Genomic DNA, 144,179 nt, shown 5'->3' with positions numbered 1-144,179 from the left:
ATTTTAGTCACCAAATAATTTATTTTTACATCTCTGGTTTCAGATCCCAATGGTCTGAAAAAATGTTTATGATCTCTCAGCAACAGTAGCAAATATTTCTTGTCTTGAAAAGTCTTCATTAAAGTTTGACATTAGCAGAGATGGAGATCACTAAATTACTGATGAGAAATTTAAAGGTGGAAATACATTTGCACACTTTACAGTTTAGTCTAGTGACTGATTTTTAAAGGACATGTTTATCTCAGTAATAATCTGATATTAATTTTTCTTTGACCTTATGCTGAAGAAGGTTCTAAGATACAAACTGAATTTAGATCACCCTATCCAGAAGACTAAATAGAAGCATGCCAGTCTTGAGTGCCCTCCTTATATATTTGCACAGTTAATCACAATACAATGTCTTGCAGTTTTTTGGGGGTATATTGCAACAGACACTGCTGCTTTATGTCACATCCTCCAGGCTCTAGGAATTTGAGTGCAGGAAAAAAAAAGCTCCATATAAGAATACACATCCTTGGATGCAAGAGAAACCATGAAAAATGCTGTTTTCTGAGGGATGTGGATGTGATTAAGGGTTTAAAAAGGAGCAAAATCTAGCATAAGAAGACTTAATGTGGGTATAAGACTTTATTAGGGTTTATAAATTGAAGATTCAATGTGCATCCCATGCAAGCAGTATCTGAATATTGGCTTATTCTGAACAAGATTGCCAGTCAAAATACTCCTATGCATATGAGATGTGTGCTAAATATTTCTGTTACTGCCTGCCAGATAAAACCCAGGCTTTGTTGTCTAATGGGATCCCTCACATGACTGCATGATTGACTGACTTACTAACTAAATTAATAACTTGTTTATCTATCAGCCTAGATAAACACTTTAAATGACTGGAATGTGAAATTTGATATGTTTCCACGAGCTGCAAAGTTGGATACATGCTGATTTTCTCACTGTGCTGGAAGTCAGAAAAACACAGATTAAAAGAAAATGGAAAATACAGAGGGACCTCTAAGGGGTGGAAAGCCAGAACCTTGCAGCCTCTGTCCTTTGAGAGAGTCATTATCTCCTCCCCCTTCACCATCACACCATAATCATTTGTCTGCTTTACCACAAGTACATGTTTCCCTCATCAGTATCTGCAGTGCCATCTGACATGCTGCTTGCCTGACAGGTTGGCCTTTTTAAATGATGCTTCGTCATTGAGGAAGGCATGTAGTTGCATTTGTGCGCTAGTTGTCCTTGTGTGTGAGGCTAAAGGAACAAATAGCTAAAGAAAGAGGAAAGGAAAATGATGACACATGGGGAGAGAAGAAGAACCTAAAAGAAATGGGGGTGGAAGAGACAAAATGGCAGACTACAACAAATGGTAGAGTTGTACAAAGGAGGAAAAAATGTTACATTTCTTTCTGATAGCTTAAGAGAGGCCTAATATAAAATGACATTGTAATAGGTGGCGTTTAAAACTGCTCTTTGGAAAACAAAGAGCAGTTTTTGCCCTCAGTTTAGCTAAATAAAACTTTAGTGACACAAATGTTACATAACATTTTGTGAAAAGACAACTTAACATTTTATAATGAATACATACTATAGAAAGTTTGAGGTCGTATTTAAAGATCCACAATTTTATTTATGTTTTTAGTTTTAAAAATCATAAAACATTTTCAAAAATCTGATTGACACATTTTGTTCTATGGGATGCTGTTTGTGGAAAAAGATCTAAGCAAAAAAACACTTAGTTTTGAACGCAATGATGAGAAAAACATAATAAATATAACTGATACTTCATTCTTCCATCATTCTGTGGTTGAAATTTAATGCAGGATTTATGCCATACAAAAAAAAAAATATAAAACACTGCTAATCTGCTGTTGCAGATCCCTGATCTAGTTTGGCTGCCATGTCTTGTTAGATTTGTAGTCACACTATTCTACTTCAGTTTTTGTTTAATGGGTGCAAATGTCACTTACAAACATGAGACCTTTACAGAACCGCTGCCTTTATTCTTTGAATAACAAAAGAAAAGGCATCCACTTGTTAGGTGACTGCGATACAAGTATATGGGGGGAAGGAATGCATACATATTTTCTGGTTTGAATTAGTTTATTACATAAAAACACACACTGAGATCTGTGGTTGTAATGTCACAAAGTGTGCAAACGTTCAAGGTGTATGAGTAGTTTTGTGAGGCATTGTAGCAGCTGTGGGCATGTGACACACTGATAACTTGGACAGATGGAAAGGAGTCTTACATACTTAAAATCAGAGCCAAGTGATTTTTAAAATAGGGCAGACAGAACCAATTTTTTCTTAGTAGTTTCCCCTCTCTCTCTCTCTCTCCATCTCTCTTCATGCTCCATCCTGTCCTTCTCACTTTCTCATTTCTGTCTTACAAGCTCGCTGGACCCGTCTTGCTGACATGCTTCAGCACAACCGCTAAGCACATCGCACTGTTGGGTCTAGAGTTCACACTGCTGACAGTGCCAATTCATTAGTGTCCACTGACGCAGGGCCAAACTCCCATGCCACAAAGCATTACATTTTTCCCCCCACAGAAGCTTTCTTTTTCTCCAGGTTTTGTCTGCAAGGAGATGCGATTACAAACTACGTGCTTACTTCCTTCACACCATGAACCTATTAGGTAGAAGAATGAAAAAAAGAATGACAGCTAATCCACCAGAGCATCTGAAAACTCAACCAGGGGCCTCAATTATATGCGGATGGCTTCCTCTGAGTCTTTTCACTGCTTTAATTAGATTGGATCCGCCTTCTAATTATTCTAATTGATGAATTATAACTTGATTATGTCATATTACAGCTCAGTAAATCTAAAATGTGAATTTGCTTGCCAAATACCGAAAAGACTACCAGTCATCTGAGGAAAAAAATTGTTTGGCCTTGGTCATGGCGAGGGAGATGCACAAGAACCACAGCAGACACTACATTTATTTTCAGATGCTTCTCAGGATTTGGGCTCCTTTAATCACTTCAACCCCAATCAGTTAGACCTCAGCTCGTGTTATTTCAATAACTAATCTGGGATTTGGGGGCAGAGTCTTCTTAGTGTTTATGCCGTAATTATATCCAAAATGCATCAGCAAATGTTTTTAATTTATGTTTATGTCTGGTTTAGCACTGGCAGAACCCAGGAGCTGTGCTGCTTTAATGTATCCTCCATGAACAACATTGACAAGAATTTGATGATGTTAGATCTGCTTAATTAGAAACAGCAAGGGATTTGTTTGATGTGATAAAAATATCATTTAAGGTGAACGGAAATTTGTGAGGTCAGGAGTATTACTGCCACCCACTTAAAGAGGAGGCAGGCTCTGATTAAGACTGAGCAGCTCGAGTAACAGTGGGAGTAGAGCCGGGGAATGCTTGCTACTGATTTTAAATAATGAACATTTAGCTTTCTCTTTGGCTCACCTTTGACCTGCACCATGACCCACTGCCTGAGCTCCTTTGCCCCAGCCATTCGCAGCAGATAAAAATGCATGTGGGAAGCAGGTTGACATATGTGTATCTGTAAATCTCCCCCGCCCAAACATGCAGAGACAATCAGTTCAGAGGTTAGAGTTCACCCAGGCTTGATTTACAAGGGAGCTTTCACCACTTTACGTCATCCGTTAGCATCTGATGTCTGATGGTACTCAGCCTAAACAGCCCACCACACAATCAGTGGACTTATTTTATTAAAGCTACCGGTACTCATAAAGTGTATGGTACAGAATTTACCTAAGCCTTTTGCCTTCGGGGGATGTATTTGCTCAATTAAATACACGTAAAAAGACAAAAGGTTTGCTGATTAATTATTTAGCCACTCTAGCAACTGAAATAATGTGAGTGTAGGCGGAGGTGTTGAATTTCTGCCACACAGCAGAAGTGGTTAATGAAAGGCAGCTTGTTGCTACACATGCATACAGCTTTCAGCTTCATAACACATCTGATTTAGTAATATAAGTCTGAGCTTGGTGTTGTCTGTTTGCTATTGTTATTGGTTTGGTTGTGATCTCTGAAGTTGTAATGCAGGGGTCCCCAAACTTTCTCCTGTGAGGGCCACATAACTTGTCCCTTCTCTGATGGGGGGCCGGGGTCAGTTTGTAACAGAAAAAGTGTGACGATTGTAAGAGTGCTAAACATAAAAATGTATTGTTTTTCAGAAAGCACAATCAAATAACCTTTTCTGGATTCTTCAGAGAACAAAAGTCAGGAAATAACACTATTTATGAAATAAATAATAACCAAATAACACTGGGTTCTCCACATAAAAAAAAGGGTTAGGGTCAATTATATGCATGTATAAAATAGTTACTAACTAGTAGTTAATAATAAATAAAGTTCATTACTAAGGAACATTTATTTTATTGCAAAAGTCCAACTTATCAAATAAAAATGCACATATATGAAAATACTCTGGTATTGTTCAGGGGGCCGGACCAAATGTGGAGGCGGGCCGCATCTGGCCCGCGGGCCGTAGTTTGGGGACCACTGTTGTAATGGATTAAGTACAGTTCCGATCCCGAACTCACAACCAACGAAAGGTTAAACTGGTTTTACCGACAACAATTCGAACGTGCAAGATGATCGATGTTTATTCTTGGGTACAACTTTCAGATCGAACACTACAAAACAGACAGGAGTGAGTAACTGGGAGCACAAACAGTAAGTAATGTGTAATCAGGAAGTAAAGGATTACCCAATAGAGGATGTTTTCCAGGAGATCCTACTGAGAGACTCTGACCTCAGCAAACTTTACTTGGTGAAGTAACAGTTGAAGAAAGAAATATGTCTGTTTACCAGGGATGGTTTTTCTTGCAGGACCATATAGAGGGGAAACCACAAGTAATGATATCATGGAGTGATGAAACTACATCAGGGGGATAAGTCAAAGTAAACATACAGGGCATGAATCAGGTTTACAGTATAGTGTCAACAATCCAAATTTCAATGGTTGGGGGAAAATACTAGCACAACAACAACAGGGCAAATGGAGAAGGCAGATCAGATCTGGAGTCCATGAGGGAGTAATCAGAGTCCAGGTGCATGAAGTAGGATTCAGAGTCCAAATTAGAGGAACTCACACTGTTGTCAGGAAGCAGGCAGAGGCGATGGTCAAGAGGCAGAAAAAAAGAGTCAGAACATGATCAGAACAAGGACATGAGACATATGACACTCTCCTGAGCAGAGCAGCAGCACAGGTGGGAACCACCAGCAGAAGCGATAGGTGCAGAAGATCAGCAGGGAAATCATGTCAACTTGTTCTTATTCAATCCCCTTTTTATTCAATAGTCCTTAATAAAATTTTGCTAACCCATTCTCTTCAGAAGTCACCTAACAAAGAAGTAGATCAAATTTAATTTCAATATAAAGTCATCTGTAAAGGTCTACAAGGTTTGTTAGAGAACATTAGTCACCAAATGTTTCAATGAGACTTAGAAACTCTGTAGATAGGCCACGGCTAATGTTGTGGAGAGGTTTAAAGTGGGACTGGGTTCTAAAGTTGGATTCAAATCCTTGAACATCTCACAGAGCTCTGTTGAGCCCATCATTTGATTAGAGTTTGATTGTGTTGTTTTATAACTTTTATAAATAGAATCAAACTGGAATGTACAGTATGCAATTCACATTTTGTCTGTTCATGTGATTGGATTGAATGCACTATATACTTCTGTATAGAAATTTGATATTGTTTTATAAATTGTCTTGAAACAAAATTTGTTGTGAACTGGCACTGTATAAATAAACTGAAGTGAGTTCAATAAAATTATGCCACTGCTGCAAACACACCAAAACATGGTCATTCATCTAAACTGGCAGGTCAGGAAAGACCAACATTGGTGGAAGACACAGCCTTTAGAGTTATGGGAACTCTAAAGGAGATGCAGAGTACTAATGTTCAAGTGGTAAAATCTGGTAAACTATTTGAAATGCATGCCACAAATATGACTTTCACAGAAGAGCTGCAAAAAGAGAGACTGCTAAAGTTTATCCAAAAGAAAGAAGCCCAAGTCAATGTAGAGGCATAGAAAATAAGTGGAAGACATTGTTCTGATCATGTGCAAGCAGATAGATGGATAGATGGATCTCATTCAACATATTAAAAATGATTTTTTTTAGTTGATAACATGAGACGATAAGTACCTTTTGTGAAATATCATGTTATACTAAACATATTGCAGGAATTGCCAGTAGAGTCATTTGTGCTCCTGTTTCTTGTTTTGTCTCTTAGGAAGTTATATTTTCTCTTTGACAAGATGTGAATTTTCTCAGAGAGAAACTGTTGTCATGTTGATTAATCTTTTGCAGATTTATTGAACTGTCTGCAGCACCGTGACAGTCAGCACAGGGGATTTACATATTTTGTTGTGATGACATGATCTTTTTCCAGTGGCACACTGAGCCAACCATTGTAAAATTTCCCATGAGCGGTTTTTGAGAAGTAAACTTTTATGTAATTTCCATCAGCAAAATGATAAAACATTAAAAAGTAAAAATACAATGCCTCTGCTTTACTTTGAGACCTGATTTTGTGCTTCCCAGCACTCAAGCTGAGAGCATAAATCTCACTTGCTGAGTTTGAGGCCAAGGACGATATTGAATAAGCAACTGCAGCAGAGTGACAGATTGATCTGCTGTGAACATGATACAGATGTAACCACGCAATTCATTTTCCCTCACTGTCAGTGTATTAAGATGTAAGGTGTGTTTTCTTTGGCCCAGTAAATAAGCTTTTATTGTGTCAGTCCCTCAGAGAGTCATTTTATTATTTATAGTGTTTAGCTGAATAAACTGTTTTATATGGTTCAAACAGGCAACTCAGTATGCATAATTCAAATTTTTAAAAGTCTGTGATTAATCCTTGAAGAAAAAGGATTAAAAATGTTAATAAAAATGACATGTTTATTAACTTTTAGTAATCTAACCTAAATTAAAATTGTGACAGATGCTGTGGGATCAACAGTAGATAAAACTTTCATAGCGGTTATTTTAAAAAATAGTTCACTTTATATAATATTTTTTTTAATAAGTTGATGTTATAAAACTATTCCACAGCCTGGCAAAATATCAAAAATGAATTTTTCAGGGATAGTGGGTTCAAAGCCATATTCAAACCTCAGTGCACCAGCAGTACGTAATATCTCTGAAAAACCCACATGAACTCAGGTGGATATTGATCGTGATGCAGGCTGTATACGCAAAAAGAAAAAAAATCTGAGTGAGGTCAAGAAAAAAAAAAGAGTACCCTCTTTGGGAGTTCCAACTCCCACAATCCCTAGTTAACCCGAACATCAGCACAAAGTGAGGCAGCTCTCAAGGTCAGAGGAGACGCCTATACCTACATAAATCATGAGTGGAGTCATCACAAGAAAAACCTCGAATGCCCATAAGCGTCTCTCAGTCCCATGTGTAAGCATCTTTCTTCCCTTTTGCCTCACAAAGGCATTCATCACATTTTCTTTCCATGTTTTTTCCTCTATTCTTTCATGACTGATGTGCTAGTTGAAAACTATCCAGTAAAGGTAGATCCACAGGCATTAGCATTTAGCCATTTTAGTCTTTTTATCAGCTCTCGGTGTTTGTATGTGCTAAAACCTCTTGAATGAATATTTACTTTGCTTGGAGGAATGAGAAGAGTTTCATATGGGGAAGGAATTTGGGGGAAACATTTTTTTATACATTTTAGCTGACATCTATAGCTTGATTTCTGTGGTTGTCATTTTCTTTTTTGTGTGATTTTTGGGGGGAACAGTTTTCTTTTTACTGTGGATGACTTATATTTGTTACGATCAAATATTTACATTCAGTCTACCCTGATGTGAAGGCCTGAGTCAGTCCGCATTGCAAAGGTATTCCTATGGTAAAACTTTTTTACATTCAGTTACACAAGTCCACATATTGGGGTTTTATGTGACAGACCAGAAGGGCTAATTACAAAGTGTAAGAGAATGGTGGATACATAGATTTTACAAATAAAAATGTGAAAAGTGTGATATACATTAATGTTCACCTGCCCTATGTAAAAAAAAAATATATATATATATTTTTTAATATATACTGTATATATATATATACAAGCTTTTCGTATGTATGCCAGAAACTGCTTTAACTACAGGACCTTCATATACATGTTTCATTTGTCCCCTACATGCCTGCTTGTTTACTAATGTTCTATAACAAAACCTTGGGAATCTTAATAGAAAATAGAAAACTAAAAACAAACATATACAACATACAGATGGATCTTATTTATTAAATAGCTGAATTTGGAAAGTAATTTCTTTTCACTGGATTTAGGGGTATTAGACTAAACGTGGTTGAACCCAAGACAGTGCAGGGTATTGCACTGTCACATGAAATCTTGTAAAACACATAGTTTTGTATAATATTGTGATTTAACAATACTTTTCCAAGGGACTGTAAGTATCAATGCTACAAAATTGTATACAAAATACTAAAACTAAACCATAGAAAACTTTAAGGTAGTGAGGTCAGTGGTTTTAGCTTTACCCCGTTTTTTAGTGCAATTATGCCAATTTTGAAAGTTCTACAAATCAGCCCCAAAGATTCTTGTACTGCAGAAATATCATAATGCTTGTGCGAACTTTATGCTTTTCTTCACTGTCTTACCTAGATCACCATGACCAATATTTGTATCATGCCTATCTTGTAGGTGTTGCAACAGTGTGTTTGGCAGCTGCCAGGTGGAGGAAGCAAGCAGAAGTAACAGTGTCAGTGAACATTAGGAAACAGGAGACACCAGACTTCACCAGCCACAGTGTGCACACCGCAGTGGCAGGCTTGAAAAAAATTGGCAAGGACCAGATGGAAACCTGGGGGAGATACACTGAAATGTCGTTAACTGATGCTTGGCAGGTGAGTAAGCTGATGCAATGCCCTGAGCCAGGTGGGAAGAGCACAAGCAGTATGAGAAAGTGGGAACAGCAAAAAGAGGAAAATGTTAAGGAACATATAAAAAAAATAAGGGAAGAAGTATGGAGGCTGATGAAACTGAAACCAAGTTCATCTTTATAAGTACAGGCTCTATATGTTCTCAACAAAACCACCTCTCTCTCTATTGACCTCTCTTTCTCTCTCACTCTACCAATCTGTCTGTATGTAGTGGTAGCTGCACTGAAATAAGTTGGAATGCATGTCCTAATTTCAGTTTTTGCTCTAATTTTGCATCATAATTATACCGGTGGGTCTTGATAATGTCCCAAAATCCTCCCTTTAATGAAATTTAAAAATTATGAAAGACTAAAACATCATGCTTTTTAACCTTTTTATGTTCTTGGCTCTGACGCTGCCATTATCCTAAGTGAAAATTCTAACAGAAATATCTTGTGCAATAATCTTTCAACTCAGCATTGCTTCAAAACTTCCACTTTAAAATGTTTAAATTAGAAATTGCTTATGTTAAGAGCAGGCTCTGACTTGAGGGATCTTATAGAAGTGACATTTCTATTTCATTAAATAATGGTGAAAATTTTAACAGACCACTGAAACCTACCGAGCATTGATCAAAGTTATAATGCATAATATTTTAAAACATTTACACAGTATATAAAAAATCAACTACAAATGTCCTAGTTTCCAATTGTATCCAAATAGAAAAGTATCTTTTGTGTGCAATGACTGCTTTTTAATTTCACTTAATAAATGAGAAAATGAACTTTGGTCTGTGAACTACTAGCTTTGTGCTTTCTCCATCTCATAACAACAGAGCAGAGGAAAATTTCTCTTTGCACCAGATGCAAAGAACTTTTATTTATAATTGCATTTTGTTTAACAACCTTTGTATGTGAATCTTCTGCTGGAACATTGCAAAGTCATAAGGTTTATTTGTTTATATCATTGTTTATCTGCATAGGGATAAGCGTTAATTACCTGCGTTAACACTGAACACTATGACTATTGTAGACTTAAATACTTTTCAATACGTATATATTAACAATATAAAACTGTTTAAAAGACAGTAAACAGCATAGCAAGATAAAGTATTATCCATAACATAAATCTTAAAATTAGCTTAAAACAGACTCCAATGAAACAAACATCTCTGAGAATATACGGCTTTTTGCTGTTAATAAATATCTATACAATCACTCTGTATGCATGTGTAATGTGTCATTTAAATGTGCAGAGAGAGAGAGTTGCTATTTGCTCAATGATATATTTCTTGATGAACATCTGCCTCTTGCGAACTCAGTTTTGCACATATTTAGGACATAACTGTGAATTCGCGCCTCCCGACAAAAAGAAAATTTTTTAGCACTTTGAATGGGAAGAGGTGAAACTGAACTGCCTGGCTGAAATATTTTGGTAAAAAAAATTTTGGGTGAGAAAAACCTGTATAAATATATTTGTTTTTATACAAGAGCATTATACTTTGTACAACATTTTCTCTTTTCTGTTAAAGTCTGGGTTTTTCACAAAAGATTATTAGCATTTTTTTTATCATGACTCGTTGATACACCTTTGGAGAAAAATGGGTAATTAAAAAGCCAATACCTCTTCCAATTTCTGGAAATTTGCTTATTATTGATCTCCTTTTCTCCTCTCCTGCTGTGAACCAGATGCGTTTCTCTATTGATCTCACATCACACTGTGCAGTGTACCGGCACAGTATTTTTAAATCTCAGGCTATTGTGTATTGATCTATAAAAACTTTTACATTCTTTTTCCTTCAAAATACATACAAGTTAGTTTGACGGGATGTCATTTTCAGCTCAAAGCAATATTAAACTCACTGGGGTATTAATGGCTATGCTCATACAGAAAATGAAATTGTTTTCATTAATTTATCCCAAGAAATACTGCAGTGTTCGTGTGCCCCATTAGCACAAAGGGCATTCTTGGATTTCTTCACTCTTTTAAAACAAATCCTTTTACTGTATCAGCATCATTTCTCTGAAGGTGTTTGAAATATTCTAAGCATGCAGCCACCTCAGTGCGAATTCATGCCTGATTTACATGATTTCTATATATGGCTCTCACTTCAAGGTACACCCATTGCGGTTTTGATACAGAAGTGCTTTGTTGTTAGGAAACAAGGGAAGAAAAAGACCAGAAAACAAAAACAAAAAGTCTATTTCTGTCAAACGACAACCCTCTACAGTCTTGTGGATGTCAGAAGTTGAATTTACAAGACAAAGGCGGTGAGCACACTGCAGCTCTCTCCTGACAGATGGATGAGAAATAAACAACAGTGGCTCAGAGGAAAACACATTCCCAGTAAGCAGAAGTGAGACATTTGGCAAAATGTCCACTGTATTTAAATGACAGCTAAGGGTCTATCTCATTGTTCTTACTCTAGTATCCATTAGTCATGTTTAGGCTGCAACTTTGGTGTCTCTTTTGCTTTACTTTTGCTACCATGTATATTCACTGCACTGTTGCGTGGGCCAGCATCAGCGTCACGCTTTTTCTATTTTCCACAAGAGAGCCACATTTGTTAAACTTATGTTAAAATGGGAGTCCATTAAAATTGCAACACATTAAAAAGCAAAAATCATTGAATTTTATTTAGTTATTTTTATTCTGAATAATAAACTATTAAAGTAATTAATTTTACTTTGTGTGATCTATTAAAATTCTACGTCTTTTCACACTACGAAGCTAATAAGAACTTTAACTTGTGCACATAAGAAAGTCTCTGCGTATGAATGTGTAATGAGGTTTCATGGAGTCTCATCCAGCCAGGTTTATGAATATGCATGATTTATTTTTATTTTTTTCTTATCTCAGAGACTTCCCAGTGTTTGGGAAGTTTTCCAAGAAAAGGTTGTGATGGATCTCAATGTTGCTGCATCGAGGTAAGTGGCAGAGAGACATTCTTGAAGTTGTTCTCAGGAGTACAAGAAGAAAAACAACAAAAGCACATTGTCTGTGATTCTGCATGTACGTTCACACCCTTTATCTGTGCCAGAAGAAGTGGGTGGTCACACTGTGAGGTGAAAACTCACACCTAGGATTATAACACTCCCAACAGATCTGTAATCCTGTGTCAACAATCACCATATTATGTGTGCTGTAGGTTAGTGTGCAGGCTGTGTTTAATCAAATTGAAGATTTTGTTATTTAAATTCATTTAGAAGAAAGAAAACTTGATCATGGTTAGATTGGAATTTAATAATAAACAAAATGTATCCTTTTGATAATACTAAACAGTTTAATTTAATCAAAAGTCTTATGAAGCATCAGCGATTAACCTACTATGGTAATATATTATTTATTTAAGTCACACAGCTGTATCTTCTTGCTTTAGACTATAGATCATGTCTAAAGATTCAAATCTAAGGTCAAAAGTCCATAACAAGTATTTTCTTAGTTCCTTTCAACTTCTACGCAACACTTTTCTGTTTTTGACCGTGATCTGCTGTAATATTTTATAGCAAAATGTAATGATCACACTTATTTTATAGGATTGATTAACACTTACTTAGCTACTGTGCCCCAATAAAAGGTCTTTTTCTAAAGGCAAATATAAAACAAAGCAAAAACTTGTACCTAAATATCAACAAGACTCTAAAACAATTAAATAACTGAGATAAGACTTTTAGTCACAAACTGTAGATAGTCAAAATACTCAGAAAACTGTGTGAAGAATGAAAATGTTACACAAACATTGATGCGAAAAAACAATATAAATGGAATGTCATGAGGCGCTAAAGGCTGTTATTACTTACTATTACCAAGTAATTAAATTTCCTGAGAAAATACATTTTGGGTTTTCACTAGTTGTAGGCTAGAATAATTAAAATAAATTTATAATGAAATCTATCATTCTGCGTATGATAAATCTTAAGAATTGAGTTACATTTTTCAAACTGAATGCCTGAAATAAATTAACATTTAAATTTTATTTAAATGTACTATGTTCTGCATGTGGAAAAGCAATGTAAACTGTCCTAATGGTAGTATGCTATGAACTCTCTACACATAACCTCAGCCAGATGATAGGAAGTGATGTTCCACAAAATATGCAAATTTTTTGAGCTTTCAAACCCAGGAAACATGGATTATACCAACATATATCAAAATATATAAAGGAGCAGTTTACTTTAGATTGTTGGATACACTTTTCCTTGCACTGCAAAAATATCTGCCTGCATGCTTTTCTGCTGTTTCCTTTCCGCGTGTGAATGAGAGACTGTGGCCGATGCCGCGCTCAGGTGATGAATGACCAGCCGTGGATAAAGTACACAGCAATAACCCCTAGGCAATTCGAAGAACACTTAAGTATGGGCCAGTGAATTTATCATTCAATTGTCAGAGGATTTTATCAAGTGTGTTTTCTCTGGTGTCTTCTGATTTATTTTACAATTTGTAAAAGTCTCTCTGAGTCAGCATTCGACAACCAATGAACAGCTAGCTTCAGCACAATCGAGGAGTTGAGCAGTGTCCTGTGAACAGCAGGAAGATGCTTTTTTAAAATGTTTAAATGTAAGAAGTGGTTAAAATTCGGTGTCTGTCCAGAGCTGCGGAGCATGAGTGGTGCAACAAGCAAACAGGGTGTTTTAAACAGAAACGGACGACCTCGCTCTCTTTCCTCTCACTGCTCAGACAAGTGCGTGGGTTTGGGCAGCATGGTGTAGGAAGCACAAACCCTGCTGAGCCCCGTGGGCTATGAACACTCATCAGCACATGGAGAGCAGTTCGCTATTTTGAAGGGAATATCTGCGCTCTCCCCCATTACACAAATGGGTCCATGGCAGCGGAAAAGTTTCCTCTGCGATACCGCTTGTTTATTTCTAATGAGCAGGCTAATTGTTAATTATTTTCTTTCTAATTGTGGTGGTGGACCTGGCCTCTCAATCTGCAGTGGCAGGCCTCTTATGGCTTGTAATGGGGCTAATGTGATATTGAAATTCATGCACTTTGTCTTGCACTGGCATTCTGTCCCTTCTAAACCTCCCATTAGCCAACAAGCACAGCAGGAAGGCAGCCCTTGAGGGACATTACCAGTCCCACCTCTTGAAGGCATAAGCTGCCTCTCTACGGAGGGAGGGAGCCCTGTTTTCTGCCTTGCCCAGTTCTCTGCATCTCTCTGGGGGCTTGGCAGTGTCAGTGTAGGGGTGGCAGTGATTGATGACACCCACTGTCTTTAACACAGTATGGAAATATAGCACCAGATGTCTTCACGGATGTATGGTTCTGCAAAGTTCTGTGAATCCAGGTCTTAAGAATTAAAAAAAATATAAGTTGGACGTTGCATGCCAATGTGATTACTAACAATAGCTGTACAGGTGTGTTTTAATAACTAAGAAAATCATCTAAAATGTTTATTATTTTGTAAATCCACTGAATTATGTTGTAACTTGTATGATACACAGTACCTTAGTTATACACATTATATATTATGAGCCAAAGCCATCAGAACTGTCTACCGAGAAATGTTTGGGTGCTTCGTGCTTTCCACTGCAGAAAAACTTGATTCTGATTTTATTTTCCAGCAGGACTTAACACCTGCCCACTGCCAAAGGCTATAATACCATGTTTAATTGCAATTGTACCACTGACCTTGACAAGCCAGTCAACACTCTGACCTTAACCCAAAAGAGATTCTGTGGAATGATGTCAAGAGTTCAAATAATGCAGATAAGCTGAAGGCCACTATTGAACCATACTATACCCTCAATACCATGCAGCAGAGCCACTGCCTTATAGCGTATAGAGGCCCTCACTCGGTATTGAGTGTGTATGCTTTCCATTCCCTGGATACATCTTTCACTAGGCTGAAACATCTGTTTTGTATATGTGTTTCTTTTACTTTGGTGTAATATTGAAATGTTCAGAGAAAAAGAATTTTGGGTTTTCATCAGCTATAAGAATGAACTTCAAAATTAACAAAAATAATACCATGAATATATCACTCTATGTATAGTATACTCTATGTATACTTCATCAAAAAAATGTATGTGCTTCATATTTTTAGCTGCATTACCAAAAGAAAAATAAATGTTTTCATTCATTTTCCAAACACAGTAGTGTGTTTAATATGCACAGGCACTTTAGGGGCATGAACATTCACAGTACGTAACTGTTGCTTGAAATTCAGTCTGTATTCATTTCACATATGGCAGCAGTATGTCCAGAGAAATATCAATCATGCTATAGGTCGCTTCTTGTTCATTATGACAAAACTTGGACTTCTTATTTTTCCCATGAGTTTAATTTGATGTAATAATTTTATCGTCTTTACAAGAGTGCAGATATGTTAAACATCCAGAGGTTATTTTTATGCATAGGGGGAAAAGGGGCAGGAGGAAGTTATTTGTCGGTCTGGTGAAGTGGGAGGAAGTTCCATTTAATTGGATTTTGATGTGCCTTGTTGTCATGGCACCCAGATCCCAACCTTACACATGAACTTGTGCCTGTGTGTATAAAAGTGTGTAAGACAGAGCAACAATGAGAATGAGACAAGCAAATGGAGAAATAAAGACATAAATATGAGCAGATGTGAAACCAGGCAGGAGGTGGGGGTGGGTGAATTTTCTGACACTTCAAGTGATCTTCTGAAAGGAGCATTTACTCATGATATTCTAGCGATTTGAGAAATAAAAGTGCTTGGCTATTTGTCACAACGGGCTCACGCTACAGCTGGTTAAGTGGCCACGGATGCCTTCACCAGGAGCAAGTGAGATCCCAGCCAAGAGGTTTAGTGCATGTGTAATGAAGGAACACAACGTCCATCTGCATCTCAGTCTGCTTTGATGTGGCATGTGCTCCATCTTGACTGATCTCAATAGTCAACTGTATCAAATGTCAGAGCAGAAATTCACATGCAGCATTCATCTGCAAAACTCACAACATTTCATAACAAGCAACAGGCTGTAGGGAAAAAAACAGTTTGGACACCAAACTTTGCTTTATGAATTAAATTATTACTTTTGGAAAGGTCAAATCAAGTTTTTTATTACTAGCAATACATCATAATATAATTATACAGATAAAGTGAAGCTCACTTTACAGACAATTCTTTTGTTTTTTTGTTAGTTTTTTGTGCTTTTAATTATTCTTTCTATTTTAATTTACAAATAATGATACAGAACCCAACTTTGATTAATTTTACAGGATAACCCAAGTTATTACCAGAAAACCAATCAATAAGGGTTACAACAATGATCAAATATGGAAACAGAATTCTACCAGAAACATTTTGAGGAAGGGTTTCTTTGTAATTTATTAGGAGACATCAGCGTACTTAATATAAATATATTTTCAAGCCTATGCAAATTATGTCCCTTTTGATATTACCAAACATCCCCAAGAAATGTAACATAATGCACTTGAGGTACATTTCTGTTGAATAATCTTGAATGCCTAAAATTATACATGCTGCTGATGAATGCATGTAAACCTCTGAAGGGCACTTTATCTCATGGTTGTACACTATAGAACAGACTAGTAGACTCTGATTTCTGATTTTTAACAAATTACAAAATAATCCTTGATAAACAATTTGCTGTCAGTGGTCAGTTCGCTTTAGAAACATTGTTTTGAGTGTAAAGTGCAGGTCAAATCCCACAAAAATATCCTCATACAAAGCATCAAAACAGATGCTTGGGATGTTGGGTGTGACCCAAATAAGTCCAGATTATATATATCCATCCACTCATCCAAAAAAGCACCAAAGAGAGTCAATAAGCGTGTATGTAAACACCAATATTGACATAGCGAGCTATAGCAGCAGCTTAACTTTGCACAGGGGAGCTGTAGCCAATCCAGTGAACCATATAAACACACAGAGGGAAACACTTGGGTTTGAAGGCTCCATATGCCTTATGTCACTTTTATGACTCTGACATTCTTTATGATTTGGCGTTTTTCTAAAAGATTTCAACTCAGCTTATTTATGTAGCACCACTTCATAATAATTGTCATCTCAAGGCATTGTGTAGGACAAACAGGTCCAATTTATATGCAAATATAGAATAATTGAGTCCAAAGTTCATTTGATTCCTTCTCCTTAGTTTAAATACAATTTCATCTAAGTGAATCTGATGTATTCAGATTCATTTTCATCATTTAATTGTAATAAAGTCAGAAATAATTTATTTTAATTAACAATTACAATAAAAAAAAAAAACATTGTCTGATGAAATTAGCAATTATGGCTAATAATTAGCCAAAGATTAGCCAGTGAATCTGATTGGGGAATAGTTGCCACTCCAAACCCTCAGCCAGCTGATTTAATATTTCTGTAAGAGAAAACAAATCAACATGATTAAAAAATGAACTATTTAATAAAAGGAGTTCTTATGTTGATTAAGCAACATTTAAAATGTATATGGCTTTGTTCTGACTTATCACTGCTTTGGAGATACAGCCAAATTCTTAGCTTTCTCCATCCAAAGAGGGATGCCTTCTCTATTAATCAGACCAGCATTCAACAAAACCAATCATCTACACACCCCACATTGTTTTCCAGAATCACCTAAACAACCAGCGGTTGAATGAGGACATGAGGCTAAAAATGTAATCATTTCACCAATATGGGAGTGGATTATAAAAACCACCAGTCAATTCAAATACATCTGATAAAGTATCAGTTAGAAAGGAATAATTAATTTTAAAAAATGTTAATCCTTCAATCTGGCTCAGAGTATGCAGGCTAAATGGGAGCCCATGTCTACCGGTTTTGAAGTCATAGTTGTAAAACCGTTGAAAACAATTGAAAAACTTTTATTCTATTGAATCAGGAAGTAACTACTTCCTGCAACAATGGGAAAAGTCTATGAAAAGTATTATTTCTTTGGTTAACTTTGGACAACCTTACTCAAACTTTGTGGTAAAAGAGCTGTGGAGGAATCATATTTAATATATAAAATATGTGTTCCACAAAGGAAGAACAGTAAAAATGAGGTAAATTGAGTCTTACAGCATTAAATAATACCCTGTTACACATTTCATTGTGATAACTTACTGTTCCTCGTAACTTTTTTCTTGAATATCTTTTCATGAGGTTGGCAGATATAAAAAATAGATGAAGAGGCATCTCGGTTTGGCATGCCAGCAGCCACATTCCACATCAGTGCAAACAAGAATCTGGAGCATCCAAATTTAGTCAAACAAAATTTGGGGTTAATCACCCAAAATACAACGCAGACACTCAAACACCTGTTAGAGACGCGAGAAAGTGCAATGATTTTGCATGCAAAAATCATCTCCTTTATACTAAAGTTAAATTACTTTTTCTATCTGTAGTGGGAAAAAAATCTTTTTTTAACAAGCTAGAAATAATGTGGAAGGAGGAACAGTGGTTGTGTCCATAGGGCAGCCTACCGTTAAACTGCAGGAGGTGATTAAAAAATCACAACCTATTATTTTTATAATAGCAGGTTTCTTATTAATCATTTGCTTCAGAGAATGCATGATGACTACTAACTACTGAGACAAATTCAGATTTGAATATTTTCCAAGTTCATGTGTAAAGCCACTGCTCTTCAACTAACTGTGCACTGAAAAAGCTTTGTTTTCCCTCTAAAGCACAGACTTTATTCAGTTTAAGTAAAAATGTAACAAGACTAAGAAGTGAAGAGATTCACAAGCTAAAATATTGAGTTTCCCTGACTGATAACCTACTGATGAAATCTTTAACCAGGATACATGGTTAGCTCTTGCTAATTAGCCACACAAGGGTCAGTCAAAGAAAACTCATATTATTGTTAACCAACACAAAGAGAAGCAAACTGAGAATAGAACAGGCTTTACTTCCCCTAAAGAATTAAGAGAGTATCCTATGGGAAGATCCATGCCCATTCATCTTTAATGTATCGCTCAACTTGTGCTCCGAAGCCCCTGAGGACTGACATTGGAGAACAGACAGAATAGAAGAAGAATGTGACAGGGAAAGAGAGAATTTGGAAGGAGGAAAATAAGGGAACACAGGGGCAGCTTACTGGGGAATAGAAGTATAGTGTGAATGATTGATGAGAAGTCAGAGCTGTTGGGGCGCATTCACCAAGTAATAAAAATGGATTAATGCAACTGTTTTCACTCCCCGTAGATCAGATTGCTATAACGATAAGTGAGGGGTCTGGTTTTGGGAACTTTTAAGTCTATTAACTGACCGGCTTCTTTCATCTCCCTCTGGAGTCCCTGCATCTCATTCCCTGTTTTGTTCTCTATGTGTTGTTTTTTTTAGCTGAACCACAGTGTAGATTTTTCCTGCTGTCCAATTGTCAGCGTTCTTTTATCTTCCTGTGTATCAATCCTGATTATTGCTCAGTTAATTTGTGGGGATTGATCCACTCTGCCCCAAACCGTTCCCACCATTTTTGAACATCAAGTGTAATTTTTTCCTACAAAATCACCTTCATCCACACTGCGTCGTGATTACCCTTTTCACCCTAATGTCATCATTTTTCCCACCCCGTCACGTGCTTGTGTTTTTGTGCTTAAGTCAGAGTGACCCCTGTTGGTGGGGAATGCACCTGCAGGCAATAATAACACATCTCTCTTCTCTCTTGGGGACATCAAGCGTGAAATCAGTCTGGCATTGGCTACTCTGTGACAGACCCTTAGTCTTGGGGCCATATTCACCCCCTGCTCTCTCTGTCTTCACTTTGGAAGCAGCACCAGTCAGCAGGTGGGGTTGGTCTCTTTGCTTCATATGTCTCAGTAGTGTTTCCTCTTTTCTTTAAAAAACAAATACTCCACATCTGACGGAGTTGTTAAAAAGGTCAAGATCATATGATCACCTATATGATCTACAAAGATCATATAGGTGATCTTTGTAGATCTTTTTTGGATGGAAAAGTGATTGGAAATGTTTTGAAATTATAACTGCGGGTCCTTTTCTATGTTATTTAATTGTCTTACACCATTTGTATCCACGCAATTTTTAATACATATTATATTGATACTTTTGAACCTAACATAGTCTCAATGCTCTGAAGAAAAAAAAAATCTAATTTTAAAAGTGGGATTTATTTACTAAGGTATAAATGAATTCAAAACAACCTGCATGTATATGAAAAATTAATCGCCCACCTGCCACCCTAAAGTGCATTGATAATGCATAGATCAGAAAAAAACTGAAAAACATATAAAGCACTGCAGGCCTCACTCGCCTCAGTTAAGGTCAGTGTATATGATTCGACAATAAGAAAGAGACTTGGCAGAAATGGCCTCAATGGGAGTTCTAAAAGGAAAACTACTGCTGACCAAGGGAATACAAAGGCCGGTCTCACATTTGCCAAAAACATCTTTATGATCTCCAAGACATTTGAGAACATATACTATGAGGGGAAATACTGAAACAGTGAAAGTGTGACAGTCTGATTGTTTCGGGACCTGGATGACTTGCTGTAATTGATGGAAACATGAATTCTGTTCTGTAACAACAAATCCTGAAGGAGAGTGTCCAGCCATCAGTGCATGAAGTTAAACTCATGCACTGAGTGCATGTGGGTAAAACAACAGTACGCTGACCCAAATCATGCAAGCAAATCCACTTCTATAGGCAACAAATATGTTCACTATAGAAGCACAACAAAGCCAGTTGACTGTCTTGTTCATGAACATTGTGTCAGGACTTTTCATTTTGATGACATTTTCATTGACATGAATACTTTCTTTTGAGGAATGAACTATCCATTGTGAGAAAGTGACATGGATTTGTAGGCAATCAACTAGGATTTGCAGTTTCTACTATTTGTTTTGAAAAATTCACTAGCTGCTATGCAAACGTCAATAGTGATGTGAGAAAAACTGTAAGATTCTGGGTCATAAATTTGGACATGCTGTCCTCAAAAATCCTCCTACGTGACAAAACTGAAACAATTCTGCTGATGTTGATCTCCATCAGTTATAATATAATGAATAAGCAAAAAACTGAAAAAATCTGTAAAAAGGGAAAATAAAACATATTCAAAACTGCATGAAAACATTACAAATTTATTTTATACACAAAGAGTCCTCCTATAATATGCAGTAAATGAAATATGTAATTAACTGATATGCTATGCTATGTTAATTCATAACAATACACTGGTATCTCTCTGCAGCAACCAGGGGAGAGGTGGGCAACCCAGAAGCAGAGGCCAGACAACTCGACATTTATACACTCTTACCTAAGGGAAATATTTAGAGAACCATTAACCTAAAAATCATGTTTTAGGACTATGGGAGTAAGATGGAGTACCTAGTGTTGGGCATTGACTGCACAGGGACAGTATGAAAACCCCATACAGAAAAACCCCAGGCCCTAATTTGAACAAATAGCTTTCTTGCTGCCAGGCAATTGTAATAATAATTGTGCCACTGTGCAAAGGGGTTGACATATTACCTACAATTTAAAGTGGCTAAAAAACTATTCATGTTAAAAGTGTGTTAAACTTCCAAGCCTCAAGTGAGTCCAAATTTCACTTAAATACTGATAAATGTGATCTTGTAGACTGTTTCTTTCCAGGGAACCTAAGTTTCATAAACTTTAGCAGCTTTAATTATGCCATGAAGTTCACTGACTACCTTTGAAGGTGGACCACCCATTGATTGGACTTATTTTTGTCCAGAACATCCACAAGTGGCTTGTTTGAGCAGAGATCTGAATAATTTAAGGTAAACAGCACAGTTGTGTTTTTCTACAATCTATACACTTCTCCACTAAAGTTCTGTACCTCTCATTTACAGTCACAATAAAAAAAAAAACATTTGAACTGTTTTCACTTCAAGGGTTTTATGAATTAGGACATAAACATAAATTTCTCTTTACATGTTGTAAAATATTTATGACTTCAGGTGTATAAAAGTGCATCACTAATTTCACACTGCAGTTTATTAATAAGCAAAGAAAAAACACAATGGACCTTACCAGAGAGGCCGCTTTTCATTGGCTGATGTCAATCAGCCAATGAAAAGCGGCCCGTACACATTGCATATTGCGCACATTGCATACAGCGCACGTGACCACATTCTACGTGGTCACGTGCGCGGCCGTCTCACAAACACACTTAGCTTCCCGTTAGCTAAGTACAGCATAATGGCAGAACTGATTGTTAAGGAAATATGGCTATTTTTGATTGTTTAATATAGTTAAGCTAATGCCATGTGCGTTTAAGTAGATCAACATTCCTATTTGGACAAGCTGATGCAAGGTAAATGATCAGAGATAAACATTCTCCTGGCAGGGCTGTAACTTAGAGCAGCCATAAAACACTATGCTCTTGAAAGGCTTTAAATTAGTAGGCCATAAAGAATATCTTCCCCGGCTCACAGGTCAGAGGTCGGGGGTTTCCCAGGAGCTCAGAGTTGCATCTGGAGTTGATCACAACTTAGGAATTTTGGGAACACTTAAGGTTTAATTTCTGATATACCTTTTTAATATTGGTAGCAATAGTGTGTTAGATTAAAGTATATTACCCAAGCTACAAGTACTAATCTAGTAAATCGAATGTATTTGAAAATGTACTAACTATGACAATATCGGAATCAAAAGAGAATGATTTGAATGTTATGTTTTACAGGTTGAAAAAAGACTTCTATCTCATTATTGTTTGTGATAAAGCAAAGGGTCAAATCTTTGGAGAAGCTGACTGCAGAGGAGCAAGATAGGTTTTGTGAAAATAACTTATAACTTTAATAACTAAAATGACTCTTGATATTTGTCATTAAAACTCAGGGGAAGGTCTAAGTTTTTTCCAAGGTAGCTCTTGGTTGGTCAAAACAGGGGTACGCCCTATTTGCATATATTAACAAAGAGAAACGCCTTCACTAGAAAAAGGGAATGCGCAACAATAAGAATTCAGACAACTGCCCTGTTTTGCTTTTAAGCAACCAGCTGTCTCCAAAGGCGCCTTTGTTCTTTTCTTTTAATTCTTTTGTCTCAGGTAAAGAATGTACTTCTTTGTACTCTGAAGTTTTCTTGTTAAATTCATACGGTGTTTGCTATTGAATTAAACTCTATATCTCCGTGACGTCATCGAGCCTCGCCGTCTGTTTTTCCAGCCGTGACGGCATCCGCTCGGGACCCGGGGCTAACAGGAGGAAAAGAGAGCCATGCTGTTTCCAAAATTTAAGCTAATCTAATACATTTCCTCCTTAACATGATACAACTTCTACACCTTGAAGCCTGTCTGCTACACAGTCTTACGTTAGCTAAACAGATCAATATGCAATGTGTCTATCTGACATACACTAAAGATTTTATTTTAGCAGAAAAGGCTTTGGACTAAACTGTTAGCCACGTTAGCACCAAGTACAGCTAGTCAATCAACCGTCGCTGTGTTCAGGGAAGCGCTGATTAATAATCGAGAAATAAATATCAAGCCTGGAAACTTGATAAGCCTGGAAACTTGATAACCCTAACCCTAACGGACTGAATGTTATGTTTTTAACGTAATTTTTGCTTGTCTTGCGGGGCGCAGGCGGTTGCCACGGTAACAGGTGTGCTTAAACTACAGAGAGAGAGTAAAAAGGTAGGAGTGGTTTTGAATTGATCACCTGTTCGGGTTATTTTACCTTTGTTTACTTTTGTTGTGGCGCATTACAGCCGCTGTAGTTTCTAAACGTTGGACTAATTACCTCGTTCCTTTGTGAGTTTATGTCATTCACAACAAACATCAAATAGAACAAATATATTTAATTAAATTTTAACAAACAAATGGCTTCTACCGTGGTAATTATGTGAAATTAAATTAATTATATCCCAACTTCAGAAGATTTGCCTTTACCTTTACAGAGCTCTTTGGTTCCTCCTATCAGTCTGTAGCTTCTCATATTGAGGTATTCAAACCAAATTTCAGATCTACCATAACTGACTGACACCTGCTGACCTCAGGTTTGCAACCAGCTTGTGACTGAGAAACCAGTAACCTCCTCCCAGATGATGACATGAACTTGTTAGTTCCTCTGTCCATTGTAGTAGCTGATATATTGTGAAAATCCGGTAGAAATGATGCACTAAGAGTCATGTTTACATAGAAACAACGTGCCGCGAGGCTTTGCTTGTGAGACTTGCGGTCACGTGGGTCGGTTGTGGGCGGAGCTTGGTAAGGTCCATGGATACAGGTGTATGCAAAAATTATGCACATTTGCTCCTTCCATAAGATATAAGTGAGAATGTAAAAAAAAACTTGGTATCAGTGTTTTGTGTTTTATCACTTGATCATCATCAGGTGGGACCCTGGATGAAGAACCAATCACAGTCCTTAGTGGACAGCGTCACAACTAGCAATGCTGTAAACCACATAGGAATTTATGTCGACTTCTCTTTCAGACCGGCTCTCAGCAGCTGGCTGAATCACTTTTAAACTAGGACTCGTTGGCATAAACTTTTAGGCTAAAATAGGAGCTCTCTGAGAGGACACAGAGAATCTGCATATACTGTAGGTCCAGATCATTCTATTGTGTCTTGTAGACCCCTAAAACTGACACAGAGTTCTTCCCTGACAGTATTAAAAATACACACATAAACAAATTTTCAATCTTTGAAACATTTCTTAATATCTATATTCTCACATGAATGTATATATTTTTTGCTAGTGAGTTATCCCTGCACAACATTTTAATTTCATTCAAAGTCACTCAGCCATTCCGACATCCACCAGATTCCAGAGAAAGTCGATATAATCGTGTTTGTCGCCGCTGTTGTTCTTGGAAGTCAAAACACAGAGAAGCGACTCATCCTAAATTCAGTAAAGCATGGAGGCTTTGATACAAGCACCAGAGATTGCCTTTGAAACGTGCAGTACAGTGAACTTGACTGTCTGCAGTAAGTGAAGCGTAACAGGGTCCAAACACAAAACAATTTTCACAGTTTGACTTCAAATTTAATCTGATTGGTAGTAAATTGGATTTATGCAAAAAAGAAAATAGCAATTTAACTCTTCAATATTAAAATGAAGCATAAAGGTATTGTTGATGCTTTGGTGTAGAGGTAAATAGAACAATGACAAGAATGGGCCAGGAGACAAGAATTAGATGTTCTTTTTGTCTTAGTACTGAGGGGATCACTCTGTGATCACTCTGTGACCCCCTCAATACAAACTGAAAGTTCTCATTAAAACTGAAAGTAACATAACTACCCAGAAACTAATCAGGTTCCACTCAGACAATATCTTTGGTTACAAACTGGCCCTTTTAACATTCTCAATTACCTCACTTCATTTATTCTAAATTTCATTTAACCAGAATGACCCTGACTCCAAAAATGACTTTCAAACATCACAATGAGATTTTGATTCAGTGAGATCTGAGCATTTTGAAAGTTAATTGGTGAAATCTGTCAGAGTGGCTTGTTTAATTATGGTGGACGAGGCTTTCATTTGGGCCTTGACCTAAAATAGCGCAGCAGGTGACTCACGTTGTGAGGCTCATTCGTGCAAATGCAGCTGATCCTTTATTTATTTCTACAGAAGTCAAAGCGATGACCCCTGAGGACGGTAATTAAGGTGGAATCAACATTTCATTCTGTGCATGATGAGCATGTCAAGACAATTATACTCTTTGAAAAATGGAAGAGGGACTTGATGCAGGGGGAAAAAATGCAGGAGCTGCTCAGGTCTGAATTGTGAATAATAACAGGCAGGTTTGAGCATTCACATGAGGCTGATCCACCGGCTGCTGCTTACATGAGATAATTAGGTCCAGTGTAGTCACTGGAGGAGGAAGCTGGTGGAGTGGGAGTGTGCAGATTCAATCAGCCTGTATATTTTACCGTATTGTTAAGCACTTGAGCTTTTAAGCAGCTTTGTCACTTGGGAACTAACAGCATTTTTTACCCATCTCCTCTAGATTTGTCAGGGACATATTCATTGCCACTGATTTATGTGTCAGGTCATAGTCCATATAGGCAGTAATGTATTCCATCAATTCTACTGTACTCGAGAAGCAGAGAGGCTATGAAGAGCTTTCTCGCCTCCCGCAAAGTCTGAACTGGGTCAGGGCTGAGAACCTGCAGGCCATTTCTTTTTGCATAAGTATTCCTTTTATGTCATGCCAGTTACATGGCAGATAGGCAACACAGTTCATTTTTATGTAAACTTGTAAACTGGTACTCCATTTTCTTTCAGCTTAGAAAGAGTATACTGCAATATGTAGGAATTAAAAGAGTCACAGCAGAGTCACAACAGCATGCAAACATGCAAAAAATAGATCTGAGGTATAAAGTGAAATGAATGTTTGCGAGTTTTTAATTCTGCATTTAAACTTTATCTCATTGGATTTTGGCACGAACCGGTACATTTTTTACGTTTTTGTGTGTGGGTGCGTGTGTGTGTGTGTGTGTGTTTTAGGGCGTACATTGAGTGTGGTTCATTCATTTAGTTGTATTTTTTTATTTCAAATTTAAAAATAATATAATTTTCTGTTGATCAATATTGTTAGCAATATTAGACTTGGGGTTAGTGCTACTGCATATTTTATGTTATTGACATAAAACTGAACAACTCCTCTTGGTTTGTGTGGGTCTAGATACTTTGTTGACAATCTGTTCAGATGTTTGTTTAGGTGTCTGAGTCTTCATCTCCTTAAAGTTAGAATAGTGAGTGCTTCTAAAATAGATGCAAGTTCAGGTCAGAGGCAACAATCTTTTTTTTTTTAAATCCTGTATTTCTGCTTGATTTTCATTGTGCTTTTCTTGGTAGAATATCAAATTATTTTTAGACTCTGGTCTGTTATTGTATTTCAAAATTTTCTTTCTTAGTTTTGGTTTTTGCTCATGACAAGATCAACTGCCAGATTTATTAGTGGATTAGTGCCAGATTTAATAGTGGCACTAGAATGTAACAAATGTTTGTAGATAACCAGAAAAACTTTTTTATAATCAAACTAATTTCTTCCTCTGTATGTTTTGAATCTATGAACATGTTTTTCAATAAATCATCTGTTTAATATCTGATTAGATGATTAAATGCTTGATTAAAAAAATGCATCTTAGTGTACTTTTGTTTTGAATTTTATTAAAATATGTTCTATGACTAATGGCTCTGATTTGCACCATTCAATGAAGAAAATAAGCAGAAATGTAATGTTTGAAGTTTGGAGTGTAGAGAACATTTCAAACTTCAAATTACTTCCTAGGTTTTGAGACGAGACATGATTGTTTTTACTGATCCATTTTAATGTCTTAAAGTAAATGTTGTATGCTATATCTCTCCAGTGGATTGATTTTCCTGGCGACATTTTCTAATCCCCAAAATGACTGCTATTGCACATGTATTTTTCTTGGCGGTCTTGCTCATAAAGCCTAAAGCTTAATTTTTAAAACCAATTTAGAAATGTTTACAAAGGTTAAGAAATAATAAATCACATTAAAGAAGTATCTGACTTCCATAAACCTATTATTTTGCTTGTTTCGTTGGCACTGGAACAGAAATACACATCCAGCATAATTGAACGACCAAATTATGGTAGCCATTGGGAAATGACTTATTTTATGCGTGCTGTTCTCATTTCACGCCTGATGGAGTCTCACCTTTAACCAGGAGGTGCATGTCTTTCTGTGCAGTTTCGGGCACAGTATTCTAATAAAGGTATAATAGAAGCATTCTCCCTTTTTAATTGGACATTGTTAAAATGACATATCAATCCTGCTGCAGAAATGTCCCTTCCATGTATTCTGTAATTGAAACAGTCTCCAGTTCCTGCTCGATTTTCTGCTGTATAAGAAGATTGAGACGACTTATGTGCAACAAATCCCATCTAACCATAAAGTTGCTTATAGTTGACACTCAGCATTAAATCATCATGTCAGTTTACATATCAAGCTTCTGATTGTAATGATGCTTTGACTTAGTGCCCCACAAAATATATTCAGAAAGTTAAATTTTTTTCCAGCACATAACATTTTGCATACAGGCCAAAAGATTCCGTTTTATTTTGTATACTGTCCATGTGATTGGTTGAATTGGGTTATATTTATGATATGTAGGAAAAAATTAGTAAAAGGGGTTGAGCCACACCTTTCAGATTTGTACTTAGTCATTCACAATTAATCATGACTTTTTGTAATGATTAATAAAATGTCCCTCTAAGGTATGTTCAATTTTGAGGATTCAATGTGGCAAATATGTGAAAAGTACAAGGAGTATTCATACTTTTGCAAAAAGCTCTTTGTGTGACACATTCTTCTTTGGTTTAAAGTAGCCCATTATCTTGCAGCTCCCTTTTTATTCTTATCATTTATATTAGTAATTCTATCGCTTTCAGTAATTTATCTTCCCTCATAATATTTATTTTCTGCAATTTTGCATTCCGAAAGCCCCGATTCCCATTAGCATTTTTGCAATTATGCAGAAATTCCATTAAAGTTCTTGGCAATGAAATGACAAGAAATGATTACCCTATTAAGCCCCAGAGTGAAAACACAACATAACGTGAATACTATTGTATGCTAATAACATTTATTGGAGGATAAAAAAACATTGAATTACTACCTGTGCCTAACCACTCAAAAGATTCTGTTTCAGCTATTCTCGTCATGTGGCAGACAAGCAGACTGAAGCCGAGCAAATAAAAACTGGCAGCTTCTGGATGAACGGCTGCATGTTTGGGTCATGATAAGGAAGAATTACATTTTTACACGCCACTGAAGAGAGGAAAACAAAGCCTGGTGTGGGTTTAAAAGCTCTGTAAACTGTTGGAAAACAACTCAGCACAGGGGGGGGAAAATGAAGTATCATTCTCTCTAAATGGTTTAAACCTTGTCCTCGGAGGATGATGTAAGTGATTTAGACTTCATCAGAATCACACTCTATGGCCCCCAAAGCACAGATACAGAAGAAACATGATTGCAGTGTGCAAGGGAGGGTGTAAGGTGGTATTAGTCTTTTGGGGGGAACTCTGAATGGAGCTATTACAGAGCCTAGTGTCATTTCTGCAGATATTCATTCATCGTAACAAGTGGGGCAATGCTTATTTTTAAGAATACTTCCACAGTCCCCTTTCTGTGTCATAAAATGCTGTATGCTCATCTCCATTATGTATTCCCATCTGTCCATCCACCAATCTAAATCTGACTCAGTGCCAAAGCATTTCTTTATGTTCATATTTGTTGTTTTTCTTTGGAAAGGTGGAAGCAAATCATAGAGAAGCCATATGGTTCCGGCACAGAATTGAACCGCAAACAGAAAATGATTTAGTTATTCTTTAAATATTAATGTTGTGTTTTCATTGCAACTACAGATTTATTGTTTTTTTATTATTATTATTATTCATGATCCACACTCAATAATATCTAATTTTTAAGTAAAATAAATAAATAAATAAGACCTCTTTTTATTTTATGTTAAATAAAAAACCATCTGTCTTGTTTTTTTTGTTTGTTTGTTTTTGACAGAATTACACACAACTTTGTCTATAACCAAATACTGTATATCAATAGTCAACACTAATATTTGTGGTTATAATGCAACAAAATGTGTTTAAAAGTCAGAGAGAACTTTATCTTTACAAAACTTTTGAAAGACAGCAAAGTGCCTTAGTTTGTAGTCTTTGTTGAAAATAGGAAAGATGACATAAAAATAGCAAAACCACCCTCTCATCACCCATTTTTATTTATGTCATCCTGCTTGTTTTGATGTTGTTTGTTTCTTGTTTTACTGACTTATAGTCCTTTTTGTGTTCCCATGTCTGGACACATTGGAAAATAAATGATGGGGTGGATAATCTCTCACCAGCTATTTTGATAAGTACTGCATTTAAGCAAAATTGTAAAGAAAAAAATAGAAATGTATTACAGACATCCATTGTGGTGTTGTTTGGCCTTCTTGTTTTCTTGTCTTCTTTCATATTAAAGCTTCTTGCTGGAAAACGCAGGAAGCCAGTAAAATTATTAACACAAACATAATCTTTACTGAATGCTTCCAAAAACTGAGTTCAGTCATGGAGGACAAAACAGGGGCACAAGGCCTGTACTGTCTGTTATCTCTACCATTTGGCAGCTTGGCTCCTCAGAACCTACTCCCACTGAGTGCAAATCAGAAAATCTAACAGCTAATGGCAACAGTTCTGTTCCCTTCTGTTGTTAGTGACAGCAAAACTAATGCCCACACATACAGAGTGTAGCACAAACGCTGTCAGCACCCTCCTAATGACCCCATGGGTATAAGTGGCCAAAAAGAGAGCGAAATCCCCACAACAGCGCTATTTCTTTCTCCAACACCCTTAAAGCACTTTAGCCTTTACCAGCATGAGTGAACTGACATCTTCAATGTTTGTCCTGCAGCAATCAAAATCCTAAGTCACATTTGTGATTGTATAGAGCAATACTGGCTGTGTGCAAGAAAGAAGTATGTTTTGTTGTTGTGCTGTCGGTAAATGTGAGGGAGAATTTTTACGTTTAAACGTGAGACAGATCAGCAGAGACACTGCAAGTCAGAGGTTATTAAAAACAATGACGAAAAATAACTATAATAAACAAAACATAAAACTGATTAGTAAGTGGGAGAGTAACAGAGGAAATTATAAAAAATGGTATACTATTACTGCTTTGGAGTAATGTTTTTTACTGTCATAAATTCATCCTTACACTCTTAATCCTTGCCCTCTTAATTCAATATGATCGCAGATTTGCTGGTGCCGATCTCAAGTTGTCAGTTGGTGAGACATATGGCAATGTGAACAGCTTATCACAGACACATGGGGTTAAATAATAGAGTAACAAATTAATTTAACATGTCTTTTTGAACTTTGGGTGTACCCTTTGAGAATGAACGCCAATAATTAACACAAAATAAACTCTATAAGTTTGTCTAAACCACAGAGTCTTAGCTTTTTGTATTTTTTTATTTTAACATAAAAGCTTAACTCAACAGTTCTTATAAAATGTATCTACCCACCAATATATATTCACATTTACACCCCCCTCAACCATTTTTATTTAAGGTTGCCATAAACAGATTGTTTGTTTTCATAGTAATTTGTACCATAAACTCAAAGCTACTCAATATTATGAAATTTTGCTTCAAAAATCAAATAAATATCATACTTCATTACATGATGTGACTGTATTCTTTTCAATACCATAAAAATTATTAAATGGGTTATGACCTGCTATGACCGATAAAAGATGTTTCAAAGTTAAGCATGAAGTAAATACTTATTATTTTTTATCATTATTGATCACTATAGTAAAAATTATTTTAAATGAGATTTAACTCGTCACTGATGAACAAAAACATGTGGGATATATTCTCCAGTTTTGCCACTTCAATCAATCCATAAAGTAATAAACACTCTTTGAACATTAAAAACACATTAAAAACACATAAACACGATGATAGATAAGCATTCTTCTCTCTAATTCAACTTGATTAATCTGACTAGACTAGGCCAACCTGTGTCTCTTCCTCTATTTGCTTGTCACTATTCTGAAACTCCCGTCCACTGAGAAACATTACAAACTGCATGAGAAATATCAGCTTCCTCCAAACAATCTCAAACAAAATCTCCTTCAGTTTTATTCTCTTCTGTGTTGTTCTACAACAGCTAAAAGCTCTTAAATGTTGACATAATTTATTCAAGCTGGAACATGAAAAATATTCTCATTTGATGTAGCCTCATCACATGGTTTCTTCATGTGTTTTGTAATAAAGACTTTTATGCAAAAGCACTTATGAAAAAGTCAATCTTTAGACATGCAAAGATGGCTAGTTATGCCGAAAGACCTGCAGCCGTAATTGCAATGAAAGGTGTTGCTGACACAATGATAGAGGATCTGAATTCAGTTTGAAAAGAATTATTCTGTGAAAATTTTAGAAAACTGTGTATCCTTCCCTTCCAATTCACAATGGTTCAGTTGCGTCAGTCCTTCTCTTAAAAATTTACATGTAATAATGTAACAAAATGTGAAAGTGGTTTTGCAAGGCATTGTACGAACCCTCATGTGGAGCACAATGCAGCTTTTAAATGCAGCTGTATGGTCTTTTTATGGCTCTGCAGAAAAGTGTGAGAAAATAACCATGATGTTGTTTTCAACTGCTTCAGAGTCTCGCTTAGAATTGGGAAAACTGTGACATTTACTACCGGGCTCCATCGCATGAAATCAGGCTGCTGGTTACATCATTCCTCCTTTAAGGGGAATATGTGACTACTCCAGTTTATTTGTTTGTTAGCGAGACAAACAAAAAAATTGTGGATTTCTTAGTTTGACATCTCTACCAAGAGAGAAGGGAGGATGCTGTCTCAGACTTTTACAATTGGATGCAGTGTTGAATTATAATACAGGTTAGGAAGTAAATTTACAAAACCCCAGCATGTTTGATTTATTCAAATATAATTTTAAGAAATCTTTGCCACTCCTTTATGTGAAACACAACTATCTGTGGGTTAGTACTTTTTTTTTCTTTTTAAAAAATGCTCAAAAGCCAGAGCTCGTGTCAAATTCCATAATACAATACAAATTTGATATCTGTTTCAATCTGTTGGGTTCTTTTTATTTTAATAACAAAGCTACAAATGCCCCAATACGTCCTGTAGATTGCTAAGAAGTAAACACAGAGTACAATGAAATACCGCAGAGCTCCACTCACTAAGCTCAGCGCTATCTCCAGTGTTCAGCACCTCCACCGAGGCAAATCAAGTTAATGTTACCAGTACACAGCTCATACCACAATTCTGAGCATTGTCAGCAAGAACAGGAGCCCCGAGGTGAACAAACATCAAAGCAATCACTCAGAGAATGCAAGAATAGAGAGTAGCTGTCACACCATATAACTGCGTTACCATTTTTATTCAGCACAAAGAGAAAAATTCTCATAAATAAAACCCTTACATGCTCCGTTGCTGTTTATTTTGCCTCTGCCACAGTGATAAAGCAAACATCGTGATGCAGTGTGTTGTCTCTTCTCCCACAGGCCACAGCCTATTTGATTGATAAAGACTAGTTGAAGTCAAAAGCTGGGACTGGAGAAGCAGCACTGCATATCCCGACAACCCTGAGAGCAAACAGGCATCGGGTTAATCCATCTTCAGCAGCAACAGTGGCACACCCGTGGAAAAGTGCGAGACCGTTACGATTTTCAATTTTGATGCAGTTATTTTTTCAGCATTGCTCAATAGTGAAGATTTTGATTCACCGCAACATGAGTGGAGCACTTCAGCAGAAACTCAGCTTTTTTTTTTTTCTTACATCCCAGCAGAGAGTGCATTAATCATCGCAGTCTCACCCTCCTCAGTGAAGACAGAGAGCAACAGCTGGGAGAGAGGAGCTCGACTTTAAGCAGTACAGACTCCAGGAGGTTCAGCCATCACTTCTTGTTGTGAATTCTGACATCAATAGTAATGAATACCTTGGAGCGTTTCCTGACTGCCTGAGCATGAATTGCTAGAACACTGAAAAGGGCTTTTCTTTGTTTGTTTTGTTTTTTGCTTGTGTACCTTTGTGTGCTGGACTTCTGCGCCTTTGTTTGCTTGTGTAACCACGTGCATCAGCGAGAGCACATGCATTTTGTTGGACCAGATATGAGTAATACGCAGAGTATCACACAGGACTAAATGACCTGAACTGACAGGAACAATTAATCAGAACATTTGCCGGTGCTCCTGGATGAGGTTTCATGCTGAGGTTACACCTGCACAGGCCTCAGTTGCACTGGGATCGGGAACACATATCCAAAATTATCTTTAAATGATCTATGGCTGCCTAGAGCATATTTATCTCAAGTGGAGAAATGTGCGTTTGCATGGCTTTTAGGGTTTTGTTATAAAACACATATTGTCTCTGGGGAAACCTGCTAAAATTCCCTTCATTTATTTGTGTAAATTGCCATAGCTATCTCCATAACAAAATGTGTGCTTTGCTGTGTGTAATTTTCTGATAAGACAGGAAATTAATGAAAAGAAACTTAGGTTAATTTCATTAATAACCTGCCATAACTGATTTGTACCACTAGGAGGCAGATGAAACAAGCTAAAAAAGATACTCAGACATCTTGAAGGCAACAACTTTAAAATCTAAAATATTGCTTCTTATTTTTATGTTTTTCCTGTAAATTGATAAAAATGGATTTGAGCTGACATGATAGCAACCAGCTGTATAAAATATAACTAAATAAACTCAACAGATCTTCTCTATGAAGTCTGAGACCGAATTTGTAGAAAGATAGCTTAAAAGAATAATCAATTATTAACCAACTACATGGTTAGCAAACTTTAAAAAAGAAAACTTCAACTAATTTATGAATTTGAAGTTAATCTAATACTTTCCATCCTTTTCTTGGCAGTTGTCCATTAAGCAACTTCTTCTCTACAATTGTCTGCTCCCATGCTGCTCTGAGAATTTAGTTGTCACTAGTCAAAGCAAATCTAATTAATCCTAGAGTCGAAGCCTCAGTCCTCTCAGATCTGCTGCTCTTTTTTCCAATTTTCCTTCAGCACTGAAGCCACCTAGTCAGAGGAAAAGCCTCACTTTTTCTACACTTACACACAAAGACAGGAGCTCTTTACTCGCAGTTCTATGTAGGACAAGTAACCAGCTGTCTTTGGTAATAAATGAGTAAGATGAATGTGGGGGATGTGTTCATTTGAAAGCTCTTGTCACTGAGAGTTTGTCGTCCGGCAGCACAAAGGGTAGAGCCGTCCTGCCTGATTTACTTTAGATTCAAACTGCGGCTAAATTGGAAACCGTGAATCACTCTGACACTATTGGTGCAAGATGGATTACTTCAGTTAAAGGCTGGCTTTCTTTACTTTAGATCTTTTTAAAGAAATCATACAAAAATTAATTTTTCTGACAGACGGCTGACCTGGGCAGGCTTTAAAAGGAAAAGCAAAGAGACTCCAGCTCTGAGGAACTACAAAGCTGCTTTTTTTTTTTATCTCCATGGCGTTATCCCAGCCGCATCCAAAAGCTCTCAGCAGCACAATGAGTCTGGCTGAATATTTGATCAACGGTCTCAGGTTTAACAAGCCTTGCCAAACAACACCTGCCTGGGAGGAAAAGATATGCATTGGAGCAGGGCATTGCTTCCCTCAAGATGTTAAGGAAAAAAAGTGTTTAATGTTCACAAAGCCCAATCTGTGCGAAGCTCATCCAATTTTGGGCTCTAGGATTCTGAGCAAGGTTCAAGATTTGCATTTCTGGACAATAGTTTTCCTGATGCCAATAATTCCCAGTGCAATCTAGACATAAATTACAAAACAATGCACTCTACCACATCTACGCAATGCTTTTAGAGATTGAATTCAATAAAATGGTAAACAAGTGTCCTTGCCACCAAATGTCACAGAACAGATGTTTCTTCATACTGTAATGCTGTTGGAAGGTCTCCCACATGTATGGCCATATGCGATCAATTTCCAGAAAACAGAGCATTTATCTATTATATTATTTTTATTCACTCTAGGCTGTATTGTGGTGTAAATTAGTTTAAGGTTAGGATTAGGCTCTGAGGGGTTATGATTAGGTTAGGCCTTCAGGTAAAGAATGTAAGTCAGAGCTGTTTTTACTCTTGAGGTGATGGAAACACATCTGTTTGAGCGTGCATTTGTGCAAGCTCCAATTCATGGCTGCTGTCTGCAGCTCATTGCCCCGTGGTAATATCAGGCCTCACAGACACCTGGGACCAGCAGTTTGAGGCCTCGGAGAAGGCAACAGCCTGGCAACTGGCCCTGATTACTTTCTCCACTCTCCGGGACTCAACTCGGTGTGTGCCATTAACCAGCTCCGCGCAGTGCAAGTCCAACTCAACCATGCCATTAACCCTGCACACAAAGGGTGGTTTACAGAACACGCACTCACACACACAGCGCAGAACACTTCACAATTTATCCATCAGTGTTCGAGATACCGAGCTGCTTGCAGGCAAGCACTGTTTATTGTTTTAAAAGTAAGAGCATAGAGGATTGTAGTGCAATGCCATGAAGCAAGGCTGGCATCTACTGGGCAATTAATATAATAGAAGAATATGAGCTGTTAAAGCGTAATGCAGTAACAGCGACTACTGCTACTGCAATAATTAATACGAGAAAATTGCCTTCTTTTTTAGACTTTATCTAATTACTCCTTATTTCTATTTTCAAATTTGTCATTTTAAATTGTAACAGTGTTGTGTATTTTATTGATGTTGTTATTTTACCTGAAGGGAAATTGAAATGTATTATTGATCTATGTGCTGTCCTCGCCCTGACAACACCAGACAACGAAGCTCCAATAACCAAACTTGTTTCTTTTCTACTTGTTTATTGAAGAGTGACCTCTGACCACTGCCATCACTTTAGCCATCGTAAACTGAAACATACAAGACTGAGTATTAGCCAACGAACATTGCAAATTAGCCATTCTTGCTGCGAACAAAAATTAAAAAAAACATTTTTCTAAATGACTCCAGCGTACAATTATTTACACCACAGTTACATAAAACATAGAGACAATTATTGCTTTCACAATTAACCAATACTTACGAACAAATCTTGTCTGAAACACAACGTATAAGGAGAATAATCAGCTTAAATCATGAATATTCGGTGTTGCGTTCCACCATCTTGGATCTATTTTCTTTTTTAGCGTCACCAAAACATAACAAAATATCCACCAGGGGGCGTTCTAGTGCGGTTTTCAACCTTGCTGGTCCAGCTTAACTTACAAAAGGCAGCACAATCTATAAAATCCATTGATCAATGGCCACTGGCAAATTGCAAAATCTATTTTTAATGAACCAAAGTAAAGTTTTAAAATTATTTTGAATAAACTTTAAAGAGTAAAATATTATACAATGCAAAATGCGGTCAGGTACATCGATTTTTAAAATGAGTGATTATTATTAGTTTGTAAATATGTAAATGTAAAATGCATTACAACACATAACTTTTACCAGAGTGAGGCATACACTGCATTTTATAAATTATTAATAGAGATAAAATGACTATATCACAAAGACAAATATAGGCAAAAATAAATGATGAAAAGGTATAGAGTTGCATATTTATACATTTTACACTTAATTTACTTTAGAGCAATGTGTGTATTTCGAAATATTTCCTACAAGAGCTTAATTTTTACTTTGCTGTCCGTGGATTGTTGTGTCGAGTTTCAACCACTAGGTGACACAGTCCATCCATAAACTTCATAATACAATCTGTTTCTGACAGGACAAGATAAGGTGTTAAAAGAATAACCTTAATGATAAAGCTTTATTATTATTATTATTATTATTATTATTATTATTATTGTTGTTGTTGTTGTTGTTGTTGTTGTTGTTGTTGCATATTTTCCAACTAGATTGTTCTTCAATTGGAATATGTTGTTTTGTGTTCACCTAAATGAATTTGCAGAAGCAAAGGTCTATTTTCCTGTAGACCTGGTTAATGAACTACCTGGGGGGAAACATCATGGAAACAAACCTCCTGGAAAAAAATCAAAGTGTAACTGGAAGGTGGGAGGAAAGAGGAAGTCTTCTTTTCTGTCTAATATGCAAATACTTCCTGGCTTTGCATGTCTCCGCTTAGAAGAGGAGAAAAAAAAACGAAGTGGGCGGTGCTATGAAAAGTGTTAAACTTCACTGTACTCCGACTAGCAACAGGATTTACTTTAATCTGTTCGTAAATGGAGTACGAAGACACACAGAAACAACCAAAGCAGGTAAGAGGCTGTTTTCAGTCTTTACTGCCAGTACTAGTTCACCTTTAGGTATATTAACGGCTGAAAACGTCCCGTGTTGTCACCTGTGTTTGGTAAAGGTACATACACCCAATACAAGCCTTTGAAAAGGGGCCTTTGTTGCGCAAATACCTGGCTTCAAATATCAGCTTTTCATTCAAACAGGGTAGAATGTTATGTTGATATGCCACATATATGGAGTGAAAATAGTGTCAAAAAGATTTGTGTGTGCGTAAAATGATTTGTGCGTGCGTAACAGGATTTGTGCGTGTGTAAAAAGATTTGTGCGTGCGTAAAAAGATTTGTGCGTGTGTAAAAAGATTTGTGCGTGTGTAAAAAGATTCTAATGACGATAGTGCTAACTGTATCGTCTTGATTCACACGTGACAGATCAGATTCAACAGACAGAAAACAACATTAAAAGAACAGCGTTTTCGTACAAAAAAAGAAAAAACTCACTTGAAAACTGTTTGTGTCTAACTGGACTTTTGGTTAAGACGTGTTTCTGCCAATGAAGTTTCTCACAGTGGGCAGATAAGAGTGTACAGAAACTGTACCTGTTACAGTCGCGATAGTTTAGAATAGTAATAGTTAAGTAAAACTAAAAAGTAGGTATACAAGTTTTTTTTTCTTCAAAAAGCTACTCAAGTAAATTTGATTAAGTAAATACAGTTAAGTGGCAGTGCATTTTCTGTTACTGGTGATATTTGCCTTCTGATTTGATAAACGGGATCATATACAAAACAGCAGGCTATCCTGTGGTTCCTCTGGCGCGACGTATATTATGGAGTGAAAATAGTGTCAAAAAGATTTGTGTGTGCGTAAAATGATTTGTGCGTGCGTAAAAAGATTTGTGCGTGCGTAACAGGATTTGTGCGTGTGTAAAACGATTTGTGCGTGCGTAAAAAGATTTGTGCGTGTGTAAAAAGATTTGTGCGTGTGTAAAAAGATTTGTGCGTGCGTAACAGGATTTGTGCGTGCGTAAAAAGATTTGTGCGTGCGTAACAGGATTTGTGCGTGCGTAAAAAGATTTGTGCGTGCGTAACAGGATTTGTAAACCTTAAAAATAAAATACATGTTGAAAAAGTACACACAAATCACCTGGTACGCACACACAAAACTGCAGTTACACACAAATCCGGTTACGAGTGCACAACTATTTTTGAGACTCATTTCACGCCTCGGTGGAAGCTCCAAGATTTGTGTGTAGATGGTGCGTTTACATGCTAGTAAAAGCTGGGACATCTGAGTTTTCTTCGGAACTGTTTCTTTTTTCCACAGTTCAATACATATTTCTCTCTTTACTTGTCTCGTGGCTTAGACATATTTTTGTGAGAGAAAAATACATATGTCATTACACCCACGTCTACTTTTTAATACTATAAGATTGTTTATATATGAATCCGCATTTGGGACCTATTCAACTGTAATTACTTGGGTAAAAAATTCAACCACTAGGTGGCGGAAGTTTATTCCGCTCTGACTGGGAAAAGCCTTCATTCAAACTGAGAGAAGAAACAAGAGAATGGCGGGTCAGCCGAGTGATCATGTTCGTGGTTTACCGTCCGAAGTTAGTGGATGTTAAAATTTGCACGTTTTCCTGACCGTTGTAATGCGTATTTTTTAGATTATTTCAGATTACGTTTTACGTTTCAAGTAGTTCGACCCAAAGTTCTCGCCCTTCTATAGCAATAGCTCATGTCTACGTTAGCTAAGCTACTATTAGCCCTCGATTAGCATCGGTCCAGTTTAAAACAGTATCTTCCTGGCCCATTACAGCCATGTCTACGTTTATCACCATGCTCAGCTATTTTTATGATGCCGACAATAATGTAGGCTTAGGTGACGTCTTTTATTATAATTTATTATAATTATATTTTATTAATTATCTAGCAGATAATTAATAAAATATTCCATATTTAATTTGTATATGTCCTTTTTCAACTATGCAATTTATAAAGTGAAAAATTGAACACTGACTGAAATGTGGAAAACACATACATTATTAGCACTTTTTGGGGACAATAGAAATATAATTTCACTAGATGGCTACAATTACAATTTAGTTAATGTGAAGCACAACTTAACATATTATCTGTCCAAAAATGTAAGTCATCACATGGAAGTAATGAGAAATGTGGTTTGCTCATAATGAAGTAACAGAAATATTAATATTTTAAAGATTCAGCCGAGTTACTACACTTATATTCAGCTGCTTACAAAGGCTTCAGTGTTGGATGAGGTTATATTTTCAAAATTTGAAATATTGATGATCTGCATGAAACTAATATAAAAAAACGGTGCAGATGTATATGTATGGCATAGAATACATTTGTACATTTGTTAAGAGATGTTCTACGTATTTATTTCTGGTACGAAAGCAATGACCATCATATTCCAGGAAGAAATGTAGAGAAGAGTAAATCTTAAGTGATTACAGTAAGATATAAAATATACAGGTGATAGACGAAACATAAGTCTGTAGCAGAACTAAAAAAAAATTTAAATCAAAAACTACAATTAGTGAGGAGAACTGGGATGAATCCTTCAAATAATAAAAGACGTCACCTAAGCCTACATTATTGTCGGCATCATAAAAATAGCTGAGCATGGTGATAAACGTAGACATGGCTGTAATGGGCCAGGAAGATTCTGTTTTAAACTGGACCGATGCTAATCGAGGACTAATAGTAGCTTAGCTAACGTAGACATGAGCTATTGCTATAGAAGGGCGAGAACTTTGGGTCGAACTACTTGAAACGTAAAACGTAATCTGAAATAATCTAAAAAATACGCATTACAACGGTCAGGAAAACGTGCAAATTTTAACATCCACTAACTTCGGACGGTAAACCACGAACATGATCACTCGGCTGACCCGCCATTCTCTTGTTTCTTCTCTCAGTTTGAATGAAGGCTTTTCCCAGTCAGAGCGGAATAAACTTCCGCCACCTAGTGGTTGAATTTTTTACCCAAGTAATTACAGTTGAATAGGTCCCAAATGCGGATTCATATATAAACAATCTTATAGTATTAAAAAGTAGACGTGGGTGTAATGACATATGTATTTTTCTCTCACAAAAATATGTCTAAGCCACGAGACAAGTAAAGAGAGAAATATGTATTGAACTGTGGAAAAAAGAAACAGTTCCGAAGAAAACTCAGATGTCCCAGCTTTTACTAGCATGTAAACGCACCATCTACACACAAATCTTGGAGCTTCCACCGAGGCGTGAAATGAGTCTCAAAAATAGTTGTGCACTCGTAACCGGATTTGTGTGTAACTGCAGTTTTGTGTGTGCGTACCAGGTGATTTGTGTGTACTTTTTCAACATGTATTTTATTTTTAAGGTTTACAAATCCTGTTACGCACGCACAAATCTTTTTACGCACGCACAAATCCTGTTACGCACGCACAAATCTTTTTACGCACGCACAAATCCTGTTACGCACGCACAAATCTTTTTACACACGCACAAATCTTTTTACACACGCACAAATCTTTTTACGCACGCACAAATCGTTTTACACACGCACAAATCCTGTTACGCACGCACAAATCTTTTTACGCACGCACAAATCATTTTACGCACATGTGGGGGACCAGTTGCTGGGGACTTTAGATCAAGGACCCCCCCTCCCATTAAAATGATTTTATTCTTGTTCCTATGAATATTTTGCTTTGTTTTGTTATTTAAAAAGCACTGTGATTGATTGTCCATGTGAAGCTGTACATTCATACATATGTGGATAACTATTCTGGCTGAGAGTGAGGAGTTTAGAAAAGCAGGACTTTTGAACAGGCGCGTAGGGCAGCCTGGGGTCCTAAGTGTTTGTTGTGTAGAAGAAGCCGAGTAGTAGAAAGCAGCCTGAGTGTGACGCACGTTGGACTATTGATGTTGTTCGTGTTCGAGAAAAAAAAGGAGTAAAGAAAATTTACCACAACCGCATGTCTCGATACCATTTTTGTTCGAGTGTGCAACAAAATATTGGAGGTCCCACCGAGATTATTAACGCTTCGTCGAGGGACTTTCTTGAGCGATGCTAACCGGAGCGAGCAGCGGCGGGAGCGCGCCTACATTGTGCGCGACCGACGTGGAGGAGTTGGCAGAGACCGTCTCTCAGCAGCTATGGCTCCTGCAGTTGGATCAGCTCAAAGAGGTGTGTGCAGAAGCTAAAATCCAAAGCGGACATTCTGTAACGAGGCGAGCGTTAATACGATTAATAACAGAGTCCGTTGATGCTGTGATAAATGATGAAGAAGAGGAGGTGGCGAGGTGCTATCTTCGGAGATTGTTAAAATCAATTGAACTGATATCACAACATTCTGAAGTTACTGTTGAAGAGGAGGCAACGTGTAACAAGTCACAAAGCACCCAGGCTGTAACTGAACAAATGGACTTGGCAGAAAAATACTCGCAGCTCCACCTTAACAACCAAGCTTTGCAAGAGGAAGTACTGAGGCTAAATGAACGTATAAATGGTAAGCCTCAGAGAACAGTGACTGAAAATGTGATGCCAACCACAGCAAATAGGCTTCCAGAAGTGACCATACGGAGGGAATTTAAAATATGTGGTCAGATAGGGGAGAAGGGTCAGAAAGACAGGCTCTCATACACCAACTTAATGCATCAGATTGAGAGAGGCCTGAGTAAAGGACACAGTGATGCTGAAGTAATAGAAGCTGTAATAAAATCAATCAGCCCTGGTTTAAGCATTCGGGACATGCTTGAAATTAAGCGTGATCTGACCCTGCCCCAGCTCAAAGCGATTTTAAAGGGACATTTTAAAGAGGATAGCTCCACTGATATCTATCAAAGACTGATAAATATCACACAGGACAGTCGTGAATCCCCCCAAAACTTCCTCTTCAGGGCAATCGAACTGAAAGAGAGGCTGTTGCTTGCTTCAAGAGAAGTCGATGCAGATGAACAGTACAGCGCCGACTTCATTCAGAGGAAATTCCTGAGGTCAGTCAGTACTGGACTGTTGAGTGACAACATAAAGTTTCAGCTAAAGTCTTCCCTTGATGATCAAACTGTGACCGATGAGACTCTTATTGAAAAGATGAATGAGGCTGCAAGTGTGGATTCAGAACGACAGTCCAAACAGAAGAAAAGCTACAACACCAAAATTCCAAAAATTAACGAGCTACAAACAGAAATGCAGATCAGGCAACAAAACCAGGCTGCACCTAACACCAGTTTGGCAATCCAAGAACAGTCAGCTGAAGTGGTGAAGCAGAAAACCCGTAAAACCTCTGCGCCCATCAGTTCAAGGGAGTCAGAGCTGTGTGAAACAGTAAGACTGCTCAGAGAAGAGATTGCTGAAATTAAGAAAAGCATGACCAGCTCTCAGTCTACTCACCAAACAAGAAGGAATGTTAAAAGGGGATGCAAAGGATGTGAAGAGCACAACATAAGTGATCAATGTGAGCATTGTTTTAAGTGTGGACAGTTGGGACACTTCTCCAGGGGCTGCAGGGGACTAAAAAGGTTGACTGTGAAACCTGATGGCATGAATGTGAACATACAAACCTCCACACATGCACAACAACACACTGTACTCCAAGGAAAAGCTGAGGAAAAGGTGTATGAGCGGATCTGTGAACGGATTAGGCAGCTGGAGGCACAAGTGGAAATGGGTGAGAAAGCAAAAAAAATCGTAGGTTCCACTTATGCCAGTCACCTCTCCATACATCAGCACACCAAGCTGCGGACTCTGATAGGAAATAAGTGCATGGTGGACTGCTTCTTTGAGGATGTGCCAACCAAGGCGTTGTGGGACACCGGCTCACAGGTCACCATCATAAATGAAAGCTTGAGGAGATCCCAGCTACCCCACATCAAGTTACGCAGCACAGGTGAGCTCCTAGAGGAGGGAGAGACCTTGGTTGGGAAAGCAGCAAACCAGACTCTCATTCCCTTTGCAGGTTGGGTTGAGGTAAAATTCAAACTGGGATCAAAGGGAGGCCTGAATCCAGAACTGATTGTGCCAGTGCTCGTCTCTAATGAGCCTGGAGTGGCTGAGCCACCTATAATTGGCTACAATGTCATTGAACATTTAGTAAAGAATGGCATGGAGCACCACCCTGGTGTCACATCCATAGCAGTAAAAGAGGCTTTCTCATTCGACTGCAAAAAGGCAGATGTGTTAATTCACTTAGTAAAAACAGCTCACCAAAGTAATGAAGAAACCATGGTGAAAATAGGACGTCTAAAAACAGTGATTCCGGCGGGTCAGACCAGAGAGGTGAAGTGTAGTGTGCGGATTGGTCCTCTCTCAGAAAGACAGGAAGTACTGTTTGAGCCCGAGGTGGTCCCAAAATGGCCTGAGGGCTTGAACATCTTAAAAACAGTGGTCTGCCTGAAAAAGGGAAACCGGTCAGCATTATCAATCCCAGTCACAAACGACAGCCATTCAGACATTACTTTGATACCCCGCACTGTACTGGGATACTTACAGCAGATTAAAGCAGTTTATCCAGTAGAAGCCAGACCTGTGGGTGTAAGTGAAAAGAAAACAGAGATCAACTCACTTGCCAGTGACCGCAACCGTCCAGCTTCTGACGAACCACATAGAGGATATGATGAGTCTGAGGCATCCAAATTTGATCTGTGGGACCCCCCAGTGCCCATTGACCACCTAACTCCTGAGCAGCAAGATGATGTAAGAAGGATGCTTCATGAGGAGTGCAATGCATTTTCTAAGGATGAGCATGATGTGGGGTGCATCCCATCCCTGCAGCTTAAAATCAGGCTGAGTGACACAACCCCAGTAAGGCGGACTTACACATCTGTCCCCAAACCGCTTATTAAGGAGGTGAAGGAATATCTGGAAGACCTGCTGAACAGAGGTTGGATTCAAAAGTCCCGATCTCCATATTCATCACCCATAGTTTGTGTGCGCAAGAAGGATGGGAGCCTCCGCTTGTGTGTGGATTATCGTGAGCTGAACCGGAAATCCATTCCGGACCGTCATCCCATCCCTCGAGTACAGGATATGCTTAATAACCTGAGTGGAAGTGCATGGTTCTCTGTCTTGGACCAGGGCAAGGCATACCATCAGGGTTTCCTGGAGGAGAGTAGCAGACCACTGACCGCATTCATAACACCTTGGGGTTTATATGAGTGGATCAGGATTCCCTTTGGCCTGTCCTCGGCTCCAGCAGAGTTTCAGCGCAGTATGGAGGAGTGCCTCGCAGGCATTAGGGATGAAACATCGCAGCCATATTTGGATGACAACCTAGTCCACAGCCAGTCATTTGAGAATCACCTACGCGACATGAGAGAGGTGCTGCGTCGTTATCAGACTCATGGAGTGAAACTAACGCCAAGAAAATGTGAAATCTTCAAAGACAAGGTGAAGTTTCTGGGAAAGATTGTATCCAAGGATGGCTACTGCATGGATCCTGCTGAGATCGCACCAGTACAAGCACTCAAAGACCGCGTACCAAAAACAGTGGGTGATTTGAGGAAAATGTTGGGCTTTCTAACATACTATCGTCCATATATTCCCAACTTCTCACGCACTGCTCAACCCCTGTACAGGCTGCTGTCCACAGAAAAGAAACCTGGAAAGGTAGTGAAAGGAGGAGGGTTAAAAACAAACAAGGGGAAACACAAAAGCTCAGACCAGCTTCCCTCAAGCCATCCAATCGTATGGACAGAACATCATAAGGATGTTCTCTGCCAGCTGTTGGAGTATTTGGTGTCTCCTCCTCTGTTAGGTTACCCTGACTTTGAGAAACCATTTGTATTGCACTGTGATGCTTCGCAAGAAGGCCTCGGTGCAGTATTGTACCAGAGACAACAAGGCAAACTTGTGGTCATAGGTTATGGGTCAAGAACATTAACTTCCCCAGAAAAGAATTACCACCTCCATTCTGGGAAGTTAGAGTTCTTAGCAATGAAGTGGGCAATCTGTGAACGATTCAGAGAGTACCTTTATTATGCACCCTCTTTTGTCGTCTATACAGATAATAACCCTTTAACCTATGTTTTAACATCAGCCAAGCTAAATGCCACCACACACCGCTGGATAGCCGAATTAGCAGACTTTAACTTCTCCATCAAGTATCGACCGGGGAAAGTTAATGGGGATGCAGACGGGCTGTCTAGGATGCCCCTGGACATGGAGGAGTACATGCGGACATGCGTCCAGGAGATGGAGCCAAAGGTAATTTCATCTGTCACACAATCAGTCCAGCTAACATCCCATGATCAAGGGCCGTGGTTGTGTCCTGCAGTCATAATGGCAGCCTGCAATGATGAAGAACAGGAACACATAGCACCATCAGTGGCTAAAATATCAGCAGAGGACCTCAGAAAAGCACAGGAAGAGGATTCGATGATTGGAAAGGTGCGTGAGTTTGTGATGAGAAAACAGTGGCCCCAGCATGCCAAAAGAAATTGGCGTGACGGCATCTCTGTATTCGCTAGAGAAAGAAACAAACTGTGTGTCAATGAAGATGGCATTCTTTTTAGGAAGTCCTCCAATCGAGTTCAACTTGTGCTGCCCAAGGTGTTCCACCAGCTAATATATAAAGAACTGCATGAGGAAATGGGACACCTTGGTGTGGAAAGAACATTGAACTTAATCCGTGACCGATTTTACTGGCCATATATGAAAAGGGATGTGGAACATCATGTGACAAAGGTTTGTAGTTGCCTGAAGCGGAAGCATCCAAACAGGATAACAAGAGCACCACTGGTCAATATTGTTACCACTCACCCATTCGAAATGGTCTCCATTGACTTCCTTCATTTGGAGCGTTGTAAAGGAGGATATGAATACATCCTTGTTGTCATAGACCATTTTACACGCTTTGCTCAAGCATATGCATGCACGAACAAATCAGCAAAAACCACTGCAGAAAAGATCTTCGGAGACTTTGCCCTAAAGTTTGGATTTCCAGCTAAACTTCATCACGATCAGGGTAAAGAATTCGAAAACAAGCTGTTTTCTAAACTGGAAAAGTATTGTGGCATCCAAGGTTCCCGTACAACTCCTTACCATGCAGCTGGAAATGGTCAAGCAGAAAGATTTAATCGAACACTTCTTTCAATGCTCAGAAACCTGACAGAAAAAGAAAAGTCAGATTGGAAGAGCTCCCTGCCCAAAGTAGTGCATGCATATAATTGTACACGCAGCGAGGCAACTGGATATGCACCTTACTACCTTCTTTATGGCAGGAGTCCCCGGCTGCCAGTGGACATGATGTTTGGATTAACTCCAATTGATCAGAGCACCTCCCACAGTGATTATGCCAGTAAGTGGAGAAAAAGGATGCAAGAAGCTTACAAGTTGGCATCTGAGACAGCACATAAGGAGCGGAATAGGGCAAAGACGGAGTATGATCGGAGAATTCATGGAGTGGAACTGCAGCCAGGATCTAGGGTCTTAGTGCGGAATTTCAAGGAAAGAGGAGGACCAGGAAAACTCAGGTCGTACTGGGAGGACAAGGTCTACATAGTCACTGAAAGGAAACACAAGGACAGCCCTGTTTATGCGGTACATCCTGAAAAAGGCACAGGGAAGATCAGAGTTTTGCATAGAAACTTACTATTGCCTTGTGATTTTCTGACTGCTGAAACAGAGAAAGATGCGAAGAACATGATGGACAGGAAAAGGCAACAGCAGAGTAGAAACAGAAGGAAGCAAGGAGATGGTGTTGACAAGAATGGTGACAGCAGTTCTGATGATGAAGACAACTGGAGGTCCATCACCCATCCAAGAGTACAACCTGAACAAGTTGAAGGTCAGCTGAGGAGGGATGCAGAGGATGCTCAAGTGACTGCAGGATCTGAGGTGGAGCAGGAAGGAGAAGTGGACGGAGAGGAAGAAATGGCGACAGAGGAGCACTCATCATCTGATACAGCAGATGGACAAGATCCTGCGGAAGCAGCACCATCTAATGAAGCAGACGAACAAGATTCTGGCGAGGCGGTGTCGTCTGAGGAAGCAGAAGAACAAGATTCTGGCGAGGCGGTGTCATCTGATGAAGCAGACGAGAGAGGGCGGGAACCCGTTCCAAGACAGTATCCTTCTAGACAACGAAATCCACCCAGGACACTCACATACAGCAGGCTAGGCCAACCAACACTTATGGTTAGGCACAAGTAATGTTCAGTGGATATCGGGGTTAGGTTACATTGTTCCGTTATATGTTCAGGTTATGGTACACAAGTTAGGTAGCTAGGCAGGACAAGGGGGATTAGAATCGGAAGCTTTAAGTATAATAATAGCTGATTAGTGCACATCTGGAGTTGAGACCACTATTGGGTTGATTTAGACTGATATATGTTGAGCATATAGTAACATAAGTGGGTCTGAATAAAAGGTTATGGGGCAGGACCTTAAAGTCAAACTTTACAGTCTGCGATACACAACCTGCAGAGATGGCAGAGTGACCATACAGATATTACCTGGCCAGTACTATCTATTGTTTCGACATGACATGAAGAGGGGGATAGATGCCATGTTAAGAACTGTGTCATACAGAACAGTGTGCCAAGAGACTGTCTTCCAAACTTGTCTCCATACCGGCTGAAGCCTCAGTTACTCCAGAGATGTCACTATGTCGGGACGACATTTATTTTTGAGGGGGAGAGTGTGGGGGACCAGTTGCTGGGGACTTTAGATCAAGGACCCCCCCTCCCATTAAAATGATTTTATTCTTGTTCCTATGAATATTTTGCTTTGTTTTGTTATTTAAAAAGCACTGTGATTGATTGTCCATGTGAAGCTGTACATTCATACATATGTGGATAACTATTCTGGCTGAGAGTGAGGAGTTTAGAAAAGCAGGACTTTTGAACAGGCGCATAGGGCAGCCTGGGGTCCTAAGTGTTTGTTGTGTAGAAGAAGCCGAGTAGTAGAAAGCAGCCTGAGTGTGACGCACGTTGGACTATTGATGTTGTTCGTGTTCGAGAAAAAAAAGGAGTAAAGAAAATTTACCACAACCGCATGTCTCGATACCATTTTTGTTCGAGTGTGCAACACACACACAAATCTTTTTGACACTATTTTCACTCCATAATATACGTCGCGCCAGAGGAACCACAGGATAGCCTGCTGTTTTGTATATGATCCCGTTTATCAAATCAGAAGGCAAATATCACCAGTAACAGAAAATGCACTGCCACTTAACTGTATTTACTTAATCAAATTTACTTGAGTAGCTTTTTGAAGAAAAAAAAACTTGTATACCTACTTTTTAGTTTTACTTAACTATTACTATTCTAAACTATCGCGACTGTAACAGGTACAGTTTCTGTACACTCTTATCTGCCCACTGTGAGAAACTTCATTGGCAGAAACACGTCTTAACCAAAAGTCCAGTTAGACACAAACAGTTTTCAAGTGAGTTTTTTCTTTTTTTGTACGAAAACGCTGTTCTTTTAATGTTGTTTTCTGTCTGTTGAATCTGATCTGTCACGTGTGAATCAAGACGATACAGTTAGCACTATCGTCATTAGAAGTACTTTATCCTGTTTTAACATATATTGACTACCTAGTTTCATAAGTTTTATATTGAATAAAGGTTTGAAAAAATGTTTCTCCTGCCTACATTTGTTGTTTTGTAATTATGTTATCTATTTTTTTTGTTGTTGTTTGCTTGTTTCCTTTTTTGGTCTTTAAACTACCAGAATTTCCTCAAAACTTTATATTTTTTTTATCTAATTACATCATTTTAAAGTGTTCAATTATATGGTATGATGAATATTAATCAGTTACTCAGTACGTAAGTAGCTGTTTTACAAAAATACTTTTTATTATTATTTAAGCATCAGTGAATGGCAACAGAAATATATATTCTCTCAAAAACAGCATTGACATACTTATTAGCACATGCTACTTTGCAAAAAATTACATTGCAAGACAATGCACAGAGTTTGTGCAGGTCTAATCAAAAGTTTAATCTCTTTCAGAACCTGACATCAGTCGTCTCCGCTATGTAAAACTTTTATAGTTTTATAAACTTGTGATTTTGTAAAGGAAATGTCTTCCAAACCTGTGCTATTCAGGTCTGCACAGGCTATTTATAAGTAGATTCAATGTGAATTTACCATGATTTAATTAGCTTCTGTTTTAAGACTTTATAATCAATACTGTAGTAACACTGTGGGAATATTAAAATGTTTAATTTTTGATTTTGTGGTGTTTTGGTGTCGATGTTATCACGCCTTAGTAAACAACTGAAACAAATCACTCCAGACTTTCTGAATATTTAGTTTGTTGTGTTAATCTTTATGCATAGTGCTAATAAAATGTATCTTTCTCCATCAGTCGGTTGAAGAATATCACACTGAAGGAGCAGTGCCTTGCCTTACACATTGCTAAAACGGAGTTCAGGGGCTTCAGGATGGACCCGGTACTTCCCAGTGATGTTTTTGACTCAGATCTACTGGAGACAGAAAGTGAGGAACTCCGGCTTAAAGTGGACTTCTTCAGAAAACTGGGGTACTCCACAGCAGAGGTGAAAGCCGCTCTGAGAAAGCTGGGCCTAAGCACAGACACCAACGCAATGCTCGAGGAGCTTGTGAGGAACAGAACCACCAACACGTCACCATGTTTTTCCGAGAGCGATGAGAGGAGCGCAGATCTGAAAGACCCGCTGCTGCCTCCCAGTTGGGACGTTGGAACCTGCAGAATCATGCCACAACTCGGGGAGCAAAAAAGTGCAGATTCGGAGCTGAGACCTATTGTTATTGACGGCAGCAATGTTGCTATGAGGTAAAACAAAACTCTTAATTTTATCTAGATTAAACAGTCACTGATCACGTTGATAAGGTCATATTGCTAGTATCAGGTTGTATTCACTTTTGCCTTTAGAGCTGTCTAAGTTTTTAATGCGTAGATCCAACAAGGTGTCTTATTAAACATTCCTAATATTTTGGCTTCACATACTGCATACTGTAGTTGCTGGAGATTTGTAGGCCTGTTCCAATCTCTGTTGGATTAAGCCCTTGTAATGAAAAACCATTACAATTAAGTATATTAGAATAATTTTCATGTTCAAGAAACCAATTTGATATTATTTGAGCTTTGTGATAAGGTGAATTACCTGATGGAAGTAGCTATCAAAAGATAGGTAGCCTACTGTATAATCATAAAGAGATAAACATAGAGATGAGCAATACTAAGGTTGGCTTTGGCATTTAAATGTTCCTCAGTTGGTACCCCGGTCTGCAAAGTGTGGTGAGAAAAATCAAGGCTCATCAGGCCAGGCAATTTTTTTCCAACCTGTCGTTGGTTCTGGTGAACATGTAGAAAGTGTATCCTCAGTTTCACTCATTCTACAATAAGTCACCCAGTGATCTTCTGCTGCTATAGCCCATCTACTTCAAGTTTCAGTGAGTCTCCTCATTGAAATGCAGGACATTATTGTTCACACAGTTGTCAGTGGTATTTTCTTCTTCTTGACTCATGAACCTTAGAGATTGTCAAGCGAAAATTCCAGATTGTCAGTGTCTAAAAATACTCAGACCAAGGCATCTGGCCCCAACAGTGATGCTACATTAAAGTCAATTAAAACCCTTTTTTAATTATCTTTCTGATGCTTAGTTTGAACTTCAAAAACAGTACAGACTACCAAACAGAGGTACTGCTCTACAAAATAACTATGTAGATAAGCAAAGAGAACTAACAAAGACAAAAAAATACAAATTAAAATGGATGCATTTAAGATAGAAAAAAAACGTAGAATATAATCAACTGGTGTCACAGCAAAAATGGAATTGTTTAAGACATCTGGGTTAGGAATAAATTGAGTTAATGATATGACACTGGCTGGTGTTAGCCACACTGCCTGAGCTTGTTTTGGCAAAAAGCCACTGATACAAGATGAAAACTCAGGAGCCCCACCCCTTCATGTGAAACATAATGCATATTGTCCTGAATGAATAGGGAAGGGATAGCACACAAGCTCCTTCAGTGAGATCATTCAAAGGCATGCTGTTTTGACACGAATCAACTGAATCTTAACTACTTCCTTCAAGATTCTTTCCACTGAAAACGCTTTAACTGATCCTCTCCCCCACACCCTTTCTGTTGTTTTCTTTTACAGTCACAGCAACAAGGAAGTGTTCTCATGCAGGGGCATAGAGTTGGCAGTGGATTTCTTCCTGGACAGAGGTCATAATAACATCACTGTGTTTGTTCCGTCTTGGCGCAAAGAGTTGCCCCGAGCTGATGCCCCTATAACAGGTGAGGACAGGCAGCTGGTTCCCGTCAGGAAGACCAGAGTTATTTAACCCTTCTCTACCACCTAGGAATTGCTAAAGCCTGTAGCTGTTAGCAATTACACTGGTTACATTTTTAACCCTTGAGACATTCTTCAGCAGCTATTAGTCAGTATGGCTTAGCAAAGCAAAGAAGATATAATCTCTTTCTAGTACACAACATATAATCTAAATTGTCCATCCAATTTGTTTTGTGTAACATTACATTTTCTACTACAATCAAAACAGAAATAACTTGAAAGATTACAAACAATTGAATGAAAGTGCACCTTTTTCTGTGTGGTTCAGTTTAAGATGTTTTCACTTTAGCCTTAGAGTTTGGGCCTCAACATGTTTTAACAAGCTTTTTTTTTCCTCAGTGGGATTGTGTGAGATGTGAAGAGAGTAAAAAAAAGAAACACTCAGATCATTGTCTTCAGTCGTCAGTTTAAAAAAAATAAAATATTTATCCCAGACAAGCAAAGCACAGAATGTAGCTGCCGCATAAGGCAACAAAAAATAATGGGAAGGAAATAGGAGGTGTGGTAAAATGGGGTTGTTTTTACGTAGCTATTTGAATATGACGTCCACTTCAGTTTGTTCCTTTGTTGTAGCTATAGGTATTGCTTCATTCTTTATTGGTATGCTGGAGATACAGCTTCTCATCACTCATGTGATATGCAATGAGACAAGACTGTCTTTTGTAATAATAAGCTAAAACGATAGATTTGGTAAAAGCAATGTTGCTTACTCTTTTAGGATAATTTGTTTTACATTACATAGTTCAACTACATATAAAATCTAATTATTGACTCACAAAGCTTTTATGTCACAAATCTGTATTGGTGACATAATCTAACTTGATTTAATATCTTTGTTTCCATGAAACTGAGCAAGCTTCTTGATGATATTGCTTCACTTTAAGACTCTTGTGATTTTGGTATCTGCTCATCTGGCGTGGAGCAATCCAAAGGTTTTATTTCAGACTAAGAATAAGGAAGTAAAAATAAGCTCACAGCCACCCCTGGGAAAGTCCCTTCAGGAACTTTATGCATTTTCTTTTTCCTCCACACCTACTGTAGTTTGTTTATAGAGTGTTAACAATCACCCACAGCAATAGGTCAAGTGAAAACAGTCACCTGGATCTACAAAAACACCTGCATGAAAAAGGGCCAATTGGCTAAACATTACTCAACCAGTTTCCTGGTTCGTTGATTAGGTTCACATGTCATTGCACTTGACTTTCTAACTTGTTTAATCAGTTTCTGTGATTGTATTAATGTTTAATTTGCCTACTGTAGGAGTCAATAATACAATATATTATGGGAATTGTGGGAACTATATTAGTTTTGGATATGAAATATACTTTTCTTGATAGCATTTAGTTTCTGTAAACTACTGCACATTTGTCGAATGCTTATTGCATTTTTAAAGCCGTGTTTTTGTGGCAGCCTCTTCCATGAATTTTGGAAACAATAACATGGTGCAGAAGTTTGAATTCAATGTGTATTTGTCTTTATTCAGCACAAGGTCAAAAAATACAAACGGACTCAAATCTATACATTCACTCTTCTAATATTAGGTTTAATCGCTCTTAGCAAGTTGCGGAGAGACTGCACAAATAAAGTATTTAACCATGTGGCATATTTCAAAAAATGCTTGAATTCATTTAAATTAGTTGGTTTGATGTCACAACTTTAAGACATAACTTAAAGAGTAGTAATACATTGACAGTAATATTAGCTGCAGTTTCTGTATCTGAGTCTATATGTATAATTTAGACACAATAAATACAGTTCTAATTCATGTTTTAAAATCTGACTAAAGAAGTGTAAAATGTAAAATTCTGACCAATACTGTAAAAAGGACTAAAAACACATTTGACTGACTTGTGACCTTTACTCTTTTCAGATCAACATATTCTGTTGGAGCTTGAAAAACGGAAAATAGTGGCCTTCACCCCTTCCCGCCGGGTTGGTGGCAAGCGAGTGGTTTGTTATGATGACCGCTTCATTGTCAAACTGGCGCATGAGTTAGATGGCATAATTGTGTCCAACGACACCTACCGTGATCTTCAAGGAGAAAAACCTGAGTGGAAGAAATGCATTGAGGAGAGGCTCCTCATGTACTCATTTGTGAATGACAAGTAAGGAGAACATCCCACTTCTTTTTTACAGTACCACTGTTTAATAAAGGGCTGCTGCTGCATTAGAGGCACACCGTCTAGCTTATTGAAATTTTGTGAAGGACCTTCTTTGAAGTAGCTTTTTCTTTATTCTCGTCTCTTTTTACAGGTTCATGCCTCCAGATGATCCTTTAGGTCGACATGGACCTAACCTCGACAATTTTCTCCGGAAAAAGCCCCTGCCTGTTGAGCAGAAAAAACTGCCCTGTCCATATGGTAAGGAGTTACTACCTCACAGAACAGATATTTTATTTCATAAAGGAATCCCTTGATTAGTGTTTTCGCTCTCAAATTTAGACAAACAATGAAAACACAACTGGATAATTAGGCAGGGGTTTCAAATTTATTTTGCTTTGATGAAAAAGCACCTTATTCATTTTATTCATAAAAGTAACATTTTTATAAATAAGATAAATAAATCCTATATATAATTTAGAATAAATTGGCAAAACAACAACAATCTATCCATTGTAAATGTCTACTGTGAGGCTGACAGGGATGTCCAGCTGATAGCTTCAAATATAGTCTGTTCTGGTTCTGCAGTTTCCACTTTCTGACAGAAGAATATGGTGATAATTCGATTGTGTTTATATGCATTGTCTTTCAGATAAAAAGTGCACTTATGGCATCAAGTGCAAGTACTACCATCCTGAGCGGGCAAACCACTCCTATCTGTCCTTGGCTGATGAACTGAGAGAGAAAGCACAAATTTCTTTTGTAAAAGAAGAAAAAAAGGCAAGATCATCTGTCAACTATCCTCAATCTGAACCTGAGCCTTCTCATCCTCGACACACACATCTCCCTTGGGATCAGCAGAATTCCTCAGTTCTTGGTCACATTAGTGAAAATAAACTACTGCTCTGGGAAAACTTCAGAAAAAGCCCCAACCAAATGCTGTCTTCAACAAATGGAGGAAAGTGTCAAGAAGAATATCCCGCGTCACACTACATACCGAATCATTATCCCAATATGTCTCGGGAATATTTTGATTCCGGTTTTGGTTCGACTGAGAGCTACTACTCCGACTTGCCACCATCCCGCAGCAGCACCCACAGACTTGGTTCTCAGCATCAAAGCACCCTCCCCAGGCTCCAACATTCCCCAGTTCACATGGAGAACTGTAATACCAGTTATTGTGGCAAATGCTGTTCCTATCCTCAGCAGCAGCATCACAGCAACATCGACTGCTGCAGTCTACCCATCTATGACACCTACAATCCAAATATGTTCCCACATGGTGTACATCAGCAACGGAGCCTGCCTGCCCATTTCCATAACACTGCAACCCCCCAACTCCATCATAATTACTGGTCAGATCCCTTTCAGGGTGTGCCGCCAGCCAGATCCTCATGCCCCACCCCCTCCTTGGCTTATCCTTCACATTGCCACAGCTCCTGTTGCTCCTATGAGAATCACCAGTACCAAACCTGGGGCCAGCAACAACAACCGCCGCTGCCTCCGGCTCCTGCTGCATTCAAGCAAAATAGATCAGAAATGCGCAAGAAACTGCATGCCATCTTCAACCCAAACCAAGTGGATAGGGTCATGGAGATGTTCCCGCACCTGATGGATGCTGAAGTTTTGGCTGCAGAGATACTGAACATGAAAGCTCAGGGGATGATATTCTGATCATGGTTCTGTTCTCTTTGATCTGGAATATCAAAATATTTAGGACAATTTCAGTGAGGGCTGCAGCAAAGTTAACAGCAAAAAAAATGTGATCCGAAATTTTAGTGTCATCATGCCCACATAGAACCACATCAATGTTTTTTATAGCAACAATACATTACAGGTGTGTTAGTTCTTGCACACTAAAACCATGACATTGAGGTGTGTCAGGGTTAAACACAAAAACACGTTGATTGATTTGAACCTCTAGATTTTTAGGGTTTCACATCATAATGATGTAAAACGCTGGACACGTGTACTGATACTGAGAACTGATGAACGCCCACAGAGATAGATTAAGTAAATTAACTAAAATAGAAAAACCATCAATACATTAATCTCATACCAAAATAATTAGTAGTTGCAGCCGTGTGTCATTCAGAGAGTATTACAAAATGTGTTTTTCAGGGAACTAATGTAAAAGATATTGCAGCAATGCCTCATTATATCTGCTTTCTATTATGCTACTGAAATATTTATGGAATTTGAGCTATTACTGTATTATATGTATGACATTGTTGTCAAATGTTACTTTGCCATTCAAAGTTTGGATGGAATATGCCTAGACCAAAGATCACTGAGTTTCAGGAGTTTTAACTGTTGATGCATATTGTGTCAAATATTATTTTAAGTTCTCATGCTGTATTAAAGGTTTTATGCTTTTGCTTTCGCTGTAGTTCTCTGTAACAGTCTGCTCTTTCAGTATTATCTTTGATCTGGCTGATCTCACAAGGAAGCTAATCAGAGGTGGCTATTAAAAACACTACCTGAATTAAAGGAATTTACCAAGTGTGCTTTTCCCTTTCCTGTAAATGTGCATCATTTCCATGAAACGCATACTGGCTAAAATGTAAATTATGTATGTTTTTAAGTGAATATTTTAATAAAGATAGAAATAAAAATTGTAAATGAGTCCTCTCAAATATACGTTTGAATTAGTGATTGTGGCTGTCTTGGAAAAAAGAGTAAGGTAAACAAGCTTTAACAAATCTTACCTTTCAACTACATTTAGCTGCTTTCACCAGTTTCCTTGAAATTAATATTTCTGGACTTAGACTGAGCCACAGTGGTCTCATATGTCATGCTAGCAATCACATTTCCCTAGCTTATATCATGTCAACATCTTTAATTGTCTTGTCATATCTGTTTTGACTGTTTCAGAGGTTTGAAACATGCACCACCCAGAGGTAATCATAATAAGGAGTGTCTATTATCAGTGCAATTACAACCTTACCAGCATACAACTTTGACCAAATGTAGTTAACGTGGTAATGCAATTTTCAAAAGTGTTTTTTGCAACTAATGCTTTTCTTGTGTACTCTATTTAGAGTCAAAACAAGACATAAGGAAAGAAAATGTGACCAATCACCAACAATATGATATTCTGAGCTGCCATTAAATATATGGCAGTTTGCCATATATTTATATATAGCAGCACTTGAAAGAGACTTCATTTCTTAACACTTCTTAATATGTCAGTGTCTTACATATTACAATGAATTTGAATAAATAAGCAGTACTTGGGCTGCACAGTGGCGCAGTTGGTAGCACTGTTGCCTTGCAGCAAGAAGGTCCTGGGTTCGATTCCCGGCCGGGGTCTTTCTGCATGGAGTTTGCATGTTCTCCCTGTGCATGCGTGGGTTCTCTCCGGGTACTCCGGCTTCCTCCCATAGTCCAAAAACATGACTGTCAGGTCAATTGGTTTCTCTAAATTCTCCCTAGGTGTGAGTGTGTGTGTGCATGGTTGTTTGTCCTGTATGTCTCTGTGTTGCCCTGCGACAGACTGGCGACCTGTCCAGGGTGTACCCCGCCTCTCGCCCGGAACGTAGCTGGAGATGGGCACCAGCAACCCTCCTGACCCCATTAGGGACAAGGGTGAACAGAAAATGGATGGAAGCAGTACTTGGTCATTTAAAACTACAGTGATTGTCTTTTGTTCAAATAAATATGTTTACTCGTATTGCTTTTACCTGGGCAAATATTCACAACAAAGAATATTTTCAGATACAAATTGGTTTAAAAGACATGCCGTTATACATCTGTAGATTTAGTGTGGTCTCGGTCATTAAGAGACTGAACATGACATTAAAGACTCTTTTTGGTAAAGTTGTTTTTATTTTCTTTTGCTTGCTTTGCAAATAATCTCTAAGACATATTAATCTGTAGAAAAAATAGAAATGACTTGTTGTATAGACATTTTATTTCCATCTCAACCTTTCAAATTCCCCCTTGTACCTTAGGGGACACTGTACATATTGCCTTGAAACTTTATTTCTATAAGAAAGTTGCTTTACATGAAAAATCATTGATGTCATGTTTGTCCTTTGATACACAAAAAGTCACACGTTAGCTGTCATACATGGGGTATAAGTCATACTTGGTAATTTGAGAGAGATATTTTGCATTATTTATGACATGAATTTTCTTCATGTAGCAGGTTTACTGTTCTGTCTAATGTTCTCCCTGGTCCACAGGATTCTTTTATTCCCAGGCCATCAACAACTTGTGGAATGGCACAAAGGCACCATGTCCCGGTTTGCTGCCAAAAAAATGAAATTACATTTAGATACATGACTGGAAATTTACTAGTTTCAAAAGCAAAAACACATGACAACCTCTCATACACATGTTTAACCTTTTGCATATATACTGAGCTACTTCTGTTTAAATTATCTGAGTGATCATAGAGAAAATATCTTCAGAAATACCCTTTTGCTATCTTTGTCACTCAAATCAGACATGCCCATGCCTCACCTTTTAAGCGCTGTAGTCTGAACCTGCTCAGCAGGCTTTAGGACTGCTAACTGAGGTCAACAAGTTAGGGAAAAAGAAGGTGTGTAAAGGTACTGTTTTCCTCTAACTATTTTTGTTTTAGTATTAGGAAACAATAGAATACTAACCGTCAAATGAACCGAGGTATATTTGTTTAAAAGTGGTGGATTTGCTTTCATAGAAGTTGTAATATGATTATGTAAAGCACAGCTGAGAACCTTCTAGTTGGAAAAACAGAACTGCAGTGTAGCACTTAAATTCTTCAGACTATATACACAAAATATATCCACAAGGTATCAATGTATGGGGAAATTGATATTAGTTACCATTCAAAGTAGGTATGTCCATTATGACTGCCGTCACACAGTGATGCATCATGGCTCTGCAGCTCCACACCCAGGTGGAGCTCTGGCTCCCCCTGCAGGCTCCCCAAGAAACGAACTGTTCCCGTGCTGATCCGGCCAGATGGCAGCATGATCCTAACCCGATGGCCCAGTTGCAAGTCCATGGGTGAGTGGGGGACAAAAACCCGATGTGGGCCGTGAGACGTTTTCCAGGATCGCACACTTCAGAAGGGGAAAAATAAGTTAGTTCTACAGCAAAAACTGAAGTATAATATCATGGTTCATTTGTTGTTGTTTTTTGTTTTCTTGGGGGGGGGGGGGGGGGGGGTAAATTTGTAGGCTGATGTCTGCATTATTTTTAGGAACATTTGGTAATCTATGAAATACTTCAACATAGTATTTTCCGTGTGTTGTTGACATTCTGCTAATTGTCCTAAATGAAGAAGACATTGAATGGGAATGGATAAAAAAAGTACAGTTGTCCCAATCAGTGTTGACAGATGGGGTGGGTAACCTCCAAGTGGCTTCTTTTGGGCTGGGAAAAACAACTTTATGTGGGTTGTTAACATTTGGGGAACTTTTCACAACATTTGGCAGGTTTTTTGAAAGTCTTCATATGAAAATTCTATTAAATTGTTTGTCATTGTATGGCAGAAAACCACAAACTTATTAATTTTATTAAAATATCATGTTCTTGCTCTCATTTCATTAGTTGATTTATTTTGAAATGTCTACATTCTCTCAAATATGACATCATCGTTGATTGATAGTTGATGGTCAATCAAGTCTCACTATGAAATGTATTAGTCAATGTCAATTGTAAGGAATTTCACTAAGCTACACTGAGGTGTGTTGGCTTGATGTTCAAAGGCAGCATCACGCTGAAGTGGGGAAAATGCAAAAATTATCCTAAGGAAAAGGAGGCTGATTTGGAGCTAAAATTGTGGATTGCACCTCTCCCAGAGGATTCTAAAGGCCAATGCAAAGAAATCTGACTTGCAAAAGGGTAAGCTGGATATTCAGGTTTAGTGAGGGATATGAGATTGACATGTGGATTGGTAGACCACCAAGTATAACCAGATTTAGAAGGATAATTATGACTCAAATTTATTACAAAATTATTTACAAGTAGAAGAGTAAGAAGATAAGATGTATAACTAAAAATGGCAGCATTTGCTCAGTCAACAACAGTGTTGCTACTCTGAGTTTCTCCACTATTATTGTTTTGAAAAGAAGAGTATGGAGAAATTCCCAAAGCAGATTTAATGCATACTGCTGACGTTGCTACTGCACCAAACTCCCTGTTGTCTCGTACTGCCTTTGTGGTATTTTTTGTAAATGTACAGCTGTGCTGGATAATGAGATTCCCACATGTGACTTATGAACTGGTAGCAGGAGCTCTGAGGCAGCTCATCTTCCTAAGCTTGTGACAGAAATGTTTTGTGAAACAGCCTTGAGTTTTCCAATTAAAATTTTTACTTCAGTTGATCATCCTGCTAATTTATCCAACTTGAAATATGGTAATTACTGCTGAGTAGACATGAAAAGCACATGCTGTGTCAAGGATAAGAGCCTAATTTTATGTTTAAGAAAGTCAGAAAAACTGATAAGGTCCAAGTTTTGTGTCTTCTTGTTTTAAAATGCCTGGTAATATTGGGTGTTACTAGATCACCTGTCTTATTACACCAAACAATCCAAAAGTTCAATTGACTCCGTTAAATCATAGAGTCTGTTTTTTTTCCCAGAAGTTGGTGTGAAGACTTGATGCAGAAGGAAGCCCAGTAGAACAACTACATCTAAGAACTTTCTGAATCTATGATCAAGTGGAAGTGAAATAGGTTAATGTCTCTCAGTATTTGTAACATAGGCAACTGAGTCATAAAGGTTTTCTTTTACTGACATGCTGGCCTACTCAATTAATGACTGTACCTTGAGGCTGACGATAAAGAAGAAGATGATCTTGAGCTCTGTGGGGTTGACAATGATCCATGGCTCCCTGATAAGCTGCATGAATGGCTGCCACTTCTTGATGACACTTTGGATCTTCTGTGTTGGCAGAAACCACCTGCTCATCAGAGATAGTTGTCGGTGTCATTTCCTACTAACAATTGTCTCAATTGCTCAGTTGCTTTAATGTGATTGCTCTGATTTACTTGACTGCTCATCCAAATCATTTCCATTGTCTCTCTGCTCCTCACAAGTTCCCACCTTCAGCAGTATCTCAGCCTCAGAGAAAACCTGAGGAAAACCACAATCAGAATCATCGCCACAAACTTAACAACCCCTGCAAACATTTTAGCAAACACACCTGATTACGCAGTTCCTCCTGTTGCCTTTGCAGCTCTGAAAATCTCTTTTCCCACGATGCTCTCTCACAGGCGATCCTAGTCTTGATCGACAGAATCTCTCTCTCGATTTTGGTCACTCGTTTGTGGAGTGCGTTAACGCGGTCGGGGCTTCCTGGGATGGCTGCAGTCATCTTGCTTTCATAAGCTATTAAAGGACAACAGATAATAAAATGTAGTTCCATGAGTCTGACAGATGAAAAGATGATCTACAGATCAAACACTATTTTTGCAGTAACTTTTAGAAATAATAAAGCACATTTAAGGAAATATTGAGGTTGTAATATTACCTTGCCTTTTTTTAAATAGACAGCTTTTAACATGGAATTCAAACTCTGGTGGCATTATCAAATAAAATACTGTTAACAGTGAAGACTTGTTCTTGCGTGTTAGTTAAAAGTGTTTTACCTCATCAAATCCTTACCCACATGTCGTGTCACCCATCTGCTTTTCTCCTCTGTGATGTGTGTTTCCCTTGGTAGGAATTTGATTGCATTGTATGGACAGATCTGCAGAGCATATGTGTACCATGCATTATGCAAGTACTGTGAAAAGATGTCATTATAAACTACCAATAGATCTATACAACAACTTACCCACAGAAACCGGCATGTGCAGAGTATTCCCTTGTATGTCCATATAAAGAATGTCTGTAGGATGTACGCTGTCATTTTTTTTCCACTCACATCATTCTGTTCTAATCAGATAATAAACAAATCAACTGTTTATACTTATTTTTCATATTAATTTTGTTTATCAAACAAAACTCCTAAGGGGATAAAGTACATCCTGTTTAAGGATTTTGTAACTATACAAAATTGTACTAAACCAAGTAGGTTTGTTCCTCTGTTGTAGCATCACATTATGACGTGGTTCTACTCTACAGTAATCACAAATTTGCCTTTTGAAAATGTACACAACACTCACCTTTTTCAGTGGTTCATCTGTATATTGAAAAAAGAATCCAAAGTGAGGTCACATGTAGGTAATATCTTCCATTTCTGATCAATAAGCTTCTATTTCAGGTCTCTGATAAACATTAATGTGGTGCATAAGGCTCACTGACCTGTTGCTACGTGCCAGCTTTGCATGAACAGCACTTGACGACTGCTGGGTAGGTAAATCTCACCTAATCTTCTTAGTCATGCAATTACACAGTCCGGTTGCAGCCTGGCTTCTTAATTTGGTCTGCTGAGCCTAATAGTGTATATAAAACAGTGAGAGGAAACCCTTCGGTGCAACCAGTGTCCATCTACATCCGTTCTGTTCTTTGGCATACTGAGCAACTCAATGCACAGACTATTTTTGTGGAGAGGATTTTCAGACCTGCAACATTAAGCAATATGAAGTCTACTCTACAAATATTGACACATTATTGACTAGTATATTCTAAATGTCAAATTGTGAAGGCTTCTCGTTTACTAGATTACCTCCAAATTGAGTTATCTTAGTTAGTTAATCTAGTTAGCATAAATGTTCTTTATTGACAGGAAACAATAAAACTACAACATACTTTCATAAATGAAATGGGAAAAGAGGGTGAACAACATCAAATCAGAGATAATTATCATTCTCTGCATCAGTCATTTTGATATGATAGCTCTGTATTACTTATAGAATAACTAAACAATATTTAAAGTCAAGTAGGTTATGTTGTTAAGTTCTGGAAGTGAATTGACATTTTAGGAGTGTGTGAGCAGAATTCCTTGTGAAAAATTATTTGTGCATTCTCAGCACAACTAAGCAGTTGTTATAGAGTATCAATAAGCAGAGAGTCAGTGCAGTAATTTGTGGACTGGTGTAATTCTAACACACTTTATTCTGCCACTTTTCATAAAATAAGTCACTCTGTAAACAATTAGTTTAGCAGAGATTTTTTGTGCCTTATCCAACATATGAAGGGTGCCAATGACCATATGTTGGACAGCTGTTAAGTTAGCAGTCTTTGCTATGATTACATGTTGCATAAGCATTTTTTGGTTTTGTATAATTAAGTTGTCTTAGCAATGTGGTGTTTTACTAGCTGCAAGCCTTAGTTATCTTAGTTAACATAAATAAATGGTCGACATACAGTACAGACCAAACACACTTTCTAATTGAATTCAATGAGAAGGTGTGTCCAAACTTTTGGTCTGTACTGTATATGATGGTGTCCACAATAAACCCGTTATTTACCAGAGAAAACTTTCACTTTTCAGTGGAAATTTTGAAGTAATCTGTCAACAACATTTCATTGTATGAAGAAGTACCTGTATCTATGGTATACAATATTTTACAGCTTAGACTAAGCTTCTCTTTTGTTTATCGTTCATTATTGGTTTATATAACACATTTTACTAGATTAATTTTTATATTTAATTATTTTCCTAACCCTACTTATATAAATAAGTAGGGTCATTTATATATGTTCAGCCTAAAGTACTGTGCCACAGAGCTCATTGTTTGCAAATAAAACAGGAAATGTTTTTTTTCCATCTTTGACAATGCAGGTACCTTTGGCTTCAAACTAAAAGCTTGGCATTGAGGTGAAATGTGAGTCAACTGGCCACGTACGCAAGGTAATTGTTGGAGATGAATAGGTGTATAATTTTAAGCCTTATTCAATTTAGGTATTCATTCAGAGACAAAGAATAGCACTCATCTCAAATTGTGGGTCATGTCCTCATGCATGCTTATAATCAGTCACACAAACTGAACATATAGGCAACAAGCAAACAGCAAAGCTCCTTTCATGGTTTTGAAAGCAGACAATAATGGGTTTTAATCAGCTTATTGCAGACACTATGAATGTGAGTGAACATCGTCTGTCTTTAGACAGAATAATCTCAGACAAACTTTATCTATGCAAATCACATGCTAATATTTACTCTGTATTTGTTACTGAAAAATCCATCATGGCTGTTTACAATTACTTGTAGTTAATATATTAATGTTAATATGTATATACATTTGGAATATGATCAAACAGGAAATTTACGTCATGGACGTGCAGCAGACAAATAAGCAGCATCCGTGTCAGGTATACATGTCAATATAAACCAAAATCTCTGCGAAATGCTTCAAACATCTTGTTAGATCTCATCAGCTACAAAGACTTAAGGCAGTATGAAAACAAAACGATTTCCAACCCGCTTCAAGCAATGTGTATTAATGAAGTGTATGTGCTTCTCATGGTTTTAGCAAACTGAAAACAGATCCCTGTCACACCCATCACCATTGTTGTTCAGCTTTTGACAATGGATTTTTGAACATTGATACTAAGTACTTCAATACAAGTTCCAGAAGTTTCCTTGGGATCCTTTTTTGCTTTGCAGCACACATGTTATTTCAGAGATTTTTGGTTACCAGTGCTCAGCTTCATAATGCGCTTACATTTCTTTTAATTGTACACAACTGTGAATTTGGGGAAACCTTAAGGGAGATTTAGAAAGTTTTAATAATTGCTTTTCTCTATTATCTCTAGGAATTTATTTAAACACCCTCCATGTAAAGGGAACACACAAACAATACAATTATTGCCTATCTCAATATTACTGACTTTCAAAACAAGTGGAGTTCCTAACTTCCTTCCAAAGAGGTTAGGAAGGTCTCTCTAATCTTTTGTGTCCTCCACAGATTCTCTATCAAATTCAAGTTGGCAGAATAGCTGGATCCCTCCAAAATGTTATGTTACTCCAACATATTTGTCAATATGTTAAAACACTTAAAGAGTAATTTAAAACTAAATCTGCCAGGGGTATCAATAATTTTGGAATTAACTGTTATACTTTATGGAATGTTACCTGTATTTATTTACTTGAAGACTAATTACATTTGGATTCAACACAAATGTACTTAATGTACTTTGTACTTAAAAGATGAAAAGCTTGTGTTATCTTAAGTGATTGTTAGTGTTTGTTAGTATGAACTAAAGTAATTAACGTTATAATTATGTCATAGATAATAACATAAATAATTCCAGTAAAAAAAACGGTTTGGAAACAACCTTTTGCGGCAAAAGGTTGTTTTGCCACAAAACGTTTGTTTTTATGCTTCCAATAAAATTACTGGAAGCTTAATAAAATTATGCTTTTGGAAATTTTATTCCAAAAGCATAAAATCTGAATTTTGGTAAAAGGAAATGACTCAACACTTTTTAGAGTGTAATTTTGACGTTTTTATGATTTGTAGAAACATGGACGTGAAAAATAACACCAGTGAACTCCATAGACAAGATTTGTGTGTGTAAGTTTGAATTTCATTTTTCAAATCCACGCAAGGTTAAGGCTCACATATGCATGCAGTCAATTTAAAAGTGATTGAAAGAAATTGTGTTTGGGTACGTTATAACTCTTGCGAAAGAAATAGTGTTCTGTCTATTTTATTGTTTTTTCTTATTAATATTGTCTTTCTTTAAATTGGAAATAATGTGTAAAGTAAGATACATAAGAAGAGGGCAGGGTCAAAAACATTTTTACTTCTGCCCACCTTCTTTTCAAACAAATGGCTATGTAAATATGTACCGCGTGGTGTGTGAATGTAAATGTGAATATGTTGGAAATAAACCAATAAACAAAACAAAATTTTGATGCAAATGATAAATGCATCAAAGTGCCACAAAAGCTTGAAAAATTATAATAACAATTCTGACAGGGTTAAAATTTTACATTAAATAAACAATCCACAAATCCCTTGATGTTTTTATGGGACAGTTTCCCCATCATGTAGTGCAAAGTTTTGATGAAAGGTGGAAGCAGTTCTGTCATCTGGAGTGGAGAAGCTTTTTTAGTGTTGTGCCCAAGAATTCTATGTTCTTTAGGCCACAAAGAGGTATTTGTTGTGTGGAAGGGCTTTATGGTTCGGAGAGAAAGAGGGGATCTGATTTCACATTGTGTTCAGCAGAAACCAGAAGACTCCCTATACAATCACACTGCAGGGCTCTGAAATCTCACCTTTACTCTTATAGACTTTTCGAAGACCTTATTCACTGTTTTTTTATTCCTTTTTTTTATAAAACTTGAATTGCTAGCTAGACGACTTCAGAGCACACTTATGATAGGAGCCTAACACTTCAAACAACTATAATGCTATCTTCTTTTCTGGGTATTATGCTCACAAAACTGGGATGAAGTGGCATTTTGAGAACAGATAGAATTTAATTCTTGCTTTGTAAAGAATTTATTTGATGTCTTTGCTCTGAATAAGTGCTTAAAAGAGGTATTTAAAGTCATCCCTAAGGTTGACCACATTTGGGGCTTAATCAGAACTATAACCAGACATTAAAGAATTTTCATCTACAGTTCTGGGTGCTTTGGAAATCCCCACTCCCCCCCCTCTAGAAAGTGTTTACCTGTACTTATTACCACATCATTTTAAGACCCACCCAGCAACGGCAGCGTGCCTCCAGTCCCCTCCTCCGACATGGTGCAGGTGAGAGTTTCCACTTGTTACGCTGTGGTGGAGTCAGGAGGAAGAAAACTGGGGGAGGAGGAGGTAACAGAGAGCAACAAAGAAAGGGAACTCCAGAGAGAGAAAAAGCTTACTTAACTTCAACCTAAGTTGAGATAAAGGCATCCAGAGTGCATCACAGGTAAGTGGATTTTATTCAATTGTTTTCGGCTAACCAAGTCTCCGAAGTCGAAGAAAAAAGGAAAATAGTAAAGTGCAGGTTGGGAAAAACAGGATCATGTAATTGGAAAATTTGTTATTTGGAGAGCATATGTTGTCCTCTATTTTCTTTTCCAAGTAAACATTTCAGTTAAAGAAACTCATATGTTTCTTATGTGTAAACATATCACTGCTTTTGTCTTTCATATCAAACATTCTTTATTTTTTAAAAATCCCAAACTATGCTCTGCCTTCACAAATGTCTACAATGTATGTCGTCTTTCCTTTAAAACAATTACTATCTTTAAAATTATGTAATTTCTAGGATTCTGATAGCCAACATGTCCAAATGTCAGAGTTGGATCTTGTGCATTTTACCTTGAACTCAACCACCCTACCTTTGAGGCTGCATCACTAAAAAATAAAACTAGTGTTTCTCAAACCTCTGTAACATTCTCAGCAGGTTACAGAAGAGACCTCTTTAAAATGTAATATAAACTCCAACTTTTATTGGAAAATTTCCACTTTCATAACATTTAAAAAAAAAATCAAGGTTGAACTCTCCTTACAAATACAACATTTTGGGATTCCTTGTTGAGATGGAAGCTGAAGTGACCGATGCTGTCATCAGTTTCCAGGGTGTAGTACCCACAGGAGCTCAAACTGGGATCCAGGGAAGAAAGGAACAAAACAAGTCATGCCACTATAGCAGCTCTCCCAATGGGACTGATCAGGGAACAAACACATTTTAATTGTGCTCAATGATAAACTGCCGCAAACCAAGACACTTGAGGTGTAATTGCGTGACCCAATGCTGAACTAATTTTTGCAGAAGTTACTTCATAGAGGGAGCAGGCTCATATTTTACAGCATTTGCAGCACTCACTGCATTTTGAGTTTGCATTGTGTTTTTGGGAGAAGTGGGAGGTTCATAGATATTTCTCTATGGACTTAATTTTTAATTAATCTTTAAAAAGACATCAGTGAAACTGTTTTTTTCTTCTACTAAATCTTTATTTAGTAGAATCGCAAAGACATTGAGACAAAGACATCTTTCACAAGGTGACCTGACCAAAACAGGCAGCAGTACACGTCACTGCGAACGATGTAAACAAACGAAAATAACTAAAACAAACTTTAAAAATATTTTTTAAAAAGTAACAATTTCATATGTAAAAGTAAAAGTTTCTTGCTCTGTGACCAGCTTCACCAAACAATTATGAGCTCACTTTTCCTCAGAACAGTGAGAGGATTGTAAAATGAGAAGATCTCACATCAAAAGAACTGGGCAGGTGGGTTACAATGAATGAGTATGGTTGTTATTCAGAAACCTATTATCAATGGTAATCAGTCTAAGTTGAAATCGCATCGCTGTCTGTCACATAGACCTTTTATCTGTTCATTAATGCTCAGTTTATTTTGCTGCCAGACAGGTATCATTTGTCATGAAGTTTGTTGACTTTCAAAGCAAAACAAACAAATTACTTTGGTTTTATTATGGAAGTTCAGTTTTATATATTACATGCTACATCTGAATTTCCCCTTTGTGGGACAATAAAGGTTATTTCTATTCTATCTTATTTTATTTTTGTTTTTATAGGTTGGGCACAGAGCTGTCTCCGTTTCTTCCAGCATAATGGCTTCAGTCGTTTTTAAAAAGGACACAGGTATGGGTCAATTTCTGTGAATTTAAAACTTTTGTTGAGATTTATAAACATGGTAATCCTTGTGGTTTTAATCACTTACTAATTTCTAAATCCTGAAAAGTATAGGATAAGCACAGAACAGGGTCAAACAAACTGAACTTTTATTTTATTCTCAAAAAGACAGAAAAACACAGGAAAAGATATTAAAATAATTTAGAAAATTATATTGTGGATTATGAGTAAGAAAAAAACATTGTGCACCAAATTCTAAAATCCTATCTTGTTCCATTCTCTGAACTTGACTGTCAGTGTTTTTAGAGGCCATGCAGTGTCACTTCTTCAAACATCTTATCTGATCATTCTATTTCCTTTTAGCATTTCCTTAGATTTTCCATGTAGTAATCTTTGCTCCAACAGTCTTTTTCTTTAGTGATGAAGCTTTAGTCACTGAGTTCACATGAAGCCCCTGACAGTTGACTTCATTCACAATTTTCTTTATGGAAAAGCTGTACCTGATACATCCAGGTGCTTTTATAACTCTACAAGAGTGATCCTTTGCACTTTAACAGCCCTTCATAATTTTATTCTGACCCCTAAGGTGAAGTAAAAACATACCTTGAAAATTAAATGCTCACTCTGAATTTGACTCTGGATCAGTCTGACATTTCTAAATAGATTCTGTTTGTTAAAATGTTAAAAGAAAATGTCATGAATAGAAACCCCAAAGTGCAAATAAAAAAATTTGCTTTTTCATGTGGATGAAAAATTATATGAATAACTGTGTTAACATTTAGAAATTTGTTATATTATTAAAGTCTCTATTTGGTGTGACGTTATCAAATTAGCAGTCAGGCAAAAGTACATCTAATCTTACTGGATTGTTTGTTCTGTAGTTTTAAATGACATATAACCATAGAAATAAACAACATAATGGAGATATAAACAAGTAATCCTTTCCAAGTTATTACTGCATTATTTATGAAATTATTATTAATTATTAAAGCCATTCCTGTAGGCAGCATAAATGTGAGCACAAAAGATAAATGCAAGTAAAAAAAGATATTTTACAAAACTACTAAATGTGAAATTCAAAGCAAAAGTCAGACAAGCCAAATTAAACAGATTTACACTTAATGTCAGCAGCTCTGCTGATGTTAAAGGGGAAGACTTCATAACTGCTGCCCTGGCCTAAAGCCAGTTTACTAGCTTGAAAAAGTAAAAAGCAATAATTTTTCTCCTGAAATGTTTATCCAATTAGCACAATGGCTGGATAGCACAATGGCTCCAAATTCAAGCCATTTTTTTTTTATTTGGAGATTAAAAATTAGATTTAATCATTAATCGTTCAGTGGACACTGTTGTATATTCTTGCAAGAGCTGTTTTTAAAATCAACTTTACCAGCAGTTTCCTTAATAAGATGGGTTCATACAATACAGTACCTCACCTGTATGTAATTACTGAACCCTGGCAAACAGTCAACAGTTTACAACCACAATTCTTAATGTCCTGTACTATATGTTTATTGCAAAGCCCTGCAGGCTGGGCTTTATAATCTTCCAAGATATATGTTTGTAACTCTGCAGTAAACTTTATATCTGGTATCTTTCCCATAATGTCTGTTTGTGCAGGTATTTTTTGCCTCCTCCTATCAGGATTTCTGCTGCCTTCAGTATTTATGTCTGGGCAAACCACAGCTGCAGACATGAGCACAACTTCTTCCACTACTGACCCAGCAACAATGACAACTGCCTCCACCATGAATACCACCACTTCTGCAGCAAACCTCACCATGACCATTTCAACAGCAACCTCAAATACCAACCAGGCTGCTAGCATGACTAGTAGCAGTTCAGCAGCTACCCTTACTCAGAGCACCATGTCCACCACTTATGGAGGTACTGTAATGTCTACTGCCATCCAGTCTCCCACAACCAACTCAGATTCAGTATCTCAAAACACCCACTCTACATCAACCATCTCTGGAGGCCCAACATCAGTAAGCACCCACTCTCCTTCAACCACCTCTGGAGGTCCATCATCACATAGTACCCACTCTGCCTCAAGCACCTCTGGAGGTTCCTCATCATTCAGCACCCACTCTCCTTCAACCACCTCTGGAGGTCCATCATCACATATCATCACTCATCACTCTGCCTCAAGCACCTCCGGAGGTTCCTCATCATCCAGCACCCACTCTCCTTCAACCACCTCTGGAGGTCCATCATCACATAGTACCCACTCTGCCTCAAGCACCTCTGGAGGTTCCTCATCATTCAGCACCCACTCTCCTTCAACCACCTCTGGAGGTCCATCATCACATATCATCACTCATTACTCTGCCTCAAGCACCTCCGGAGGTTCCTCATCATCCAGCACCCACTCTCCTTCAACCACCTCTGGAGGTCCATCATCATATAGTACCCACTCTGCCTCAAGCACCTCCGGAGGTTCCTCATCATCCGGCACCCATTCAATTTCAGCCACCTCAGAAGGCACGGTATTTAGCTGCTCTCAAATGCCTCACAGGTTATAAGTCAGGGTAAATGCAGGTAGACAACCAGAATACCAACTTTGCTTTCTCAACTTATATGTATACCTCTATACATATACTTGTAAGTACACAAGTAGTCCTCCTTTTATAGCAAAGAATTGTGAAATAGAACTTGGGAAGATTCTGACTATAACTTTTTTGTGAAAGATGTATGTTTTTCAGCTGGCAGCTGGTTTCTACAAAAAGGATTGCATCCCATCTGACTTTTAGATTCTTTAGGAACTAGTGATGCGCTGACAAATTTGGGGTTAAGAGAATCCTCTTGACTAGCCTATGAGTCTATATAGACTCAAAGTCATATTAGTGTTTTTAGTAATACTAAGGTGTTTCAAAAATGTTGTCAGGGAAGTGCAATAGCTGTAAGGAGGTTTTTAATCATCCACTGTATTTTCTAGGATGGCATGTCAGCTGTTCGGCCAGTCTGTTACAACAGACTTTGGACAGGTGCTAGTTATTTCACTCTGACCATTCAGATCTCTTACAGTTTTGGTTGTTTTGTACCTGATGTTTTGGGGTGCTAAAATTGCCCATCTGCCACAAGATGTCAATTGGTATCTACTTTGGGAACCTTCCATCAAATTGGCAAAGGAGTACACTGAGCTTTCAAGAAGCCCTGCACATGTTGCCTCATACTCTGTTTTATTCTTTTAAACTTTCAATCACAGTATGCTATGGAACCTGAAGCAACAAAATTCTGTCTTGTAATGTATTTTCTAGTTGCAGTTATAGTCCAAGATGTTATTATGAAACCCTATATATAAAGTTTAACATTGATGGCCTATATTAGGTTTGAAATTCTCATTTGGGAGGAAGGCCTGAAGTCGATCTTGAGTTTTGTGATGGTGTCAGCTTATAAACCCTTCATCATTGTACTTTGCCAAGAAATAAAGAAATACTACAGAGATAACAGACTAGCTAACTAGTAGCCCCAAAATGATCCTGAGATTTGATTTACCTCTCATTTCCCTTTCTACACTTTAAAACAATCTACATTACACTTGATCTCCACTTCAAAATCTAAAACACTTAGATGGATCAAACCTGACCCTGATTATAGAATAAATGGGGTACCTTTAAAACAATTTAAAATTTCTTCAACCTTTTCATTTTCAATGCTTTTTAGAAACAGAACCACCTTGAAATGCAGTCAGCCAATCAAATATAATTATTGAAAACATTAAATATTGGATTTTTAGTTTTTCTAACATTATTGTTAAGCTCTTGTGTTGTCTTGTTGTGGTGCACCAAAGGTCTGAGAATGGTTATCAACCACAAATCTACGATGAGGGTATCTCTAATTGGAACCACAGGCAAGCTTGGAGTCTCAGCGGAGAGCATCCTGTTGGGAATATATGGAACCATGAGTTCTTTAAGATGAGGTGGAGAGATATGATTACCAGGAAAGCAGAAGGAGAGTCCAAGGCTTAAATTAGAGAAAGACTATGTCTCTTGCAGTTCTTCATAACTTGTTGAAGATGTTTGGATAACCTGATAGTTTTTAGTGAATTCTTAGAATATACTGATTGTGAACAATTACAATATACCTGCTTTAAAATTTCCCAAACATGACGCCATTTCTCTATTTCAGGTAATATGACTGAGGAAAATAAAAACACCACATCAAATTCTTCAATGGAAATGGCAAGTCAATTTTATTATTATTAAAAATATAATATTATCACCATGTTTTTTATTTGTACTATATTGACCTTAATCGTGTATCACTCAATCTGTCTAAAACAGATAAATTGCCCTTCCTTCTCCTGCTATTGCTCTGATTGCTACTCAAAGTACAACAGTCAGAATAAATCTTATTGTTCTGCTGGAGAATCATGTCAGGTAAGGAAGTAAATAATTATTTTATACTCTGCTAATCAAGTCAATTAAATAATCAGATTATTAGTGTAGAAGGATTGTGAAAAAATAAACATTTACAAAAGCATGTTTGTGTAATTTTGCAATGGATCAGCTGCTGAAATCAATGGACATGTGGTACAATGTGAGCTGCAGTGCCTCTTGTGTGGAAGATTGGAACAACACCACTCAGCGCAACGGTTCTGTGAATTGCTGTAATTCCACTAGATGCATTAAAGACATTTTTGCATCCATGATGATGATGATGACAACCACAGGTAAAATACAGAAATTGCATTTGCATATTTCATCTTGTCTTGCTTGTCTTTCTCTTTGCAGGTATATTTAAAAGTACTTGTTTATGTGTGTGATCTTGCAGTCTGACATACCGTATGCTTTTCTTACATAATTTTAGTAGCTGCAACCACGACAACAAACGCTCCGCCAACAACAAGAACAACCTCAACAACAGCAAACAAAGTAAAGGCCAAAATCTGTGAATGACCTTAGCATTTCCCTTCTCCTTACTTGTTAATATCTATAAGTTTACTATTTACTTTGTACTTAAGACTTTCAATTAACTATCAGAACTTGAATGTTCTGACATAATCACCCTGTTTTCTGTGTTGTGTGTTTTTTTTTTTTTTTTACAGGGAAACAAATGTCACAAGGGTAGCTGTACTGGTGAAAACTGTTATAAAAATTTCAAGGATCTTGAAACCTGTTCTTCTACAAACCCACACTGTCAGGTATGATCTGTGAAAGGATTTTTTTATAGCTTTTCTTTTATTTGTCTATGTGACATAAACCCAACACTCAACAGTAAGTGTAAAGTAAAACAGTCTAAGTAAAAGTCTAAAATAACTACAGTATTTTTTTTCTGTTTGAAGTACAATTACCTCATTCGAAAAAAATATTTTCTCTAATAAGAGAGGGATTGATCAATGTTCTTGTACCTACTTAAATTGCACTGTGTGTTGTGGCAAGAGAAACTTGTCAGTTCCACTTTTGTAAAACAGTACAGGATAAGTTTTGCAAGTATGTTCATGCTCTCACACAGAAGATCTTAAAGTACATAGAATTGTTTTTATTTATTTACTACATTATTATTACCGTTGTTGTTGTTGTTGTTTTTAATAACAGCAATAATTTATTTTTGATTAATTTATTAAAATATATATTTGTTAGATCACATTAAAGGGTGATTTTTTTTCTATATCTTTCAACATAAGATGAGGCTACTGGGATAAAATGTGCATTTACTCCAAGGCTTTTTGCATGTCTTTTATGGAGTGTGCAGAAGTGTGAAGAGGTTTGCAAGGTATCTAGTGCTACATGAGAATTAAAAAAATAAAATAAAATGACATATGACATAATATATCACAAAAAAGTCAGGAATATTGAAAGGTTGCATTAAGATTTTAAAACCGCTTTAAGTCTTTCTCTTTTTTCCCTTTTTTATTTCTGAAACATAAATGAAAATAGACTAACTTTATGTTGCTTAGCACAATTTTATTCACTGGGCTTCGCATTTAAAGAGTTAAAAACTTGTTGAAGTTCAAGCACCTACATTTTTATTTTGATACTATATTTTTTATATTATATATTGTCTTTTTCAGTTAAAAAAAGAGACTGCTAGCTCCGGCGTTGTTTGGACAGCAGGGTGTACCAATTGCACTGGATATGCTGCCTGTACTGGAACCACAAACCCCCCATGTAACCTGGAGTGCTGCACTGCCACCACAACCTCCTGCCTGATTTTGAACGGCACACTGAATGTTCCGTCTTTCGCCACAAGAGGTCCCTATCTTCATATTGAGTTGATTGCTTCCTTGGTTTGCCTGCTTGCAATCACTCTGCTTCTGTGAGTGAGTGAACATGCATTTGCTGTCCTCGCATTTCTTTATGCGTATCTCGTTGGGGTTCATCTGTAATTGTATGAATATGAAACTATGAAAAAGTCTCAGTTTCAATGTTGATTGTGTGTCCTGTGTTTTGCACTTCCAGTTCACATTCCTTTTTGTTTAAGCATGGCTTTGAACTTAATTGAGAGCATCCACCACAGGGAACTTCAACCTAATCCTAATCCTCATATTTCAATCTCATATATATTAATATAAATTATATAATAAAGACAAATTTGAGTAAGTTATGAGTAATGACTTTTAGTATTTATATGACCCATAGCCTGTCATTTGTACTTTGTCCATTAATTGGAATTGAAATATTTGCACTGCCACACTTCAACTGCTTAAAGGGGAAATATATTTTGGTCAGTGAGTGACCCTAAAGTAGGTACAGCACAAATGATTTATGATATAAAAAGTTATTTTTGGAATAATGCAGCTTTAACTTTATTTGCACTTTATGAAACCCAAAAGTTGGGCTGTCACAGGAAGTTGTTAAGGCAATTCTTTTACACGTGTCCTTCTTGAAGTGTGCAATTTAATATGCAGCAAGTTTTGTCTTATAGTTTTCTGATTTTTGACTTAAATATATGTAATGTGGGGGATTACCAATTAGATATATTTTATTTTCAAATGGTGACATGTAAAGGCTAAAGGAAATCAGAAATGTGTCAATTTATTTTAGCTTTGTGTACAGAATAATTTTGATTGTGCTTAAAATGAAATAAATGCAATCTATATATCTCAAAAGTCTAAATCATTTGACATTTTCCATGCTTTTAAATTACTAACATTTGCTAAAAATTTATTAGCTAGCCTATCACTGATTAATCCTAAATCCATAAAATCAAAATACTATTTAAACAGAGCTTGTTTAACAGTATCTTGAAGTATGCAAAAAAATAAAGATCTTTAACAACAGACAATACACAAAGTCATCTGCTAGTGTGCAAAGTATTACAATGCTGTTTGGATATACGTAGGTTTTGTATTACCAACATGGCACAATAGTGAGAGTCATTTGCCAAGAGCAAATATGGTAAAATGGAGAACCTTTCTAGGAATTTCTAGCTTATCAAAATGACTTCAAGAACTAATCCACAATTTATCTAGCAAGTCACAAAAGAACCCAGAACCACATTTAAAACACTTTACCCCTCAGCTGCCTTGGATGAAGTTTGTGTTCATGATTCAACTGTTTGAATGACAAGGGGCAAAAATGGCATCAACAGGTGAGTTTCAAGGTAAAAACAATTGCTGATCAAAAGTAACTCAAGCACAAAGACATGTTTCACATTTGGCTAAAGGAATCTCCTTGACCCCCAAGATTTTGTGGTCTGATAGGACACATAAAAAAGTTTTTGTGACGATTTGCATCTTATAATTAACTTAAAAGTAACACAACAACATAACATCATACTCACAGTCAAACATGGTGGTACTATGTTGGGAGGTAAAATGGTGAACAGCCTGTATTTGTATAACACTTTATCAAGTCCAGAGGACCTCAAAGGGCTTTACACCACATTCACGTATATTCACACGCACACCTTCCATTGGATTCAACTTCTGGGTATCTGACTTGATAGTACAATAATTTCTAATTCTTAATAAAAATATTTAGTAAAATATATCATTGCATAAAAGACAGTAAGCATAAAGTCTTAAAAACACTTGATGATTTTTTTTTTTCCTCCTGGCTTTTCTTCAGTGCTTTTGAGCATAGCAATATCAAATGTGTTTAGCAATAACCTCTAGGAAGTACCCCGTGTTTGGGGGGTTGTAATTAGCTGTATACCATAATCCTCAGAACTTAAAATCTTATATTTTATTTATTATTATTATTATTATTGAGATTCCTGTAAAATAAATTTCTTATTAAAACACTTGGTGAGGGTTACAGTTTCATCTGTTTTTCAATTTCCTTCCCCTACATTTTGAAATCACATTTTCCATCATGAACATTTCGTAAGTTCCGCTCCCCCCTTCTCGAGTTGCGTGTCCTTTGAAGGCTCTAGTCCCATTTGGGTCACTGACTTGAAGCTTAATTCAAACCAATCCCAAAATCCTTCCACCCTTTCTGATTGTGCTGATGACAGCCCATATGTGACGTCAAGACTGATCCTGACGAGTGCGTGGCACCGTGAGTGCGCGCGCGCGCTGGGGTTCGGGCTGAACCAGCAGCGGAGAAAACATCTGGATCGTAAAGGAGTCAAAAAAGGATGTCGGACCGCGCTGAGCTGCTACCGCTGCTGCTGGGCCGTGCCTCTTTCAGCTGTCTATTCGGTCGGTGATCCCCTCATGGAGGGGGAATAACTGGGTCACTCGAAACTCCTCCGCGGATTCACATTGGAGGAAAAAAAAGAAAACGTGCTGCCGAAGTTGTCTCAGTTCTTCGCTATGGATCAGTCCGTTGCAATTCAGGAAACTTTGGGAAAAGAAGAAAACTGCATTGTAGTATCCTTTGAGCCGCGCATGGTTTCTAAATGATCCAAGATTCAAAATAAGGACCTCCTGCTTCAAACTCACTAACTGGACCGACAGATTCTGGAGATACAACCCAGGTTGAGGCCTGTAAGATTAAGCTGTGGGAGTTGATCGGGTTTTTATCACTAACTGCGTCATTTGGTTTGTGATTTCGAACCAGAGTCAGCCTGAACAGTTCGCGCAGTTTTGAGCAGGAAAAACGGGTTTTGTCTTAAATTAGTTCCCCAAAATAGCCTTTTCCATAGAACTGCAGTTGCGCATGTCATCCACAAGATGGCGACATTGTATCAACAGCTCATGATTTCTTCTTGTTGGGAGTGGTTAAGGAGGTTTGATAGCATGTAAACATGAAGTAATTTGCATACATAAAATAGATTTGAATTAAGGATACAGCTCTTGAAATGTCTATGCAAATGTTTTATTACATATTTTTATGTTTTTGGCTGAATAGATGAGTAAATATATTTAAATTACACTTTCCTTAACTAAACTGCTAACATGCTGCACAATGTGACATCTTACTTGAGGATTGCTCAGAAAGCAGACTTCTTGGACTGGTAGAGTGTGCAAAAGAGCATGCGTAAGTTCAAACAAATTAAGGACGCTTTACATGGCTTTTCACCTTAATATTGTTTGTTATATTTGTGCAACAAAAACCTCATCCTGCCTTTTGATTTTTAAATCTTTATTTCCTTCTGAATCACAAACTTAACTAAAACTGACTCTATCATTGGTATTTGTCTAATACTTGTTGCAATTATGTAAAATTATTTGCAGAATCTTTATTTATACCCATCGGAGAATGGCCATTACTGCTGATGATGTGTCACTTGAAGACATTATACCCATCACCCTTGACTTTGCTGTTGTTGAAGGTAATTTTCTTCTGACATTAAATATACAGTGTCTTGCAAAACTATTCTGTTTAGCTCTGTCAATCTTCACTTTTACCCTGTCAACCAAAGCATCCTCACATCATGATGTTGCCACCACCATGTGTCACTGTTGGGTTGATAAATTCAAGGTGATGTTTGTTGTTAGTTTCGCTCCACAAATGAGTTTGCATATAATGCAAAAATGTTTCAGACTTGGCGTCATTTGACCAGGACACGTCCTTTCACATGTCCGCTGTGTCCCATACATTGCTTGTGGCAAGCATTAAGCTGGATTTATTTTCTTTCAATAGCTGATTTATTATTGCTACTTTTTCATAAAGGTTATATTTGGGGAGCGCACAAATAATAGTTTTTCCGTGACCATTAACAGAATGTCCAATATTAACTGGATCTTTTCAGCTCCTGCTTAAGCAATAATCAAGCACTGCTCTTGATTATTGCTCTTTTTGCCAAACAGTGGCTTTAACAGCACAAAATTAAGTTGTAGAAGCTTGTGATATTGTTTTATAACACAACCTTGTTTTAGATTTATTCACAGCTTTATCTCTGCTCTATGGGTGTGTGTCTGGTGCTGTTTGATCACTATGTTCCTCTAACTAACCTCATTTAATACATTACATGTAGATAGACTATTTGCAAATTGCTGAAGGGAGTTGGTTTCACTAGATTTTATTGGAAATATGAGAGTGAAAGGGGCTGAATAAAATGCACATCACTTTTCAGATTTTTTGTAACAAAAACTTTGAAAACCATGGGAGAATGGTGGTAGGAGTTTGTCTTGCAATCGGTGGGTTCAACGGGAATGAATACTTTTGCAAGACCTGTATTTGTTGGCACTTTTTAATAAAATTGTTATTGCCTCTAAACTGAAAAGCAAATAAAGTACAGTATGAAGCACCCTGACATATTTCTCATGCTGCTTTCTCTATAGTTTCTTCTCCAGAACAGCTTGTGGTTGTGGGTAAGTTGCCCTCGTTTATTTGAAGTCTCAAATATCATATCATACATAACTGATCTACCGCACAGAAAATGAACCTTGCAATGTTTTTCCCCTGCCACACTTATTATCTTATTGTAGGTGCAGACACCAGAGTGAGAATGAGCTACAAGAATGAAAAATTAGAGCTCAGGCTTCCGTTTGGGTCCCACTCTCGCTTCTTTCTCGGTGAAGTCAACAAGGCATGGAGTGGTAGGGTGAACTGTTTGTGATCTGTTGACAACAGCCAGCATTTGACAAAATCTTCCAAAGCTTTTGAACATTTTAAGGAGCAAAATATAATCAAATTCTATAATATGTTTGTTAGAAAAGTTGCACAGATGTATTGCAAAAACATATGTCATCATGTCTGAACAATGACATCGGAATTAGACAAGCCTTTAGTTAGAAGGAGGTCTCTGTTGCTAGGGATGGTCACATTCACCACAAGCTCACTTTCACATTGGAAGCATCACATGAACAAAGCATTACGGGCACTATATCATGAATGTCCCTTTTGTTGTTGCTGTACTCAAAGTAGAGCTGTTAATGCTTTGCTGTGAAAGATATCACATTGTTTTCTCTTAATCTATTATTCTTGCTGTCACTGTCCGTTTGTCCATTAGATGTGTGCAGGTTGCCCACACAAGTACCCAAGTTCGAGTGGACCAAGAAGTACAAGAAATCTATCAAAAGACAGGAAGCTACGAAGCAAGCCATTGCACCACTGGAGGTGTTATCTACTAAAAATAACCAGCACCAGAAAATCGGTTTGTCATCTCTGTTTTATTTATAAAAAGCTGGGGTCTGTGTAACCTATTGAACTCCTGACAGTGTCAGAGCAGAGAGGGATGAAGCAGATGCTTGTTTCTGTGTCTTCGGTTGACAATTTTATGCTTTGGAGAATTGCATCATAGCGATTTCAAAAACACCACTTCCTTTGGACGAAACTCTGTCATCCTTCATAGCGTATATTGCAGTACCTTATCACTGGTGAAACAACACCATGAATAATGGGACAATTGCTGAGGCAGACAAATTTGGTAGCACACCTGGTAAAGATATACAAAATGTTTGAAAATAAATTAATCTTTTAATGCTGTAGCATAATTTCTCACTGAGAAAAAAAAAGGAGTCTGAATATTGTACCTCAACAGTTCTTTGCAGTATGAATATTGCACACACCAATACAGGATTGAAACTATACATTGGGCCACTGGTATTCACGGGGTAAGGAAACACAACCCTCCATGAATAGCAAAAATTTGCATTTCATTATATCAAATGCAGAAGAGAGTATTTTAAAAACGGCGATCTTAAATCGTCTCAGTATCTTAGGTCACTATTGCCACCCTAAGACAAAATGTACTTGTTATTCTTAATGTAAGCACAACATCTTGTGAGTTGCATTTTATTTTTGTACAATATTTCATTTCTTGCAGAATATAGCCTATGTTACATTTGTGTTTTGTGTGCTCCTGTAGACACGCATGCAAAACAAAATCAAATGCACAAACACTAAGACAGATCTCTGCAAGCTGAGTGAAACATTTCTGACTTTGTTTGCTACTTGGTGTTGGTACAAAACAAACTTAAACTTTTTTGAGCGTTGAATTCCCAACCACACTCTAAGGGCATGAAGTATTTCCCAGTTGCATTTTTGCAGCTTGCTCTGCGTGTTTTGTCTTTTCACTGCAGCAAGGAAATGCAAAAACCCCTCCTCCTACTACAACGTTAGCATGGGCAGGTCTGAAACACAATGTACATTGATCCTCTGCACAGAATGCGTGGGAGCGGCACAAGGACATGTCTGGGATGACGAGAGACTCTGGTATGAAAATCATTCCCAAAGCATTGATTGTTTATTCTGAGGAGGCGAGAGAAAACACAGGAGGAGCTGTCAGGGAGCTGAGATTGGCTAACTCTTTCTAGCTAATGCTAACCAACAGTAATTACAGCGTTCTCATTATGCGGAAATGTATCGCTTATTTTACGTCCCTTTCGTAACGCTAATGTTATCAACTTGTCTGCTTTTGTTGACTTGAAGACGTGGATATTAAAAGGTCGCGGCTAACGCTAGCAGCAGTATTTAAATGATGTCGATGGTGGGGCACCTGTTGTGGCTGATGTAGCTCAACGTGTTTTAGTGGTGGAATATTCGTGTCCGTTCATACATTTGAATTGCGGTCAACCTGTTACATTTCCTGTCTTTTCACTGTCTGTCTAGTCTTCTTTTGGCTTTTTCTTTCTCTGCCTTTTAGCTTAAAGCCGAAACTTTGTTGAGCTCAGAGTGCCTTTCCCTTTAGAAATTCTGCTTTAAAAATAATAGCTCAGCTTCCAGCCTGTCACCTGACTTTAAGTAGTATTAAAACATGTCAGTCATACCTGAAGCTGAAAATATATTGCATTAAAAACAAAAAAAACCTTGCTTAACCCATGTTTAGGTGAATTCTCGTTGTTGATGCAGCAAGGGATGACGGGGATGTTATGTAATTTTGAACTTTGTGCAGTTGTAGTGACAAAAAGGCGTTAATGTTTTAATACGGAAGAGAATGAAGGGTGTTAAAATCGAGCTGACATGTATGCTGAGTAAAGATTGACCCGCTGATAAAGGCACATGAGCGGGTGCAGTTTCTTATCTCCATATCTGGAAGTGTAAGCTCTTCCTACAAACTCTAAAGCATCTAAAAAAATCCTTATAATTTAAGAGCTACTAATACGCATAATGTGAATTATTGTTACAAAACTAATTCAGAAATATGTTGGATTTAATAGATTATTTTTGATAACTAACTGCTGCTTGAATGCATTTTGCAGTTTGTTTTAAAAGCAGGTGTAGCATAATTCACAAGGAGTTGAGCTGTTTTTATTTGCTTTACCATTGCTTTTGTCCAACTAATGACTAATATACTACATGTCAATACAGCTGCATGAATTATTTTATCACAGTTGCTGTTGCAATATCTTTGCAGTCGCATAAGGTTATTTGTCTTTTAAGTACTAATAATTTGTAATCTAAATGTCATTAATAGCCAGATTTTAAAAAGTTACTACCTCAAAAGTTCTTTTATTCAGAGACCTTAAAAAGTGCAGGAAATATTGCACTTTTCATGAGTTCGGGGAATACTGGAAATGCATCTTTGCCCCTCAATCTTTTTTTGCTGTGCTCTGCCCGTGAGCTAACTGAATTAAGAAATCTACATGTCTCCTTGCAGATAAGATGTGTTTGGCTGTTGTGAAAGATATGCTGTTCGAACAACATATCTGATAAGCCAGCCACTGCCAACTGTCTTCCTGAGCAGATATCTCAAGCAAATGGCATCTTATTATACTCGATATTATTCATTAAATAGAAGAATGATAAAAAGCATTGCATTTAACTATGGTACTACTGCTTAAAAACATTTTTTGTGAAATAAACTATTTTGGCAAAAACACAGAATGGTTTATTTAATCGTTTGTATTTATAAGAGGAGGGTCAATTGTAATGCACAATTAAACATTCCTTACAGATACCGTGATTTATCAAGAACATTACATTTTTTGATTTTGCTACGTTTAATCTTGCTTTCAAGGGTTTAACCTTTGTGCCACATTTTATCCTATGTTTGCCTTTCTTTTTCCAATATACAACTTAATATCTAATTAAGTAGTTTAGTGTCTTTTCAGGTAGGTCCTGCAGTCCATATTCAAATATATTGCTAATGATTGCCAACTGCAATTTATTAACCATGTTGTCTTAATAAGAGTGAGTAGTGATCCTTCATTTTTAACACAGTGAGTTCCATATCTTTATGACCAGGAATATATTTGCATAGTTGCATTTGTTTTTTGGGCAGGTGTAGTGGCATAATTTTAGCCTGCTGACCGGCAGTGAGTAGCAATAGGTGAGACAGCAGTTTGTCAGCTCTGTACAGCCTAGAAAACCTGAATCACTCATTCACTTCTGATGGTAAAAAGACTTTACCTTAATAAAAGTATCATAAAAAATGTTAGTTTTGAATATAATATCATTTGGTATGTTGGTGACCCAACTAGCATTGTTAGCTGTTAATTAAGATTTATAAATAAACATTGAAGGATCTCTTCTGGAATTCATTAAAAATACTCTTTTTTTACCTCCTTGCATTGTTCCAGATTTTCATGGTTCTTATGGTTTCTTTTTGAAAGTTTTAGAAGTCACTTGACCATATGGAACATGCTGAGATTCTTGAGAAGTCTGGGTCATATGTCACCACACATTTCCCTAATAAAACTAATGCAATAAGCACATTTTCTTATTGAAGATGTAAAAATGCAATCCCAGCTTTAGTAGTAACATTTCTGATTTTTGCATTTATTTTGTAATCTTACAAAAATATGATTATTTTTGTATTCAATTTTTTTCCAAATAAAAAATTGGATGCCTCCAACATATGGCTATAATTTAATAACTTCCTAAAAATTGTAGGCTTAAGATGGGAGTAGATTAGGAGGTTATACATATCAGATATAGTTTAGTGAGACTAAAACTATAGTCGTTGTTCAGCCTCACTCTAGATTATTCCTATTTGACACGACTTGATATGGTTTCGGTCCACCTCAAAATCATATTTAATGTTGTCCTTAAGATTATTATGCTATATTGTCAGTTAGATGCATTCCTAATGTATTCTGGTTATGTCTTAAAGTTTAATTTCCTCCTCAAAGTGCTTGGCTTTCTCTCTCAGGGGAGCTGGCTGCCAAGCAGCAGGAGACAGGGCCCATGCTGTCTCATACTTCACACTCAGCCATTAAATCCAGCTACTTAGAATGCAGTAACTGTAACTGACTGCAAAAGATGGCCACAGGCATCTGAAGCCCTCGGCTAGGCCCTGTCTTTACAATATAGAGATTTAAGTTTATTTGTTCCGTGACTATAAATCCTAAGCTTCGTTTTAGTTAATAAGCTAAAATGCATTACATTTAACATTTTTCTGTTTTGCCTTCTTTACTCGCAGAGAAAGTGTCGGACAAAAAGGGATCGTTAGAAAAGGTGAAAAGTTCTAACAGTATCTCACAAAAGTCCAAAGGGAATTCCAGCCAAGATAAGTAAGTTGGGTTTTTAATTATTATTTTTATTATTATGAGTTTCTTTCAAAGTGATGGTTGAAGTTTGAAAAACAAATCCCTCCTGCAGTGAATGTAACTCTTATTAGCTATATTTTTAATAAATTGAAGTACTGCAAAGTGAAACGTATACCAATTCACCGTACACAGAATACATGCATACATGGCATACTTTTCAGTAAGCTAGCATCTGTGTACAAAACGTGTTTTTACTCAAATCTTGCTCTTGTTGTTGGTCTTCTGTTGTGTTAAAACTTTGTGAAGAACAGAATTGTTGGTTTTGATTAGCAGTAAGCCATAATCAACTAATTTATCAGTGCAATATAACCATTCCATCCCCTTTTTGGATTGAATTACTGAAATAAATCAACTTGAAACCTACATGTTCTGTTTCATAACAAAATGAGAGAGAAACCAAAAAAGCTTTGTTGTATGCTTTAAATTAGAGCAACCTTTTCTGTACAGCTGCACAGGTGTGCCACTGCCCTGTTATTAAAAAGCCAGCGCAGCACAAAACGGATCAAAGGGCCAGCCATGACAATAGCACTCTTTTTATGAGCAGTTCAAGTTTGTTTGCAGCTTTATTTAATGCAAATGTGAGTATAAGTTTATAGTTTAGCTCTTAGGTATTTGTAATTGTACTGCTTGTCAGTTAATGTGATCTAACAAGGTGTTCAACAGTACTGCTGACTCTTTGGAAACACTACCTTGCATGAAGGTAGTGTTTGTTTACAATAAATTCCTGGAAAATCACACAGTTCTGATGTAATGTATGTATATATAGTACAATGAAATAGTACTTATAAATTATCTGTTTTTTTGTTGTTTTTTTATGTAAAATAGAATGTCTTTGTTAGAAAAAGAGTTGTTCCTGTTAAAGCCTGACCAGGGGCTTTGCTTACCTCTAAACAAATGTTTTAAATGCAACTGTGCATTTTCTGGTCAGACTAGCCATTCATCTGTTTGTGAAAACACATCTACCCTGTTGCTCCTTAACGGTCCGTTTTTAACTTGTGTGGTGCAGCCAGAGCATTTCTAGTCGAGAGGAGCGGGATGATCTGGTGCGCTCCTCCAGCCACACCACCTCCAACAAAGCTCAGATTCTGGCCATGCCGCAGTTCGGCCTGCGCGACAATCTCATCAGGTGTGAGCTGCTGAAAAGTGAGGACTCGTACACCTATCTGGAGAATTTCAGGTATGATCCTCGTTTCAGTCACATCCTGCATTTGTTTGTCGGCTTTTCCAGGTGAAAGGATTTTGAATTTTAATATTAAGAAAGCTAAATATGTAACTGATTGCAGTTTTCACATTCTAAGTCTTTTGCATCTACATTTATATTTTGTTTCTAAAAGTATGGTGTGTGGGATTTCCATTTTTAGAAGCTATAAAAAATGACAGAGGCTTTGTGGGTTTACATTGCTATTTACCAAAGAAGAGCAAGGCTTTATTAAAAGCACTAGCTGACTATTTTACTATCTTGTGGCTTGGTATGCAGCATCAACTCATTATGAGTTGCATTTAATTGAGTTAGTTTTTCCATGCGTTTTATGTAACTGAAGGATTTTTCTTTTTTTTTTTACACTGGGCACATTGATTTGTACAATTACCCTACTGCCACCTAGTGGTAGACCTGTCTAACTATTATTTTAGACACAAGTGATCTGCTAGGAGCATTGTAGACTGTTGAATGGAAGGAAACCTATCTTAAATCTGGACCTGAAGAGCAAATCTCAGTGGAGATCTAAATGGAAAGACTCTGCTACTGTGTGTGTCACAATCAAAGTGTCAGCAGACATTGCTGGTGTCCTCTATGTAATACTTCTGGTTTTGTAACCAGATGTATTTTTTTCCACTTTCAAGGTTTCTGTTTATGTTTAAGTTTCTAGTTTCATACTTACGGTTTCAGTTTGGTGTCTTAGAAGTTTTGAGAAAATGAAAATACTGCTGTTTGCATGTACAATTAGCCATGTTGTAACTGGGTTGCACAAACCCTTGCTTTTTTTATTGATAGTCCGCTGATATTAGCTTGTGTGGGATGCTATAAAGTTGATAGTCATGTTGGGATTGGCCAAAATGAAGCAGTGACAATAGGAAAACTTGATTAAAAATACCACAGCTTTATGGTGAAATTAGTATGTAATTTCAACAAGAATCCTAACTGCTGCTAAAATAGCATGACATTTAGTATAACAGTTAAATCACTGTCGTATATAATATATATTTTTATTGTTTTTCCATCTATTTTTTAAACTGCTTAATTTGTGTCTAACCTTTTTGGTTCTGTTTTATTTTTCTTAGTTTGAGAACATTTTCAAACTTTTGAATTTGTCTTTCTTGTGATGAAAAGCATAGATGGGGGTCTTCTTTCAGCCAGCTGACAGGCAATGCTGCAGTTTTCTGATCCACACAGTTGTAGAGAACTTATGCAGACACTTTTATTTCTCTCGGCTCTCAATAAAGGGGCTTTGATTAAGCCACAGAAATATGATGTAAGAACATTTTGGAAATTTAGAAATGGCAACTTTTTAAAAACAAAATGTTATGACAGTTTCTCTTATGCATCCTATAGTTGGTTAGAAAGAATTTCAAAGTTTTTCGTCATGAACCACTGTATTACATTGAAACAGAATACGCTCTGGATAATATGTAATGAATTTTGTTTCGCAATTTTAGCTTCCTCATCTGGAAATCAGGCTCAGAAAAGCCACTAGATTTTCCCGTAGACGTAAAAATTCCCAGTCAGATTGATCAGATTAAGTTATGATGATTATTATTTTTTCTTTTACAGATTCTTTCTTGGCACATACAATGTGAATGGTCAGACACCAAAGGAGAGCCTCCGTCCGTGGCTGAGCTGCACTCCAGATCCTCCTGACATTTATTGCTTAGGGTAAGTCATATTCATCCTGCTGGAGAACAGCTCTGCTTAATCCCGTTGCAAAGACCGACGTTTCCTGCTCCTTCCTCTGACAGATGCTTGCAACTATCGAACCTGTTTAAGTAAACCACATTCTCACCCACAGATTCCAGCCATGCATACTGATCCTGCTTACGTTTCTATTTACTGCTTTGCTGTGAAAGGGTGAAAAAGTTTTCTGAACATGAGCAGCTTTGAAACTTTTTTTTTTTGCTCTTTTTTTTTTGTAGTTTTCAGGAGCTAGATCTCAGCAAAGAGGCTTTCTTCTTTAGTGACACCCCCAAGGAGCTGGAATGGATGAAGGCCGTGTTTGAGGCTTTGCATGAAGAAGCTAATTATGCCTTGGTAAGTAGGTTTTTATTTACAGAGCTGGTTTTTATATCATCATGAATTCAGAAGGTTTTAGCTCTGTTTACATGTTGGAGCCAGTCTCTCAGCATCTATCCTTTTTTGGTTTTATTCGCCAAGTCAGCCCACTTATAAGTTTTAGTTCATTTTAGTTATTATTTCCTCATTTCCCCTTTCTCAGAGTGCTGACTCTGTCTTGTTAACTTCCTCATTTGTTTGCACCACTAGTTTATTAGTCAGAGCTCAAGAGACATTATAATGAGGTGTTATTTCTCCCTGCACACTTGGCTGATCTGCTCCTGACAGTTAAATTCAGCTATAAAATAAACATATTTTTGATTTGTGATTTATGCTGGACTCAATGGGAGTTTCTGTGCTTCTTTTTGTGCACATCTGCTTAAAGTTTTCTTCAAATAAGATGCTGATGGAACTAAATGGCTTAAAGCTTAATACTTTTGTATTTTATTTTAGTCATAAACAGAGTTAAATAAGTATTCGTATTTAATTGTATATGTTAACATATGATTTGTTGCTTCAGGTGAAGTTGATCCGTTTGGTGGGCATCATGCTGATCTTCTATGTGAAGAAGGAGCATGCAGAATTCATCTCTGATGTGGAGGCAGAGACTGTGGGCACAGGCATAATGGGAAGGATGGTAAGGATGACTTCTGCAATGCTCTGCTCAGAAAAACAGGACTTTAAAATAGTGCTTGTTACTGCAGGTAAAAAAAAAACAATTAGTCTGTTAAATTGGTCTTCTCTCACTCATTTGGAGTGCACTAGCTCTAGATTATTGTTGTTGTTAATTCTTGTCCCTTATTCGCAAGGGACAAGAATATGCAAGGGTTTCAATGCAATCGCTTGATCTAAATTTAAATTTCTGCCTTTATTGGTACTGATCCAGAACTTTTACTTAAACATTTAGTTTCAATCCTGACGCAAGTGTTATGTAAGCTACAAACTACATACTGTAAGTACTAATGGCTGTACTGCTGCAGTTTTTGAAGCTGTTTTATTTTGTCAATACTGATAATTACATATACAGTAAGTATCAGAATGATCATTTCATTATCAGATGTTAAATCTATATACTGCATTCTATGTATTGGACGTGACATGGTAAGAGACTTTAAAACATAATGACAACAAAAATATGCTGTTGTGGTCAATTATGTTGTGATTTTAGATGTTAGATGGTTTGACAAGTTAAGGAACTAAATTTCCTGTTGAAAGCAATTTCATGTGATGTCATCAAAATAAGTGTGACCAAACTGAAGAATGAGGAAATGCAGCCAAATACTCTTCTAATCACTACAAATAATGTAGTTAACATGTTAAATGAGGCAGTAGTTCAGATCGTTCTCATCAAAAAGATTTTTTCATTTTATTTTAGACTGCCAAATTCTCTTTCTTTGTATTAATCTTTTATCCTTCACAGGGAAACAAAGGGGCTGTTTCGATCCGTTTTCGCTTCCACAACTCTGATATCTGCGTAGTCAACTCTCACCTTGCTGCGCATGTTGAAGAGTACGAAAGACGTAATCAGGACTTCAAGGACATTTGTAGTCGTCTCCAGTTTCGGCAGCTCGATCCTACAGAGCCTCCACTCACCATCTTGAAGCACAAGTGTGTACTTCCTTTATGATTCTACATTGTTACACTGTAATTAGAATGTTGGTGCATCAAACAGGTTTATCATTATGAATATGGAATGATAGTCTGATGTGCGATCATGTCTTTGTTATAAATACGTCTGTGCTTCTTGGATCAGTGTTGTTTTGTGGATCGGGGACCTCAACTACAGAATCAGTGACCTGGACGTCGACAGTGTGAAAGATCTAATCACCAAGAATGATTTTGAGACGCTTCACTCTTATGATCAGGTAATTACTGACAATCTATTATCTTAATGTTCCTGACTTATAATTTGTGTTTATGAGTGGAGATATTCATTTGCTTCATGTGACCCTCAGCTCAAGAGGCAGATCGATGTGGAGGCTGTGTTTGTCGGCTTTAAGGAAGGAGAAATTGATTTCCAGCCCACCTACAAATACGACACCGGCTCCGATAAATGGGATACAAGGTATTTCTAACTGCTTTGCTTTTTTCTTTATGAATCTATATTTTCAATAGATCCACACTGTTTGTAATAAAAGATTGAAGACTTGCAGAGAGATTAGTAGAACACAAACTATTCAATTTATCCTGGAAACATGTCTCACATACATTTCATTTGATTCTTTGAATGGTTTAGTCTTTAGAGGCTTCTTACATCATCCTAGTTTATGCAGCATCTCCATGTGGTTTTGAGTGTTCACAAAAAGAGATCCACTTGTTGATCCATTGTTTATTCAGCATTATTATTTTATCAGAAAACCGGTAAAGTCCAATTTGCTCTGATGTCCTTGTTATATTCATTTGACCTCCTGGATTACACTGTTTATAAAAAATATCTATAAATATGCCTTGATGACTAGGCATCACCAAGTATCACTAACACTAACATTTCAGTGCTTACTTAACAATAATAAATTGTAAAATTAAATTCCTGATTTCTGTGTTTTACCACAAGTAATAAGATAGACCAATTTGCAAATATTGTCCATTTTATTCCTCTGATTTCAGTGAAAAATGCCGCATCCCTGCATGGTGTGACCGTATCTTGTGGAAAGGCAAGAACATTCAGCAGAACCATTACAAGAGCCATATGGATGTAAGGACCAGTGACCACAAACCTGTCAGCTCTTTGCTCGTCATCGGGGTAAATGCTTCAGTCTTCTAACAAATCTCATGTTTAATTCATTGTCTTTGGTTTGGACAAGATCCACTAACCTCAATATTTGACAGGCATGTTAGATATGTAAAATTACTTTAAGATTTTGCCTTGTCCTTCAAACTCTTATATTTGAATTCAGCTTCTTTCTGAAGATGAGAAATAGATATATTAAAAAAAAGACATGACTCAGCTGAAAAGTACCAAAGAAAGTTAAGGTTAAGAGGCAGCAGTTCATAAATCCTATGATGCACAAATGCAGTTATTACAATTACATTTTAGGGAGAGTCATGTAATAAAAGTTTCACAAGTACTGACCTGCTTGGATCGCTTATTATTCTCTTTAATCTTTAATATTTTTTTTAATTACTAAGGCTGCCCTTTAATGCTACTATCCCACACATTTAACTTTTTTAACTTCTTCTTTGTCTCCCTTCCCTTCATCAGATCAAGAGAGTAAATCCTGAAGCTTATAAGAAGACCTTTGAAGAGATTGTGCGCAATATAGACAAAATGGAGAATGAATGTATTCCATCTTTAAGCTTGTCCAAGCGGGAGGTAAAATTTCCTATCCTGTAATTTGTAGTTCAATAGAAATCGGTTTATTTGTATACATTTTCAGAGTTAAATATACTCTTTGTTTTAACACACTTTGTGTAAACAACATAGAACGATGTTATATTTTCACTCTGATTTTGTTTTCCTTCAGTTCCACTTCAAGGACGTGAAGTTCATGCAACACCACGCTGAGACCCTGAACCTTTTCAATGATGGGCAGGTCCCATGTCAGTTTGAATTCATCCAGAAGCCGAATGAATCCACGTACTCCAAGCCCTGGCTCACAGCCAACCCATCCAAAGGCTTCATTGCACAAGGTGAGAATCTTGAACATTGAAACTTAACTTGGAGCCTCAAACATTGCATCATGGCTGCGGCCACAAATCTCCTAATGTTGTATATACATCTCTTATTTTCTAGGTGCTTCTATGGACATTGACCTGGAGGTCTTTGTAAACCGCACAACAGCACCAGATCTAAACTGTGGCAAGCAGGAGATTGAAGATATTCTGGTACTTCATTTGGAGCGAGGCAAGGACTACTTCATCTCCGTAACAGGGAACTATTTGCCAAGCTGCTACGGTACTTCGATCTATTCACTGTGCCACATGAAAGAACCAATTCAAGACATGCCGAAAGAGACCCTTCTTGAGCTGGTCAGCAACTTTTGAAATATCTTCTTTCATTTCTTGTCATCTCTTTTTTTAAAGTTTCGAACAAACGTGTCTTTTTCTTCTGAACATCAGGCAGAAAAGTCTCCAAATGATGATACAGCAACCGATGAAAAGCCTCTTGACATTCCTAAAGAACTCTGGATGATGGTGGATCACTTATTTCGCAATGCTGTCGATCAGGTGAGAAAAGATTTGGATTTACAAAGTTTGCTGTTAGATTTGACATCTGTGTATCCAAGCTGCAGAAATCTGCAAAGGTTAAAATTCTGGGAATAAAGTGCATGCTTTCAGCATTGCTCCTGAGTTGCATAATATAGAAGGTTTTTGCACATTTAAAATTTCCTGACAAAAAAAAAAAAAAAATTTTAGTTTTTTCAATTAAAGTTGTAAAAAATATATTCATTGGGTAAAAAATAAAGCGCTTGTATAGAGAGGATTTCACATTGACCCATATTGGAATGGATTTTACTTTTTTTTACTATTAATATTCTTGCTTATTATTGGGTTTAGTTTGAAATTATTTCATTAGATAACAGTGTATATCTTAAAGTATATAATTCTAAAATTAGAAGGCCTTCCTTAAATTAAAATAAAGGTTTAAGTTTTTGATTTCTCCTGAGGCTACATAGAGGCTAATATGATTAAGTAATTATGCCCTGCAGCTCGTAGGAAGTCGGAGTAGATTTAAGTAAGGAGTTGCATTTATATTTCATTTTTAAGCCTTCATTCAGAAACTTTTTTTATTTAGGTCAGACACAATAAATCATTTATGTATGTGGTCCTAAGGGAAACCAAATGTAGTCTTTCCATTTACAGGAAGACTTATTTCAGCAACCTGGACTTCGGACTGAATTTGCTGAAATAAGAGATTGTCTTGATTCAGGGATGCCGGATTCTCTTCGTATCCTTTCAAAAAAAATGATTAGTTTTAAAAAAGTGGAACACTGAAATATTTGAAAAGCTTTGTTATGGTCTTTGTATACTTTTGCTACTCTTACTAAAGATTTACAAATGTAAATACTCCATATCTGTGTTGAATTTTAATTACATTTATTTCAGAGTGAAATAAAACTCTTTGAAACTACTGAAAGTTCATGAAGCTCTCTGTCACCACATTGCCTTTGTTTTTTTTAAATTGCAGTTATCCTACACCACAGAGTTGTTTCTGTGATACAAAAATAGTTAGTCTTCGGTATATTTCACACAAGAATTGTTTCCTTGACTTTGTCAACCTGTAGCCGGTAGTAACCATTCAGTGGCAGAAGCCCTTCTTCTCTTCTTAGATGCCCTCCCAGAGCCTGTGATTCCCTTTCCTTTTTACCAGCAGTGCCTTGAATGCAGCTCCAGTGCAGGCCAGTGTGAGAAAGTAAGGAAAAACATCACAGCAATCTTTTTTTCTGATGTTGGGGAATAAAAACCTAAATGTTCCGTTGACACTAACTTTCTTTTCCTTGTTCAGGTTATTTCCATGCTACCTCAGTTCCATAAAAATGTGTTCAACTATTTAGCAGCCTTTCTCCGTGAGCTCTTAAAGAATTCTGCAAACAATCGATTAGAAGTTGCCATTTTGGGTAAGAAATGAATGCAATTATTTTTGTTCTTTTTATGTTTAACAGGAATCATTCTTCTGTGTGCTACAAATAATGAATTCTCTTTGTTCACAGCCACTATTTTTGCCTCCTTGCTCCTGAGGTCGCCTACGAAGCAGGATTTTGCAGAAAAAAGGAAAACACAGGAGTTCTTTCAGCATTTCCTAACCTAACATTCCTCTTAGGCACAAAATGTCTATTTTGCTGAAGTGGAACACTAAAAGAAGTACAGTATTTGAAACAAACTGTAGAAATTTATTTTACCACATTTATGTACAGCAAAGTAGTGTATTTACATTAAAGAAATTATGATTGTAATTTCAGTATGTTTTGTGATCCAATTATCACTGATTATTGTAGATCTGTAGAAGCCTAAACATTTTAAATGTATATTTTATTTAAAGAAAAGCCTGTATTTTAATGTCTTTGTATATAAAACTGTTTAAAAATGTGTGATCTGCTTTTACTTTTCTCTTTACATTGCATTTTATTTATGCTTTTAGAAAATAAGTACATTATACACAACTTTAAAAAAAAAAAGAAATACTCATTTTCAGCTTTACATTACTGTTAACAAACTAGTCCCTCATTTTTAACAACATAGCAACATACAGTAGTTTCACATCCATTGAAAAGAATTGAAAATACCACAAACTATCCAATAGTTTTGTACTATTTTACAACACAGTGGGGCTATAAGCATTTGGCATGCAAGGAAAAACACTGATTATGGTGTAGATAAATAGAAGAAATTAATGCACTTTTATAAAAAGTGATTTTAATAAATGGGATTATGCATAAATTACAGTTATATATAGACTATAATTATTTATGGGTCAAATGAATAGTAGAAAAAATTTAATGAAAAAACCCAGAAGCTGTCTCTTCAGTCTTCACTGGAGCCGCTGTAATACAGACTGCTACAGGAGATGCCTGCTGCCCACAGCCATCAGCATCTACATCTCACTGGAGAACATAAGAGTTACATTTTATGTCCTCCTACGATTAATAAAATATTTTTGTGTATGACATGTAAAGATGATTTGACTCAATGAAATCCACACTGAATGTGCAGGGTTTTGTTGCACTTACATAAAATAACATTTAATTTTTTGCCAAATTAATAGTGAAAGTTAATTTCTGCTGGCATATCCTGTGTGAGAAGGATATAACTTTTTATTTTTGCTCTTTGGAAATTATTTTATGATCGAGTTATATATGTAGTTTCCCATAATTCATCACAAATAGCTATGATCTGTGACGTTGTTTGGCATCCCCGTGTTGGGAGGAGATAGGAAGAAAGTGCTTGCCATCCTGAGCTTAGGGACAGGGCTCACGTTTTGAAAGGTAAATATGTATGTTGTTGTCATTTCCTTGTACCAGCTAAACTTTGCCATTGGTGTGTCGTCTTGTCGTTTTAACATCATTTAACCATTTATCTGCACAGCACGGTCGGTACGAGATGTCAACTGTCGACATTAGCGATGCTAGCTAATACTTTAGCTTAGCCGTGAGCTAAAGAGTTGCTGCCTAGCACATCTATGTCTGATGTGAAATATGTAGTTGACACAGCTTGCGCAATGCTAACATACTAGCATCTATTAATTGACTTTTAACTCCCGAGTTATCGAGAAAATTAGAATCTTGTTTGTTTATAATGGAGTTATTACACGTGGAAAACGCACAAATGCGCTAAATTGAGTAATAAAACGGAGGAACGCTGTAAATAAATTGAGATATCAGGTTTGTCTTAGCTACTTATAGAGTTTGCTAACTAACGGTGTTTGGCTAACAACCTTAGTTCTGACATTTGGAGAAATCAAGGAAATTGCATTGTCAAACTTTTGAACAGTTGTGGCTGCTGGTGAGATTTCCAAATGTTTATGTTTAGCTAACATTTTACTCGTTTGCTTGCGAAAATAGTTGATGCTACTTGTCATGAGAAATGGACATCGAAACGAAGGTTCAAAGTAATTGCATTTTGGGGATTGTAATGAGGTTTAGTACACTGTAAATCATTTTTAGTTGTGTCCAGTCCCTGTTTGAATTGTTACCCAACTGGCTCTAGAAAGTTCTAGACTTTGATTTGACTGTCTACGTTTCTGTAAAATCAGCTAAACTCACTCTAGAGATGCTGTAGGGAAAAATGCATTTGCCTCCTTACAGATTTCTCCTGTTTCTCCAACGTTTCATTTCTTAAAAGAAAGTGTATTATTACACAACAATATCACGAGAGTGCACAGTGCTTTGGGTATTACAGCTAGAAACTACAGCTCCAAATTTAGGTGTTGTGATGGACTCAGTCCTGAACTTTCATTGACCTATATACAAAGTCAACCTCAGCTGGAGAAAACTTCTAGGATTAAAAGAATAATGTCTCAATAAGATCTTGAGAAACTCATGCATGTGTTTATCTTTAGTAAATTGCTTACAGCTACAGTGTCTTCACAGGACTGCCTAAAAAATCAGACAAGCTGCAGTTGATCCACAGCGCTGCTGCTTACGCTCTCACTAAAACTATTAAAAAGGAGAACAAGTTTTAAAGTCATTACACTGGCTCATTGTAGCTCAGAGAAAAGATTTCAAAATACTTTAGTTTGTTTATAAACCACGGGATGAAACAGAACCAAACACGGAAAAGCAGCATTCAGTTTTTATGCTCCACTTATCTGGAAGAAACTTCCAGAAATCTGCAAAAAAAATGCCAGTGCTCTGAGTTACTTTAATCAAGGCTAAAAATTCAGTTGTTTAGAGTTGCATTTGGCTGTTTTGTTTATACTTCTAACTGAAATGTCATTCATTATAATCTGTGGCTGAAAAGTTGGGCTGCAACATTTTACCTGTGACCCAACCACTGTGCATTGATCCACTATGTGCGGTGGTATAATTGCAATTATTGACAGAATGAATTCTACTTCTCAGCAGAAATCTAGGTAGAGAATCTCTATCCATCACATCCTGACCTTAAGCTCCAGCATATTTTTTTTGTGACGCTGTTGAACAACAATCCGAGGCATAGCAGCAAGTTAACTTCTGGATGGCTCAAAAATAATAAATATGAATAATAATGATAGTAAAAATAATATTTTGGAGAAGCCTCTCAAGAATCTTGATGAAATTGATCTAAACGTAAGCAATTCTGTAGGGAAGAGTGTTCCAAAATTTGCAATTTCTAATCTATTGCAAGTTATTGCAAACAGTTAATAACAGACAATTACTAGGTTAGTGGGGGGATTTATAATTTTTCTTTCTACATAATTTGGTTTGGATAGCATTTTTACCCATAATAAATTATCATAATTTGAAGTCTATTTTTTTTATTATCTTTGTCTGATTTTGACATTTGCTATATGATCCAAAAGATTTGAGTGTGACTCAAAACTAAAGCAGAAAAATACAAGGACACAAACTTTTTCACACCCCAGTGTTTCCACCAGCGAGCTTCTGCCTCCTGCTACTTGAATTGCAATTATTTAATCGGCTCCTCTGTCTCCTCCAAAACAACTTCTATGTTTACTGTTTCAGGTTTCAAGTATTTCCAATGGTAAAGATGAAAGGTATTTTTGTCTCAAAGCCAAATGTTCTCTCTCACTGTTTTTAGTAGTGAAATTGTCATATTTAGCTGTAACAAATGTGATATTTTGATCATTTAGAAGGGCTATTACAAGTGCTATGTGTTTTGTCTGGGTTTTAATGATTCTGGTGTCCTTTCAAGTTCTTTTAATGCTCTTTTGGATAATATATTTTTTCATAGAACAACATTTTTTCATATCAATTTTGAATATGTTGGTTTTCTTCATTTTTTTCCATCTTTGCCTGATTTTGATCAAATTCCTCCTTCAATAGGATTTCATTGTATTTTGTACAAATGGTGCAAAATATTTTAACAATATTTCAGAACAGGACTACAGGAAGGACACAACACTAAATAGCATCCTTGAAGTTGCCTTAGTGCATCCTCTTTCTTAGACAGAACACATATTGTGGGGTTTTGTTCAGTAAGATGACAACAGTGCTTTCTGTGAACTTGGATGTGAAAAATGCTTCATCTGTTCAGGCTGAGACTTTACCTTGGCAGGTTAACTTGGCAAGAATTTTATATGCAAATCTGGATGTGATGAACAGATTTTGTGTCAAAGGATGTTCTCAGTACCAGAATTGTCTTCCTGAAACATGAGGATCACCCTTTTTTTTTTTTTAATGAGATGAACTATGTTTTATTAGATATGTTTCAGATATTGTGTGTTTTAAAAAATGATTCGATCTGAAAGAACTTTTAAAGAACATCTTAAAAATGCTGAGCTCAGGTTTCCTGGTTGAGGTTAAGATGGGTAAAAAATACAAAACTTAACAAAGAGCCAAAAATATTGTGTAATTTCTGCTCCTCAATATAACTTGAGACCTATCAATTGCTGGGCTGAAAAATCACAAAAACATCTACATCTCCAATGATTTTTTTAATATATGTTGCCATGAAATGGTTAGCAGCATTAAATAAATGATCAAACGTTTTTCCTGGACAGAATAACAATTATATTTGTAATTTTCTTTTAAAGGTTCTTTAACTTGGAATGGAGAATATTATGTGGTCAAACTAAAAGATTTTCAGCTTGCATTCGTATTCCAAACAAAGTTTTACAGGCAAGTCATAAAATTATATTATTTATTTGCAATTTTGAAAAGAAACCAAATCTTTTGTGAACTAACTAAGCATATGTTTATGTATCAACTTTCTTGATGTATGCCCTACAGGTGACACCATCAATTAACAGATTATTTGGCTGATTTTAAATAGTTGTACTCATCTTCATGCAAATCAAACACTGTTTGAGAGTCATATCAAACATGAACAGTCATCTCTGACTATGTTGTTATGTGTTCTTGGTATCATTACATTTTCATTGAAAATTCCTAAAATAGCACACATGGAGCATTTTCTAGACATTGGCATACAAGTAACATACTCCGTCAATGCCTTCAGCCTTGATGATAATTACACACTTGGTTTTATTTAATGAAAAGTCACTCTGATTAAATCCAATATTTTTTTTAATTATGTTATGGTCTCGCCTTTTCTTATAGTAACTTATCATCTAATCAAGGCCAAATATAATTAAAGCTGCAAGCAGCCTCGGGCGGCCCTCGCAGCAAGCGCCGCTCCGGCCTATTGGCCACCGCGGGGGTTCCGGCCACCGCAGAAGCTCTCGCTCGGTTTCCAGAGCCGCAGCCCGCTCCCCACCGCGGAAGCTCCGCCGCAGTTTCCGGCACCGCCGCCCGCCAGCCGCCGCAGGAGCTGTCGCGCATTTTCCCCGCCCGTCCACCGGGCCACACGCGTGAATGCGTTCGGCGGCGCTCCCCGACGACTGTCAAAAAATCTGGCGCAGATCGGTCGATGCGTCGAGGAGATACAGCCGATGTATTAACTTAGGGGGCGCAGTGGAGTCAAATTACATTTCAAACCCGTCGGGCTCTTTAGAGGTGAACAAAGGTCATACATATCCAGTTTGGCGCCAATCGGATGATCTATGCCTGAATAAGAGCCAAACGTATGCATATAGCGAGGGACTGATATTCGCCATTTGGCCACGCCCACACGGTTCAGCCAGCAGCGAGCATTGACAGAGTTTATCATCCGAATCATCTTGATTCGGTCAAGAGAGCCATAAACGGAGCTTTCCAAGTAAAAAAACGGCACTTCCTGTTCTGAGGGGGCGGGGCTTAGATGACGTCATAATATGATGACATAGGGTCGTCAAGGATCCCACCAGGGTCACTCGTGCAAAGTTTGGTTCAGAAGCTATCGACCGTTCACAGTAAAATACAAGACTTCCTGTTGTCAGAGGGCGTGGCCTACGTGATGTCATCATTTGACCATTGGATATTATTCTACACAAGAGGATGATCAATAACTCAAACTTTGGTGTCTCTGTGAGTTTTTGTGTTAGAATTACAAATTATTTAATTTTTTCCTCTTTAATTCAACATTGAACTGTCATTCCGTAGGGCAATGCTGCCCTCTGGTGTCGAATTACTGAAATAATGAAACTATTTCAGTGGCCAGCAGAGAGCAGCATTGCCCTACAAACGACAAACATGGACTGTTTATTATGTAATTACACAGAAGATCTCTCTAATTCATTCTGAGGGGGCGGGGCTTAGATGACGTCATAATATGATGACATAGCATTGTCAGGCATCACACCAGGATGAGTCAGGCCAAGTTTGGTGCAGCTCGGTCGAAACGTGGAATCTAGAAGCAAACGTATGGCATCGGCGTTACAGGTCACTTCGCCACGCCGCCACACCCAGCTGCTTCATCGCAGCCGGTCAGGGCTTGCATCCACAACACACCAACATGTCTTCTGTCTCTGGACACAGTTTCATGTTGATTAGGTCAAAGGGCTAAGATAGCGACCGTTCACAGTAAAACATGACACTTCCTGTTCTCAGGGGGCGTGGCTTAAGCGATGTCATCATTTCACCACAGGGTATTTTAGGACACCTATTGATGATCAATCACTGATCGTTTGGTGTCTCTGTGAGTTTCTGTGCAGGATATATAAGAGTTTCGTGTTTCATGGCGAGTAGGTGAACTTTGACCCCTGGTAATCCCCCTTCAGCAAGCTCATACAGTCACCAATTTGATAACTTTAAATCAGACATGCCTTGTGATCAGACTGACCGAGTTTGAAGCCGATCAATCGAAATCCCTAGGAGGAGTTCGATCAAATGCAAAGGCTGTAAACGGCCACAACAGGGCCCAAAATGGACCTTCAATCCAAAATGGCCGACTTCCTGTTGGGTTTAGAGCATGGCTCCAAGAGACTTTTTTGTACGTCCTGACAAGATACACATGTGTACCAAGTTTTGTAATTCTAAGTTAAAGCATGGCTTGGGGCTGATTTTTTAAAATATTCTAGGGGGCAGTATAGAGAAATTAGGCCACGCCCACCAAATATCGCTATGGATTCCTGTTGGCGGGTGGATAAGGATCCATCCTAGTGAGTTTGGAGCAGGTCACCCCGAAACTGTGGAATTCAGAGCCAAACGAAATTCGACGGCGTTCGCAACGCCGCCACGCCCACCTGCTTCATCGCAGCCAGTCGGGGTTGGAATCCACAACACACCAACATGTTTTCTGTCTCTGGACACAGTTTCATGTTGATTAGGTCAAAGGGCTAAGATAGCGACCGTTCACAGTAAAACATTACACTTCCTGCTCTCAGGGGGCGTGGCCTACGTAAAAAAAAAATTTCACTGCAGAGTATTATAGGACACCCGATGACGATCAATCACTGAAAGTTTGGTCCCTCTATGTGCTTTTGTATAGGAAATATAAGAGGTTTTTGTTTCATTGCGTGTAGGTGAACTTTGACCCCTGGTAACCCCCCTTCAACATGCTCCAAAACTCACCAATTTGATAACTTTAAATCAGACATGCCTTATGATCAGACTGACCGAGTTTGAAGCCGATCAATCAAAATCCCTAGGAGGAGTTCGATCAAATACGAAGGCTGTAAACATCAAAATCGAGGTAAAAAATGGACCTTCAATACAAAATGGCCGACTTCCTGCGATACTTGCACTATGACATTACTTGTAAATTCTGAGCGTCTTAGTGAGCTCTACAACTGTACCGAATTTCAAGTCTCTACGATGAAGTAAGTGAATAGCAATGGGTCTGTTGAAAATTGCTAGTTGCCGGCGTTGAGCAATTTTTTTTGCGATTTTTGCGGCGACCTTAAAATTCAAAATTTTTAAACCGCCTAGTCGCTTCCGCCAAGTTTGGTGAGTTTTTGAATATGATAAAGCCCCCAAAAAGGCACACGAAGAGGGGGGCAGAATAATAATAAAACAGTACAGATACAATAGGCCTTCGCAGCGCTTTGCTGCTCGGGCCTAATTATCTCTCATTTTTCAGGTAACACATTCAACCACTGTACGGTCCTTCTTGCAAAGGAAGGCAAGGCGACAGGGACCATGAGTGAGAATGGCCCTCGAACAGAGGCGCCGATGTACTTCAAGGTGGAGGTGGACCAGCTGGAGCGGGAAGACGAAGAAGAGGACGACAAGATCCACTATGACAAAGACGACGACCTGATCGCCGAGCCGTCATCCTCGTCTGGGCGCGTCTATGACCGCACCACCGTGCTCATCGAGCGAGACCCCATCCGCCTCGACGAGGAAGGCGAAGAGGAGGGGCATTGTGGAGGCGATGAAGATGGAGTCACTTTTTTAACTGAAGGGGAGGGTGATGCGGACGAGGAGGAGGAATCTCTGGTCTTCATGGCCGACCCCGACGGGATGTCTCAGGGTTATGTGCACCACACGATTTCTCCTGATCAAATCCAGTTCACCATAAACCCAGGCTCCACGCCGATGCCTCGCAACATAGAGGGCGCTACGCTCACTTTGCACTCTGAGTGCCCAGAGACCAAGCAGAGAGAGGTAAGATGATACACATGTATGTTCTATAATGTAAAGGATGTATCGCTGTTGTTTCCAGACAAACCTGTGTGTGATATGTTTGCTAGGGTAGGGTCTCTCATTGATTATTGTTAAAGTAGGACATGGCTTTAGTTGTTTTTTGCTGAAGTAATGGTTTTCTTTGTTTGCATGAGATCTGTCAGCACTTGTGGCTAATTGGTCCACTAGAAAGGCTTAAAGATTTTTCTGACAAGTTTAATTCAATTCCAAACAAAAAAAAAAGCATGTTGTGAACTGGAAGTGTTCCCCACTTAATTTTATTATACGTATAACATAGCAGGTGGGATGAGTACATACAAGGCTGTTTTTGTTCTCCTGGAGTTTGTAATGCAATTTCTCAAAGAAGGGTTTGAAGCAAACAGGAAGACAGAAACTAACCTGGTTGCTCATTTACTCTGTAAATCTCCCCATGGTTTTGGCACGTATCTCTAAGGAAATGACTCAGAGACATAAAAACATTATATAAGTCTAATTAACAAACTACAAGCTGCAATACTTGTAGTGGGAATACTCTAACAATAGCTTAAGCAGGTGCACTGTCCTCATCCTCTCAGGTATTTATTAAGTCCAGATAAGATCCCCGTACATTTTAGGTCTGGATTTGGTTGAAAACAAAATTAAGGAGATCTTACTTGTAGTCTCACCTTTTAATCATCCAAGCAGGCTGAATATAAAATCTCAGTTACTTGTAGTCTTAATGTGACCAATTTTATTTTCAGCTATCTCTTAAATGAGTAATTATTGCACCTGTGTTTTATGTACTGTTAAGTTAAGAAGTTTGTTAGAGAATATTCGTGAACAAACAGTGTGGTGAAAATCAAGGAACACGACAGACAGATTGGGGAGTTTGAAGTAAGATTAGGTTACAAGATGATGTCCTGAGTTTTGCACTACTCAGAAAACATTTCAGTGAATCATGTGAAGATAAAGAGTGTAGCTCAAAGAGCCAACTGTAGAAAAAAAAAATTACATTTAAGGTAAAAAAAAAATAAAAAAGAACTTTGTAAATATGTTTTACCAATATTTACAGATTTACCCATACCCAGATTTACAGAGTAAAAGGGCAACCAGAAAGTCATCAAGTGGCTTAGTTTTAACGTCACCTTGTTCAGATTCTCTTAAATAGAAATCACCTTTATTGCTGTCCATTTATTAATTGCTTAATAAATAATCAACAGATCAGTCTTGCACTGTGTTGATGTTAAGTTGACCAGAAATGCAGATCTTTTCACATGTTGATGTTACATGTATATGTATATTTTTTTAGCTGCATATGCAGATCTTTTGCCACAATGGCCAAGGAATGCTGTTATTGCATTTTAGGCAACAAAATGTTTATTTTCTTATTTAAAAAACATTGTTTTTGCATTTTAATGTACTTCTAATATTGTATAAAAAGGTTTAAACGATTCCATAAAAAATCTGGACAATGTGCCACTTTTTCTTTTTTCTTTTTCCGAGTAATCGTCTGAATAATCAACATAACAATCAATTAGTAAAATAATCTTTAGTTGAAGCCTTAATATGGTGGAGTCTGTGATGTGTGGTTTTGTGCACTTTAGGCTTGATTGAAACAATATTATAAATCTGTTTATCTGCCTGATTATTTAATTTTATAACCTCAAAACTAACAAAGGGTGTACTTTCTTTTCCCTATAACTCTGTGTTCCGGACAAGTTGCCTTGGCATTGTGAGTTTCTCATTTGACACATTACACATTTAGTAACCTCTCTTGTCCTGCTTTTGTGGTAATTGTTCTGTAGTTACGTTTTAGCTCTTTAAATAAGATTGAGAACGAAAATGAAACGAGATGATGTCAGTTTTCTGTCAGGGAGCCCATGTGTAATGTAAACGTTCTTTTCCTGGCTTTGTGTTCACAACAGGGTAGTTTTGTTTTTCTGAACGGTGAATAGAGTGCTGTTATTCACGCGGCCCTGGGGTAGTTGTATGAGACTGCCGCGCTGCACTGGTCATTGGTGCTGTGAAACAATATTGAATGGATGTGTTGCATAGGAGGTTGGTCATCTTTGCTGTCCTTTCCGCTCAACCACTTTGAACACTGGCATGTGGCTGAATCATTCAGCTCAAGTCCCCTCTGAAAGGTCGCACTGTCACAGATTGTCACTTCCTATATAATGGTCTGGTATTTTTGAGATGAGTCAACAAACTGTTTACAGTTTTTTTCTTTTATTTTTTGTTCAGTGAAGTTTAAAAATGAGTCACAGACTCTTTCTTGGGCAGTTATTTCAGTAAGCTTGAATATTGTGCCTTTTTTTCTCTTTTTTGCTTCAGGTAAAACGCTATCAGTGCACATTTGAAGGGTGCACTCGGACCTACAGCACAGCAGGAAACCTGCGGACACACCAGAAAACACACCGGGGCGAGTACACTTTTGTGTGCAATCAGCAGGGCTGCGGAAAGGCCTTTCTCACCTCTTACAGTCTCAAAATCCACGTCCGCGTTCACACGAAGGAGAAACCTTTCGAGTGTGACGTGCAGGGCTGTGAAAAGGCCTTCAACACGCTATACAGGTGAGCTTACACCCTTCTTTAGTACTTTAGTGCCAGGTTTAGTCTTCCTGCTGCTGTTTGTTCATTGCTTTTTTGTTTGCAACTCATTACATTTAAAGGCCAAACCAGTCATCGTGCAAGAATAACTGCACTATGTTTTTGTATACATCCCTAATCCAGAATTGCATACAATTTTTATTTCCTTTTAAATAAATATAAAGGTTTGAGAAATATGATATGATATCCAAGATTTTATAATATAATAAATATATCATATTATATAATATAGTAAATGTATCATAGGTTAAATGTATTTGCAGTGTCTTGGAAAAATAGTCACACCCCTTGAACTTTACCACATTTTACTTATGTAACAATAAGAAACTTTAATAACTTTTATTGAAATGTTCTTGAATAAATTATCAGCACAAAGTGGCTGATAATTGTGAAGTGGAACATTATACTTGTTTGTTTATTTTTTTTGCAAGTAAAAATCTGAAAAGAACATATTTGTACTCCCTTCCCCCCTTACTCTGATATGCAGCCTTACTTACTGCCTTCAGAAGTCGTCTATTTAATAAACAGTCCACCTGTGTGTTTTAATTCATTACAAATGAATTAAATAAGTTTGTCTGCCATATCCATCAAAGTTATTAGAAAAATAGGCTTGAAATATTTCACTGTATGTAATGACTATATAAGATGTGAGTTTCTGAAATGATTGGAAAAAAATAGAGACCTATTTTTCACAGTACAGTGAACCCTTGCTATAACACGGTTCAACTTTCACGGCCTTTCTGCTTCGCAGAGTTTTTGTGCGTTTTTTTTTTTTTCACAGTGCCTTGTGTTTTGTGTCCTGATTGGCTAAACAGTCTCCGCGCTTCTTTTCTACCTGTGTGCCAATAACGTTACGGTATTTAAATATACAGCTTGGCAAATTTTGGCAAATATTTTTGCCCAGAAGAAAAAAGAGCGACAACAACTACCGATAACAATATTCTTCTCTTGAAAAAACACACCTGCACCTCAGGCTTCAGAAGAAAAAGACACTAGAGAGCAGAGTCAGGCCGCAGCGTCATAGTCACAGGAACAGTGAAATACACGAGTCACAATTTCGCCTACTGTACTTTGTATTGATGATTACAATGATTATTTTACTGTAGTTATTTGTAAGAAAGCGTTCTATTTGTCAAAAAAAATGCTTAGGCCTGAAAACAGGTTTTGTTCTTTGGTTTCAATGTAGAATATTTAATTATGCTGTATAATAATTGTAAAAAAATAAAGGTAACTACTTCACGGATTTCGCCTATCACAGGTTCTTTTTGGAACGCAACCCCCACGAAAAACGAGGGTTCACTGTATTCCAATAGTTGGAGATGTACATCTCATCTCACACCATAGCCGCCTGGCTTCTCCAGATGCTGTAGCATAAATGCCTTGTTCTTGATGGCAATGTGTTGTCAGCATCTCTTATGTGTCAGAGGCTGTTACCCCAGGGAACCATCTCGTGCAACACTTGGATGGATTCCCCCCTTAATGACATTCATTTCCTCTGTCTTCTCCTATTGCCACCCAGATGCTGTAACACTGCAGTCAGTGGGTGTGGACTGATGCTTTTCTTGTTTGCCAAATTTGAACTATTGTAAAAAAAAAAATGTAATATGTGAAAATAACTGTTTTTGGGTAGAAAACAAATACTGGATAAAACTGATGTTTTTGCCTCATTTATTTTCTGTAGGTCTGCCATTGAAGAGGTGTAATAAGTCAAACTTGATTGTTTTCGCAGGCTAAAAGCTCACCAGAGACTTCACACAGGCAAAACATTCAACTGCGAATCGGAGGGATGCACAAAGTACTTTACCACACTCAGTGACCTGAGGAAGCACATTCGTACTCACACTGGGGAGAAGCCATTTCGGTGAGAATCTCCATTAAAACCACAGTTTTATTTCTTTTCTGTCTACAACTTTGGGAACTGAAGCTTTAATAGACACCCGAAGGCAGTAGAGATAGGATGCATCACTGTTCGCTGGTGTCACAAACTGTTTTTAATGAACGTTTTTGATGTTTACACATGGGCAACATGGGCTTGGGTTTATTCTGGATGAATAATCAATAGTTTATTTTAAGGTGCTGAGTCATTCTCTGTTATTCCTTACAGGTGTGATCATGATGGATGTGGGAAAGCCTTTGCTGCAAGTCATCATCTCAAAACACACGTACGAACACACACAGGTACATATTTGTTTCCAAACTTTGGACGTCTCAGGAATCTCCAATGACTCCATCAAGTGGAAACTGAAAGAGTAAACTATGATTGTAAATGTAACAACACAGGACAGTCCAGTGGTGGAATATATAAACCTGAACACATCATCCCCACAATGAAACATGGGGGTCCCAACATTATATTATGGAAATTGTTTTAAATAGCAGAGACAGGGAAGTTGTTCAAGATAACAGGAAGATGACTGGTACTAAATAAAGGACAATCCTGGAAAAAAAACTGCTAGAGGTTTCATCTAAAACTTTAAGAATTCAGTCAGATCTGCAATGGAATAACTGAAAAAATGTTTAAAGCATAGGGATTATTTTGCAAGGCACTGTGTATTCTTTACAACCTACTGAGCACATAATTAGACCCTTTGTCTTGTTCAAACGTTTTTCTTTTTAGGCGAGAAGCCTTTCAACTGTCCCAGTGATGGCTGTGAAAAGACGTTTAGCACTCAGTACAGTCTGAAGAGTCACATCCGGGGCCACGACAAAGGACAGCCGTTCACTGTCACCCTCACACACCCACACTTTGAAGTGAGTCATTCCACGGCAGCATCTTGGAATATGAAACACTTGTTTGCAGTTTGTTGTGCAGGGCAAATGTGAATCTAGCTGGGCTCTGTTTGAAATCATTGTGTGTGTGCTTATGAGCTGTAAATATGGAGTTAATTTATTTTCAAATATAAAGAATTTCACAAGCGAAGCTTTATTACTTAATGGGATGTATTTTAGGGGTTAAATAAAACCTTTTTTGAATCATTAATTTTTTCATTATACCACTTTTAATTTGATTTATTATTTCCAGCTGTTGTACCACTCTTATAAATAAAGCTACTTACACAATGCAGTCCCCTCAAAGTCCTCAGTCACCCAGCGCTTATTCAGATTCAGATTTTTATCTTAACATCTCTCACTTTGACAGTATTTTGTCATGGTCACTAAAAAAGAATTAGAAACTGTAAGCCCTTCTGCTGGTTCCAGAAAGGGGAAAGAAATGTTTGTTCATATGTCTGATAGTAGGGGGAAAATAATGTTGTTGAGGCGGTTGGCTGATTTTGAAAATAGAAAAGAAGTGAACAAGAAGACCCAGATTTATGAATGATTTATCGTACTTAAAAGTCCCACTGTTATTGCAACACCATTCTAATTGAGTTTTTGTCTCTCAAAAACGTTTTCTGATGTAAAATGTAAATTTTGACATTATTATGTAAGAGAGTATGTGGTTTAAAACAGATTTTGTTTTTTCATTGACCCATTATTCCTTAATTATAGGATGCAAATCACTCACTGTGCCTCAGTGACTTAAGTCTCATCTCTACTGACTCAGAGCTACGAGAGAACATCAATAATGTAAGTGGATCTGTTGTCTCATCTTTGTTGAATGCAGTTTGGATTAATATGGAGGATCTGTCAAAATAATCACAAATTAGTGGCTGTATTACAGAGCCAGGTAATTGGATACCTTAGATTTTCTCCTATTAATTACTGATTTATTTACTGATTGATATTATATGTACATGCAAGCGCATCTCAAACTAGAATTGTTTTATTTCAGTATTTGAATTATAAACTTTAATATTTTTTGAATATTTAGCTTATAGGTAAATAAATCTAAAAAATCAGTTTAAATAACTTGAATATTACTTATAATATTCAATTCAATAATAAGGACATTGCTAAAGAAGCTGGCTCTTCACAGAGCTATGTTTGTTTGCTCTTGAACCAGAGACGTCAGCATCTTATGCTGACAAATTATTGATGTCGAGTGGTCCAAAGTCATCTGTTCAGATGAAAGTAAATTTAGTTTCATTTAGATATCAAGGTCTGATGTTGAGTATTTAAATCATACGCTGTACAGAACATAGATATACCTTTGATGAAAATTACATTTTTATTTCAATGGAGTTTATTGGTCTTAAAATCTTCAAATTTTCTGAGAAACCAAATATTGGGTTTTCATTAGCTGTAAATGATAAATATTACAATGAGCAAGAATGAAGACTTGTGATGACTGTAAGAGTCTGATTTTTTTTATTTGATTACTATGCGAAAAAACACTTTTGAATGACCCTCTTAATTTGTTGAGATGCTTCTGGATCTGTTTTACAGGCTCAAAACCTGGACCTCAACAACGTGACTCCTATAAAAATCTTTGAATTCATGTTCCAGAGTCCTGAAAATAGCATCAGCCAAGATGACCCACATCCCACCAGTAAGATCTCAGAATCAAAAATGTGTGTTTAAAAGTGTAACAAACATAGATGTCATGGCTGAGTTTTTTTTTTTCTTCCTTAGAGAATTTAGGTGAAACCTTCTGCATAGAGACCTCTACCCAACCAGGCGTGACTGATGTTTCGTCTGTAATCTCGTTCTCTGTCAATCCTACCTCCTCATCATCCTGCTCCAACAACGCTGCTGTCCTGGAGGCCTCTTCTCAACATATTCAAAACTCCTCCCCTCAGGCACACAGTCCTGTCCCTGTGACTGCTAGTGTCAGCTCCACACAGAACCCTCCTTTCATGCAGCAAAGTGGGGCTCAGCAGATTTCAGATGTGCCTCCGGCTCCTGTCCAAGCACCAAACCATGTCACCTCTCAACACTATGTGGCACTGCCACCTACATTCCTCCAGTCAGAAAGTGCTACTCAGACTTCTCCTCTACCACAGCCCATCTCTGCTCCAGCTCTGACCTCCGCAGCTCCAGTTTCTGCAGCCTCCACAGCTGATGGACTTTCAGCTGCACCTCAACCTGTGCCTTTGGCCAACAGTTCTGTCACCAACACCGGCTCCAGCCAGGCTACGGCTCCTGCCACCATCACCATAGCGTCGACCCCAAACGTGCTCCAGCCCAGCCTCGTCATGTCAGATCAGAACCTCCAATGGATCCTGAGCAGTGCTGCAAACAGCCAGCAGAACCCCGAGCAAGCAGTGAGTACTGCACACACCCAGGGTTAACATAACAAATGTCACTTTTTTTGCTGAATCTTTTTTGAGAGTAATGTAGCAGTCATTGAGGATTAGCTTCCACAGAGACGTTGCCTGCTCAGCATCTCTAAGTCTTTGGGAATTTTTTATTATGACACTCATTTACCTTGGACCAGTTCTGGGTGATATGGGCTAAAAATAAAATCAGTTTTATTTTATTTTTTTTATACCAGACTCGATTTTTGATTTTAACTTTTTCTTTAAATTGCTTTCTTATCTTATAGAGAAATTACAAATGACAAAAAAATTTTTCAAAAAGTGGCTTTTATCATCGCCTCTGAAAGTTGTACAACAAAGTATTAGGGCCAGGATACAACTTTTTTGTGTAATTGTTTATTATGAAAATGTAGTTATATAATGAACAGAACAAAGTTAATTTTTAGCAGAATCCTTAAACTTGCAAGAAAAAGTTTTTTTAAAGTGGAATAAAACTTATAGTTACTGAGATCTGGCCTAGTTCATGTGGGTTTTTTCTTCAAATTAGACTCGCTTGTTTGCGCAGTTGTTTCAAAGTTCTCCTACTGGTGATAATTTGATGCTGATGTGTTAAAATTTAAATAACATATCTGTACAACCAATACCAAATTATAACTTTACAAGATGCTCAACATTCTTCATTTAATGTTTTAGGTTTTTGTTACAAAGTTCTCATAAAATTGCTGTTTTATTCTCCTAATATTACAAACTTATTCTCATATTATTTTGGCAATGTCCCATGATCCTATTCTTGTAATATGACTTTACTCTCATAATTAAAAAAATAGATAAATAAACCTTAGCCTGGCCCTAATAATATGTCATAATATGTCGTAGAGTTGACTTGAAAATAAATAGAAGATTTTTAAACAATATTGCAACCCTGGGTCTGCTGACATTACTCTGAAAGATAAAAACACAAATAGTGCATGATGAAAAAAATCTAAATTTTCCAAAAATTAAATCTTGAAAAACCCTGTTTTGATGTTTAACAGTCTCACCAAGGAGCTCCAAAAGTGGAAAAGGTCTTCTTTACTACAGCCATACCAGTTGGAGGAACTGCTGGTAAGCCTTTTTATGTGTTCTGTATATTTTTGGGCATCTGCTAAAAATAATATTAAATCAAGAATGTGTTTTGTGATCCAGTAGCGAATGTGTCAATCTGATACTAAGTAAAAAATAGGGTCAGTATTGCTGTTATTGATACAAATATTGATACTTACTATTTACATATCAAACTTCTGACCTTCAGGCATTTTGTGTTTTTTCCTTTGGATTATTTTGTTAAAACCTAGAACTGAATTTAGATAACTTTTACATGTGTCCACAAAATACTTTAATAACATACAGTATGTATATGACAGATATATAAAAATGAAACACATTTGTATGCATTGTTTTCCAAATTAAGTGACAAATGTTTACCAAACTCTTTGTATGATAGAGTTGAGAAACTACAATTCAAATCTAAAAATATTTCAAGAGGGAATCTGAAATTTATGTATCGATCTTATCAAGTTAGGATTGAATCAATACTTATACCAACACGGTATCAATATTTAGGATGAATCTACCCACCTCTATCTTTTATACTGGATCAATTAAATAGTCAGTCAACGTATTGATTCTGTGGGCCACCAAGATGCTGTCTTGATAGTTTTGAATAATAGAAATGTGGTTTATGTGGACCTATTTTATGTAGTTTTGCTTTGAGTTCTATAAATTGGTGACCGTAAGATAGCAAATTAAAAAGGCTGATTTAGAGTTTTACTTTTTAATGGAGTTGCCAAAATGAATTTTTAAATGACTCCCTAAGGTACTGAGTTTGTAAATCGTTTGTTTATATTAGCAGCCTGAGTTGGAGCCGTTTCTTTTTCAGGTAACTCTGTCCAGCAGATTGGCCTCAGCCTGCCTGTCATCATCATCAAACAGGAGGAGTCCTGCCAGTGCCAGTGTGCCTGCAGGTACTCTGTGAAAGACAAGACTGCAAAGAGTGCCTCCTCCGTCATTTCAGCCCCTTCACAGCAGCAAACTGTAGAGCCCACTCCCCAGCTGTCATCTGAGCCTCCACCACACTCAACCACTTCATCTTCGTCTTGCTGCCTTCCCAAGTCTTCCTCCAAGGTGGGTGAGCCAAGACCAGAAGCCCCCACCTCTTCCTCTTCCTCCTCCTCCACTGCAGCTCAGAGTTTCTCCCCTATAGTGAGCAACACTGCCACCCACCCACCCACATCAGACGGGCTAGCCAATATGGACGTATCAGACTTCCTGTCCATGCAGAGTCCCGAGACAGCCGCTAACATCGAAGCTCTGCTGCTGGTTGCGGATGACTTCAACATGACCACTGACAGCGGTCCTTAGGAGAATTTCCACCCACAGCTCCAATAATTCTTCCAGCAGATGCCTCGTCCTTCACCCTGTATAGTTTGTGCATGTACAACCCTCTGTCTGTGCAGTGCATTCTGTTCTGTATGGCACTGTGTGGCATATATACAAACCTGTACAAACTAGGAGTACGTTTTCGATTTCTGCAGTAGTTGCAGTTAGTTTGCTCACAGAGATTTAGCAGCCTTTAGGCAAATCAATTCTGACAAGAAGCAGTTAATCCTTTGTGGAAAGCATTGCCTGTATATATTAATCCTATTGATATCTACTCATGAACTGATGAAATGTTGTCAAAGCACTGATAATATAAAAAGGTTGTGTAACTGAGCAGAAAGAAAACAAATATTTCTATATCTTTGTACTGTACTGTAGGCCGTATCAAACGCTTCAAACTGGTATGCAACTGACCAGAATGCACTGTATATTGGAGGAATTTGCTCTTACTTTAATCATGTTTGATTTAAAGCATCATATAGCTCATATGAAGTGGTTTCTTTAGCATTCTTATTGGAAAATTTATGTAATCAGAAAAATGTGATTACTGATTGAGAAGAACCTATGATTAGTTCTGCCTGTCTTTTAAACGGCATTAAGTCAATTTGTAAGTTGCCTCTAACTTAAACTAACTTAACTTTTTGTATGTTAATTTATTTAAATGCTTGATTCTTTTAATATACAGGTAAAATTCTACTTTATTAGAGTAGAAAATTAATCTAATTTATTTCAATCAGGTTGCTTTTAAGTTGAATTTTATTTTATTTTTTCCTTATTTGGTTACTGACATGCTTAACGAATTTTGCTGAAAGCAAGTTTGTGAAAAGATTAACCTCTAGTTTAATGCACAGTAAAGCAAACTGTTGTCAAGGATCTCCAAGATATGACCACACTTAGTTTGCAACTACTGTCACCATCCCATTTTTTCAGGGCCGTGACCCTCTCAGGGATGCATCAAGTCATAACCGATCCCTGTTCCCTGAGTTCGTTAGACGTGTTTCTTTTTCTCAGAAGACTCACACTTGCAGTAGCCCTATGTTTTGCTGCACTCTTCCCTGTTTTTTGCACACTTTCTTGTAAAAAGAATAATTTCACAGCTTGCTAGCTGAGGCGACACCACTACAGACTTTTTTGTATACAACTGCTGTAAAGTAGCATTTAAAAGCTGGTGTCTGGAAACTGTAGATGGAGTACATTTTAGTGTAAGCTTCTTTGAGAACCTTGTAGATTACAGGATTTGTATTTTTGTATAGAATTTTGAGCTCAGAGTTTGAACCTAATCTATCCTGCATCTTTACATTCCCCACCCAGTACCCCAATCACATTTATGTAGAGCAGTTTAGAGTTTTTGCTGTGTTTAGTTGAATTGTTCTATAACCAACTGGGCTTCTGTACAGTCACCATTTGTATCAAAAAATGTAACTTATAGCCTTTTGGTAAGAGTATAATTTAATAATAAGTATTGTTTCACATGGGACACAATGCAATGATGACAGAACCAAGGCATTATTTCTAGCAGGTTTTGATATGGAAGCTCCTTGGCTTAACAAACCATTCTACAAACCTCTTTGCCTTGATCATCTTTCCTTCAACATGTCAAAATATTGATTTTCATCTCTTGCATGGATCACTTTGGCCAAAACAGGAAAAGTTTCTTCACAACGTCTAGTTTTTGTTTTCTACAATGGATGTTTGGAAGAATGTAATGAATTGCTATATGATGGAACAGAAAGCTGACTTTTAATTCATGGTCATATTTAAAATGTGAAAATCTGGCAGTTTTTGGCCATTTTACATCAATTAAGAGCATCTTTGAGTGGCACAATAATCAGGATATGTTGTCTTGAGTCAGTAAACTCAATGCTGGACTCATTTAAATGTAGTACTGAAAACGTTAAGCCACCCCTTTTTTGTATTTTTGTAAAAGCAGAACACATTCTTGTAACCATGCTTAAGGACTCAAGCAAAGGTTTTTCAAAAGTTGCCTTTTCACTGTTTTCAAGCTGGCCCTAGTGCCTAATCATTTTGGTGATCAGAACTGCTTGAAAATTAAATTACAGATCCAACATAGTTGTCAAAAATGTTAAATTATAACAGGTGTGTAAAGAAGATGTATTGGTTCAAAGCTCTTTGGAAGTAACTTTTAAAAATTTAAATGTTTTGGCTTTCAAACAACTTTGTCCCCTAGTATTGGTTCATTAAAAGGTGCCTACTTTCACAAATTATACTTTAGTCGAGCGCTGAATAAGAATCTGCTTCTACCTTAAGCATATTAAGTGTAGTTGGCTCAAACCCAAAGCAACATTTCTCCCCAGCATGCTAAACAGTTCTTTAAGGCCTGAACAGAAGTAAACTCTTTTAAAGCAATATACAAATAATGTGTGGCTTACATTTTTTTAATATTGTACTGCAGTGTTCAGAATCCCACTGATATAGTGCTTGAAATCACTCCCTGCATTTGAAAATGTCTGAAAAAAAATCTGACACACTAAAAACTACTGCAAGAAAGCCAAGCACCCATTACTTTTATTTTTACATGTACTGTCAATTTATAGTACAAAACTATGCAATTTAAGGTGGCATTTGGAATTTAAATACTGACTCAAGACTTCTTTTTGCCTTCTACATGATTTGCATATACAGTTCTTAGGCAAAAACTGAGTTTTCTGCAGACTTGTGCATATTGACATGAAGAGTGTGAATATGGACTTTAGAGTGTATTTCAGGTACAGTGCCCATATATTTTGCAGTTGTCTTTGATTTATTAAATAAATTGATTTATTTTAAGAGGTCTTTAGAGAAGAATTCTGTTTTAAGAATTAGTCAAACATACAGCTTTCTCTTCTTCGGTCCTCTGTGAATTTTGTCAACGTATCCGTTTGACTACATACTTTGTCAGCTTTTATCCTACAAACTAAAGCTTAATGCTGCCAATATTTACATTAGCGATAGTTTCACAGCCCAGGTTTGTTTAACAGCTACATGAGGAATTGGTTTATATGTTGACATTTGGAAGCAGAATGCTGGGTGTAAAATGTTTCATTTTGTTCCCCCACAAATGACCAGTTTAACATAGGAAACCATATGCTTCCAAAGGAATGTCATACACCCAAAGAGAGAACTTACAGATATGTATTTTTTAAAGAATGTATAATGTGAAAATGTTTGCTTTTGCTTGTTTCGTACAAAGTGATAAATACCTATGACTTGAGAGCAATATAGTACTAATAAAACCTTATTCATGTCACATTACATATTCAGTGTGCTTTGACTGTTGCTCGACACCCAACAGGATTGACAGCTTTTATTCAGTTACATTTCATGGGGACGTTTTGGGAAGTGGCTCTCCAGGTTCTGGCTGTGACTTTAAGTATACATCCGGTAGAGATTTGTCCTGCAGAAAAAGCAGCATTAGTAGACGTTATGCAAGAAAGACATTGGGGGCAAAAAATAAATAAATACTCACCAGTAAGACCTTCAGTGCTTTCAAGTCATCCAAGACAGTGTTACACATATTTATTCTGTCTGTCAGGGCAGCCATCCTGGTAGAAATTTCACCGACTTCCTGCGGCATTGAGATAGATTTTGTTTGTGTATATGGAAAGCATTATTTTTGGGTTATAAAGCACCTGCAAGCTATAATCATAACTAAACACTTGGACTCCAGAACGGCTGTTTTAAAGTTAAACCCATTTATGTACCTTCACCTCCTGAAACAGTTTGGACAGATAGCTCTTAATGTTGGAACTGACCTGGTGCACCAAGTCCAGGAGATCAGCAGCATCCTCTAAGACACCTGCTAAAGTAAACATAATTACAATGACAAACTACTTACTGTTTTTAATTTTGTTTATCGAAGAAAACTGATTTTACCTGTGTCCGAATCCATGGCCGTACATATAGCTCACTGGCCTAGTCCGTCGGTATTTATTAAAGCAGTTACAGGTGCTTTACATTTTCCTAATTGGTCTACCGCGTGATGACGTAATGCCTAAACGTGAAACAATCCAATAAACGCAAAAATAAATAGCTAATATAAGTATTTGTTTTCTAGTAATATTACTTAATAATACATTTAAGTAATCATATTTCATAAATTACTGAACTGCATATTGTGGGTCGGTCAGTGGGTGGGGAAAGTACTAGTACATGATCGGTCAATCTACTACGCGCAGGTTAATGTTAGGGTCTGTTTAAGAAAGAAAAATGGAGGACTATATATTAAAAGAAATACTGGTACATTTTTACAGATATATAAAATGTGTTTTTCATGTAAGGTTTCCGCATTTAGTTAATTGTTTTAGTAACTTACTGACACATTCATAATATAATTTATTATTACTATTTATTTATTTATTTATTTATTTCCAACATTAAATAATCGTATATGCAAAATATTTTGGGGGAATTATTTATTTTGTGGGTTATAGCTCTTTTGTTTGAAGCCCGGCGTAAGGGGACATGGAGGAGAAAAAAAGCGGGCTCTGTAGTTTTGGGCCTTGATATAAATAATTTAATCTTATCAAATTTTGCTTCTCCAGTTCTGCAGATATCTTGGCTTGGATTTAATAAGTGAATTTTAGGGTAATAAATAATTAAATAGTTATCTGACTTTGAAAAATACTTTTATGTTCTTTTTAATTTTGTTCTTTTTGTGTTGTTAAAAAAAACATGAACAAAATAGTGTAATGAAAGAACTTGTCTGATTTGTCAAGTTTGTTTCTAGTCAAATAGGCAGTTGTGCCTTTAAAACAAAGTGACGTCATAATTTAGAGGCGTAACCCGGAAAATCTCTGTCATTGCATCAGGCATCAACATGCTCCATGTTAGTGGAATATCCGGCGTGTGTTTCAGTTCAGCTTGATTTTATGCGTTCGTTTGGATTTGTCGCTGCTGGGTTGATCAAATATAGAGGATCTCACTGTTCAGCGGTCGCTGGTCGACTCGGAACCGAAATGTGTAAAGAACCGAAGACTAAACTGCTCCGCTTGTACCCGCCAAACTCCAACGGGCCGACGGTTCATCGAGAGACCCAAACAGGTACCTACTCGGAATAAAAGAGTATCCCAGTCAGTTTATATAAATTGTAGATGTAGCTGAGCGGGGGAGAGTTTAACTAACACACATACTTTTGACCAAAAAACACGTTAGCTTTCTGAAAGTGTTGCTAACTTTGATTGTATTTATTTATTTATTTTTTATCTAAAGGACCCTTTTCAGTCAAGCATTGCGAAGGCAAAGTGAATTAAAGATGAAATCTCTGTCTTACCGTAATACTGGAAAATGGAAATAACTTTTTAAGCAATAACTGTGTCCAGTCTGTTATTTCCATGTTTAGTTTAGCTTGAATGTTATGCCATTCTCACGGTGACCATATTGCTAAGGTTTCACGGCGTCAGGGTATTCACAAACTTTTTAGACAAAAATACATACTCAGTGGTCACTTTGTTAGTTACTTGTTGGTATGGTGTCATCACTCTGTTGCTGTTTTGCATATATAGGCAGCACAGCTACTGCAGAACACTGTGAACCTACTGTCACGTTCAAGAAACCGGTTTGCTATGATTTGAGCTTTGTGACTCATATAGGGATGGAGATGGTGAGCAGAAATGCTCAAATAGAATACATAATGTACCTTAAAGAATAGTAATGTCCTTTAAACTTTGGGTTTCAAATTGTTCCAAGAAAAATCTCCCGAAACAATTATGCTACCACCAGCATAAACCATGGACACAAGGCAGGCTGGATCTGCGGTTTCATGTTGTTTTTACGGCAACCTTTGACTATCATTTGATCATCAGAGGAGTCCATGTTTTTCCAATCCGCTGTTGTCTAATTTTGTTGAGTCTGTGTGAATTTTACACAATGTGATCGGCTGCTGTCACCCATCTGCTTTAAGTACATTTCAGTAACAGGCAATTCAAGATGCTTTACGGGACGAAAACGTAAAACAAGAAACTTTACATTTTCTTAAATGTTGACATAAAAATTATCATAGAATATTGTAAAGAAAACTACAATTAATCTACAATCAAAGGTAACTCTGAACAAGTGATTTTCCAGTCTTATTTGAAGAAACTCATGGCTCCAGCAGTTTTGCATTGTACATCCCCATATGTGTATGTAATTGTTTGTTTCATCTTGTTATCTCTTCTTAGGTTTATATATTCATCTTTAATGTCTGTATGCTGTGAACGTGTGAAACTGAAGTCAAATTCTCTGTTTGTGCACACTATCTTGGCCATTAAACTGGAACTGGTTCTGATTCCCATTCAGGCCAAACTGAATGTAGCAGGGGAATTGCTATAAAAAGTGTAGGTGCAATTTGCTATAGGATAACTAATCAAAAACTGTAGGGGTGGTTATGTATATATTTTTCAATGACAGTTAATATAATGATCCATCTTTTACTGAGGAAAAGATCAAAAGATGGATCAATGCACCCATAAAGGCCCAAAAATGTATTTATTAATGCCAGTGACAAGCAAAAGTAAACTTTTCATCAGAGCTGTAGATCATGCTATTGATTATATCTGCTTACGGTTTTGTTTCCTCTCAGATGACGCTGAAATCCTGAGCTGCACAGTGAAAGCTCTGAAAGACGGTCACATTGTTGCAGTGCCGACAGACACTATCTACGGTCTGGCGTGTTTGGCCCAAAACTCTGAGGCTGTCAAAAAAATCTACGAAGTGAAAGAACGGAACGGACAGAAGCCGCTGGCGATCTGTGTTGGAGAAATTCAGGATATCTATCAGTGAGTGTGCTGATCTCAGTTCTGATTAGACTCTGACTTAGGAGAGTCCTTTAATTCTCTCTTTTGGACTCATGAAATCACTGCATGTTCTGTTTAGTTATTAAAGAAGTAGGGAACCACTAACCTCTTGTTTCCTGAGTAGCTACTGTAAGGTGAAGGTGAAAGAGGATCTTCTAGGTGATTTACTGCCTGGTCCCGTCACTCTTGTGTTTGAAAGATCTGAAAAGCTGAATACAAATCTCAATCCTTTTACTTCAGTAAGTCTTCTTCTTTAGTTGGACAAGCATTTAAATAAAATCCCAAGTGATGTGTCCTTGTAGGCTGTCAGCTGTTATTGTTTTGTCCTTTAGCTTGTAGGCGTTCGTATTCCTGATCATGCCTTTATGAGGCCCCTCTGCCAGATGTGTGGGGAACCATTGGCACTAACAAGTGCCAACATCAGCTCAAATACCAGCACAGTGGAAGTACATGTAAGTCTCAGAAACATTGTTTTTTGAAGCATGTGCAGCATTTGGTAAGCGGAATATGGCTGTTTTCCTGTTAAAGGAGTTTCAGGAGCTCTGGTCAAAACTAGCTGTGGTGGTGGATGGAGGACCAATAGGAGACCAGACCCGGCAGGGGTCAACTGTGATTGATCTGTCGATACTTGATAAATACAGAGTCATCAGACCAGGCTGGTAAGTTTTTTTTTGTTGTTGTTGTTTTTTGATTAAGTATTGCTGTTTGAAGTTTTGTTCACTACTACCACATTCTCTACTCAAAGTTTAGATTTTTCTGTAGAGGGATAGGGTTGTCACATTTATTAGCACCCTTAATATTTGCTTCCTTTTACCAAGTGCTCCCCACTCTGCTAACATTTAGCCCATCACAGACATAATACATAGACAGTCAGAAGTCAGGGAAGCAGAAGTGATGATCTGCAGAAATTGAATGAAGTGAAATGGTCAACTTCAATGTTGACAGTACAACATTGACAACAGGGATAATAATAATAATTGTGCCACTGTTGCTGACAATTTATTTATTTTTTCTGTGAATGAATATACTCAAAGTTTTTTTTCCCATTTCACATGTGTGAGAAAATGCTATACTTGAATTTAAGGCTTTCTATGCATTTTTACTAGGGGTACCAATAAATGTCCTGAGCAATGATTAGTAGCACTAGAATTAGTAGAAATTCTGCTGTATTATTTTAGGTAATAACTGCAGTAATCATTTCTGGATTTCCAAACACATCATCCTTTCTTATTTATGCAGATTAATTCCTATTAATAGAGTGTGGTCTAATGTTCTAAAACAGGTGTTTAAAGTTTTAAACTAAGCAAACTGGCTTCAGATGTGTGGATTTTACAGAGGAGCTCATATTATTTTCTCATAAAAATTCACTACAACATTGTTACAATGTACTCAGTAAAAATCCTGCTGTGAATAGGAATTTCAATTAAAGTTAAGGACATACTTTAATCAGCAGTTTGACATTAATTACTCTGATAAAACATAACCTCAGCTTACTACAGGCTCCCCACAAATGCCTGCCAGCTTGGATTAAATACCACAGAGTCAGCTCGTCACATTGTGTTTATTTTTGCCTCTCTGACTCTGAGCTCCATCGCCGTCCCCCTCTCCTAAAACCTCCAACGCTCCCTCTGAAGTGGACTTGGTGTGTTAAACGACAAATGACCCTAATTCTGTTTTCAGTGCCCTTTCTGCCACGCTTGACGTGTTGGAGCATAAATACGGACTGTCGGAGAACTCAAAGGAGGAATGACCTTTAAACCCTACGCACTCCAAACGCACGCTAAGACGCACAACCTGTTCTGACCCAAAGGTACTCAGGGAAGTAAGAATGTAAGAGCTGGACGTTCCCATGGAAAACAAAACATGTAGGGAAAACCTAAGTCTGTCATCACAGATGGTGGCTCTCTTAAACTGAGAGTTGCTTTTTCTTTTTGTAATTTTTTATTTTTTATTTTTATTTTTTGCTTAACCTCTGATCATGATGTGGTGTAGAGGTTCAACATGTCTCTTTATTCAGGAATTCAATAAATGAAGTAAGCTGAATCTTCTGTAATATTTTTCTCTTTAAATCTCTTCATGTTGTGAAAGTTTTTACTGTGTGCCTAAATTATCCTTTGTAGCACAGTGAAAGGATTAGACTTCAATAAATTGTGTTTTATTGTAACTCGGCCACAGATATTTTATACCTGACAGTTTCAAATTCGCTCTATAGTTATTAATTTTAATAATCTATTAGATGCTGTTCCAGTTCCTCTTTTTTGTACCAATTGTTGTTCCATTTGTCTACTTTCATCCTAAATTGGACCTGGGGTTTTTTTGTATCTTAATTTCATCATCTGTTTAATATATTACTATAATAAAAGCTTTATTTATCTTTTAACTGTATATTAAAAACTTTATAAGCCTTTAAAATTATTTTTGCTAACATTTTAAAGATTATATAAAGTACATATTTCTCGACGAATATTCATGGACAATAAAATCACATAACGTATGGATTTCACAAAAAAAAAAAATTATTCCAGTGTTGTTTACGTTTTTTGTTAACGTCAAATGAAACAAGAAGGATTATTAATTTTGATTTCCGAAAGATTAAAGTATTTTGTGCCAAAGTTAAACTTCTATGACAGACTGTGAGCCTGACGTGGACAGTGATGACTATGTTCATCTTTCTAACTTTTAATTGTTAGAAATTTGTTCATATTCCAGGTCTGAATTATATATATATATATATATATATATATATATATATATATATATAGAATTTGTTGAATTTTGTTTGAATGCAGTCTTTGAATACCAGCTTACCCAACCTAAAACTTGAGTTAAAACAGAACACATACTGTAACTCTTCAAGCAGTCACGTGGTATCTTTGGATACTTTGTGTGTGTGACATAAGGCAAAAATCCAACTACTGTTGTACTATTGCTTTAAAATTCCTGTTATAAAATATGTCAGAGGCAATAGTTTGCTGTACGCCAAGTATTCGCCAATTATCTTTTTATTGATGACTAATAAATTGCTTGAAAATCAGTATTTAAAAATGGACTATTTCATAAGTTGACTGTAATGTGGTTAATGTGTTAAGAGAAATTTGTTTCCAGGGGGATTTTTAGGACAGAGTTTAGTGTCTCAACTATAAATAGCCTATCCTTCTGGAGTGTTTGAGTAAAAACAAAAGTCAACTAAAAGTATGAAAGACCTTTAGACAATCTAGAGGTACATTGCTCATAATTACTTTAAAAGTTCACAAGAAAGTGTTACAAACAACATCAGTTGTTGATGCTGACCTTGTGGAAAATCAGTCAATACACAAAAGAGCCAAACTAAAGTTAGCCCAAACAGCTGATTCAGAAAGGTTTGCTTTAACAGATATCAAAGTCCTTTTTTTTAATTGTAAAAAACCCAAGCAACTGTAGCATTGATAAGCTACTAAATCTTCTTTTGCTAAGTAAAAGATACTGTTAGTCTTGTGCATCTTTTTCTTATACAAAAAATGAGTAGAAGATAAAAATATTTATAGACACTTTAACTGAGCTTTACTTACCTGAGGAACAATTAAATTACCCTTTGTGAAAAATGAAGTGTTTTTAAATTTAAATTTGAATTGTACTGATGACAATATTCTTGTGTTATGCCACCTCCCATCCAGGTTGATTAGTGTCACTCTGCATTCAGCAGACAATGCTGATGATTTAACTGTTTTGGAGGGAAAGAAAGACATCAGGTAAATGTAGGGCAGCAGGTTCCTCTGCTAACAGATGAAGAAAAAACAGAAGTGATGTGGTATTGAGGTAAATTACCTCTAAGTCGTTGTATATAAATGGTGAATAGATTTGTGTGTTGGGCCTGTCATTGACTTGCTACTAGTGCTCTGTATTTATTTTACTGTCATGGCAGAGATGGTCTCCAATAACCTGTGACTCACTCAGAGATAAAAAACATTTCTTTCAGACATGCACACTAACATTGTCCCTCCATCTTACAGTCTTAGTAGTCATCAACATTCTCTTGGCATAACTGCGGTGGCATGTTTCGCCGCTTTTCTTGGCAGAATTCGAGTTCATTTAATGTGATTGGTTTCCTGGCACAAAGTCAGCACATTTTTTTAACAACACTGAGGTCCTTGTTGAAATGGCTATTCTCTTAATGTCAGCCTGCTTTATGCCTTCCAATGCAGGTTTTTATGTGTATTCAGGATCATTTACCCTGTTGGGATACCCCATTATGTCCAAGTTTCAATCTTCTATCTGCTAAGCTGAGGTGAAATTCAAGAATTTGAAAGAAGTCCTTCTCTTTCATTTTTCTATGCGTCTCTGGAAGTAAATCCCACACCATGATGATATCACCTCTCAACACTTTCTACATTGTTCAAATGTTGGCTAGCCTCATACTGACTCGTGAGCCAGAGATGATATATTTGTAATAAGAAATGCTAATCTCGTTTTTGATAAAATATGAATAATTTGTATTGTACTCAACATTCTCAATTTAAAGAAGATTTCTTATTATCAGCGAAAATCTCCTCCTAAAACTTTTTTTAAAATGCCAATCTACTTTAATCATCTGTGCTGTCCTGCCCAACTTGTATCCTTCTTCAGTTGCGGTTCAGAGCAGCACATAATTTTTCAGGCCACACTTTGTGCACACCTGGACGAGGCTCAATGGCTAGATCAATGTCAGAAAACCAACCAATTTAAATAATTTCTGCCACAGGTTAAATAACCTTCCTGATGGCTATATGAAGCACATAATGGGGATGCTATGGGACAATTTGATCCTTTGTGAATTAACATATACCAAAGCTTGTGAATCTGATTCTTGGTTTTTTTTAATTTATTGAAGTTTTATATTGTATGGTTATTCCACATAAAGGCTAAGAATGCTCTTAATTTAGATGTTTCATCGGTTTAATATATAAATGTGATTTTCTTCTGTATTGTTTTCAAGTAAATGTTCAACTCCACACCTTAGTCTAAGAGAAGTGATACAAATCAAGTCATGCACAAACAAAAAAATAATCTCAGTCAAGTCAATTAAAATCCTTTAGTGATTAAGAGAAAAACTGTACGCTGTGGAGATAGACTTCACATTTTGTTTTTGATTAAGAGGCGCGAGAACAAATACGACATGCCCATTTCAGAGTCCTGGACTATTAGAGTATTCAGCAAAAATTTCTCTCAGCGTTTTCCCAAAAGACCCGGAACACTGTGTTTTAGTCACAAAAATGAGCATTTGTTGCCACCATGATCACTCTGATGCTGTGGAGCATAATTCTGTTTAAAGCTCACATCAGCCACTGCTGCTTCTCTTTATTGAACTGCTCGGCCCAGCGGCGGGTCAGTTCCAGATAGTGTTCAGGTCCGTGTGGCTGATAGTCCAAGTACACACGGGTCACGGTTTTCTTAGGCATGGCCCTCTCTATCTGCGTCCCTTCATGCCATTCGTTAAAAGACGTGATGGTGACGATCTCCGGCCTCACATTGAGTGCCGCCTGCAGAGCCGTCTCGTAGTATCGACCGTTCACCCTGTTGCGAGTGTTGTGGTTGTTCCACGGTCGAATGCTGGTGTCGATGTAACCCGGCCCAACGCTGGGGATGAAAAGGAGATTGTTCCCGTCACAGAAGGCCTTAATGGCCTTCCAGTTCTGGTGGGAGGAGCCGAAGGAGAAGCCGTTGGAGGCGAAGTAAGTGTACATTCCGTCGAAGCCACCTGCCAGGATGTCATGCTTGTGACGCTCCTCAACAATCAGAGCGATGAACATGGAGTCGTATGGGGAGCCGCGCACACTGTGGGAGCCGGTGGGAGTCAAAAATTCAGACCAGGACTCTGGTGGAGTCAGATAGGAGTCATAGATGTAGAAGAGAGGAAGACTCTTCCCTGTGCTGGAAGTGAACTTGTAGAAGGCCCCATGATCACCGTACCTTCAGAGACGAGGATGTGAAAAAAACATCAGCAAGGCAATTTATTTCAGTAATTTAATTCAAAAAGTCAAACATTACGCACAGAGTGATACATTTCAAGCATTTCTGTTGCAGTTTACAGCAAATAAAAGCCCTGAGGTCAGTTAGAATATTACATAAGATTACAAATGATTTTTCTAAATTGTCAGCCGTCGATGAAAACGCGTCGATGTTGTTATTACAACTCAATGCTAAGTCTGGGCTCCATTTGCATGAATTACCGCAACAGTGTGGTAAATCATCAAACTGGCTGTGCTGAGGTTTATTTAATACTGACCTTCAGTTCGTCTGCATTATTGGCTCTGCTGTCTCTCATCTTCCTGTTGAATACTTCATTCTCTGGATTTTAGGCAAAGTGATTTTGTGGGCAAATTAAGCTGATTATGGCCATTTAACTAGATATTGGTACATATGGCATTGTAGAAAGGTGCCAGATACTTTTGCCCATGTATTGATTTTATCAGTTTGAGGTGCTTCTTGAAGCAAGTGGAACACGCTTTGTGATTCTCCACAATTTTTGAAAGGATTTTCCTTCATCCTCCTCAAAAGGCTTTGATTATCCGTCTTGCATGTGCACCTCACCTTTGTTTCTATACCACACCTTCTATTTCCACGCAACGTTTCTATAGTTTGCCTAAATACAGAATTCTGTGAATTGCTAACTTCTTCAGCAATTATCTTTTGAGGCTTAAACTCTTTGTAAAGGCTGTCACTAAATATCTACTGAACAACTTTTACATCAGTTCCCCATGCTGATGAAGTGTGATGAATCTTTGGATTGCTTTTAGTGATTGTAAGTGCTTTAATGCAAAGAGCTATATTGTCAGATGATAGAAATGTCTGCTGTTATTTGAAACATTAATATTCGCCTTCAGTGACAGAGTAGTAAAGACTACTTTACAGTTTATTTGCCAGCAAATGAAAGGTGTACATTTTTTACCTGACACATCCTCACCAACTTTGGTAAAATATGTCAATTTTCAGCACAACTGTAAGAGTTTGGTTTAAGTTGGGGGCTTTGAATTAAGAGTGTACTTTATGCACACTTTTCCTTATGCCCTCTTTGATACTAAAAGATTGAAAAGAAAACTGCTTTCATATCAAGAACCCATTTATAAGTCATGAACCTGGCCTTATATAATCTAGAAAAACAACCTAAAAGTCTTTCTATGTTTTGACCCTTGTTCCCTCAGCCATGCATGCAAATCTAATGGATTTCTGTTTGAGTTGCATCAGTGATGAAGCGCAGCCAGACAAGCACCTACCTGTCAATTATGTACTTGATGTTGTCGTGCAAAGTCTGGTCATTTCTTCCTCTGTAGGGTTGGATCTGAAATGCAACCTGAAAAAAAGCACACGAGAGAATACATATTGTGTTTTAACTGATATCACAGTCCAAACTTTTGCCAATATCTAAGTGATCCTTAGATAGCTAACCTTTTTGAGCATAGGGCTAAAAGTAATGTATTACTGAGGTTAAGCAGAAATAACTCAGTATAAGGCTTTTAAAGTCAAATTTTATTGAATGTAATCAGACTTAGAAATCCTTTTACCACTGCTTTTTCTTCAAAACAAAGTTACGATTTTGCCCCAAGTTAAAAAAGCATAAAGAACATTCGCTTCATGTTGCCTTGTAGCATATTATAGCATTTTTGTGGCAATAATTCCAAAAAGAAAATAACTACTAACTGAACTCCTGTGCTTTCATGTCAAATTCCCCAACAATGTATACATATATTTTTTTATCCCGCGCAGAACCCCCTGGGAAGGCCTCTGAGACACTTCCGTGTTTTAAGAGAAACATCAATTTTCAGTTAATGGCAAAGTAAAAAGCTGTGATATTACAAAAGAACTGAAATGGCGTGTACACAAAAGGTGCTAAAGCTGAATATTTTAAAGGAGGAGTGAAAATTCAGTGAGTTTGATGATGCATAATTCAGATTGAAACACCACTTTAAAAGCAGTGAAAATCCACAGAGAACAATGTGAGGAGAAAAATGGCCTTTTAAAATGACAGCAGTGACTAAATGGATGTCATGAAGGGAGCTCAGTGAGAAAGCTGGGCTCAGCCTTAAGTACCGTGGAGCGTGTAGTACATCATTGGTGTTATATCAGATGTAATCTTTGCTAGATTTTGAAGCACATCACTGTTGTTTGGCAAAGTGGGAGTCTGTATTACAAATATGGAGCACTTCTGGAAACCACTGTCAACATGGCATTCATCATAAGTCCACTAAGAAACTAAGCGGATGTTTGCATAGTGCCTTAAAAAAGTATCTTTCACACAAAATGATATCCAGTTTTGAAGCTGCTTTACAAAAAAAATATGAAAGGTGTGATGCTTATTTACATTCAGTCTATTTACTCTGATGCCCCTAAAGAAAACCCAGTCACTTAATTTGTAGAGTTCAGTTTAGTCCCAGTATAGATCCATCTGTGAAATATAAAGCGTGGTTCATTTTAAAACAAACCAAAGCATCTCATCTAAAAATGGAAATCATTTGGGCCAACTGCCAACCTGTCAAGACATGGCTGTATTGTGAAAAAACGCTAAACTTTTACATCTGACACAAAGCTAACACTTTCCAGTAAATAATAATAATAATAATAATATCAATACAGACAGTTAAACATAGCATAATGGTCCAAGTCCTCATTGCTACTTTTGAACCTGATGAATATGTGGTCATTATTGGAACCATGAATTCTGTTAATCCTGAAGGACAATGTCCAGTCATTAGTTTATGACCTTAATCTCAAGCGTATTTAGGTCATGTAGCAAAGCAATGATCCAAAGCATACCAGCAAGTCCCGTCTGAGTGAATGTAAAGAGAACAAACCAAACGTTGCCTTGTAAAAGTCTGGATAGGATGGGTCAGAATACCCCATAGTGATGTAGAAGACTCATTGCCAGTTATCCTGCATGCTTGATAGCAGTTGGCTGCTTTCAGGGGCAAATTACTTTTTCAAACTGGGCCAGCTTTGTTTTGATAGCCATTTTCCTCTTAATGAAACGGTCATCATTTAAAATCCGCATTATTGTCCATGCTTAACTATTAATATTCATTTGTTGATCTGACTCATGTTCGTTTGACACAAGAAGAGAAATCTGCAAGGAGCAGGATATTTGCTTCCACAGAAATGTTAACTTACAGAGAGCGTTCAGCCAGCATTAATTAGAGAAGCAGCCAAGAGCAGTGGAGTAAAGCCGGAGGAACTGCAGTGAACAGAGAATATTGTTCTTCAAAGTATTGACTTATGGAGGAAAATGTACATAACCAGACATTTACACTTTGTGTTGGAATATCAAAATATAAAACATAGAAATAATATGAAATTTGCTGCTGTATTGTGACGAAAATGGTGTGAAGGACTTTTGTAGACCCTGTGAATGATCTGTCAGGATTCTGACAGGCTTTATGGGCGACAAAACTGTTGCTTTGATTTCTCTGTAACTGCAGACCTTAGAAAAGTATAAATCATAGCTTTGAATCTAAGTTTATGAAGCCATAACTTTCTGGACTTTGTGAGACTTTAGTGTGAACCTCTTCTGAGAAGCTGAGGATATAAAGCCACATGATTATCACCCAAAGGGGAGACACAAATCTGTTTCTCTGCAGCTAGGAGTAGACCCGCTACAGTACTAATTTCCCCAAATACTGCCCAATAAATTTCCTGTAAATTTTAAGTAAATGAGTTCAAGCATTATTATACTTCATAAACACTGACAGCATGACCCTGGAACAACTGCAGCATGATTTATGCTGAGCAGGGAAGAATTTAATGCCATCTCATGCAGAAAGCACAAAGGGAGGGATTAGGGCAAACACAAAGCTACAGATCTTTGCAATAATTAGATACATTTCAACTAAGCTTAGGACATTTCTGTAATTGAGAGTGCCACTTTCTTTTGTGGTCACACCCTGTGGACAGACACAATAACAATGGGTCACACAAGAAAAAAATTTTGTCATCCAGAGACAAAAATAAAACAGTCTGTCTGATCACAGGGCACCCAGGGGCCGTATTCCCCTGTGCACTTGACATGGCCTACTTACGAGACAGAACTTTTATAGCCCCTCAGGGTGCAGATTGTTCAGAGGCACAAACTGACTCATGGGACCTTTGATGCTCACTTCACCTCTGCTCATTTCCTCCCTGCACCCAGCTCCCAGGACACCCCACCACCACAAACCCTGTCCCCACCAAACCACCCCCATGCACTCCCTTGGGCGGAGAGACTATTTCGGCGCCGGTTCGAGCTGAGGTCGAGAATCAGCAGCAGCAGCGGTTGTGCTTTAGAGCTTTCCAACTCTACTGTGCACAACACGCAAGCTGTGTGTGGGAGCTGCTGAAAATACCTTTCACCTTATATAATGAAAACTCCATTGGTTTCTTTTGTAACGTTACCCAAAGATAGGTGAAGGGTTTTTTTTTAGGTGTGTAGTGTGGGATTGCTGGAATGATTGGTGTCGAGTGTACAGAAGTTTTTCCTTTTCTTTTGTCCAGCAAAATGTTATTACAAGCCAGAGAGCAATGCAAATTTGTCCCTTCAAATCATCAGTGCCTGGCCATTTATGTCAATATTTAGTTTCAAAAACATACTTTTTTCTGAAAGAAGTTTACACCCACTCATCATCTGCATTAATATCCTATCCTAAGATTTATTTTAGATGTTCTTCTGGAAGGTGGAATGAATATATGTGATTTTTTTAAGTATTAGGTGCATATGTTTTAATTTATCTTTGGATTTACTCTACTCTATAAATCAAAACATTCATGCTGAAACTTACAACTTTGGTGTGAGTTAGTATACTAACTCACACCAAAGTGTTGCATTCACCATCCTCACTTGTCTTTTATTTTTTTTGATTCTTTGAGCCCAGGAAAAAAGGTTCAGTCCAACATTCTGCACTCTGCACTCTGAAATTCTGAGACTGCACAAAACGAAGCAGTCCAAAAATAAATGTTTCTCTCTGCAGAAAGAGTGAAAGAAGCTTGGTAGGAGGATACTTAGAAAAACTGCATTATGTTTTTTTTTTTTTTATTCACAAGCTTATAAGAAAAAAATTCCTGATTCAATACGATGCTGACATGTTGCAGAATGAAAATGCTTTGAAGCATGTCACTTATTGTTTTCCACTTGCATTCAATGAAAATGCCACACTGACCAGAGCAGAGCTGACAGCAAATCATAGTGATAAACCCTATCTGTTAGCTTTGTTCCTGACAGCATTATGTGTGAAACCCTCACAAGCCCACTGTTGCATGTCTATTCTGGTAGTTCTTGTCTTGTCTCTCCGGAGTTACTTTATTTATTTGCCTCCAGCCAGATAACTGAAGACATAAATGTGATATAAAATCTGACAGTCTGGCCTGAGTCCATTGCTTCTCACTAGAGCTCTGCATAGAGAGGACTCTTATCTGTGCTGAAAAATGAACTATCAGGATGCTCATGTGAGGATATGAACTGTCATTTTCCGGGATTGCATCACCATCATTCATCTTCATAATTATATCACCAATTTTTAAAAACAATTAGTTTTTTGAAATTCAAGTAGTATAGATTTTCTTCATGACAGTTGTCTAAAAGGGATACAATTGCAATCAAAGATCATTACATTAAGGAACTCTGCAAATGCACACTTCCTTGCAAAGTGTCTGTACCTTTTTATATTACATTCTGTAATGTGTAAACTATAGGCTTTGTTATATTTTTTATGTTACAACAGCTTTTCCCTCCATTCCCTCTGTTCTCAACGATTTCCTCACATGAACTTTATACCCTTACAAGTCGATGTTTATCTGTGAATATTCAATACTCTAACTGGAATCAGGCAGCTAAAATAGTTCAGGACTATTTAATTTTTTCTGACGTCTGAAAATAAAGGCCATAATGTTTGATTGTGCCTGTGTGTCTCTCTATTTAGCCCATGTAAATGTCTTGTTTCAACTTTATTTTTCTAGTCTATATAAGCCAAAATAACTGGATGACATTAAAAAAATGTCATAAAAACAACATCTTTATGTGTAAGTTCAGGAGAATGGACATCAGAGTAAAACAGCTCAAGCATTTCAGGAATTGTTGACGTCTAATGATGTTCTCAGAGTCACTTTGAACTATGAGAAACTCTTTCCTGCATCAATTTGAATATGGCATTTCCAATCTTATGTAAGAATTTCTGTGCGATTAAAAACAACTTCCACCCTCATTTTCACAGCTCTACCAACTGGAGTTCATCACCGACAGCTCCACTCAGATACAGTTTGCAGCTGTTCACAGGTTGCTAATGCTTCATAAACCTGGTTTCCAATTATGAATCTTCACATTTGGCGTACTGCGTGTGGGAACAAATATACTGTATTAGTCTATTTGTCAGACAGTGCACATTATTAACGAGTGCAGTATTTTAAAATGATAGGAAGGTAGGCGTGACATACTTTCATTTATGTTCATATCAGTTACTAATATAAAAATAAAGTGCAATAATTAGAACCATAATATAAAAGTTATGGGTTTTTTTAGGCCAAATATGAATTAAGACAAAAAGGAGTTTCTATGATTCCAAATGTGACCGTAGTGTTGCTGAAGTTGGTTGGGGTTTGTCCACTTCTGTAAATCAATGCAAATAAACTGTAAGTGTCCAATTCTCTGTTACTCAATAGGAGAAGGCTCTGAGAGCCATGGACATGTTTTATGATACTTTTAGGTTGGTCCATCGTTATCATTTTTTAACACAATGTTACACGCTAAAGAATGTTAAAAATAAATCATTTAAATAATGTCAAGTTGAACGTATTCAGGGGGACACAAGGCTTTAATTATAATTTTTTAAATTAAAATTGCAAAGAGCAATTTGTTTATTTTTATTTTTTCCTGCTCAACAATAAACTGAACCTGTTCTTCTGCTCACAAGCTGATTGGGTGGAGGAGAAGGAAGATCATAATGCAGTTACTGTATTTGATCAAGTCCAGCATTATAACATTATATTATAAATTATATATTATCTGAACCAGTGCCTCATTGTTCTTATTACCAGTGTAGTTTTACTAGAAACTAAAAAGTTTTATCTTTAAAAATGACATTTTTGTATCAGCACTACCATATTTTTAACAGATTTGGGGTTCATCTTTTCTGTGTCAGAGGTAAAGAGCTAATTAAAATGTGAACAGAAGCAAAAATAGGCCTATTTTTGCTCTGTTCAGTAAGAATCCACATGATTAAAGGTTAAGAATGATGGAAAATCTTTAGCTGCATTAATGATGAAATATGACCTTGTCCACCAGCAGGTGTCGACTTTAAATAGCACAATCAATAAAGAAATTAAACCTTCACTCTTGCAATAACAAATTTGATATACACAGTGAAAAATATAGAAGAATGCCATGTTTTACAGCACATTGCTCCTCTCAGAGCTTCTCTTCCACCAGTTTTCAGCACTTTTTCCGCTCTCACAAAATGTGCTGATGCATTTTACCTTCAGGCTGTGTCTGTATGCAGCATCCAGTACAGCTGGCACCAAATCCTCAGCGGGTTCCCCGTTGTCGTCAGCGAGGCCGGGAGGATACCAAGACAGCACCAGAACCCCTGGAAACACAGAGATGATTCAGGCTGGAAATCTGTCTGCGCTTCCGTCTTCATGTTTTCATCCTGCTCATCTAGTAGTCATGGTATTTATATTTACTCATCTGCATTTCTCATCTAAGCCTGTCATGTCGCGTTTAGGAGGAAATCTCTCAGCACACTTAGGCGCTTTGACAGCTCATGCACTTAAAAGCATAATGCAGAATCCTTCATTGATGCTGGCAGAAAAAGGACTTAGCCGAGCCTTGCAAAAGTATTCATACCTCTTCAAATTTTCCTGATTTTTTTTTCCATGTACAATCATATCACACTCGATGACTTAAAATATTATTGAAGAGATCTTTTATGTTCCTTTTCTTTATGTTCCTCTTCTTGTTCCATTCGCTCAGTGAAACACATTAAATAGATCAGTTCAAGAAGAATAGAAATCAAAGAAGCAGGTAAGAGGCTAAACGGTAACTCTGGAGGAGCTGCAGAGAACCTCAGCTCAGGTTGGAGAATCTTGCTGAACAACTATTAATCATGAAAAAATATATTTGGGAAGAAAACCATAGTCAAAAGAGAAAGTATTCTTAATCATTATAGAAAAAAAAAAACAACAATGCACATCGGTGAGCAAAAAAAAGAGATGGCAAGGAAAGAAAAGTTTGGTGTCACTATTGCCTATAAATGCCCCAATACAATACAAATTGAAGTTCTAATATGAAAAATGGAAGGTACTTTATAGCTACTACATTGGTCACTGGCGTCAGACAGGAACTGGCACGTCAGATATGCAAATAATAATAAATTAAAGTTATTACAGTACAACACTCTCTCATATGTATGTGTATAAACAATGTGGCTATTCCTATTCATTTTCGCTGTCGACATTGATGTGGCAGAATATCATTTATCAGCTCAAGCGTAAGTGTTAATAGTTTGACTTATGTTTCTAATTAATTGGGCTGTTTTAACTAAGCATTAGCAGCCAGCCCTCCACTGGTCCATCTGTTAAAGTGATGAGCTTTCAGAGGATTGTATGAAGGGCTCATCAGTCCGGATAGTGTACAATAACCCAGTGAGCCGCGGGACAGAAACATCAGGGTCTGTCACGTGTAGCCTAACACACGAGTCTGTTACTTGACACCCTGCAGCAGACCTCAGATGTCTTTTAGAGTCGGAGAAGCTTTTGGAAAGGCAACAGCATGTACGCATTTATAATTTATGACACTTTTCAAGAAGTACTTGAAGTTCACAACACTGGAGACACTGGATCTGGCTGATAATTTAATACTTTGTATCATTTTACTGCTGATGGATTCTTTTTATTTTACTTTTCAAGCGAGGCTATTTACAGTGCCTTGTAAAAACATGCAGGCATTGGGCTTCACATTTTGTCACTGTGCAACAACAAACTTCAAGACATTTTATTGGTATTTATTGTGACAGCCAAAAATACACAATGTTGTGATGTTGAAAAAAAATGATCGATGTGTTTTTCACTAATAGAAATTTTCCGTTTGGCATGGACTTGTATTTAGCCCCTAAAGTCAATACTTTGTAGACTCACCTTTGTGATTAGAGCTTTTTATCTTTTACGGTTCGACTGAAGTACTGCCTCAGGTTCAGCTGGATTTATGTCTGAACTTAGTCCTCATCTAACATAACTATGCTTTCATCTAAATCTCATTGTATCTCTGGTTGTTGGTTTAAAATTGTTCCCCTATTTGAAGACAAATTTCTGCCGTATCTTTTTTGACGTCTCTAACAGGTTGTCTTCTGAATATCCCTGTTTTTTGGTTTATCTTCTCATCAACTCTGACCTGCTTTGCTCTGCTGAAGAAAAGCCTCCTACCACCTTGCTGGAGTCAAACTGTTATGAGATTTCAAAAGCCAGTGGAGGACGAGACTTGATCAATTCCGAGCTGTAGCATTTTGTTCCAGCTGTGAGCAATTTGAGATTTTCAAAGTTTGGTCGTTAGTTTTCTAAGCAAACCATTTTTTATATTTGACCTTTCTGGTCCCTTTTATGTTCCTTGTAATGATGTTTACTCCTCAATGTTCTCTACCAAACCTCTGAAGTCTTTATAGAAGAGTTGTATATGTCTAAAAAATAAAATCCCAATAAAATACATTCATGTTTTGGAATGTAACATGGCGAAAATAGTGAAGCAGTTAAGAAATACGAACACTTTTGCACTTCATTGTAAATCCTTGAGAGCAATAAGCGCAGGAATAGATCGACTGAGAGTTTGCGGAGCTGTCCAGTCTATTTGTGGTGCTGAAACTGTTCAGCGTACTATCAGACTTGTAAAGAGAAACTCCAAACCAAACGAGGGAGCATCACGGAGCTGCATACCTGCCGCGGAGGCTCCGATCTGCTCCATGTGGGACTCCAACACGTCCGGATCCCGGGAGCTGTACGAATTCAGCTCCGGGTAGAAACTGGAGGCGATGTCCTCGGGCGGCATGTGTTTTCCCCTCGGGTAGCTGGATGCGACCTTGGGGTCCCAGTGTGGGACCAGGATGTGGTCCCAGTGGATGTATTTCCCGTCCATATGAGGGCTGCCGTACCAAGTGTAGTAAAAGATGTGGACATCGTAGAATATTGTCCCCTCTGGACCAGAGTTGGACAGAACTGCTTTTGTGTTTCCCCCTTGCGGGCGGGCTTCGACTGGGGACGCGGTGGCTTCCCGGGACATCCTCCCTCCTAAGATCGGCAAGAGCTCCAAGCCAGGAGCCAGATCCGAGAATCCGTCAGTAGGCTTCAGGGTCCTCAGTCCCATCAGAGACCCGAAAATGAAGAGGGTGAAAAGAAACAGGGCAACGCAAGCCTTCCTCCGCAGCCTTGCCATGGTTGGTAAGGGTTGCATGGGATGAAAACGGCGCAAATATACCAGTTTTCAGATGAAGCACAACTAAGAATCTGCAAACAACTCTCTGTAAGTGTCCCGATAGAAATTCTGCTGAACTATGCATGGCTGCAGTTCGATCGCAGCAGACAGCCTGGCGCATTTGTTTGGGAGATATTTAACTTTCTTTTGCTCCCCTTCTCTCTCATTTTGCTAATCTGGATCAGGAACGTCAAAAATAATAACAAGAAGACAAAATCACCCTTCAAAAACAGACAGCGCTCATGTTTCCTCTTGCTCTGAGCTCCAGCAGCAGCGGCTCCATTCGCCTAACATCTAACACATGACTGGTGTCCCACAGCAGCAGTGATGCTGCACAGTGTCGGCGTTTGAAAGCCTCTGTGGTTGGCTGCTTTTTGTTTACAGTTTCTATTTTGGACGCCAAAGGGGCGGGGCCTGGCTCGTCATGCTTTAGCCTCAGCCTCCTTTGCTGCACACCCAGGACATCGCATCAGCATTTAAAGACGAGAAGGAAACAAAACAGCAGAGGATAAAGGTTTAAAAGTATATGCAGTTGTTGACAAAAAAAAATTTTTTTTGTGTGTGTAGGTGTGTGTGTGTGTGTGTGTGTGTGTGTGTGTGTGCGTGTGTGTGTGTGTGTGTGTGTGTGTGTTACACTTTTTTTCGTAAAATTAAATAAGTTTTACAGTGTTAAAACTTTAGGCATTTCCTCTTACTGCCATCTAGTGGTCATTTCATGGAACAGTCGCCCCAGTACCTTATTAGGGTACCCCATGGACCACTTTAGTGTACTGGGGGTACCCTAATATGTTTAAATGTATTAGTTGTTATAAAATAATAATAATAATAATAATAATAATAATAATAATAATAATAATAATAATAAGCAGAGCTGGAATATGCTGTCCTGTGAGTAGAATCTACTCTAGTCATATGCAAATTAGCAGCTCGGTAACATTGTAAAAGAAGCCTTTTTCCTCATCTTTTCATGGGGTAATCACCTAAACTGTGAAACTAATATCACTATATTGTCATGATAACTATGGTGGATGTATAATGGAGAATGGAGAATGTAAAGAGGATATTTCTTTTTGTATTCTGCTGGGATATTTAGTGATTGAAAGTAGTTGGAAGAACCCCAAGATGAATGTCATTTAGGGCGCATTCAATAATGAACTGGATCTATTTGTGTGTGTGTGTGTGTGTGTGTGTGAGTTTGTTTTGTTCAAAAGCAGAGTTTTTTTCCAATTGAGACGACAGACTTTTCATTCAAATGAAAATGTTCCCGGAGAGATATTGCATAGGTAACAGCAAGGCCTAACAGTGTATAAAGTGATGTAACAAAGTGGTTCCTTTCTGTCTGCTGGCTCAGATTTAGCTGTGTGGTCCAGAAAGCCTTGGATTGAGGCCGAGACATTAGACAGCATTTTAGAGGAACTGACGTACCACAGTGTGAAAGGGCTGACATGCTGATATGCTATTAATTTTTTTTTTAATCTAATAAGTGCTTTAGAATAAATAAAACCACCGGAGGCTTTAATTTGTCACTGAATCCATCATCTAATTTCACTGGCTTCTCAGACAATAAGATTAAACAAAATAAAAATGTTATAGTTAGAAATGACAGCACATGGGCATATAAAGTCACTTCCATAGTATAGTTGTGTATAATTATTGCTCACGTTGTTGAAACAGAAATTGTTAGGAAACAAACAGGACGTATGAGCTTTTGGGTTACTAATAAAAGGTGCCTAGAATAAAGTTGTTGAAAGAAAGCAATTAAAAGTTTGATTAAAATCTGCTAGAATCAATTTAGAGGATACTTAAACTCCTCCACTTGGGGCAAGTGGAGGAGTTTAAGTATCTCGGGATCTTGTTCACGAATGGGGGAAGAAGGGAGCGGGAGATCGACAGGCGGATTGGTGCAGCGTCTGCTGTCAAGCGGGCGCTGTACCGGTCCGTCGTGGTGAAGAGAGAGCTGAGCCAAAAAGCGAAGCTCTCGATTTACCGGTCGATCTACGTTCCCACCCTCATCTATGGTCATGAGCTTTGGGTCATGACCGAAAGAACGAGATCGCGGATACAAGCGGCCGAAATGGGTTTTCTCCGTAGGGTGTCTGGGCTCTCCCTTAGAGATAGGGTGAGAAGCTCAGTCATCCGGGAGGGACTCAGAGTAGAGCCGCTGCTCCTTCACATCGAGAGGAGCCAGTTGAGGTGGCTTGGGCATCTGGTCAGGATGCCTCCTGGACGCCTCCCTGGTGAGGTGTTCCGGGCACGTCCCACCGGGAGGAGGCCCCGGGGAAGACCCAGGACACGCTGGAGGGACTATGTCTCTCGGCTGGCCTGGGAACGCCTCGGGATTCCCCCGGAGGAGCTAGAAGAAGTGGCTGGGGAGAGGGAAGTCTGGGCCTCCCTTCTGAAGCTGCTACCCCCGCGACCCGACCTCGGATAAGCGGAAGAAGATGGATGGATGGATGGATGGATGAATTTAGAGGACTTGGTAATCATACAAAACAAGATGCTTTGGAGAGATTATTCTAAAAGTTAACTTTCTGGCCTATGTGAGCAAATATTAACACTTGAACACACCATCCCATGATAAAGGTCAATAAAGGGCAAATACCGCAAGAAAACGTGTTAGAGGTTGCAAGACTTGCATCTCAGGAGGAGGAAGTTCACCTTCCAGTGGGACAACCAGCAGCAGTTTCTTATACAGGCAATATGGTTCTTCACCCAGAGCACAGCTGCATTAGGGGCAGAACAAACAGTCAAAAAAAGAAGAGACAAACACAAAAGTTGCATTATTTAGACCACTCAAACCTGGTTTGAGGTATTCCTCACTGATCTTCAACCCTATAAAGATACTTGACCGTCTCAAAAACAAGTTTAAATAATTAAATTTCTTGTCAAATTCTTGGTAGCAGAATAATGATTTCATTCAAGCAAGAATCGCCAGAGGAAAACCATGAGCATACAGATCTGCACAGATTGGATTAGATCAAAGCAGAATCATATTTTATAATGTCAAAAGTGATTAGTAAACAGTTAAAATGAAGCAAAGACTGGAAATACATTTAATTTATGAACTGCAATGTTACTGGAGTTATGAAACGTTCTTTGAAGTTGTTTTGAATAGCATAATTTATGGAAAAAAATAATAATTTGCAGAATCTTAAAGTGCTGAGGAGGTAGTTGGACTATGTCAGCTTTGTTGGAGGAGATTCATCTAAATCTGGCAGGAGCTGGACACTCATGCTTCCAGCACCCCTCATTTTAACTGATGGCTGATAAACAAGCCATTGTCGAACTAAAACATGCAGGACAGTTCCCCTTGAAGACCAGGTTTGGGAAACACTTTAATAGTGCATCATAAAAATGATTTTTGTTGTCCCAAATAACCAAATTAGATTTTATAAATTGGGACAGCCAGCTTTTAAGAAGAAGAAAGATGTCAATTTGAATGTCAGTCTGTGTGATTATTCGACTCCAACTGCTGTATTGCAATGAAGCAAAAGCATTAATAGTGTGATAATAGTGAGATTATATGAGATATTTTGCAATGCTCAGGATGGAGCCATTGCTTAATGCCAAATTTTTCCTTCCACTCAACTTTCAAATAATACTGGGTGTTTGGATGCAGCTCTCTGAAGAGCAGCCAGCTTCATTAGCATTTTGTAGGATGCCCTCCTTATGCAGGATGTCTGCTGCAAAACTGCCAAGTCAGCAATCTTCCACATTGTTGTGTAGATCATTAAATGACAAATGTCCTTTTTTATTTAATCTTGAGTAAAGTTCAAATTGTCTGGTAAACAGAACTTTGGGTTTTCATCAGCTGTAAGCCATCTTCATTCAAAGTGAAATGATTACTTTCTGTGTAATAAGCATGGAGTTTTTTTCCTCACTGAATTAGATTTAAATAAGATTTCCGATCATATGTTCTCTGTGTGTCTTTTTTTCACTGCTCAACGTGAAAACAAGTATATTCCAACTGATTTTATGTTCTGTCATATCTTTAGTGTCATTCTCATTTTCTGTGTAAGCCAATTATGTAACACTTACGGGTTTTTCGGGTCCACAAGGGGTCGTTGTGGTCGCATTGATAAACTTTACTCACATTTTGTTCAGTCTTTTTGTGATAACTTGACATTTTAAGATGTATTTAACGCATTTGACATTTCTATTCGTATCCTAACAACGGTCTAGTAATTCAAAGAAATCCCCGGTGCAGGGGACGTTTCCTTTTTTACTTTTGTTGCAAAATATCCCCTTACGAACAAGATTAAATAAGAAAAAGAAAACTATACTAGAGAATTATTTTTGCCCTCTTTTCCATTTCTGTGTGTAAAGTGTTTATGCAATTTGAACGAATTCCGTTTGATAATTTGTACTATTTTCTTTTGAAGTTCTTTTTTTTGACATCTTCGTTCTTTAACGCGTCCATCGCTCCACAAAAGACAAGAGTCAACGTTTCGAGCTGATGTGATCAATCACTATTGATCCATGAATTCGTTTGCTTGTTTTAATCAGCACCGTGATGATTTTACAAAACGGTTTTTTTCTTTCTTTTTCATCTGGAAAGTAACAAGGGTTTACTTTATAAATGCCATAGTTGGGCTTTTTTTTTAAAAATCAGCACACAAATATATGACTTTTAAATTCAAAGCAGTCAAATGAAATTTAAATGATACTAAATTCAATAATAATAATAATAGTTATTATTATTAAAAAATATTTTAAAACAGTAGAAACATTAATATATATATTTTTTTTAATAAAATGTCACCCATATTAGGTAAAATTAGGCATTTTCTCAAATTTTTGGGCTTTTGTACTACAATGAATTAGATATGAGTGAAATAATAATACTACTAACATTAATAAATGTTCTATTTTCAGTTTCAGACAAATCGAATAAAACTTGATAATAATAATACAAGATATTTTTCAGAATCTCTGCTCATCCACAGTCATTTTATCACATTGCCATTTTTGTTGCAAACATTTAGGATAAAATAAAGCAATACAAATTCCGAGAAAGTATTTTGAACTAAATTAAATGTTAAATGTCGGACCTTTTTGCACAAAAGGACACTTTAAGAACAAAATAAAGTGGATTCAGCATGTGTGGACCAACTGATGCTGCAGTTTGCCACAGCCACCTCACTGCTGCAGAGGTCCAGCTCTGAATGGAACATCAATTTATTCATTTTGTGTTGATTGGTCCTTCCATCACACAATGCATATGCATCCTTGGGGACTGTAATCGTGAATCACGTGGACATGACCGAGGGAGTGCGTGGGGGGTTTGTTGGATAAGAAATTGTCATTTGTATTGACCAACAGTGCTGACCACTGCAGGGGAGCTAAAAGCAGCGATCCGGGAGAGAACAGCAGTGGGAACTGGGACCGAACTGGCCCACAGGCATGGCAGAAGGTAAACCTGAACGTCGGGATGCTTTTTGCAGAGTTTTATCTTTAAAGCGTGCTCGGAGTGCCTTATGGAGGGGCAGGGTTTGGTTGCATTGTTTGGAATGTTATTGGGGTGTGAGGTAGTGGAAGTGAAGGTGGTGGTGGAGATTCTTCAGCAAAAATTCTCCCCCTCCCCACTTCTCATTGTTGAGCAGAGGAGGGGGGATAGGTTGCCAGCCCCCTTTTGTTTACCTCCCTCTCCCGCTTTCCCTCTCGCTGCGCAGCTTCTGCTTTTCGCAGCATTTTGCATGAAAGTGGCAGTCTGTGCGGATTACCCAGCTTGAGGGCTACAAATAAAAAAAAAAGAAAGAAAATATTGTATCTTGGGTGCTAATTTTTGACTCAAGGCTGAGGCAGAAGACATGGGTTCCGTTTCTAACCAGGAGTTCCCAGGTGGAGTAAACTTCATGAGCAGCACGTTAATGTTCCGAGTTAATTAAGCTGTTTTCGGATCGACTGTCTCACTGATTGTAAAGGAGAGTTTTAAGGCATTGTTCGCACACGTGACGAGCATTGCACTCAAATTTGACCCTTTAAATAGTTGCATTTTCTGAAAGTTTTGTGCACATTTGAATGCAGGTTTTACGCATTTTTTTTTTTAAAGTTTTGCGCGTGTTTCTTGAACAATATTGTGCAACTGCTGGTTTTTAAATCGAACATATTTACTGAAGCCTCAGCATGGCGTGCTCAGTCATTGATTCGTATCGATTACCGATCCGCAGAAATTAACATTTTTAAATTTACAGATTTCCTTTTTGTTGGTTAAAGCCGGGCGAGTTTTTTTTTTTTTTTTTTTTTTTGGTAATCTTTATATTTGGAACTTAAGAGTGAACAAATGTTGAATTTGCAGGAGTGTGCAAGACGGAGGGAGATGAGGGACCGAGCACAGAGGAAGACACGCAGTCCTTCCACGGGGTCGGGGTGTGCAAGTGGTTCAACGTCCGCATGGGCTTCGGGTTCCTGTCCATGACCAACAGAGAGGGAGTGCCGCTGGACGAACCGGTTGATGTGTTTGTCCATCAGGTAGGTCTGGCCGCTCTTCCTGCAGAATCCCAACAAAGAAGTTCCAGACTCCTCTTTTCTTTTCTTCTGATCATTTTTAGCCCATTGATCATTCGTTATTTCTCACTCGTTACTCGTTTCTAATTTAACACAGTTAGTTTGAGTGTCTTAATTTTTGTTCTTTTAGTTCTTGCAGCAATTGATTGTAGAGTTTTGAAAAGAGACACGTTTAGATGTATAGATTGTAAAATGACTCAGCTTTGCAGTCTAACATGCGTTGATCAAAGGTAGAACGAAAAGACTAATTTACTTGACTTAGATGGATGTTTGTTGTAAGGCGTGGAGTTTTCTTTTGGAAAAAAATTTTTTGTAATATTAGAACATCTCATGGCTTTTTTTAGTTAATTTTTTAGAGCAGTAAGAAAAAAAAACACGATGGAATCACAAGAGGCGCAGGGGCGGATTTAACAGGATGTGAGTTTCTGGGCTGCAGTTTTGGTGCCCTACTCACAAGTTTCGGTTCAGGTGTTTTGCACAGATCCTAATAACGACCAATGTCATCTCTAAGCAATTTACAAGACTAAAAGATCCACTTTATATCCATGAATATATTTGGAAATTTGTCCAGTTGTCAGGCTGACAGATGGGAATTGATGTATGTGCAAAACTCTTTGCGAACTTTTTCACTGAATTGGTCCCAATGCTGGTTCTAGAGTGATTCTTTAAAAAAAATGGTTTGCTTTTTTCTACAACCCATTATCTGAGTCAGAGCCTCATCTCATCTCCCTCTAGTTTATGTTTTATTTCAATGTTAGTGGAGGATGGTAGGGCAGAAAATTTGACTACACAAAACAGATTATTAATTCCTGTAAACTCTTGACTCCTTATTGCTGCTATAATGTATTTACTTTGTTTCTTTTTTAAACAAAAGAGGGTTGTTTGTGAACACAACCCTAATCAATGGATCGCTAGTACCAGCAGCATAAAAAATGGGATAACAGCAATATTTACAGCATGCTTTACATATCACAGTGTTAAAGAAACTAGTTGGTAATGACTGTTATCAAATCAGTGGAAAACATCAGCATGAATGCAGGTCAGAAATCTACTTTAGCTCTGTGATGAGTGATATAAAAACAAACAGTGGTAAGATTGATTGTCTTGAGATGATGTGTTGTGACTTGGTTCTATACAAATAAACTGAACTGAAATTGCTTGTGTTTCTCCAATATTAATCTGACATTTTTTCTGAATAATGTTGCTTAGTGTTATTTTGAATTGGATCAATGCAAAAACAAAGCCCTGGAGTTTTAAACATGGTGCCTTTTGATTGGCTGCTGGTCTCCATGAGTCTTGATCTAACTTCTGATGAAAGAGGTTCTTCTGTCCCGACTTGGTACTGTAAAAGATCATTTATTTGTGTTAGTTTATCAGGAGCAGCAGGGACTGATGCCACGCAAGAATCAAACATCAGCTTAGCAGCAAAACCAGTTTGGTGGAGAAGTAAAATTGTGCACAGCACTGAACACATCATTCCCAATGAGAAACAGGATGGTAGCAGCATTATGCTGTGGAGATGCTTTTATTCAGCGTGGACAGGGGAGCTGGTTTGAGTTGATAAGAAGATAGTTTTAGAGAAAAGCTGGAAAATCTTGGAAGAAAACCTGCTAGAGGCTGCAAAATATTGGGGCAGGACAACAACCCTAAACACAAATAAAGCTGTAATAGAATGGTTTACATCAAAGTGTGTGTGTTAGAATGGTTTGATCAAATTCCTATTTGATCTTAATTATAATACAGCACAGTCAAAGTCAGTTAATCATATAATGTTAGGCTAAGTAAGCTGGGCCCATTGCATTGAGACTTTACAGAAACAGAGCAAGAGTGGAAATTAATGGTATTAAACAGAGGAAACCCTCATTATTATGGATAGATAGTCATTATTATTATCATCCATCTGCTACTACTGGGTTGTGGAAGAGACTGAACACACATTAGGCAGGGACACTGGTTCAAAGTTACTTTTTATCTTTTTCTTTAGGTGTCTTTTACTCATGCAAAGTACAGTAGATTGATAGTTAGGTGCACATCAGCTTCAAAGTTTTTTGGCCTTGTCCACAAGTGATTTTTCGTCATTGCATTTCTTGTTTTTAAATAGTTTATTACAAGTATGGCATTATTTCCAGAAAAGTCAGGAAATGTCATCCAAAAATGTCCAACTGTCTGTGTCAGGCCTATTTGTGACAATGTGATGAATTCACAAAAATACACTAAAAACAAAGGAAGACACATTGAGCTTTTGCTTAAAGCAGCATCAGGTGAATTCCACTTTTCAAACCCAGATTTTCTTATTTTTGTCCAATACTACAATTGCGTATGTATGTCGTTTAAGCATTGCTAATCAGAGGTTATTTTACAAAGATTAAAGATCATACAAATGCTAAAATACTACATATAATTTAATTGCATAATCTACTCCCATTTCCATTTTCTGATAGCTGTTTGGTTTAGCTGGTTGCAAAAATGTGAGAAATTATGACCCATCTGTCCTGCTGCTAGATTTAGTTTCCCTTTAGTAGATTACGAGTAAAATCTAAAAATGAATTAAATCATTGGTTGTAAAAGTACATGGTTGACTGGGGAAGAAAAAGGAAAAAAAAAACAACTAACTCCTGTGGCTCCAATTTGTACCCCAAACAGTCAGGTACCAAACAACCAAAAGGGTGAAATGTCCATTATGAAGATGTGTCTAAGGTCAAAAGTTTTAGTTTGTGAGATACCTGTTTTCAAATAGTTGCATATTAATTATCAGCAGAAAAATCTAACAACTGATTTTTTGCCATTAGAAAAGTGTTCCACATGGACACTTCTGGAATACTGTTAACATAACATCCACTTATTTAAAATTATATTTTTTGAGGTTCCCAAAACTTCAAGTACTTTCCCAGTAAGCCCTTGCTTAAGTCTGGCTTGGCTTACACACCTAA

General features: G+C 37.5%; 8 protein-coding genes and 1 long non-coding RNA gene across 14 annotated transcripts in view; 7 read left to right on the top strand and 2 right to left on the bottom strand.

The window, feature by feature from the left end:
• Nucleotides 1-23,382: 23,382 nt before the first annotated feature.
• Nucleotides 23,383-34,451, top strand: LOC114139909 (uncharacterized). The gene is made up of 2 exons (XR_003594511.1): nt 23,383-23,423; nt 32,802-34,451. It is a non-coding gene; the product is annotated as an uncharacterized LOC114139909 (long non-coding RNA).
• A 2,942-nt stretch (nt 34,452-37,393) lies between these two features.
• Nucleotides 37,394-56,530, top strand: zc3h12aa (zinc finger CCCH-type containing 12Aa). The gene is made up of 6 exons (XM_028013242.1): nt 37,394-37,525; nt 49,835-50,281; nt 51,615-51,754; nt 53,680-53,914; nt 54,063-54,169; nt 54,561-56,530. Exons 2-6 carry the CDS (start codon nt 49,911-49,913, stop codon nt 55,580-55,582), a joined length of 1,875 nt encoding a protein of 624 aa, XP_027869043.1. The 5' UTR covers nt 37,394-37,525; nt 49,835-49,910; the 3' UTR covers nt 55,583-56,530.
• Nucleotides 56,531-57,809: 1,279 nt separating this feature from the next.
• On the bottom strand, nt 57,810-61,767 carry LOC114142095 (CAP-Gly domain-containing linker protein 4). The gene is made up of 7 exons (XM_028013171.1): nt 61,679-61,767; nt 61,507-61,591; nt 61,046-61,230; nt 60,891-60,975; nt 60,667-60,802; nt 58,720-58,959; nt 57,810-58,160 (listed from the first exon to the last, which is right to left on the bottom strand). The coding sequence occupies exons 1-7, from the start codon at nt 61,751-61,753 to the stop codon at nt 58,103-58,105; spliced, it is 864 nt and encodes a 287-aa protein (XP_027868972.1). The 5' UTR covers nt 61,754-61,767; the 3' UTR covers nt 57,810-58,102.
• A 4,714-nt stretch (nt 61,768-66,481) lies between these two features.
• LOC114141915 (uncharacterized protein DDB_G0271670) lies at nt 66,482-75,370 on the top strand. 3 transcript variants are annotated; one of them, XM_028012826.1, is made up of 10 exons: nt 66,482-66,651; nt 68,269-68,335; nt 69,944-70,531; nt 70,622-70,807; nt 72,455-72,507; nt 72,610-72,705; nt 72,836-72,998; nt 73,136-73,200; nt 73,374-73,469; nt 74,340-75,370. In XM_028012826.1, the coding sequence occupies exons 2-10, from the start codon at nt 68,305-68,307 to the stop codon at nt 74,586-74,588; spliced, it is 1,527 nt and encodes a 508-aa protein (XP_027868627.1). In that variant the 5' UTR covers nt 66,482-66,651; nt 68,269-68,304; the 3' UTR covers nt 74,589-75,370. The 3 variants fall into 3 exon arrangements, with proteins under 3 accessions (XP_027868627.1, XP_027868628.1, XP_027868626.1); XM_028012827.1 differs by lacking the exon at nt 70,622-70,807 and having other exon boundaries at nt 69,944-70,210; XM_028012825.1 differs by having other exon boundaries at nt 69,944-70,807.
• Nucleotides 75,371-76,673: 1,303 nt separating this feature from the next.
• Nucleotides 76,674-93,310, top strand: inpp5b (inositol polyphosphate-5-phosphatase B). 3 transcript variants are annotated; one of them, XM_028012821.1, is made up of 23 exons: nt 76,674-77,084; nt 77,615-77,694; nt 77,892-77,989; nt 78,942-78,971; nt 79,089-79,199; nt 79,613-79,756; nt 83,966-84,056; nt 85,099-85,269; nt 86,863-86,964; nt 87,222-87,336; nt 87,878-87,994; nt 88,778-88,965; nt 89,111-89,222; nt 89,313-89,422; nt 89,965-90,100; nt 90,560-90,670; nt 90,822-90,987; nt 91,091-91,326; nt 91,417-91,524; nt 92,161-92,245; nt 92,583-92,710; nt 92,804-92,915; nt 93,009-93,310. In XM_028012821.1, exons 1-23 carry the CDS (start codon nt 77,028-77,030, stop codon nt 93,104-93,106), a joined length of 2,706 nt encoding a protein of 901 aa, XP_027868622.1. In that variant the 5' UTR covers nt 76,674-77,027; the 3' UTR covers nt 93,107-93,310. The 3 variants fall into 3 exon arrangements, with proteins under 3 accessions (XP_027868622.1, XP_027868623.1, XP_027868625.1); XM_028012822.1 differs by lacking the exons at nt 76,674-77,084; nt 77,615-77,694; nt 77,892-77,989; nt 78,942-78,971; nt 79,089-79,199 and adding an exon at nt 80,685-80,817 and having other exon boundaries at nt 79,644-79,756; XM_028012824.1 differs by lacking the exons at nt 76,674-77,084; nt 77,615-77,694; nt 77,892-77,989; ... (1 more) ...; nt 79,089-79,199; nt 79,613-79,756 and adding an exon at nt 80,873-80,934.
• Nucleotides 93,311-94,190: 880 nt separating this feature from the next.
• On the top strand, nt 94,191-114,792 carry mtf1 (metal-regulatory transcription factor 1). 2 transcript variants are annotated; one of them, XM_028012913.1, is made up of 12 exons: nt 94,196-94,280; nt 97,490-97,574; nt 100,855-101,381; nt 103,713-103,951; nt 105,717-105,848; nt 106,092-106,165; nt 106,605-106,738; nt 107,477-107,554; nt 108,314-108,416; nt 108,500-109,131; nt 110,160-110,229; nt 111,044-114,792. In XM_028012913.1, the coding sequence occupies exons 3-12, from the start codon at nt 100,914-100,916 to the stop codon at nt 111,523-111,525; spliced, it is 2,412 nt and encodes an 803-aa protein (XP_027868714.1). In that variant the 5' UTR covers nt 94,196-94,280; nt 97,490-97,574; nt 100,855-100,913; the 3' UTR covers nt 111,526-114,792. The 2 variants fall into 2 exon arrangements, with proteins under 2 accessions (XP_027868712.1, XP_027868714.1); XM_028012911.1 differs by lacking the exon at nt 97,490-97,574 and having other exon boundaries at nt 94,191-94,280.
• A 1,530-nt stretch (nt 114,793-116,322) lies between these two features.
• On the top strand, nt 116,323-120,821 carry yrdc (yrdC N(6)-threonylcarbamoyltransferase domain containing). The gene is made up of 6 exons (XM_028013398.1): nt 116,323-116,583; nt 118,103-118,298; nt 118,441-118,555; nt 118,649-118,768; nt 118,845-118,975; nt 119,997-120,821. The coding sequence occupies exons 1-6, from the start codon at nt 116,367-116,369 to the stop codon at nt 120,064-120,066; spliced, it is 849 nt and encodes a 282-aa protein (XP_027869199.1). The 5' UTR covers nt 116,323-116,366; the 3' UTR covers nt 120,067-120,821.
• Nucleotides 120,822-123,344: 2,523 nt separating this feature from the next.
• LOC114142246 (glycoprotein endo-alpha-1,2-mannosidase-like protein) lies at nt 123,345-135,248 on the bottom strand. Its single transcript, XM_028013397.1, has 4 exons — nt 134,208-135,248; nt 131,760-131,869; nt 125,546-125,622; nt 123,345-124,241 (listed from the first exon to the last, which is right to left on the bottom strand). Exons 1-4 carry the CDS (start codon nt 134,719-134,721, stop codon nt 123,605-123,607), a joined length of 1,338 nt encoding a protein of 445 aa, XP_027869198.1. The 5' UTR covers nt 134,722-135,248; the 3' UTR covers nt 123,345-123,604.
• A 5,718-nt stretch (nt 135,249-140,966) lies between these two features.
• The window catches only part of lin28aa (lin-28 homolog Aa), an 11,989-nt gene continuing 8,776 nt past the window's right edge, over nt 140,967-144,179 (top strand). Inside the window, exon 1 of the mRNA XM_028009880.1 lies at nt 140,967-141,213. Coding sequence (XP_027865681.1) covers nt 141,136-141,213 — 78 coding nt within the window. The 5' untranslated portion in view covers nt 140,967-141,135. The remainder of the gene's footprint in view (nt 141,214-144,179) is intronic.

Source organism: Xiphophorus couchianus, chromosome 3 (genome assembly GCF_001444195.1).
Source record: "Xiphophorus couchianus chromosome 3, X_couchianus-1.0, whole genome shotgun sequence".
NCBI classification, from domain to species: Eukaryota; Metazoa; Chordata; class Actinopteri; order Cyprinodontiformes; family Poeciliidae; genus Xiphophorus; species Xiphophorus couchianus.
This window is presented reverse-complemented; position numbering and strand designations above follow the sequence as displayed.

Coding starts and splice junctions, on each gene's coding strand:
- mtf1 (XM_028012911.1), top strand. CDS start 100,914: ATGAGTGAGAATGGCCCTCGAACAGAGGCGCCGATGTACTTCAAGGTG. Junction 103,952..105,716: donor GCCTTCAACACGCTATACAG/GTGAGCTTACAC, acceptor TTGTTTTCGCAG/GCTAAAAGCTCACCAGAGAC. Junction 105,849..106,091: donor ACTGGGGAGAAGCCATTTCG/GTGAGAATCTCC, acceptor TATTCCTTACAG/GTGTGATCATGATGGATGTG.
- inpp5b (XM_028012821.1), top strand. CDS start 77,028: ATGGATCAGTCCGTTGCAATTCAGGAAACTTTGGGAAAAGAAGAAAAC. Junction 87,337..87,877: donor AAGAAGCTAATTATGCCTTG/GTAAGTAGGTTT, acceptor TTGTTGCTTCAG/GTGAAGTTGATCCGTTTGGT. Junction 89,223..89,312: donor CGCTTCACTCTTATGATCAG/GTAATTACTGAC, acceptor TGTGACCCTCAG/CTCAAGAGGCAGATCGATGT.
- LOC114142095 (XM_028013171.1), bottom strand. CDS start 61,753: ATGACAGCGTACATCCTACAGACATTCTTTATATGGACATACAAGGGA. Junction 58,960..60,666: donor TCTTTATCGTCAGCCTCAAG/GTACAGTCATTA, acceptor CCCCTTCTGAAG/TGTGCGATCCTGGAAAACGT. Junction 58,161..58,719: donor GGACATACCTACTTTGAATG/GTAACTAATATC, acceptor TTTTTTTGGCAG/CAAACCGGGACATGGTGCCT.
- zc3h12aa (XM_028013242.1), top strand. CDS start 49,911: ATGGACCCGGTACTTCCCAGTGATGTTTTTGACTCAGATCTACTGGAG. Junction 50,282..51,614: donor GGCAGCAATGTTGCTATGAG/GTAAAACAAAAC, acceptor TTTCTTTTACAG/TCACAGCAACAAGGAAGTGT. Junction 53,915..54,062: donor TACTCATTTGTGAATGACAA/GTAAGGAGAACA, acceptor CTCTTTTTACAG/GTTCATGCCTCCAGATGATC.
- LOC114142246 (XM_028013397.1), bottom strand. CDS start 134,721: ATGCAACCCTTACCAACCATGGCAAGGCTGCGGAGGAAGGCTTGCGTT. Junction 125,623..131,759: donor CATACAGACACAGCCTGAAG/GTAAAATGCATC, acceptor GCTTTTTTTCAG/GTTGCATTTCAGATCCAACC. Junction 124,242..125,545: donor ATCAAGTACATAATTGACAG/GTAGGTGCTTGT, acceptor TCGTCTCTGAAG/GTACGGTGATCATGGGGCCT.
- LOC114141915 (XM_028012825.1), top strand. CDS start 68,305: ATGGCTTCAGTCGTTTTTAAAAAGGACACAG. Junction 68,336..69,943: donor CGTTTTTAAAAAGGACACAG/GTATGGGTCAAT, acceptor CTGTTTGTGCAG/GTATTTTTTGCCTCCTCCTA. Junction 72,508..72,609: donor CAAATTCTTCAATGGAAATG/GCAAGTCAATTT, acceptor TGTCTAAAACAG/ATAAATTGCCCTTCCTTCTC.
- yrdc (XM_028013398.1), top strand. CDS start 116,367: ATGTTAGTGGAATATCCGGCGTGTGTTTCAGTTCAGCTTGATTTTATG. Junction 116,584..118,102: donor TCATCGAGAGACCCAAACAG/GTACCTACTCGG, acceptor GTTTCCTCTCAG/ATGACGCTGAAATCCTGAGC. Junction 118,769..118,844: donor CCAGCACAGTGGAAGTACAT/GTAAGTCTCAGA, acceptor TTCCTGTTAAAG/GAGTTTCAGGAGCTCTGGTC.